This window comes from Cygnus atratus, chromosome 7, assembly GCF_013377495.2.
Source record: "Cygnus atratus isolate AKBS03 ecotype Queensland, Australia chromosome 7, CAtr_DNAZoo_HiC_assembly, whole genome shotgun sequence".
Lineage (NCBI taxonomy): Eukaryota > Metazoa > Chordata > Aves > Anseriformes > Anatidae > Cygnus > Cygnus atratus.
Genome location: NC_066368.1, coordinates 7,148,642 through 7,270,537, shown reverse-complemented (window position 1 = coordinate 7,270,537; position 121,896 = coordinate 7,148,642). Strand labels below are relative to the sequence as shown.

Here is a 121,896-nt window from a genome sequence, read left to right as displayed (position 1 = left end):
AGGCTCAGTCTGGCTTTTGCTTGAGCTAGGGGAAAAGGTGACCGCTCTGTAAAGCAGCGTATTGCCAGAAAGCCATTTATCAGTCTGAAAAAGGAGACTTAATATCAAGTTTAAATCTCATTTTCATCAGCCTCACTTCAAAATCACACCGTATATTAGACTAGTAAAGGCGAATTTTCCTAACAAGAAAGCGAGGACGGAGGGAGCTGGCCAGAGCTTTCCCAGAGACACTGGCAGGGTCCTTCCTTCCCTGCTCCTTGCATTCAACCTGGCAGAAAAACTCCAAACACCTTAACACTGACTGCACGCGCTCCCTCCTTTCCTGGAAGCGTTGCTTTGTCCCGTGGAAACCTGAATGCGTACAAAACTATGCAAGGAGTCCTCACCAGCTCTCGTTATGAGCGTTGTAAGGGATGCCAGATGATTATCGGAGGCCTTCCCACTGAACCCACAGCTTCAGGGGGACGCATGGAGGCTGGCAAGATAGGGAAATCCTGTGGCCAAAAGCTTTTGGAGCAAGCAGTTTCTCCTCCCACTTGCAGAGACCACACTTAGATTTTTGTGGTGTCATAAATATGCTCTTTAGTGTGCGCACTAATAGGTCTCTGGAACACATCTGGGTTTGGTGGCTCCGGACCCCCAGGCGTGTGCATGACGGCGAGGTAAGAAGTGTCCGCTGTGTGTGTGTGTGTGTGCCCAGGGGGCTGGCTCTGTGTCTGCTGGGGCTCAGCGATGCTCGGTTTGATCCCCCCCTGCTGCTAATGCAACCTGCTACCTGGGCAGCTGTGGGAGGTAGAGAAGAGTTTTCTATCCCTAGCCTTGATTACTATAGCTTAAGTGTTACATGTAGGGTGGGTAAGTTACCACCGTAGGGAGAAAACTTACCAAAACAGACCTTTATGGTATGATAGGTTATATAGCCACTTACACATGCATATAATGGGCAGAATATATTCTCAAATTTGCTAGTATAAATATAACTGATAATGCCCTGTTTCCCCTCAAAACAGTGATTTTATTCCACAGAGTGCTACTTAAGAGACATGGTGCAAAAGTCCCAGCCTGCAGTCTTAGATCCCTTCTTCAGGCATATTAAATCTCTTTCCATGGGGAGTGGGAACTTCTGTTTTCCCATGTTCGTGCTATCTCATGCTGCTTGTGGCTTTCGAGACATGTAATAGGCTTTCCTTGAGGTGTGGTGTAGGGAGACAGCAGTCCTCTGTCAGGGAGAGGGATTGAGGTTGGCTTTAATGATTTCCTTTGTGTTGAAAGGAAAGTTTAAATAGATCGCTGTGCCCTCAGTGTGAGAGTAGAAGTGATTTCTTTTTAGGTAAGTGTTAGGAGGTAGGAAAGAACACTGCAATAACAACCTGCCTCATAAGTGAGACGTTGGCTCTGTAACCAAACAAAGAGGGAACCTGAGTCACAGGAACATTTTGTATTTATAGGGCAGCTTTCATCGGAGAATTTGAGTGTTTTACCAACTCGGAGAGCCAGGGGTAAACACACAAACTTACCCCAAGTCCGGCTTCCCTCAGCGATGTCACGGAGCCAAGCCGTTAAGGAGCACAGAGTAAGGAACTGTTTTGGTATGAGTAAGAGGACAGAATTTGGCCCTACACGCTTAACTTTCACATCTCCTTTCCCTCATAAAGGAATGTTTACCTCCACTTTATAGATCGGTAACTGATGCACAGAGATCCTAGGGAGGTTGTCCAAAGTCACAAATTGAGAAAGTTAATGAAAAAGGACCCAAGAGTTTTGACTTTGTGCTCTAACCCCAAGGAAAACTTAATTTGGCACCAGCAGCTGCTTGATCTTTAGGGCTTCTGCATGAACAGGGAGTAGTTTGCTTAATGAAATAATATCCCAGGCACATATGAAGAGCAATTACTTGCTCTCTTATAAACTCTCATGTATTCATCTAGAAAAAATGTTCATGACTCAGTCATCTGGGATGGTTCAAGCTACTCACCCTCCAGCATGAGGCGTAGGCATTACAGTGGTGAGGTTGAAAAGGAAGACACATGACCTCAATTACTCACAAGGAGTCAAATTATGATCTCAGATACAGTGGTATAAATCCAGAGTCATTCCCCCTGAAGTAATTGGCATGATACTGTATTTCTTTAACATAGGGGAAATCAGAATGCAGTCTATAATCTCAGTATGTCTGTGGAGCTTTATTCAGAGACTCTATGCTCTCCAGCAATGTATTATTAGTTGTGGAGAAAAATAAGGCTGGAAAACGTTCAAGGTAAAAAAATGTACTGAGTTTCCCTGTAGCAAGAGCAACAATTTATTACTGAGTCTTGACAGGGTAAGTAGTAATGATTTTGCTTTTTTTTTTCATCAGGGTTTCTCCACTTTTTATAAACATTTAAGTTAAATGCTATACAGAAAACCTCATAAGGGGATATCCAGCTGGACTCTTATCTTTAGTCCCTCATTTTCACTCATAAATGGTGAGGAAGGGAAGGTTCTGTCTTCAGAAAGGTGAGGAAAATGAGGAACTTACAAATTTACAGATGGAGGATGGCTACAAGCATGGACCTAGAACTAGGGACATTGCGAGTTCAGAGGAAAGAAAGATTAATGTAACAACTACAATGAAGGGTCCCGGTGGGACATCCGAAATTGTACAAAACTGTTTCCATCAGCGCAGAACAAAGGACCTACAGCTTTAAGAGCGGGGACACTGGATTCAGCACAGCAGGAGACCGAACAGCACTGTATTATAAATAGACCCTCCATTTATAGTCCCGAGCTCTCAGTAACCACGATGTTCTCAGCCTTACGGTTCTAGCAATTTGGAACTGATAGATGAGGACTTTACCCCCTTGGGACTGTGGCAAACCTGACAGAAATTAAGAGGGAAAAGCTCCATATTGACCAAAGAGAACTCACTGCAGGCATCTCACGATATTCCAACACATCGGGCAACCCAGCCTTTTGACAAATATGTACGTTTTTAACATTTTCTAAGCCACCAGAGGCAGTCCAAATGCATGCTAAATTATATTACCAGCAAATCCTACGAGCAGAGTCCAAAGGGACACCCAGGGGACCTTCCTGAAAAGCCATGGGTGTGCGGGAGAGCTGCAGGACAGCCAGGGAGCAGCCTGCCTGCCCCAGCTGCTGTCCTGGAGGGAACACGGCACAAGGTGCTTCGTGGGCATACATCACAGATCCTGGCTCCTCTTCCAGATATTACCCAATTCAGATTCCTTCCTGAAAAACATTGGCACACGCATCTCTTAGATAGCATTTCTAGGCATGCAGAAGGCATACATATACACTGGTAAAGTTAGGAATCTTGTAGGCTTAGGAAAGTGATACATGTATTACACGCAGGAATGCAAAGCAGGAATATTTACAACATGTAGGTGTTGTGATGTAGATTCAAATTTCTTTTTGAAAAATGTGAGAGCATATGTGTTCTGGAGTGCAAAGCAGGTCTAGGGGTGCCATTAGGAGAAGCTCCAGGGTAGGTGATTAAGAAGCTGTTTGCACTGGCACTGCTGAAATACTGGAGCCTTCTGCCTCTTTTCAGACAGGCTTTGTAACAACTTGAAATGTTTTTGTGGCAGATCCAAGAATAGTAAGCCTTTCCCAGCACTGAGTACAGTTGAAACGACAGCTTGCAGTCACTTGGTATGTGAATGCGAGCTGTGTAATTAATGCCTCGCTGTATCCACACCAGTCGAGACTTCTGCTATGAAACTTCCATGTTTCTGGTTCTCCTGGCAGAAAAGGAGTGGAGGTGGACTAGCACCCGCACAGCACCCACCCCAGTTTAGCTAAATGTGGTACATTGCTCTGTGATGTTTCAGGATCATAGCTGTGTCCTACTCTGGTTTGGGTCTGGCACTGTGTGTATGCAAAAGCTTCAAGCAAAAAAAGAAGTGCTTTAGCTAAGTTTCCAGTGCTACTACAGTAATGAGTATTTTTAAAGCCCAGTCTATATGCAGTTTTATACAATTTCAGTTCAGGGCTGATATTATTATTATTATTATTATTATTATTATTACTGAAATAATAGGCCAGCCCATCATTGCACATCTGCAGTGTGCAATGCTGTTACCAGAGCAGGTGCTGTACACCAGAACGGCACATTCCATCCTCCCCTGATAAGCTATCTGCACTCTGGAGAGGCAGTTCTGCTTTCCCTGGGGAGAGAGGGTTAAAGCAGTACAACTCGGCAGTGCAAACAAATCAATAATCAGGAACTTTCCTGGGAGATGCTCCCTAAGCCTGGCTGTGTTGATGCTAACTTGTCACAGTGCTGATTGTGCAGCTGGGAGCAGCGTTTGGCATGTGCACAGTTGTGTTAGCATTGCTCAAAAACCTTCCTGGGCTCTTCAGAGCAGCATCTTGTAGGAGGGAGGTTGCCACCAAGATGATTACCTTTGCCTGGATCTGGTTTGAGTGAAAAGGAACAGAGCTGAAAAACCACATGGATTATTGCTACTCAAAAATTCCTGGGTGTGGGAGTGGTAGAAATGCAGGTGATGAGTGAGGAGCAGAGGTGATCCTGATTCTGTTATGGAGCAGCTGCCCCACGAGACTCATGTGTTGCAGTGCTTGGTGGGCACGAGCATCCCTGGAGGGGCACGGGTGGCATGGGGCGGGCTGCAGGGTGGGCTCGGGCCTGAGCACATGGGGTGAGGAAGGAAGGGTGGGTGCATGTCAATAACCTGCTGCTTTGTTAGAGGAACACCTGCAGGCACACGAAATGCTCTTCTTCTTCTGACCTGGGCCCCCAGCACAAAGGTACCAGTGGTCTTTTGGCTATCCAGCTGCATCTGGGCATCTCCAAGCCAGAGAGAGGCAGCAGGACACACAGTGGGTTCATGAGGTGACAGTGACTGTGAGGTGGGAGCATCTAAAAGACCCTGAGATATTAAAACGTACCCTGTGAAGGCTGAGAACATGTTGACAGTTGTGGGTTTGCTGCTGAGAGAAGGTTGGGCAGTATAGGACAGTTTTTACCAACAGGCAGGATTCTGCTCTGTAAGAACCTTTAAGGAAAGGAGGCTTAGCTGTGATGTTTAACTGGGTATTTATTTAATGTGCCAGAGCCAACAGGTGTAGTTAATTTGGAACTGCTGAGGACACATCAACACGTGTAATGTTAAGGCAGTTATTGCAGAGAGGAGAGAGGGAGGGGGAAATAGTGTGTATTAGCATAACTATCTCCTCGCACAACCTCTCTTGCCTTTGCATAGTATCTGAGCCCTGTGGGCCGCTGCCAGCAAAATAAAACAATGATCCCAGCCCTGTGGGTCTGCAATTATTGATTTACTCACAGCTAGTTGCGTTAAATGTGTCCTTGCACTGTGAGAAAGAATTATTGAGCATACAGTGGTGTAAGGCTGCAGTGCCGTTGTTATGCTATATGAGTTACTCATAAAGGCATCTTCAAAATGTCTTTTTTTAGGCATTTCAACCACTTTATGGAAACCCATCTGGAAATAAATGTAGCTGGTCTAATGTATGTAATGAATTTAATGTGCTGTTCTTCCACATTAAGAAAAAATCTAATAGGATGATTGAGTGGGGCCAAACTTCTCCAGGAAATTCCTTCATAATACATGATTGAATTATTGTTTTTCTATTAGGGCAGCCAAAACATTCAGTGTCCTCGACAATACAGGATGTGTGCCGTAACTTTTTTGCCACTAAGCTAGGCATACTGTATCTGGACATGTGCCCAGCTATTTGAGTATTTCCATTTGAATGATTTATTTATTTTCCAAAGAAAGACTACATAAGTTATACAGAACTCTGCAAATTTCTTTCGGATCATACAACAGGACTAGGTGCCTGGCTGCCAAATGAATGAAATCTAAGGAATCCACAGGCATTTACAGCAAAGCTGAGATTTTCCTAATGGACACCTAAAAGTTATGCTCATGAAACTCCTAAATCTTGTCTCAATAGAAACTGGGCACCTAGCTCCCTTTGCAAATCTTCATCTCAAGCCTGCGTTCAAGTCCCTGGGTAAGTATCCTGATTTTCAAAAATGTTGGCCCTGCAGCTGCAACCGCATGTGCTATGAGAAGCTGCTGAACATAGTGTATGTGAAAATTGAATTATTTATTTATAAGTCTAAATATGATCCTATTAGCCTAATTTTAAATGTTTTTTAAAACCTAGAACCAGTACTTGTACCCAGTGAAGTTGCACAGAACAAAGTGTTTTGCATACTTCTTACTAATATTATGAAAATATTAATGCACTGTTGTAACAGAACCACACTGAGAAACTGGTATAAGATATTCCAAGCTGGTAGCTCAAGTTCCACCCTCCTTTCCCCACAGAAATTGTTGTTGTTGTGATACACAGGAGTAGGAAGTCAAATAATTTGAGTCTTCATTTTTGTTGTTGTTGTTGTTGTTTTGGTTTGTTTTTCTGGAAAGACATTGTGCATTTTGAGGCATCCACCTACACTGTCTCTCTGGGGTTACACCTATAAAAACGTATTTTGTCATTACCTCACATTGGTTTTTTTTGAGAACATGCTAGTGACTTTGAGATACCCTGGAAACCAGCATGTAAGTGATGATATGGCTATATGCAAGAGGAGAACTCCAAATTTTTCAAACTGCAGCTTAGGAAAAGGCTGTGTGTATTAGTGTGGAGTCCTAACCTTGTCTACAAGATCCCATGGCTCATTTCCTGTAGCAGCACAGCCTCTTCCCTTCTGTCTTTTTCACAGGGGAGGGCAATTATTTTTCTTCTGTGAATAAAATATTTGCCCCTGAAAAGTAGTCCCAGGTCAAATTAGTCATATAGTTGCAGCTGGAAACTATTTTTGGCCTAGGTTTACAACACTGAGGAGGATATCCAGATCCTTTACCAAGTATTTAAGGCATTCAGCCAAGATGTGGGAGATGCAGGTTCAGATCTCTCTGGGGAAAGGGATTTGAATCCTGCCTCTGGGAGATAACCATCATCAGCATCTTGCTGTGTAGGGAATGGTGGGATGAGAGAGAAAGTACGAATCATCGAAGCAGCCTGAGGTTTGAGCAGCTTCTTGTCTCATGGAGCTGTGGGTCCTTCCTCAGCTCCCATGCTCCAGAGACCTGGATGGGGCACTGAGCTGGGCAGGAGGCTTGGTTTGACCTGCAACTTGTCAGTTCTGGCAGATTAAACCAGACCATTTATACATTCGGCCATCACCTGTTTCAGAGGTGAGATTGGGCTCACCTTCCCATGCCCAGCTCCCAGAGAAACCAGTCTTTCATTTCTGTGTTTTTCCTACTCATGCTCCTTAAACTGAAGCTCTGAGACTTACCTGCCCCTGAGCCAGGATCCTCACTCATCCTGGCAGGGATTGGGCTGTGGCCTCTGGGACACCAAATAAAAGCAAGAGAGGGGTGATATTTATTGGCTTTATTAGCAACACAAAGTGAAAAACACCCAAGTGGGTAAAATAAACCTGAGGGGCTCAGTACCAGCTCTGTGCATAAAAAAGTCATGGCCTTTCCTGGTGATGGCATTCTGTTACATGTGCCCCGTAGCCCTGCCCCTCCAATTTATCTTGAGTCAAAAAGCTCACCAGGTTAACCCATATTTCTTTGTACAGGACTCTTAAGCCAGCTGAGAGTTTATCATCCTTGAGGAATCCATCTCGTAGAGGTTTAATTAATTTATTTTTTTTTCATACACACATAAACAGATTCAAGATGTTTTGTTCAGCCATGGAATAAAGGTTTCTCCTCCTATCTCGGTTTTCAATCAGAAAAGCGGTCAGTTCCAATGTGCCAAGATTCTCCCAAAGGCTTAATTGCCATCATCTGTGTTTACTAATGCATGCTGATAAGCATCCTGAAAAACAAGGACAGTATCCTTGTCCAGTGTGAGCTCAGAAGTACAGATAGGTCCGGGCCCGAGCTCCTCGTTAGCTGTACCTGCAGCCTGGAGGCCCCTCCGATAAGAGTGGAAGATCCCATCCACACTGCAGATGTAACACTGGCCAGCTTCACCAGCAGCACAACTTCTCAACAACAGAAATATTAAACCCATGATTCCAGTTTGGGAAAGTACAGAGCATTACCTAGATCTCTGTTCACTTACGTTCTTCACTTTCCCTCTTCAGTTGCCAAACCACGCCGTAAGACACTGCGTAACTGCTGGTGTGGTTTCCTGCTGTTAGTGCCCTGCGTGGGTGGATGCTAAAAAAAGTCTTATCATTAGTGAATCCTCACCTCCTATAAAAAATAATAATAATTAAAATAATTACAACATCCAAAGAATTACAACATCCTTGTACCTCGTCTGAGGATTGGGCCATGCACAGCATACAGATGCTGGGATCACACAGAATGAAAAATGAACGATTCTGCCGTGTAGCACCTAGGGTGACCCAGCTTGACTCCATAGGAAACAAACTCAGCATTTGGGAAGAGCCACCTCAGTGCCCTCCCTTCCACACAGAGCACCCCGGGGTGCCTAGACCTGCTTCTCCCTTCCTCTGAGTCAGAGGGCAGGCTGTCTGTCCAGCACGAGTCCAGCCAAACTAACCGTCTCTAAGTGATCTCACTGATCTTAAATAAAGAAAAGATTATTGGGTCTAGGATTCAAAGAACTGAAAAATTTCTGCTCTTCTGCCCTTCTCTGCCAAATCCCAAATATTTAAATTGAACGCAACTGCATCTGGACAAAAAATAAATAAATAAATAAATAAATAATCCCTGAATATTTTGATTATCTGGGATGTCAGACTTGTCACCTAGAAATCAGGTTACAGAAGACAAGAAAGAAAGTACATCTTAGAAAATACTTGATCCCAGTGCTTCCTCCTTGCCCTTATGTCAGTGTCCTAAAAGGCTTTGCGATGTCATTGTCTGGGGATGAAAGGCTTTTCTGACCAATTCTGTTTTAATTCTTGGTAGGACCATGAGGTGCCTGCTGGTACAGTCTAGTATAGCTGGCCCACACTATCTCATTTATGGTCTAGTCATCAGCACAGGAACACAGCTGTATTTCAAGCTGACAACATGTGCAGGCAGGTTCAAGATCTCTGTTGTTTTCTTTCTATCTTTTTTCCCCCCCTTCTAATTTGCATGATGCACATCCACACTTCAGAGATACCCAATTATATCAAAGTCTTTGAACTTTCCTCCGCCGTGTGATATCACGGAGTTGTGTAAACTAGAATTCTTCCTTCTGAGAGCCTGGAGCTTGTCAAAGCACTGCTCTATGCTACTTTCCATTGATATGCTAGTGATGCTTTGCTCTAAGGATTCTTTCCATTTCTTAGCTGAATAAAAGCTTTAAACAGAGATTACTCCTACAGTACAGAAGCATCCAGTTTACCAAGAATGCAAATACAATTCACTTTTAAGAGCAAGAGATGGGCATTAAGCATCATTAAAGGATAAGTGATTTTAAAGATATTTAGTTATTCTTCTAAACAAGAACTTGTTTCTAAACTCCAGGCAACCTGGCAGATCTTAGGTAATCAGCATTGTTTTTGATACGTTCATCCATACAGTAAGTGTCCCAAACAGAGTCACAAAGCCTGGCATTAATTCTATTTAATATATACAACTAATTTTTTATTCCATTTGCTAATTCACTTCTGGAAAGCTGATGAGGGACATGGGACATGCTAACATGGAAAAGAACAAATATAGAGTAGATTTGTTCCTCCATACAGTTGTTTTCAAGATCTCCTTGTGTACAGTGGTGTGAATTGTGTCCTGCATTCATAGATAATATTTTCTTGACACATGAGTTTGGTTAACACAACCACCCATGTATGCTGGCTGAACATGTGCATTAACAGTCAATAAATATGTGCCTATTTTTCTTCCCGGTGAACCAGACTTAAAGCAAATCTGGTCAGAAAGATGTAAGTGACAGTAAGTCCACTAAAGCTATGCCAAAAGAGGATCCATGCTACTGCTAATCAAAGTAGGAGAGGTGTAACTGGAAGATGCCATTTGGCTACCAAAGGCAGACTGGCAAGTAGCAAACCATCACAGGTGGCTCCTTACACCCTGTGCCTATGTGTCATTTAGCATGATACCTTGGAAAAAAATGGTCTGGAAGGGCAGGAACCCATCCCGAATTTTCCTGGGAGTTTGCACAATCCGTCTGCTTTCAATTTCCATGTATGCTCAGGTAGTGCTGAAAATGCCCTGCTGTGAGCAGGCACTGGTCCTGCTGCCAGGGAACCAGGGAGGTGATGCTTGCTCGGGGGCAATGCCAGCACCAGGAGAGGTGGCGGGGGTCTTCAGCAAAGAAAGATCCAGGATGAACGTACATTTCCCAGATGAAGAACCTCAAAATCTGTCACACAGAGTGAAGTTAGATCCCAAGATACCATATTTTTGGCATGCTTTAGTGTTAGTAAAATAAAATGCTAGAATTTAGGATTCTCTGTAGCATGTGAATGGCCTTCCAGAGCAGTCTGGGTAAGGAGCTTGTTCGTATATTGCTACGGCTATTAATAAATGTAATTAGTAATATATTTTTATTTGCTTTATTAAGCAAAATAATATGAATTCTTCCCTCATAAATTTTAACAGTAACTCCTCCCTGCACAGTCCTCTAGATGACTAGGATTGTAGGTCTAATTATTGGAACATGTGCTTTAATGTGTTTTAATGTCATGTTTTCCTTTAATTGTATTATACCGTAAGCCTGCTGTAGAAATAACACTATTAAAGTTTCCTTTCAAAACAAAGATCAATCAAAGAGACAAGCAATTATTTCATTATCCTTAAGAAGCTCATAACATAATGAAAGGAATGTTAAAAATAAACTAAATGGGTGTACTTGATTGAAAGAATAGATCAGTCATAACGACTTTTCTCAGAGAGTAAAAAATTAACCAGGATTAAGTTTTCACAGCTTTGAATATATTATGGATTCTCTGTTTCTAATAATTAAATAGGGAAGGCTTTCTCCAATAATAAACTAAGAATGAAATTAGCAACAGTTGTATAGAATAAAAGCAAGCACCCAGGATTAAAAGCCAAAAGTGCAGTTCTGCAGAGCAGGAGGGGTTAGATAACATTTGGTTTGACCAAGCCCTCTCAGTCCTGGCTTGGAGGAGATGCCACACGTAGAGGTCTTGCTCCACTCTACCCCCAACGCCATCCCTGCCAGTCAACCTCAGGCAGCTTCAGCCCGGAGGCTCGAGGTCACTCAATATGGCAGGCAGTAACCTGAGGATGAACTTAGCTCCTACCTGCGAGTTGCTGGCCTTCAGGCTGCCTTCAGCACGTCTTGAGAGAGAGTTTGAGGTGCAAGGCAAGGGAAGGATGTGTGGGAGGACAGCTGCCCTGCAGTTGTGAGGCCAGAGAAGAAGGAGGCTGGGAGCCTGCCGTCAGTGACTCAGGGCTACACGTCTCCAGATAGCAATGAGGCTGGATGTGGTCCTCCCTGTCCCACAGGACACAGCATCTGTTTCTCTGGAAGAAGAGAATGAGGTTCCCCTTCCAAGATACTTTTTTCGAAGGGAATTTTGTAGAGTTTGATTTATGGGCCCCACTGTGACTTTTTGGGGCCTGTAATATTGGAGCCTTTCGGAAGCTCAGATATGGAGGGAAGAAGTGGTGTAGGAGGACATCAGAGAAGAACTATTGTAACAGAAAAGCTCTCAGTTTCTAAATCTATATAACCAGTTCATTCTGCTTTAATTGTATGCATGACTACTAATGAGAGTCTCTTGTGTGTAGACAAGGCAGCTGACTACAGAGCACACTCCCTGCCTGACCCTTTGCACCCTTTTTTCTGCTGTTTCTTTCTCTTGAGGAGGCCTTGCTGTAGTGATTCCTCTCACATATTGAAACTGTTGTTTTTATAACACAAAATACTATAAGTTTTCAAAAGCTTAGTATGGAAGATATATTTCTAAGTCACGTTTCTTGCCAGAGGAGTAGTGAACACTAAATGTTGGCTGTAGACAGTGGTAGACTCAGGATTTGGTAGTTAACCAGTAAAAATATTAAAACAGGCAAAGTCTGTCATCACATAAGAGACAGCTTTCAACTTTACTAAATGTCTTTCTACTTACAAAGTTAATGGAAACCAGTCACAATGATAAAATCTGTGACCGTCTTAAATAGAAAGAATTCTTGGTTCCTTGTGGTAGAAAAAAGACTGGAATTTAAATTCTTGGAGTTTCCCTCCTCGTTTTTAATTCCTTTCATTTGATTAAAAGAAAGTTTTAAAAATGAACGGTCCAATGCATGAAGAAAAGAGAAACATACATCTTAGTTAGATAAAAATCCAACCCTTAAAAAATACCCAAACCTTGCAATTATGAGAAATCTAACAGCCCCAAAACATGAGAACCAGAGCAGATAGAGAAGGTAAACAGAACCTTGGGCAAAAAAAGGACGAATGCAGGATTGTTACTGGGGGATGCCTGATAAAAACATGACGGGAGAAACCACCATGGAAACCACTTGCAGCTCAGGAAAAAGAACAGCAAACAGGCAGAGATTGGAGTTGCAGATAACAATGTGCAGAAACTTTCCGAGAGAAAGCAGCGAATAAAAATAAGGGCAATAATCACATAAAGAGAAAGCTCAGAGATCCAGATGTGCCAAAAGGCCGGCAGAAAGGAGACAAGTGAAAGAAAGAAACTCAAGGACTATGGAGTTGAAAAGTTGCAATAGCTCTGGAGAATTTCACAAATTACTGGACAAATTATGAAAGAAGGAAAAAACAGAGCAGATCCTCCTCCTCACCTCAAGCATCTCTGCCTGAAGATTGGATCTTCAGTTGCACCGCAGTATAGTGCTGCCATTGCCGCCTTACTGCAGGTCAGCTCTGAGAGCAAACATCAGCCATCGCAAGCTCTTCAGAAGAGAGGCTGTCCTTTCATTCGTTTTTGCACTCTGCAGCACTCCTGCTAGGGCTCTGAGGCAACTGTAGTGGCCCAAACAATAAATAGGAGAGTGTAAGCTAAATCTCACGGCGTCAAAACTGGGTGAACTGACTCTTGTTAGCATAGCAAAGACAATATTGGCCACTGCAAGACTGCCAAAAAGCCAAGTCAACTGGTATTTAGTGAAGACTTTTGTCTGCTGCCTGGAACACTCTTTAAGAGTGACGAAAGGGGAATTAATATTTTGTACTCTATAAAAATTTCTATTGTAAAAATGGTCTGGTTTGTGCTAGAATGAAGCCATGGCTCCCTGAAGTTTTACATAAACAACCAGATTAAGAGCAGGACCATCACCGGGACACGTTTTCTCATGAGCTCAATGTCTGCCTGTTATGACCAGCTCTCACCTATCTCAAGAGTGTCATCACAAAGTTATTTTGGGGTTGGGATCTTTTCTTCATTTTGATAACAAATTTCATCCTGGACTGAAAAATCTCTTCCAGTCACCATGAGAACCAACACAATCCCCTTATGCTAGCAAAAAAAGGTTGAATTTCGGCAAAACAATATAGAGACATTTCTCCAAACAAAAGGGCTTAATTAAAAATTTCCCATCAAACTCTATTTCCACTTGCATATGCCCTTGTAGGACATCCAAACATGTCAAAGTCATCTGGTGGATCCTTCTGAGCAAACATTAGCAACGTTCAGGCTGGAAGTTTTATCTAAGTAAAACCTCCAGGTTGAGTGCTCTGGTCTATGAAGAAGCAGCCATGCATACTGGTACACCTGGTATAGATGCCTGTATCAGAAGGGCATGAATATTCATTGGGATTTCTCACAGTCCCATTCCCAGGAGATTATGTTTCTCCATGAGGAAAGAAGGTGCCTAGCTGGTTAGCTACAAGTTACCTAGTTGGTAAACTACACCATCAAAGGTTGGAGAGATTAATTCCAGTATGTCTCGCTGTAGGGTTACAGTCAAGATCCTTCAAGTTCCATTATAAAGAGCCACTACTATACCAAATTAAGACAGAAGTGAAAGCTACTGCAGTTATAATTGCTCCCGTTAGAGAAGTCTGAACTTCATTTGGGAGGCCAAAACATCATCTGAAAACCATAGATACAAACCTGTCAAAATAGCATTCACTAAACACGCAACTCATACTTGCCCCTTCTCTTCCTCAAACTCTCCTCTACTGAAAAAACTCTCTGTTTGCAATTTTTTGGGCAGAAATAGTAAAAAATATTTACCTGTGCCAAAGCTTACAGTCTCACTTATAAAAGTATATCAGCAAATGGCCAAGTGTAGGAGAGGTACACGGGCATTTATACTGCAACATGACTCTTAAATGAGTCCTCTTAAATGTTTAAGATTAGTAATTCCAGTCAATTTTGTGCAACATTGATAGTTTTTCTAGTTTTTAGTAGTAATGGACAGTACATCATTACTAAAAACGTAATATTTTTGCACCTGGGCTCTTTTATGATAGTGTTACTCCTGTGCAAAATTAAATGTCAGCAAAAGAAGAGTGATTCTAAAATGAAATTTTAAATAAATGCATTATTACGCTGAGGAGGTAGTATAGTGATTTAATACGGTGACTAGTCACACCTGAATAACTAAAGAGTTTGTTTTCACAGGGAAGCGCTAAGTTTACTAAAGCGAAGGGAAAGTATTTTATTACAAATAGGTTATCTTAGCGTTTTCACTCAGTTTGGTGCAAAACTTCATGTGGAAACTGGGATTTGACTGAAGTGTAGCTGGGGAAAAAAAAAAAAAGGAAAAATAAGAAAAATAAGTAAAAAGTTATCAAAGCAAAGTCCCTAAACACAAAGTGCTCTGGAAGACGCCCAGAGCAGGCAGGGTTCTTCCTCCGCAGCTGCAGGTCCAAGCTCTGCAACAAGACCCCAAATCCTGGCTCCCCAGTCCCCCTGTGGCTGAGGCAGGCTTGGAGCTGGGAGAAGGGTCAGGATGGGTCCCTTGCTCCCTGGGCAACTGCTCAGGATGACTCCATCTCCCTCTCCATGCTACACATGGTCCAACTCCTGCCGACGAAGGCTGTTCTCCACATATTATAACTTGTAGGGCTGGGGAGTTTATTGTAGATCGTTTGTAATGCTGCTCAACAAATGTACAGCAGGTGCTGAAGGAATGCAAAAGACTGTTGTACTTCATCAAATCATTAGAAACTTTTGAAAGGGGCTTAATTTCTGGACTATCTTCAGATTCATAAAACCTATTTCACAATTAAAATAGTGAAGGAGTATTCAAACCATGAGGACAAAATTTGTAGTCTTTTAGGATTTTTTTCCACTTTGTCCTGGAAAAATGGCTTCCCTGCAATTTTTTGTAGCTTCCTTGTTTTCCTTCAGTGCAGTTTCCTTTCAGTATTTCTTTGCTGAGTTCATGCATCAGCCTATTCATTAGATATAAGGATGAAAAAAAGAATGAAAGAATAAAGCAAAAATAAGGATCTGTTCCCAAAGCCAGTGAAAACAATGGGAGTCAAAGGAACTGGCAATGACAAAACATTTTATTTTCCTCGGGAGAGTAAGAATGATCCTAGCCAAAGTTTTGGAGCACAAAGATTCCAGTAATACATCCAGCACAACAAAACGTAAGTTGACGTCTCATTCAGGTTCTTACCACCTTGTTAATCATGACACTCACCTCATATTATGTTTGAGGAGCAGAGTGACAGCTGTTATTATTGCATTAACTGCACAAGGAAGGTCTTTTATCTTCCTATGGGATTTTAGGCTGACTACTGTACGTACAGTTTCTGACTGCTGAAAGCTGAGGGTAACCCCTTAAAAAGATACGATCTCTCTTTTTCTTTTCTTTTTTTTTTTTTTTAACTTTGGAAATTACAAACAGAAGAGCCTGTGATGTAGAGACACACACAGAAGGAAATGATCTGAGAGAGGAGCCTTTAATAAGCTAAATAGGTTCAGCCTAATGTACATTCTTGTCTTCATTAATTTAGTGGATGACTTTCAGAAGAGTGAGCCTCTCTTTCTCTGGTGTAGGCAAAGCGCAGCTGAACTCACCCCCCTGCTGATATGCTATGGGTAAAATCATCTAGAAATCACTTAATCTGAAAGGAAAAATCCTCTTAGGTATTTTCCCAAAGACTTCCTTGAATAGGCTCAGCATTGGCAATCGTATAAGGAAGAAAACAGTTTAGCTGAAGATTTTCCTACAGCACAGCTCCTGCATTGCTTCGCTTCCCCTCACCTGCAAAAGATGGCCCTCCCTCCCCTAGCTTTGACAAATCTTTTTGGGGCCGCTGGCTGACTTTTTAAAACTGTTGTTGTGTCTGCGGTGTACTGCGAGCTGGGAACCTCACAAGGAGCATCATACCGGTCTGTGCCCCAAGTAGCGTACAGCTGGAAGTCAGATTTCATAAATCAAGTCCGAGGAAATCTCATGAGAGGGAGCTGTCACATGGGGTCACGTAAATGAAAAAACAGCTCTTAAGAAGTGGGCACGTCTCAGCACATTGGTGCCAAAGCACTGCTCATTAGGAGCTGACTGAATGGCAAGAACAGCTCTGTTTCCATCCCATCTGCTCCATGGCGCTCATTCATCAACAGAGAGCCACCACGTGCCAACTGGAACTGGGATCCAGCAGCATGCAGGAGAAGTCGGAGAGTGAAGGAAAGCTGCAGCCTAATGGGTCACGAGGCATCCTGCGGGCTGCAGAGGATGCACTGGGGCTGTGGGAGGCAATTTGGAGTTGTCAAAAGGTCTTCAGTTTAAAAAAAAACAACACGTATTCTAGTAAGACAATAACCCACTTCACGTTGGCTTAGGACAATTTAATGTAAAAGAACAGTTTGCTCAGACGCTTTTTTGGGGGGGAACTATTGAGGTTCTGGGAAATAGCTGCCTTTCCAGCTTACTAGCTCTAGGGTAGTGTTGGTTTTGTCCAGAGGTTGTGGTCAGGGAGCTTTCATTCACAATTGCTGTATCATAGATCTGGAGAGAATCATCTGGACAGGGCACTTCAATGTCCTCATTGTGCTTTGAGAACAGAAAAGAGATTAATCCAGAAGAATTATCTTTAATAAATAAGGCCTTTTATCTCGCTGGCAATCTAAGTGCTATGAATGCTGTTGCTTAACACCATCCTCACTGCAACCCACGTTTTTTGGGGGGAGCTTGCTACCAGACATGGATTCCAACTTCCCAAGTAGCAAATTTGCTCTTGCAATTAAATACTTATCCCCTCCAACCTTGCCTCCCCTCAAGCTGTTTAAAAGACCCCCTGATTAAAAGGCATCACATTTCAGTATTGATTATCCATGCAACTTACAACAGTTATTATTATTTTGCTTTGTGGTTTTAATTGTATGTTTAACCTCTTTATTTGAAGGCTCACAACATTTCCAACTTCTTATCTGACCGCCATGATCTTTCTTCTGGTTTCTTATTCACTGAAGAATTCACGTCCTTTGTTCTAATCTGATATGGTAATATGCATGAGTTGATTTCTTTTTTGGTCTGTGTTGCTCAAGTGTTAAACCGTATTGGGAAAGACTTTGTACCCTTTAGTGGCTCATTTGCCTCTGGAAACTCTGCATGTGCTGGCAGTAACATTGGTGCCATGGATGGGCTAGTGAGTTAGTATTAGGCTTCAGTAGTGAAGGATGAGACATTCTTCCTCCTTTCCCAGACTCTAAGTGATGTTGCTGGTCCAAATCCATTAATGTTTTTGCTACCATCCTCCAGCAATGTGGGAAAACAAAAGACAAAGACTATTCATGTCAACAAGAAATCTGGAAAAAAAAACAAAAACAGGCTTTCATAATCAAAGAAATGTTTCTGTCCTTATACAGCATAAAGCAGCAGAAGAAAAAGAAAAAAGAGAAAAAAATTAAAAAAGAAACACATTTATGATGCCCCAGCAATAAACATGCCTGCAGCCTGCAAAACAATATCAATATTACACAGGGATCATCAACATGCCATTGTGGATGAACAGATTGCACACTTCAGTTGAAAAACAAATAGCTTTCAGAACTCACTGAAAAAAACCTCCTAATTTTAGGCATAGAGAGCATGTGTTAACATTGCCACATGATGAATGCATGATAGTTTGCTCCAGACAACCAACCTTAAAATATCTGAGACCTTATTGTGTTATTGGTGTTTATAATTTGTACTGCAGTCAAGCCTAAAAGCCCTAGGGCCTCAATTGTGCTGTGGATGGCATAAACAGAGCAAAAAGACTGTCCCTGTCCCTCAGATACTGCAGGCTAAACGAAACCTTGTCTGTCACCTGCTCTTCCCTCTTGCCTATAGCTTGAGTTTTCTCTAGCTTAGATCTTCAGCACGTAACCTCTCTGAGGTAGGAACAACGTGGTGCTGGGGTGTCTGGATGGCACCGGTTTTTGAATGCTTGTTGCATAAACAATGCACTGAGTAGAGCTTTATATCTGGCTCTTTTTAATTTTTTTATTTTTTTGAGAATGGACTCCAATGGCTTTTGGAATATTTACACTGAGATTGTTTATTTGGAACCCACAGAAATACAAACCATAATAACTAACAAATTTTATTTTCTGTGCTGTTGTGTAATTCCATTGTAATTCTCTGGAATTCTATTGAAATTCTTCTCGCAGATGCCTCTGTCCTTTGCTGGATCTGGCCAAGGAATTGAATGTGGGCTAGTGAGGAGCCTTAATGTGATGGTGGAACATGTCCATCTACGCTATTGCGATTCTAGGCAGCCAGCTTCTTTTTCAATTCCTTTCTCAAAGGTTGTGGCACTGAATGAACCAGCATTAGACTCAAGCAGAGCATCAGAAGCCAATAAATTTTCTGTTATCTGACTTGCAAAAAACATTTTCTCATACGTTTCTTTCTGCTGTTGTTTATTTTTAAGAAAATGAAGGTCTAGGCAAGGAGCAATCCTAGTACCATGGATCAGTTAGGCTGCTCAGCTTATTTTCTTTTCCCAGGCAGATCCACCTGAAAACTAGTTGATGTCAGCTGTATTTCAGCACATGCTTTGGATTAAAATTGTCTCCTCCCTTCTTTGCACCTCCCAGAGCGCTCTGAGGCCAGTGGGTGGTTTGAAACATCGACCTTTTGTAGCCTTCCAAGATCCCGTCCACTTTTGCCTTTGCTCTTTGTCTCCTTCCAGCCCATGTGGTCACCTGTAACCTCTTGCTAGGCTCGCCTGTTAGGAGGCTTCCTCCAGTGGAAATCCTGAGAGTGCAGTTAGAGGCCCGCAATAAAGGTGTGTTTCCTTCCCTGCACCAGGCAGAATGGCATTGCTGGGCTGTTGCTCTCTGGCCAGCACCTCTGCAGCTCCATCTGCCTCCCCAGAGGTGGATGTCCAGGCTGCTTCCCGGGCTGGAAGCAGGGCTGGAAACCCCAGCTCTACATTAGGATGCATGTGAGCATCCTAACTGGGGGCAGGAGAGCTGAGTCTGTACGTCCCCGCTGTCCCTCCAGACCCCCGGCTCACAAAGAACACCGAGTTATCTTCTGCACTCAGGAAGGGCTCCTGCTGCTCTGCCAGAAATGTTTCAGCATGGTGCCAAGGATGCTGCCTTTGAAGGAGGGAGGACATCGTGGCTGAATTCTGGTCCCACGCTCTCTACGAGGAGTGATCATCCCAGACGTGTGCCAGGAGGAGCCTGGTTTTACAGATGGGAGAGTCCCGACCTGACAAGGGGGCAGGAGCCCCGGTGACGCATGGCTTCTTGTTCTCCATCAGCCCTGGGTACATGCAGGAGGGAATTGTTGGGGCCTCTGAGCCCTCCTGGACCAACTCAATGCCATAATCTCTCATCCTGAGGGATGTTAGCGCAAAAAGTGGCCAGTGCCTTCACAATGCAGGTGCTTTGAGTTTGGTGGTCAAGGTTAAAGATCCAGTCACTGCGTCCAACCTGAGTCTGCTTTGTCACAGCCACAGGTGTCCACAGCCACAGCCAACGGGGTGTCTGACCAAGAACCTGAAAAATCAATGCATGAGAGAGCCCTCTTGCCAGATCTAACCCGAGGCTTCCATATGTTACCAGCTGTGAACTGGGTAGCACATTTGTCCCTCTGGATAAGCTCTCACCATCCTGCACCATGTCCCGGAGCCTGTCACAGTGGCCAGCCCCACGTCTCCAGCCTGGCCCACGGGGCCAAAGCAGCCGCAGTGAAGCTGCTCCTATTTGTGCCGCCTGCTTCTGCCCCTGCCCACTCGCTTCCTAAAACTGCCTGCGGGTTGCTCAAACCCTCAAGGGAACAGTTTTGTTTCTTCACCCTACCCTGTCATGATCAATTGTTCCCACCACTTTGCGATTTCTGCGGACCGTGTGCCAGTTTTATTTCCAAGAACGCAGCAGCACCAACATTTTTCAATTATTCAGATAGGTTTTTAGCTTGTCATCGTCTTCATCTCGCTGGGAGGAATTGCGCCCGCCTGCCCTACCTCGGCTCTCGCCGGCAGTGATGTGATGACATTGGCTCCGCAGAAGTCGCTTCCCCTTCCAGCAGGAAGGGGAGCAGGATCCGGCCTTCGCACGCCGCCCCTCCTGCCATGTGCAGCGGCGCTGCCTCTCTTGCTGCATCTGGTTTCAAAACAAACCCTCTACAACAGACAAATATGTTAAACCTTTGAAAGCCTCATTTCCAGGTTTCAACAACATTCTCTTCAGAAGCGAGCACTTAATGGAGTTCATTTAAGGTTGTTGAAGCCACAACTTGCTGTCAGCACTATTTACCACTTCAGTGACTCGGCTAGAGCCTCAGCTGCTGTGAGCCAGTGCAGCGCTAATAAAGGAGCCCTCCTGATTTACACCAGCTGAAAATCCGGCCCAGCCTCTGCCAGGCCGACAGCCGCTGCCTCCCAGTAGTGGCTTGTGCACGCACTCGCTGCAGACAGCACTTAAAGCCGTTTTTCTTCTGACACCCCTGCCTGTGCCCTATTTTTAACGTTGGAGCAGCGCGGCGCGGCGGGTGCTCCAGCATGGAGCCTGGTGGGCGCCAGGACTCGCCCTGACAGCCCCGGCCCTGGCGTGGGCCCTGGAGGTTGTCTTAGGACCCCATTCAGGATGTTTCTTCCTCAGCCCTGGCTTCTTCTTGGGCTCTAATTGAGTCAGATCTCACCTCACGGCAGGTCCCCTCTCCTTGCTCCTTCCTAATGGGGCAGTGGAGAGGGACCTTCCTCATCCCAGCCATCGCACTGTAATTCCCTGCGCTTTTCCCAGGCAGAGAAGCTCAGTTCCTCTGCAGCCATGGGGCTTTTAACTTGTCGTTTCTGTCATTTCTACCCCTGCTCCTTTCTGACGTCTCTAAACCCCACTCCCACAGACCCAAGTCAAAGAACTCCAAACCTCCCCGAAGCTGTCCATCCCTTCCAGTTATACAGATCAAAATTATTGATGTTTTTGACCTCAAGCACTAATGTCGTCTCCAGAGCCTGTAGGAAAGGAGCTGCCAGCTCCCCCAGCCAAAGCCCCCAAATGGCATCTGGTCCATCTGCTCCATGGCAAACTGGCAGCACAACAATGACTTCCAGTAAGCTGAGAAGCGGCTGGTTTTAGCGAACGAAACCACTGCGCCTTCTGTCTTTTATTTTGATAGTAAATTTAATTTTATTATCTTTCCCCCAGTTTGCCGCAGGATTGTGCCGAGAGCCATCACGACGGAGTTGCAGCACGGGAGATTTTGACCCTCCCCGCTACTGGGCTGATAAAATGCAGCTTGCAGCTCCTGCAGGAGCCTGGCTTTAACAACAGGCAGGGACTGCTCACAGCGAGACCCAGCTGCCCTGTTTTGGGAGCTGCCCACTGCACCCTGACACGCACAGCAGCCATCGAACATAGGGCGGGGAGCTGCAGCGGGTCCAAAAATTGAGGAGGGGGCACTGAGAGCTTGGGCAGGTCAGACTGGTAGCCCCATGAGGTATCAGGAGCTGCTCTTCTCACCCTTGCTGGGATCTGGGAACTTGCCAGGGAGCTATGACCATTTCTACCATATTTTAAGGATATTTTCCTCAAAAATAGATTTTGCTTTAATTACAAAAATCTGAGACGTTCTCCTTACGCGTGCTTTCAGCAGCTGGAGTGTTAAGAAAAGCACTGCATGCATCATGAAGAAATTGTGAGAGCTGACAAGATATCTCATTTAAGAGAGAGCGGTTCCTACCAGAACATTTGTGATTTCCAAATGTAAGCGTAATGTACAGATCTCACATTTTTGTGCCCTTATGAGCTAACTTTAAAGGGCATATCAGGATATTGTGCTCCGGCACTGTTTGTTAATAGTTTCCTGTCTCCCTCAAGGAAAAAATTGAATATTTCTCCTCTGAGCTTTCGCGCAACCTTCTGCCAAGTCAAAGCAGAAAGGAAAAACTGCGTGCAATATTTTATTAGGCCAAATGTCGATTTGTTTTTCTGAAATCTTTACCAATCTTTCTGGCATTTAATATTCAAACAGATAGAGAGAAAAAAAAAAAAAAAAAGAAGGAAAGAAAGAAAGAAAAAGCCCAAACAACAGGGCTTTCATTTCATGTGGCAGTGCCGGGAACATCCACCAGGCCATGATACACAGAGCCGTGTTTCTTTCCTGCCTAGGAAAGGGGCAATTAAACATGCTGGAGAAGGTGGAGAGCAGCTGGGCACAAAGGAAAGGGATGGAATCACTTTGGTTTTGTGAGCCTTTTTAATCAGATTTCATTAATCTCCGCAGAGCTTGGCTATAGACAGCATACCTTCCATTTTGCCAGGCCTTGGCCTCGCCCACAAACGACAGGCTTTTTCCACATGTACAAAAGGCTTCGGTTTCCACTCCGCTCGGAAGGCTGACCGGGGCTCCAGCTCGATGTGGCATTGCTGTGAGCCCTCGGAGCCCTGCACCACTTATGAGCAATATTCCCAAGTGTTTGAGGAAAGAGAACTAGATTTTAATCCGGACTTGCTTTTTACAGGGACAGCTCTGTACCCACAATCATACCCACAAATACCTATCAGCAGGATTTGTGCCATATTGAGAGTAGGTCCAGCAAAGATCAGGCTATCAGCCATGAATCCAATTGACTTCCATGAGCTGGAACTTGTGTTGCTAGTTGCACCATTTATAAGCACCAAAAGGAGCCCAGGTTTTACTTAAAATGCCATTACCCCAACAGCCTGGTGTGCTAGCATCTTCTGGGTTCACTTCTGCCCCCTGGGTATTACAGAGGTAATCAGTTTTGAAATCTTAGCCCATGTCAGGGATGTGTCTGGGAGACACAACACACCCTGTTATTAGATCGTGAGCATCACACTTTTTTTTTTTTTTTTCCACATTTGCGACATGCCCAGAAGAGTGGATTCTCCCAAATGCCCTATTGCCAGCGGGCTGTTGGCATCCAATGATCTGAAAATATTCTCCCTTTACCTACCAAATGTCACTGCTGTCACCCTGTGTCTTTCTCCTGAGTCTTTTTGCAGGGCTGTACAAGCAGCAACTCATCAGAGAGGCAGCAAGAGGTACTTGGAAGTCAGAGATTCACCCAGGGCTGCAGAGTAGGTCAGTAGAAAGCCCACATGCTGGCTTGAAAGCTCCTTCAACATATTTATTTTCATCATATAGTATACTAATGGTTATTTAGGCAGAAATTTGAGTGTTAATATGCATCCAATTAATTTGAGAACGATAATTCCCTTAACTAATGAAGTTGGCTTGATGATGTTGAAGGATTCCTAAGTCATACAGTCAGCATCTACGAACCTGTGAAGCCCCTGTAGGTGCCTCTCCCTGCCTCCTGTCCATTTAAGTGGCAGCCAGGGCAAGGTCCCTGCTGACTTTGTCTCTACCAAAAGCCCAGCTGATGCTCTGCAGCTCCACGCTGTTAGGTCTTTCCAAATTCCTTGGGAAGCATGGGGCAGCAGTGGGATACAGCTGCCAAACCAAAACCACTGGGGCATTTCCCTTCCCACACGTTCCCAGTCCTCCCCCTGCTGCAGCACTGCCCCCCTCCAAGTTCAGCAGAACAGCAGGATTTGAGACTTTTTCCTAAGAGTGACCCATGGGACCAAGCCTCATTGGAGAAGGAAGGTTTTCAGAGCACTAGAAGGAACAGGCATCACTGACGCCGCAAGTAATAATTCACAACTTTCCCTTTGAAGTATGGCAAAAATGTGTCCAAATGGCAAGATGCTCCTTCGCCTGGTGCTCTACCCTTCCGAAAAGGTTTTGCTTAACAGCGCAACAACTTTCAACAAGGAGCTCTATGCCCAGCTCAGATCTTTTCCATCTGGTGTGGTCTGTGCAAGATCCAGTAATATTTTAACCTGCTTGATGGTTAGCTCACTGAAGCTATTTGCTAGGATAAAAGAAAAAGGTGAGATTTTGTTTTCCCCTCTTGGCATCTGAACACTCTTCTGTTTTTCAGAAATAATCCCATTTACAGCAGATGCATTTCTAAGGAGCTTCTATATGTTAGACATAGCCAAAAAATTAGCTACAGGAAAAAAAAAACCTGCCTTGAAAGTGTTTTTCAGCAGAAGTATATTATTTTTGTTGAACTCAAAAAATACCTGCTTTCTTCTATGTGTTTTTGAAAAGAAAAGAAAAAATCAGTTTGGGGAAAAAATCAGTTTCAGCTCAAATCTTTTTGCTTTCTTCTAAAAAATTTCTGAATTTGGCCAAAAGAAATATATATATTTTAACAGAATGTCAGCAAACTCTCCTGTACATGGATAAGCAATAAAAGGATGGCACGTGGCCCAAGCAGTATGCAATCTAAGTGATCTTCGGGCATATTTGAAGCCTCAGCTACCACAGAAGTTGATTCATGCTCCCTTTTATCTTTTTTATTGTATTTTATTTTTCGTGCCTTCAGCCAGAAGCTGGAGGATTATTGCAGATGACTCAGGGCGGAGGAAGGAAAGGTAAGGCTTACTGGGCTCTGGCAGTTGCCTCCATCCAAGAAGAGCTTTTTTGGGATGCCCCAGTTGCAGCAGAAGATCAAACCCAAGCAGGCAGGGGATGGCGCCGAGCCCCCGAGTCCTCCTGCTCCCAAGGCTGGCGTGCCGGCGTGTGGTTTTCCTTCTGCCTTCTGCAGAGACGGCGGGCTTGGATGCAAGTTCAGAACTTAAACCTCCCCGGGACCTGGAAACATGAGGATCCTGTGTCTGGGTCGAGCCCTGTTTAAAATCCGCTGTCATTGCCTTTGGTAAATGGTGCTCGGTGCATGTTTTGCAAACCACAGGGAGCCACGCAGCTATCCGCTGCCTTTCACTGGAGGCTCCCACACCATTGCAGAAACAAGTAACTGAGTTTTACCACAGCTTTATACTCCGGCTTTTCTGGATGGTAGGGAGCTGACATCAAAGCGGCTTCCCCATTGCTGCACAGCAAAACTGCACAAGTTTAGGGACAGGCCATAGGGGTTCTGATTCCAGCTCTATTTTCAAAAGCAGAATTTGGTATTTCTCCACTCCTTTCTGGCAATTCACCCAAGGTTCCCATCACTGCTGGCCAGAGATAGGAACGATCATTCACACCGCTTATTATTCTCTTTAAAATGAATGCATGAAATCCCCAAACTTGAGAGATCAGACGAGATGCTCTGTGAAGGGAACGAGGAGAGCTCTTTAAGGAGCGACGGGTTCAAGCACACACCGAAATCAGCGGATGCAGATGCTACACCCATTGAGAGCAGTAAATCCACAGATGCTGCTCCTGGCCTGGCGTATCCCCTCTGCAATCAGCTCTGGGGCTTCCCCGAGGCATCCCTGGCCCGGGATGGTGCTGCAGAGCCGGGGCAGCGAGGGGAGCGCTGGCGGCATGCCATTCAGGGTGAGAGGAGCAAAGCCCAGCCTGTTCACAGCTAAGTTATTGCTGCTGCTCGGGTGGTGCTCTGAATTTCTGCCCTGCCGTGGTGGAATGAGGTCCCAGGCTAAATACTTATCAGTGATGCTTACTAATCAATAACAACATCAGCCCAAGTGGAAAATCTCAGGTCCCACACTCGCAACTCACAGCCGAGCTGCTCACTTCCCAAACCTCCTTCTAAAATTAGAAACAAACAGGCCCCTTCTAAAAGCAATAAACAGCACTTTAATTGGACTAAAACCCATAAATCTGTCAGCAGCTAGTTACTCTGACTCCATTGTGTGACCAGCGCCTTTGAATCCCCTCCTGCGCCTTGCACCGCACGCGGCGCTGGGAGCCAGAGTCAGCAGAGGCTCGGTGCGATGGGACCCGGCAGCACGGTGTGGGCACAGGGGTGCTCCCCAGCTGGGTGCCATCACCCCCAGGGTGCGAGGGAGATGCTTGTGCTGCAGGCAGCCGGCTCTGTGTGTCCCGTGAGTACAGCGCCATGAACTGGTGGGTTACACCCTGCAGGTACCTCTCAGATCAGGGACCCATTAAATGTGCATTAAAATGCATTTTGCTTAGCAAAAACAGCACGTTTTCATCTATATTTTTTTTTGTGTGTCGCCAGTGTTTTAAAGTAAATCCCACTTGACTTGGAAAGATTCCAAGTATTAGCATCGTGATGCAGGAGTTCCCATCCAGTGAACAGGTACCAATGATCTGGCCACATCTCCCCTAGAAAGAGACTGCTCACAGGAAAATAAATACAGCGGCTGCTATTTCAGATTCACCAGCCATCTTGGAGGGGAAAGTGGGATGGCAACCTTGTGGCAAAGGGCAGGACCTGGAACTTTAACATTTTCTCCCATTAGGAGGAATTCATGCCCTGATCCCTAGCAGGGAACATGTGATGGGCAGAGCCCCCAGGCTGCCCCTGAGATCGGGGTGCAGTACTCCTGTGGCCTCCTGGGACCTGAATGCCCTTTCTGTATCACCCAACAGAAACAAAACTGCACCAGAGACAAAACCAGCCCTATGGTCAGCAGGTGCAGAATGAGGATAGGACACACCAGTGACCATGTTTCTTCCAGCCCCCTCCAATAAAACCGGCTTCAGGGCAAGAAATGAAAATCTCTTTAAAAAGGGGCTGGAAGGGAGGGAGGAAAGGAGCTATTTTTAGCACCACCTTGAGAACAAATCACAAAAACTTGTAGAGCGGTATTATTAGGTAAAAAGCACAAGATGCTCACATTGCAAGAACAGGGTGTGTTTCCCTGGTGAGGGGGACATGAACATTGTATGGGCAGAGTTCCTAAAAACGTAGGAATAATTCCCAGTCTCAGAGGACCTGCAGAGTGTCTGTGACTGTGTATCATTGCGTGGGACACCTTTGTTCATCATGATGGCAATGTTCTTAGACACATCTGCCCAGTCTTCTACTGCAGTGGCTGGGGCTTACAGGGAGCATGACACCAGCATCATCACCACCTTGAGCTGGGAATTACTGGTGGGATGGGAAACTGGTGAATGGTGGCCAATATCACCCGGTGGCACACTCTTGATACCCAAAATACCAAAGCCTGAGGCCCAGCAGCAGTGAAGACAGATCCGTGTCTTCCTTGTCTCGTTCCCTCTCCATGTGGCTCCTTTAAGGCTTGGAAGGTTTCTTGTCCTCAGTAGCAGAGGTCATGCCCTTGTCCCAAATAAATTCACATAAAGAGAAGATGGCAAAAGAGAGCTGACACAGCACGAACTGCTTAGTGCCACCTAGCCTTCCTCTAATAAATAGGAAGAAACAGCATTACATACACATTCACAATACATATGGATACACACAGGCACTCACTAAGTGTATGTAATGCCATCTCCCATAAGAAGAAAATTCTGGCAGCCTTTCAGCAAGCTATCCTCAACTGCTAGGAACAAGCACACACTGCCTTTCTGGAGGTGTGTGGCACTCTGTGAATACATTCAGCCCCTTCCAATGGAGCGATTGCTCTTAAAGTCCCTCAGATGCCTTTATACCTGGATAAAATATTATTACGCACAGGAGTGTAGGGAAGAATGGTAAATCCCACTGCTGTAACAGCTGCACTGGTGTTAGCTCTAGAAATCATGAACTGGCTACTTAAAAGCCAGAGTCTAGCTTAAATAATCTTAAGATTTAAAAATAAATTGTATACCCAAGACTTTCTTCATTTTTGTTCTGTTTTTAGCCTTACTCACATCTGCAAGTATTTTCACTATTTTTCTTGCCTTTGACGATTAGTGCAGTTTCCAAACGCCCAGAGTTTCCCAAGTACCAAACAGAGGATAATCCTGTTGCTCCCTTACACCCCCAACTCTCAGAGCTTTATAAAGAAAATCCAGTACCCGTCCCGGGAGACCCGGGATGAAATATTGACCCTGCAACATTGCAGGTTTCTTCTTTTCTCCCCTACCCTGGGCTCCGTCTGCAGGAGCTCGCGTGGGGGACACAGGCTGCAGGTGATGGGGAGAAGCGGCCAGGGCCGCTGCCATGTGTGTGCATCAGATATTCAGGCTCCAAAACACAAAGGTGAAGGGAGGGGGAAACGAACCCTTCCAATAGGGAGACTTCATCGTACGAGCTCCAGAACACCCGAAATGATAGCAGTAGCTGCAGACCCCCGCTACTGTTTGAATTTTGCTCACTTTTTATTGCTTTAGTTCTCAGTAGAGGGAAGTCCTGAAAGAAAAAATAGCAATATTTCACTACGTGACACCGAGTATTTCGATCTGAAATACCTTAGGTTGGGGCTGCTGTGCAGTGCAGGAGGGAACAACCTTTCCTCTGCTCCCCCACGAAGCTGGTCCCCAAGTGCAGCCGTGCTCTAGAAAGAAAAATAGTAATAAATTTCAGCAGCGTGCCTGTGAAAACAGCTGATTCTCTGGACCATTAAAATACTCTGTATTTATAAACAGAATGGGGTTTTAGTATTTCTTCTCCTATAAAAACACACTGGAACATTTCACCACAGTTTTTTTTCACTTTAATTAGCAAGGAAAGAGGGGGAATGCCAGAGAGCAATTATAGAAAATATATACTGTGCTGATTAGGGATCTCTTTTCTGTAGCATGGAGAAGGCAGCTTAAAGTTCACGGTAAATCTCTCCCCCTCTAATGAGCTATGCCTTATCCAACCCAGCGAGATACAATTAACTCGGGAAAGAATGCAGCGGCTTTCTCAGGGAAAAAATAAAAATAAAAAGTGGGGAGGGAGAGGAAGAATTCATGCCAAAAGGTGAAGAGCAAGGATCCTACATACTTTGGGTCTCATGTTGGTCAACTCCAGAGCCCGAAATGAGCTCATGGCCTATCCAGGATGGCTCCTGGCTCCAAGCCCTTGTGGGATCCCACCATGGAGCAGCTCTCCTTCCCTTCTGCAAGGGCTGCACTCGCTCACCTTCCCATGATTTTTTTCCTTTATTTATTTATTTACTATGTCTCCTTTTGTCCCGTGCCACTCGTTATGACTTGGGTTAGCGGAGGCAGGACATCTCCCCAGCCGGGCGTGCGGGGCAGCCGGCGGGGCTGTGCCGGGGCGGGGGCAGCGGGCCCCCCACGCCCCTCCTCGGCCCGGAGCGAGGTCAGGGGGAAAACACCCGGAACATAAATTGGACACAGCAGGGCAGATGTAGACTGAACAGGAAGCGCTGGCCCTAGGCGAAATGAAACAGCTGTTGCCATTGTTCTGCGTTTGCAAACTCCGCACGGCTCGGGCTGCGGGAGCAGCTGGTAGCAATTACCGCACATGAAAAGAAGGGCACAGGATTAGGCAAGTGACGAAAAAGCGAGGGGACCGCTAGATTTATCACTGGCGGAGCGAGGCAGCCCCTGCCCTTGCCCCTGCCCCTGCCCCGCGGGCGGGGGTCACAGCGCTGGGAGCCGCGGGAGTGGATCCAGTCATGGGGATCTGCCCTGGGATCCCCCGGGATCCCATCTCTGCTGTGCCTCGTCCCCTTCCATCGGCTCCCACCGACAGCGTGGAGGAGCTGGGCAAAGCACACGGACAAATTTAATCTCCTCCTCTCTTTGTGCAGCAGGCAAAAAAAAAAAAAAAAAACAAGCAGACACGTCACGAGCTTTGCATTCCTTGAGAAATTTCTTCAGCTCTTCCATATTATCAGCGTTGTAAAATAAATAATAAATAAAAAAATTAAAATCCCTCGCAGCTTTCTTTTTGCAAGGAGTGACAAGCATAAGAAAGGTTAGTCAGAAGGTAAAGCATGTGTTTGCCATCTTAGCTCCTGATATGGAAACCATATGCTTAAATACACCACCAAACATACTCAATATAACACTCTTTTTTATTAAAGGTGGTTTTATAAAAGCTATTCACCTTCCATCCACTGGTGACTCCCAAAGAGGTCACATATTCCTCATTGCAACTATCAATACGTATTTGGGGTAAATTAAACTCCAAATAGACTGTTTCTGATTATTATTGCAAAGGGAGCAAGAGGCCATTTTATTTTCCCTCACTGATAAATTAAAAGAACTGTAATGGGTGATTTCTGCAACCTGTAAAAGGGCAAAACCATCTGTAACTCATTTAGTGTCACTTTAAAGAAAATTTATTTGATTAATTCAGGCAGAGCATAGAAAGAATATAGATTTTTTAAAAAACTCTCCTGCTCAAGAGGAAAAAACAGCAGCAGAAGAAAATCCTGACCCAAAATAAACATTTATGGGAGTGAAAAAATGCTTAATGTGTTATTGAGAATGCAGAAGCTGCTGCCTTGCCCCTGAGTTAGAGGATTTTTGCCCTGCCAACCAGGAGACCCCAACATGAGGTGGTTGTAACAATGCCCATGTCACGGAAGTAGGAATAGGACAGAAATGTGGAAAAATGCAGAACCGAGGTTTGGGCTGCTTCCTTGCTCTTCTCTTTTGGAGCCAACCAGCAATCCCACCAGACACTTGCAAAGATGTGCACAAGATTATGTCCTTCATGTTATGCAGCCAGGAACTGCACCCGTTTGTCAAACAGGCTGTTATTTAGTGCAGCACCTGAAAAGAACTGTGATAAAGAGGAGTGGGGAGAAAGAAGTGGGAGAAAGGATGGCAATTTTCCATCCTCCAAACCCGAGTTGATGGTACCAACCCAAACTTCACCACCTTTGTCTGGCCTGACAAGCAGGAAGCAGAGAAAAGATCAAAAGAGAGTGGAAATCAAAAGGCTTCAGATATTGAAATTCTTCTGTTTTGCCACAGGCTGTCACCCTAGCTCCACGCATCGCTCAGCCAGCCAGGAATACTCCGTGGAAAGCAAGGGAAGAGAAACAGCTCCAGAAGTTCAGAAGTTTGCTCCTCCTGAGATTTCATTGGCCTGCAGGTTACCCACAGTCTCAACTCCCCTGCTGACAATTTGGAGAATAATATTAAATGGTAACTATAATATATACTAATAGATTAATCTTTATAAGTCATGCCAAGTTCTGTGGGGCCGGGGCTTGGCAGGAGTGGTCTGCCTCAGATGTGGAGTCTTTACTGTTGCAGGATTTGCACGTGGCAGCCGGAGATGTCATTTGCACTCTGACACAGGCTAAGTCACTTACAGCTATTGATCCCATCAGAGGCTTGCACCGGGCCAGCCTGGGCCCTGGCCAAACCTTGCTTAAATCAAAAGCCGAACTTGCCTTGCTGTCTCTGGGCTGCTCGCCCCAGGAGGAGGCAGGAGGCAGGCAGAGCTCCAGCCTGCTCAGCTGGAAAGTAAAGCTCCGGGGCTGATCTACTGGAACCGTGAAGGATTCTTTCATTGACTTCAGTGAGCCATACACCTCGGCAAACCTGGTGCTCGGCGGGGTTATTTGCACGTGGTGACCCCGTACTGACCCTCGTTCCTCTCTTCTGGGTTATCCTAAAGTCACCCATTTTATTATTATTATTATTATTATTATTATTATCATTATTATTATTATTTTTGTAGAGGTTGAAGTCCAAGGCCTCTGCTCAGCTCTCAGATCCACAGGGAGGCGTGTTACAGTGACCCCCCCGCAATTATTGCAGACCCCCTGCGATCGATGGCCGTTACATGCCTATACTGCTCCAAGGATCTAGGACCGATGGAGTCAGGTACCTTTGAGGATCTAGATTTTTCTTACAAGCTGTGACTCATCCAGTTGCACTTACTCACCACTAACATCAGCTCTGGTGTGATCCCATGGGAAGCTCTCCATCACGCCGGGACTGACACACCATCAAGCACGTGCCTCGTCTTCCCCTGCTGAATTCCTCATGAGTCGGTAGAACTGCAAGCCTACAGATAGCCTTGTGGCTCACTCCCCTTTGAAGATCTTAAACAAAATCACCCTCTCCAGGAGAAGGAAAGTACTGGTTTCATAACTTGCAGTGGAAAACACAGATGGACCTTCACACTGTAAAGAAGCAGAGTAGAAAAAGTGTAAATTTTGGTAGGGCATTTTCGGAATAAAGCAGTGAGAAATTCTGGAATGCAATAATGCCATGTTTACTGAGAAAATGGCAGAAACCTGAGAAATCCTCATCGGGATATTTTATTGTTGAAGACCTATTTTGTTAAGATACTTCTCATAAAATATGTTGGTTTTCCTGGTTAAACAGTAGCTGTGCCTAGTTTACAAGCAATTAGAGCCACCCTAACTTACCCTGCTAAGGTCAAATCTTCTCCACAGATTTCTGACCTTACTGCAATTCCTGCAGGGAAAGATTGGTACTGCTTGTGTTCTCTACACCAGATATAAAGAGAAAACACTTTTCTTAGTGCTCAGCTAACTAGGCTTTTCCAAAGCACCATCAGAGTTGTTGTGCTATTGCAGCACGCCACACACGGGGAAGCCTCCTGGCTCATTTTTGCCCAGAGTGAGTGCCTCTCCAGTGGAAGATTATTGATTTCTGAACTGACATAGTGATATGGTGCCTCGGGAAACTGTCTTCCTTTTTCCTTCCTCTTCTCCTCTCTCTCTCTCTCCTCTTTTCTATTTGCTTTATTTTGTTTTGTGCTATGCGAGCCTTTAGTCAAATATCCCACATACACACTCATCACTTGGACGGCTTTAAGCACAATCCATGGGCAAGTCCGGGCACTGCATTAATATTTCTTGTTGTCTCTCGGTAGATTATCCTCTGTTACTGTAATTCGTAAATTCAGCCCTTTGTGTACATGCCTTCATTGTGAAAATGCAATATCATTACTAATTAAACAGGGTTTTAATAAGTTGGCTGATAGCTCCCCACAGCATCTAGGAATTAACCTCACCTGGGAGCAAGCTGCTGGTTGAGGCTAAAGAGAAGCTTAGATAAAGGCGGGGAAAGGAAAAGACATCAAAGTGCTAGTCACCACCAAAACCTCATCCTCCACAAATTCTAGGTGTGGAAATGTTTCTCAGCCATAGGGATCCTCCCTCCGTGGATTTCCAAATAACTATAATCATCAGAATTCCCTCTTTCACCTCCCCCTGGCCTGATTATCTCATCTTTCTCATTTGAACTTCCTTGCTATGAGCAATACATTTATGGCTTCCACGCTTTATTACCTTGATCCCAAATGCTTAATTTGGTTCAGATGGTGATAATTCAGCAACGCAGAGCTTAGGGACAGTGTTGTCCTTGTGGTCTGCTTTCACCATCGAACAAGGTTCTGTCCCTCATCTCCATACTTATTTCATGTATCCAGCTTCCTCAGAGGCTGTGGGTCAATACTGGTATAAGCAGAGGACAGAATTTTCTTGGTAGCTGACTGGTGCTTAGGATTCATGTTGGCTTTGGAAATTTAATGTTCTGCAGTCTCCAGCTATTTTTCCCACAATTAAATACACTTCTTAACAAAAGGCACAGAATAAACAACAACAACAAAATCACAACCCAAATTAGGCACTCTCTGAGCAGACACGTCAAAATCCAGATACCAAAATCGCTAATCCTTCTGGCTATAACTTTTAGAATGTTGACAGAACCTAGATGCTGAGATAAAGACTACAGTATGGATATACAGCTGAGATAAGGAGATGATTTAATTCTGAAGCAGACAAGAAGGCTACATTTCAAGGGCTACAGAGGGAATTCATCTCTCCCTGAACATATCACTCCTGAATACTAGTAACGCACCTTGATTCTTTGTTCTTGCTCCTTTTTTTTTTTTTTTTTGTCCACACTTCTTAATAATATGTTTGGAAACTTATTAAACTTACAAATCAAGACTCCAGGTTAAAGGCAACCCTATCTAAACATCTTAACATTTATAAAAAGATTATCATTAAACATCTTGTAGAGAAATTCTGAACCAGTGCAGAATCTGGAAAGAAAAAAAAAAGTGCAGAAAAAATAGCTAATGTGTCTACTTTTTAATTAAATGTAAATATAATTTGTAAGGCTTATGGGTTTTAAACAGAGAAAATTTACTCTGCATAATTTCCTTTCTGGTTAACCTTATAGGCAGAAGTGGAAGTAGGGTTATTCATAAGACTTTTGTAGCTGTTAAGCTAGTTACCTCCTTTGGATCCACTGTTGCAGATGACTTCAACACATCCAAGATTTCAACTGAGGTTACTAATTTACAATGACAATATAGAGGTTTTAAGCATTAAAATGAACATTGCTAAATGCCCTAGTTTACAGCTTGTTTGGGATGTCAGCAGATTTTTCATCTTTATTACTGCAGACAGATAGCAAGGCTCTTATCTGCACATACCTCATCGGAATGGCTCAAACATACAAAAGTGAATTCTTGGTTATTTTAATGTGACAAGTAAATATAAACCAGTTACAAATACAAAGGCAGGATAAATACGCCTGACAATACGGCCATGCCTAAATTACTGCCAGCTTAGTATTAAAAGTTCTGTAGTGGTTTCTGGTTCAAAGAGTCCCATAAAAAATCAGAGTTAATTTAAAACTTAGCCAACCATGGGAATATTTCTCATTCACACAATACAGACTTCTCTTGTGCAGGTCTGTTTATATATTTCAACTCTGGAGCAGTTTTCCATTTCAGTTCAGGAAAGTACTCATATTCAGTCCAGAAAAGTAACTAAGCACATGCTTCACTATGTGCATTAGTTAGTCATGTGCCCATAACTTGTCATTTCACCTGTTGCAGCTTTTTGAGCCAGTTATTTCATTATTTGCACACACACACACACACAAAACCCCAGGCATCTAATTCCTAACAAGACTGTGATGCCAGGTTATGATAGATCAAATGTTACTGAATAAAACACTACTAATATTTGTAGAGATGGTCCACTAAGCATCACTGCCCAAAAAACTTGGAAGTCCTGACCCACCTATGGAAATCCATGGAAATCTTTCCCCTGATGTCATCAGGAGCATCACCGGTTCTCAAGAGGGAAGATGAAGGAAAGAAGGCATGCTGCCCGCAGGCTGGTAGTCCCTCACCCTGCAGAAGCACTGCAGGAGATCCGCTGCCAAGGATTACCATGCTCATCTATGGGATTGCAGTCTGACTGTCCAGTGAGCGTGGGGAGCACTGGCACCTCAGGGACAATGCTCCCAGCACAGACGGGTTTCTCTGAACACTGCTCCTCTGGTGATGGAACAGATTCTGTGCCCAATGCTGTCAGAAATAGAAGATACTTTCACCAAATTGAGAGAGCAAAATAGGCGTTCCCAGCCCACATTCCGTCACACAATCACAGAACCATTCGGTTTGAAAGGGACCTCCAGAGATCTCTGCTCTGAGCTCCCGCTCAAAACAGGGTCAGCACTGAATTCAGTCTGGGCTGCTCAGGGCTTTGTTTGTCTGAGCCTTGAGAACCTCCAAGGATGAGGATTTCACAGCCTTTCTGTGTTATTCAACAGTTGCCTGCTGTTGCTATCTACTTCCCCAGCTTTTCCCAAAACCCTGCTGCTGCTTACACACAGCTTCTAGCTCACCCTACAGAGCCAGAGCCCTGCAGAAGCCAAATAGCTCCCAAATAGGAACTGCTGGCCCTTCCCCTTCCCACACCAGAGAGACCTTTCCTGGCGCGCCGTCATACGGTTAACACATGCTGTGTCGGCCCTGCCAGCAAGCTGGGATCCAGAGCCCTGCTCCCAGCTCGATCCCATCGCGGGGAAGGGGTTGGAGCACGGCCAGGCCCCCAGCCCACCTGCTGGGTCTCCTGCCCCCACCACGGTGTGGGACGGGCCATGAGGTGTGTGTAGGCCTGTGTCTGGCCTCGGTGCAGAGCAGGGTGCGACCGAGGCACGCATCCAGAGCTGGAAAATGTTCCTACGGTGCACATTTTACTGCAGCCTCTGTGCCCAGAACGGGACGGAGCTGGCACCAGATTAGTCAGAGACGGAGGAAGGGAAGTCTGGCAGAGATGAATGCTTGCGGCCTTCTCCCTTCTCACCAAATATCTCGTACTGCTCTTTCCCTTAGCCTAATGAGCTGGGGCTCCAGGCGGTGGTTTGGGATGCCTTTCCCTGAAACCAGCTTCTTTCACAACATGATGTTTCCTCCTCAGCCTGCGCCCTGCTGGGAGCTGGGTCCTGCAGGCCCTGTGTGCCCTGAGCTCTCCATGGCCCCAGGGACCCCATAGTGGGTGCCCTGCTCTGGGCTTCATCCCTGCTGGGGAAGAAAGGGGAACCTCCATGGCCTAGGTTATCTTGTAAAGCAAAGCCTTGGCATAGCAACGTCTTGAAAAGTCCTTTCCCACACCCTCCTCTCTGAGGGAAGCAAGCAGAACCCACTGTGAGGAGTCACCCACCAGCCTCCCTCAGACTCATGGAGGCCCTGCTGCACAACAAAACACCTTTCTCTGCCAGCAGCAGGCAGCCAGTACACCGAAAGGCACATTTCCTGCTGCTCGTCTGATCACTGGAGAGGCTGGCACGGCTGCTGGGAGAAGGAAGAGGAGGAGGAGGAGGAGAAGAAGGAGGAGGAGACGGAGGAGGAGGAGGATGGTGTGGGCGATGAGGCCAGCCTGTGATCTGGGTGTGAAAGAACCCACGGCTGGGCAGGATCAATGGAACAGTGCCGAGGCTTGCGGCGACGGGAGAGGGAATGGGAGGGTGGAGAGGAAAAGGGAAGGAGCCCCCCTACAGCTGCTGAGAAGAGAGGGGAAGGTAAAAAGGGGACTGCGATAGCACCAGGCCCACAGGAGACTCAATGGGTTGTCTCATTATTATGGTGAACAGAGAGAGCTCATGAGCTGGGAAAGATAGGAAGCTTTTATTTATGTATTTTTTTTAAAGAGCGCAGCCTCTAGGAGGGTTTTTGCAGCTCAAATGCTTTTATTTTGTGCCAATTACTTATACAGGGTCTGCATTATTCCCATAATCAGTCTAAATGAAAGTCAAACATGAAAGATTCCTAACAATGAGCTAATTGGAATGCCATTACCATTTAGATTTAATAAGGTATTTGTAATAATAAACTTGCCTCAGTCTATAGAGTTGTCTTATTCCTGCTCAGATCTTGCAGGAGTGTAAGAGTTGACATTTGTCGTTCGTTCCGCAGGACATTGGATATAACCTTCAAAACGTTTTAGTCTCGCAGCACTTAGTAATATGTTGAGGACGGAAACAAAATCTATAGCCTGCTATTGTTCTGTCCATGCGTGGCTCAAAGTTAACAGGAATTGTGTTAAAACTCAGCAGCAGATTATATCCCACATATCTTTCTTTATTTGCAGTCCAAACATCTTGTGGTTTAGAATGAGTCACTCAATGTCCTCTTATGTAGCTGCATTCATTATTTGCATTGAGGTCTTGCTGAGGAACGTCAGGCTGGTTCCAGCGCTGCGAGGTACTACACAGGCACGCAGCGCACAGGGTCTTTGCCTTGCACGGCTTAAGATCTAAGCAATTAAGTCAACCCAAATTCTATCTGCAAGCCAAGATGTTCCATCTATGGAGGTAAAAGCTAATTAGAGCTCCATGCAGACTTGCTTTTGAGAACAGTTGAAAAAAATAAAAAATAAAAAAAATCTTTCTTACCTTTACAGGCAAGCTTTTTCACAAAAAGCATATGTAGGCTTAAAGACCTGGGCTCACTGTGCAGCCGGGGAAGTTTTGTTCAACTGTAGCTCATGCTGCAAGAGCGAGGCGTAATCTTTGTGGGTATTTCTTCTCTTATAAAGTAAAAGAGCTTGGTACGAGCACTTGGGGAAATTCCCCTAAGAACAGACTGAAAATGCGGAGGTCGAGCTGGTGTGTGCATACTTGTAGGAATCAGAAAGATAAAATCAAATCAGTCCACAAAGACACAAAGCACAGAGAACAGGATGCCATGGGCATAATTTAAATCAATTGCTTCTCCCTCCCTCTTCTCACCCTACAAAGATACCGGAGTCATTTCTCCTCCTAAAGAAATCCAACAGGTGACCAAAGGGGAAACAGAATGCTTAATTCCTTTCTTAACAACAACAACAAAAATAAAAATAAATTGAAAAAAAAAAAAAGAGTTTCTCAGTGGCATCTCTCTGCAAGCAGAAGCATTACCTATCCAATAAACTCTGCTGCCATTAGCTGCAGATGAATTATGTCCTGCTGACACTCTGTGGTCCCAGAAGCTAGCCCTGAATGATCTGACTCAACAGAAAACTTTGCACAATAGCTCAAATAAACGTCAAATCATTGGAAACTGGCAAGGATCATGGAAATTCAGAATGTTCCTTTTTGAGGACAGTATTTTAATACAGTCTGACACTGGGAATTCTGCTGAACATTTGTAACGTCCAGGAAATTCTAGGCATGATTGGTAAAATGACCGATGCTCTTATAAACCTACTTTTTCTCTCTGCAGCACCATACCTACTGCACTCCAAAATGTTTTTCAGAAACTTAGGCCAAGAATCAATGGCCTTAAGTTAACCATATGCCTGAGCATAGTGCTGGATTGCTGGAGAAGGGCAAGAGAGCTTGAAAATCAATAGCTTCCCTGGATGTTTTCACAGAAGACAGTTGGGCTGGGAGTTAAAACACGAGCCTAAAATTCAGACATTCTTGCTCTTGATGGTCTGGTTAACCTACCTCTTCTTTTTCTGATTCACTTTGCACATTAGAAAAAAAACTATACGTGTTACTTAGATCACAGCAATGTTGTGAGGCTTAATTTTTTGAGAGGTGTTTTGGGATCCTTGTATGAAAAGTGCTATAAATATATACATTCTTAGTAGCATTTAATTTACTTCCTTTACAATTCCTTTGAGCCAACACATGTTGCCAAAAATGCAATATTCTCTAAGATGTCTTTTATTCTTATATCTGTCTGGAGTCCAGGACATATCCCAGCCTTATAAAGCATCCGATATTGATGTATCCGCATGGAGTGTATATATATAGCTAATACGATCAGACGTTATTTTTTTTTTTTTTCTGCAGAAACCCAGACTTGCTCAACGTACAAGATGGACGTGCTTAGCAAATGAGGCAGCTGTTCAATTTTTATTTTTATGCTCATTGTTTGCTGTGCGGCCACATGTCTCATAGAGTGCATACCATCTAACCTTTGTAGTGAATCAGACAAGGCTCCTCCATAACTCACCCGCTTGGACTCTCCAGCTCCGCCTCACTCCCTTTTCAACATACATATGTGATCACGTAATCAGGAACTGGGTCATAAGAAAAACTTTAACTTTGTCATTTCCAAACTTCATTTTCTAGCCTTAGCTTTCCTTTCTGTGGATGTTTTTATTGAGAATACCTAGGGATGCAAAGCTTTTTAATAATAACTAAATAATCCCCTGAACAATCCCATCACATCGTGCAATTCTTTGTTAAGCAACAACACTGTCCTGTAGAAACAAAGACATCTGTACCTGCACACCAGCCAGTATCTTTTCTTGCATTACTGAAAGAACCCAAGTACCTCCAGGGCCACTCCTGTTTTTCTCTTTGCATTGTGTCATGGAGCACATACCAAATGTGCTTTCATTAAGTTTCCTAATGAAGTTTGTAGCAGATCTGCCCATGCAATATGAGATCAACTTTGCAGTGTTTGATAATAACAAGATAAGCCTATTCTCACCTGTGCTTCCCCCTGCTTTGGGGACTTGGGAGAGCAACATATAAAATGTCACCATTTTTTATATTCCACAGTTTTTGAAGCAATGGATTTTCACCCATTTTACAACCCTGGAAAGTTAGGCTTTGTTCCTTGTTTCTATCAGTTGATCTAGTGCAGACACCTTTTAAGTTAGTTAAGTTAGACTGGCTTACACCTCAGTAGCAGAATCTGTCTTGCAGTCCTTAAATTGAATAAGCCCCAATAGCTTTTACTTATAAACCAAACAATTTGGAGCTAGACTAGAAGAACAAGGAAATTTCCGTTTGGGAGCAAACTGGAGAAGAACAGATAAATTGCAGCACTGGGTGTAGGACTCCCTACCTTTCGCCTCTTCAAAAGCTAAACACGTACAAGGAGGTGGCAAGCAAGCAGCAATTTACACACAGGCAGAACAAAAGGCCAAGGGCTTAGTCTTGCAAAGACTTATGCACACTTATCTTTACACTTGTGATTAGGCCCAGTAATTTTGGTAGTACCTTGGCTCCAAGAGGCCCCTGAGCATGCAGTATTAGGCTCTTGCATTAGCATGCAATATGTTAAACTGCTGCAGAGAGCAAACTCCAGGGGTGAGCAAAGTGTTCTGTGGAGGCTCGATGACAGCAAACTGCAGGCTGGGCAATTACTGCAGGCAGTTCCTAAGCAGACAAGACAGATTGTCATCCCTTGCTTCGTAGAAGTTATGGTATAATGAGATATGAGCATTTACACAAGCATTTAAGGGTAATGTTTATAAATCCCAGAGTCAAAAGTTTAAACCGTGTAGATGACATGGAGAAGGGCACTGGAGAAGTCAGGGCAATTTTCCAGCAGCATTAAGTAAAAACACACCTCGAGAAGGACATCTGCATGGCCTGACAGCACAAGAATAGCCTGAGGAGCTGGTAGCCCCTGGCTCTGGGCAGTGACTGGCACCGTGCCTCAAGCCTGGGGTGAGAGAACCAGGAGATGCACAGAAGCAGGCTCCATTTCTGCAAACATTGCAGCCCCAGGTCGCTTCTCTAAGTTGTCACCATCACTTTGTGTTTCTCCTGTCATTGTCCCACTGTCATTCCCAAGGGTGCCCTCTGCCTTTTGTCCTCCTGTTCCTGACAGAGTGGCACATATTCATCCACACCCTGCGTGGCTCCCCTCTAGGTTATGCATATTGCATATTGCAAGCACAGGGCGCAGATCTGAAGGCTCTGGGTCCTTATCCAAAATCCCCACACCATTAGCGCCCTGTCCATGCTGCAAGAGGCACAATGAGGCCCATATTCTGACTGGGGCCTCTAGGTCCTCTTCTCATATGAATAGTAATGACTGTAATTATTAATCATTACTGTGATTATATGATTATAATTAATAATCATAATAATGAATCATTATAATTACTGTACTAAATGACAAGCCCTGCTTCCTCCAGCGAGCTTCAGAAGCACAAGGAATGAGCTGTTGTGTGTATGCAGTGGGTCTCAAGCACTTCTGTACTTACAAGCCCAAGAGGCTCCATTTGTTTTAAGGACTTCCATATTGTATTTCATCTAGAAATCTACAGCTGCCTTGAATTGTGACCACTGGAGTGCTGTTACCATCTGCAAGGTCCTTTGCTTGAAATCCAGCAGAGTCATGAGCAAACAGAGATTGGCAAGGGGAAGGAATGTGCATATGGATATGACTTGAGGGATAGAGAGCAGATATGCCTAATATTGCATTTTTCCATCTTAGATTTACAACTGAAAGTAATTCAGTTCACTGAAGAGCATTTTCAGAAAGCCCAAATGAAATTGCAAATGTGGAGGCTGCAGACACTTGGAAGAGAGCTGGTTTGTCATGCCCTGCCACTTTGCTCTTGGTTTCCATGGGCATGACTGCTTTGGGGCTCGTAGTTTAGGACAAGAGAGGGGAGTGCTTAAAAGCCATTATTTCTGTTTTTAAACTGCACTTAAGGTGCAGGGGGTTCTCCCGTGGTAATGCACATTCCCCAAGCCCAAGTGGCTTGGAGATGCTGACTGCAAGGTTGCTGTTTTGTATGAAGTACCTGAAATGTGTTGAGCAGTACTCAGGTGCTTTGTGGCTTGTGGCAGAGGGTGTGAACAAGTGCCCTGGAGGAACCTGCTGGAGTTACCCTATATATTGCATGGTTAACTCTGGTTACTGGGCTGCTCTGAGTCACCAAACTCCTTTCCAGGCATGAAGAAAATGATCTCCCAGTATGTAAAACCCACACAGAAGATTTTGTTGTTTACGGTTAACACTTCATTGTTACCATCAGCTGGCATGCTGGAAGGGGACCACACAAGCATAATGACAGAGTAGAGGAATACAATTAATCCAATTGTTCTATTATTTATTTTTTTTTCAGACAATGTATTTGGTAAGGGTTAGTTGACATGGTTAGATTCAATGCTGGTGACTTTAAAATGTTGTTATCTATTAGTATAGCTGGCAGCATGTATTTGAGACTATGAAATTTGGAGCTATTGTAACAATTGCCATGATAAGCAACCAGTGGTGCAGTTGCTAAAAGAGTTGCCATTGCTATTCCCACGTTAGTGAGCACAATGAAAAGTATAGGAAAACTTTTGTTTTGCCTTCTCAGCTGCTGACCTCTTCATCCTTTTAAATTCTTTTGGAAGGGAGGGACTAGGAAAAGGGCCTATCTATGCTCCCGTGTCAGCAATGAGCCCGCACACAGCTCTCCAAATTCAGTCAGACAAACAAAAGGTGAGAGCATCTATGCAGCAGCTCCTCTGTGAGTTAAGGGAGAAATGAAAACAAACAGCTGATAGTTAAGAACATTATAGAGTGATCGTTTGGGCCACTTGCCATCAAAGAGGTGCACTTCAGGTGTGCGCTGCCTTAAGATCAATACACGGGTCTAGAGTGAGGGAAGATGAAGGACTGATTTTATTTATAGCCCCTTTGCAATGCTGTTACTGGCAGGCTGGACTTTGCAGAGAGGGTTTGTGCAGGACATCGCCGTGGTACTGAGCACCTCATGCACTTGTACCAGACATTATCCTGTTGGTTTACGACTCCTTGCAGAGAAAAGAAAAACTTGTAAGCATAGAATAAGTAATTAAAAATTTAAGTAACTAATATGGCTTAATTATAACAACTGCTCTCAGGTCTGAACTTGGAGCAGAATTTAGTCATTATTTACCATATTTTTGTTTGCAGTGGTTTATAGGCACTAGATAATTGGTGGGAGGAATAAAAGATGAAGGTGTAAGTCCCAAAGGTGGGATAGTGTCTAATTCTGTCATCTGCTGGCTGGAGTCAGGCACCGAGGAAGGTTCAGGATGCTCCACCGGGACAGTAGCGTTCCCTCAGAGAGAGGCACTGAGACATCCCAAACAGGCAGCTGACAGCGGGACTGATGCCAATATTTTCAGGTCGGATTGGGTGTTGATTTTTTACAGAACATGTCGAGAGGTGGTGGGAGCACATGGGAGATGGGGCCTAGGGCAGTCAGAGTTTCTTCGACCAAATATGTGGATGTGTAGATGATTTAATTACCAAACAGTTTAGGAGAATTTCTAATCTCTCTTCAGCCACTCATTCTGTCATCTCTGATGTGTGATACCATTTAGATTGAAAAGAGAATCCATTTAAAGCCTAAACACTCCGATTACTTTTTTAGATGCCCGGGAGCAGCTCAGAGTTCAAGCACATGATGGTCTTAAAAGGCTGCTAAATGAAAGGCAAGGGACCTGGGGGGAGGAGAGAAAGAATGCTAAAGTACACGATGTTTTAAGGGATGTGGTTTTCAAACTGACATGAATGATTTTTGAACTCAAAGTGTAACCTAATACGGATCCAGGTTTCCAAACTGAGGTGTGCACCGTGCCAGATGCGGGCAAGCAAAGAACCCAGGGCAGCCCAGCTCCTACCCTGACCAGGTGCTGACCTCCTGAGGACACCTGGCTGGAGCTCGCAGGCGTCGGGAGCTCTCAAACCCTGCTCCCAGCCCACCTCCAGCACGGCCTGGCAGCTCGGGCAGGGGGCTGAGGCTGGGAAGACTTTCTGAATGCCACTTCCAAAGCACTGGAGACTGCCGGCGAGGTTTTGTGCTTCACAAGTTTGCTCTCTCGTTATAAATAAACATTTCTTTTCATGATAATGTCACAAGGCCTGGCCTTGAAAGTCTTACTATTTTTTTTTCTCCTTGGCATATCAGCAGTCGAAAGGCACACACTCTTGCCTTCTTACGCCTTTTGCCAAGCCACAACCACAAACCATCCTTACAACCCCAAAGCGCTTTTGGCAGTTGTGACACAGGACGTATGGCTCGTGTGGTAAAATGTGCTGGCGAGTTCCCCGTAGGCCCCATCCAGCCACCGCTTATGCGAAGAATTTGATGCCAGATAGCAGCTGCTGTGCTGAGGCCGCTCGCTATCACACCAATCAGCACTGTCTCATCCTTTCTTTTCACTTCCCTGTCTCCACCTGCTGTTTTCTTTTTCTTTTCCTTTTTTTTTTCCCCCTTTTTTCCCCTCTCTGCTTTGTACCTTATGTTAAGACTGGGAGTGCTCTGGGGCAGGGACCATCCTTTTGTTCGGTGTTTCTCTCTCCCTTGCCACGGAGCCTGCTTGCCTGGCACAGCGCTCGTAGGAACAGGAATGCAAAATAAAGCAGCCAGTGCCCCATGATCTCTGCTAGGTGAATGGTGAGTGGCCTGAAAAGTGAGTGCTGTGGGTAAAAAACACAGCTTCAGGCAACCTCTTAATGAACTTTTTGCAGGTAACGTAGTACGGCTCTACCTCGCTGCAAGTATTTGCATAGCAGAGACCTGACGGGTAATTTGTTGTATTTTGGCTGCCTGCGTGTGTTGTATGTTTTTGTTTGGTAGTTGCTAATGTTTCTGGTCTAAATTTCAGAGCGTGTTTATGTCGCAGGCAAGCTGCCCAAGAGACAGCCCTGAGGAAATAGTTTGCCCCAAAACAATGCCATTACGCATCTTGTCCAGAACATGTCTGACAGCAAGAAACGTGCTTGGTGCTGACGGGGGAGTTCGTCCTGGAGGTGAGGTCTGCAGCCTGACACAGCTGGAAAGGAAGGCCAGGCTTGTGTGTGTGTGTGTGTGTGTGTGTGTCTGCTTTACCTTTCCCTTTCACTCTGTGTGCCACAGCACCTTAACTGCCTACCGACAGGTTAAGGTGGAATGAAAAACTTACTGGAGCTATGTTTCCTTACCCATTGCCTGAGACTCTCAAATCTAAGGATAACAGATGAGAATCAGTGGTTACTGATTATTTGAAAAAGTTGGAAAAGTCGAGAAAAATACAAGGCCAAATGAACCTGAAGTAACTGATCCCCTCTGAGGCCTCAGGTTTATTCCTTCATTTTGACCACAGATATGGGTTGTATAGTCATATTTAGAAAGGAAAGTTGATAGTAAGCTCCCTCCTCCAAGCTCACATGGCCATTTTTGATGACTTGATAACTATTTAATTGTTCTAAATAAAAAGGGAGTTTTTTCCATAGAAAGCATTAAGGAAGCGTTGTTGAGTGACGCAGTAGCGCAGAGATTAAGTGTTGCAACGTAATTCCTAAATCACATATGCAAGTCATCTTCACTGTGACTACACGTCCTGCTTCTATGGTTTGTCCTGAGATTTGGTTTATGGCATTCTCAGCACTTCTGTCTTGGTACCAGGTAATACTCAGCATAGCATGGAGATACACAGGTCTAAGATTGTAGAAAAAAAGCAAGATGCAGAATCTTATTTGAGAGCTAGATGTGATCATGAGATCGCCATGCAATGAGGTTTAATCTTGCACGTGAAGTAACAAGAGACATTTTGCCACAGACTTCAAGCCAGAGCAGAAGAAGGCTCATGAGGAGCACACAGGAGTTAGCAATGTCCTTTTGTCCTCAGCTCCAACATTTCTCACCACGAGCTTACTGTACTTTGACGCTTTCTCTTCTTGCTTTATTCAAGACGCAGACACTTACTTTGTCCTCTTTCTTAGACCCCTGGGCCAGGGACTGTCATCTGGCTCCATCCATAGCGCAGCCTAGCATAAGGGAGCCCTAACCCTTGTCAGGGTCTGCTAAGTGTTATGGCAAGGCAAAAGGATAATCCACAACCAACCACTCCTCCAAGAAGGCTCTTAGGTGCCAGAGCACAAGATCTCTGTTGGCCTGCACATGACTGCCGGGAACGGCGCAGTGGTGGGATTCCCCTGGGTGCTGGGTGTTGACACAGCTTTAGTTGGGAATGGACACATTGGCGCCCCCGTTCCCTTCTTCCCCCCTTCCTTCCCACTCTGGGATGCCCGATGCAAGCAAGAACCAGCAGCCGATGTGCCAGGAGCCTTTTCCAGGAGCCTCCTGGGCAGGCGGCCCCATGCCAGGGCTGGCTGCACCTTGTGCTCCCCACCCGGCCAGCCACCAGTGGGCACTGTGCGGCCAGCCTGGGGGCTGGGAGCGGGGGGACACGGGGGGGGAGACCCTCTGGGGGACCTGGGGCCGATTTGGGGACGGCGAGCCCTGCTCATCCTTCCCGCAGCGCGTTTTAGCACGAAGCGTCCCTCCCGTGGTGGCGGGGACAAGGGGAAGGGATTTTAACGTCCCCGACGCTAATTTCTTCGTGGCTCTCGGTTCAAAAAGCTGCATGCTCGGGGCGTGCGGCCCCCAAAACCTCACCCCCCCTCCCCGTTTTCTCCCCCCCGGTGCCTCCCGGGGGCTCCCCCCGTGCCAGCCCGGCCGTGCGCCCCCCGGGGCGCTGCCCCTGCAGGCTGCCCGCTCTGCCACTCGCGGGAAGTCTCCCATTTACCCAACCCGTAATATTTTAGCCATTGCGAGCATTTTTTTTTTTTTTTTGCAATTAAAGCTGCCCCACAGTTTAGTCAAAGACATGATTGTGGTGTTTGCTGCTGTCTCCGATTAGGAATTTAGTTGCCTAAAACTTTCCGTGCTGTCCAGCAGGGCGCAATGGGCTGTTGACGGCTATGTGCTATTTTTTCAGCGGCACTGGGATAGAAATGGGTTTGTTAGAATATTTTCACACTGAATTGCAAATGATCCCATGCAGCTATTCTTTTCTTCTCTGCAAATATTTTCCATCTCTGGTCTCCAAACAGTTAAATGAAAGACAGCCAGTAAAACGGAGAGCTCTTTAATCCTAGGATAGGCAATTGCAAACAGAATAGACGACATCAACCTCTTTATATTTCCCATTTAGGACCTGGAGGTGAAAAGGCAATACTCCTCTGCGAGATGCATCTAGCTGAGCAGATGCTGCCCCGCATATGTTCTTTTCAGTGTGTTCTGCCACTTTATGGGGAGCAGAAGCGTTTACACGCCGAAGCAAGGCCCTCGCTGCCTCCGAACCCACAAAATCCACTTGTGACCCCCAGTGCCCGTGTGCCTGCCCCTTTGGGGTCACCCCAAGGGGGCCGGCCCCGGCTCCGAGATGCTGAGGCCGGGGTTAGGGTGGTCTGGGATTGGGGGGAGCTCAATTTGCCAAAGGGCCACTTGGGGTGCGGGGAAACTGCGGGCTGGGGGGGGAAGCCTGCAAGGAAAAGTGATGGCAAACGGGCACGGCCCGAGAAGAAAGTTGCAGCGGGGTTTTTGTGTAAGGAGCAGAGCGGAGGGTGCTGGGGAGCGGTGCTGTGCGGGTGGGGGGCAGGATCAGCCCCTCGCAGGGGTGTCTTGGGGGGAAGATGTGGCCTCAGGGACCTGGTGGGGCAGCCCAAGGCTCTGATCCTTGCTGCTGTGCCCTCGGCAGGGCGTTTGGTCCCCCTGGGGCTGTGGCAGAAGGAGGCCCCCTGCCCCCTGAGCTGCTTCACCGCGGCCCCCCCGCAACCCCGAGCGGGTGGGCAGCGCTCAAGCCGAAGGAGCCCGGCCGGGCTCTTGCACGCTGAGTTATTTTCCATCGCTCGCGTAAAGACTGGTGAGCTGATGGCTTGAAAATTCAATTGAATACCTGCCCGGAGTTGAGGATAAATATTATTTTTAAAAGAACAATATGTAATTAAAAACTAATATTTAACAACTTAAACGCCTATCCTCTAGGAAATAACAGCCTTTCTTCGCAAAACCTCCGAGATTGACTTCGCTTCCTCCTGTAAACTGAGGCCAGATTTAATTCTCCAAAGAATCAGCGAGATCAAGGATTTCAGCGCTCAATTTACAGCTCCGGGGTATGTGGGACCCATTCCCAGCTATCTGGGAAGGCTAGGAAATAACTCCGGGAAGGAGGAGGGGGGGAAGGAAGGCGAATTAATTCCCCAGCACCACGGTAACACCTGTAGTGTTTCCATAACTCAACGTCACGGCGGCGATCGCCGGGAGCAGAAGGCTCCCTGGCAGCTAAATTGCGAGCAGGAAAACGGCACGGCTCTTTCAACCAAAGCACCGAACAACCGAACAAACGCGGCAGGTTTGCTCGTTTGAAAGGAGCAGCCCCGGCCGCGGAAAAACGCTGAGCGGAGCCCTTGGGTGCCGCCGTGGGACCAGCGGGTGCCGGCTGCCTCCTCCGCGCACGTCCCCGCTTGTAGATGGGAGGATTTCTGCCCTGGCTGGACGGAGCGAACGGCTAACAAGTCGGGCAGCTTCACTGAAATCTTAAAACAATAAAATAAAAATAAAATAAAATCATATCGAGTGCGAGGGTGTGATTTTCCTTCCCCCCTCGCAGCGGCTGGGTCTCTCCCCGCGATGCCGCACGGCGGCCGGGCTGCAGCCTTCCCCAAGCCCTCCCTGCTCGGCCAGCTTCTCCTCTTCCTCCCTCTCTCCCGAAATAAGAAGGGGAAAACCCTCCCGTCCGAGGCTCCCGGAGGGAGGCCGGGAGGCCCATGGAGCGCTGCCTCGCCGCCTCCCTGCCCTCGGCCCGGCCTCCGCTCCCCCGTTTGCGCCCTGAGGACGCGGGGAGCTGCGGGCAGCGCTGCCCGGGGCTCGGCTCCGCTTCCTCGAGAAGCTGCCGAGCACGTTTTCAGCAGCGGCGCTCCGCTGCGGCACTCAGCAGGCTCCTCGCAGCCTCCCACGCGGAGCTCCAGGCGCCTTCCCTGCCTTCTCCATCCCTCGCTTTGTCTGCGGGGGGCTCTCCCCCTCCGCGACCCCCGCGGACCCCGGCCGGAGACGCCCGCTGCGCGGTGCGGGTGTGCGCTGCTGGGAGCGCAGCCTGCGCCGGCGGGGCAGCCTGGCCGCCTCCTCCGACCTGCGAGAAAAAGCACTTTCCTTACCATATGATCTCTCCTCTTTTCTTTTTCTTTTCTTTTTTTTTTTTTCACTTTTCCTTTTTTTTTTTTTTTTTCCCTGTAACTGACTGTGGAAAGTGAAAAACAATCGGAGGTAGGCAATTTTTTTTTGGAGAGAGCCGCTGCGTGCGCGCTCGCTTGCCCATATGGAGAAAATTACCCCTCGAGTTCAGACTTTCGTTGGATTCCAGCATCAAACAGCCCAGACCTCGCAGGAGCTGGGCGAGGGGGTCACTTTCGATTGCCGGCTCAACGGCCGCAGAGCGGGAGCGCACAGGCCGGCTCCCCGGCGCCGCCGCAGCTCCGCAAAGCTCCAGGGCGAGATTTGGGGTCGGCAGCCCCGGAGCACCCCCGCTGTCCCCCCTGCTCCGGGGGACCCCTCTCCGCCGGGCGCTCAGCGCTGCGCTCTCCCCTTGCGCCGGGGGGCTCGGGCGCGCAGCCCCCGGCGAGAGCAGCCGCTACTCCCGCAGCAAACGCCCCTAGCAGCGGCTGTTTGGGCACGGCCCTGCCACCCGGCTGCTGTGCCCGGGGACCTGCGGGGAGGTCTGGAGGCTGGCAAAGCGTCGGCCAAGCCGCGCAACCCCGGTGCTCGTCCGCGCCCGCGGAGCGGGGTGCGCGCGGGAGGGCGCAGCGCTTCTGCGGGACTCCCCCGGAGGGGCCTGACCTCGCCCTTTGTTCCTGCGGCGAAAAGAGGCGGCCAGGCGGTTAGCGAGCTGTGTGCCCCGACGGGAACGGGCAGGGTGGCGATCCGAAAAAAGGCAGCCACCCCTGCCCCAGGTGTCCCCTCCCTCACGCACCGCGCCGGGGTGAAGTTTGCCGAAACTCCTAAAAAAGCTTTTCCCTTATTTTTTCCCTCCCTCCAGGAAAGAAAAAAAAAAAAAAAAAATGTAGATTGTAAAAGAGCCTTTAATTGGGGACTAGCCTACGGTTGAATGCGGTTGTTGGACGGGAGCATCCAACACCACGTAACGGAGCGGTAACCCGACGGAATCGCGCACGCCGTTTAAGAAACAGCCCGCACGTATTCGTGGGACATAGATTATGCACGGATAAAAAGCCACCTCGGGTCTCGGGGGCCTAAAACATCCACGGAAAAGGCTGATTTCGCTTTAGGAGCTCTCTTTTAACGCACGCTGTACGAGTTCCACAGCGCGCGCATCCCCGCAAGCCTGAAAATTTGGGAACACATCAGCCAGGGGAGGAATTCGGCAAGGTTATTCGTGTCAAAGCAGGACACTTGGGTTTCTGTTCCAAGGTGCCACTGCAAGCAATTACGTTCTTCAGGTCCTCGAAAAAAAAAATAATTGCATGATTTAAAATGAAATACGTATTGATTACTACACTAAACGACACTTCAACGTGCTAATGTCGAAGCGCTGTACTTTGGAAGCTTGGAGAATTATTTGAGAGTTATTCTGCTTCTTTCACTGCAAACCCCTTCGGCCTCATGCAGGTCACCGGGAGGTAGATGCCTGGAGGCGATGCCGGTGGTGGTGAGGGGTGCAGGATATGAATCCCCCCGCAATGCCCTCAGCTCTTTGCAAGCCCGAATTTCGCCAGCCGGTGGGCGAGAGGGAAGACAGAAACGAACGGGCCACTGAGCTAACGGCGGAGGGGAAGGGGGCTCGGGGCAGAGCTCACTTGCCGCGGGGCTCGACCGAGCTGCGGGGTCCGCAGCTGCCGGGGGAGGATGCAGAGGCCGCCCCACGGCGTTTGGGGTTCCCCGGGGACTGCCCCCGGCACGGCCAGCCGCAGCGCATGGCACCGTGTGGTGCTTAAAAACTCCTCGATCCCGCAGAAGATAGCAACGACCCGCCCTGATAGCCAGCGAAACGTGCCGTGAAATGAAAAGCAAACGTGCCTCGGCGGGACGGCAGGATCGGGCCCTTTGGGAGCACTTTACACAAGCAAAACTAACAAAATTAAACGTCTCGAGGAGAAACTCAAAGCGCTCCAATAGTAACAAAAAGTGCCGAGCGGAGCTAATGTTAACTAATAGTGCAATTTTCTATTTTTCCGTAGAAAATTAATCTTTTGAAGAATTATTGTTTTCCCTCCGTTTCGACGGCGGTAAAATCAGTCCGGAGGAAAGTTGAGGAAAGTTTGCAACTACAGCCCCGGGGGGTGCCATCGCCGCCGCCAGGCAAACCTCGGGCGGCCGAGCCCCAGGGCTGGAAGGGCTTTGGGGTTGGAACCGGCGGGCACCGGGCAGGGCAGGAAAACTCCTTTTCTTAACCAACTCCGCACACCGGAGCCGCACAGCTCGCTCCGGAGCTGGGAAACACTAATTTAGGGGGTCGGGGTGGGGGGCACAGCGGGTGAGGGCAGCAGCCGGCCGCGCAGGGTGGAGGATGGATGCTGCGCACCCCGGTGCGGAGCAGCCCAAGCGCAGAGAGAGGCTGCGAGGGGGACCCTCGTTTTTCCTTTGGGATCCATCGTCTTCCAGCGAGAGAAATAAGCATCAGGTGCGAGAGTTTTTCTGCACACACCGCTGCTCCCCCAGCACCTTTCTGCCCGCACGGGATCGCCCGGGATGCTCGGAGCCCCCCGTTGGTGCGGCCCCGGCTGCCCGGCAGCGCTGCCCCGGGTCTCGGTTGAGTTTTTAAGTCTGGTGACTTCCCATCCCGGGAGAGCCCTGGTGGCAGAATCAGGGCTTTCGCAGCAGAGATGCCTCCGGGAACACGCAGCTCGCAGGGCAGCCGTTCAGCACCCGGCTGCCGGTGCCCCGCCGGCTGCGTCCCGGCAGGTGGTGGAGAAAAAAAAAAAAAACAACAACAACAACAAAAAAACAACTCTTTAACAAATGCCCCCCTCATCCAGGAGCGCACGATGGCGTTGCCATCAACGGCGTGCAACGAGCCACGAGGTGTGAAAAATAAAATCAAATTAAAAAATGAAGAAAAAAAGCAAAGCGCAGGGGATGGTCGGATGGCTTGCGAGCATCCCCGGAGCTGCGGGTTTTTGGGACGGGCGCTGCTGCTTGTGGCCGAGGCTGGCCGGGACAGCGGCCTTCCGCGGGGACAGGCGACGGCCCGGGGCGCGCAAATTTGCGGCCGATGGGCGCAAAAAGGGCCCCGCGGAAGGGAGCTGCCGGCGGCAGAGGGCGCTGCCACCCCGCGGATGCTCCGGACCCGCGGATGCGCCGCCGCCGAGCCCCGGGCAGGGACGGGACGGGCCCGGAGAGGCTTCGCTGGGGCCGGGCGGTGCGGGATGCCGGCAGAAAGCCGCTCCCACGGCACCCGGTGGGGAGCTCCGGGGCCGCCACCCGACGCCCCGTTTTTTTCCTCTTTTGTCCTCGCCGCATCCCCCTGCTAGGAGGTGCTGCTAAAGCTGGGCCGTCACGGCAGGGCCAAAATAAGGGGAACGGAGAGTTTTAGGGCCGCTATCCACGCTGGAAAGCCGGACTGTGGCAGCGAGACCCCCTCGGAGGACATCCACCTGCCCGTCGGAGCCCCCGGGGGCTCCGGGTACCCGGCCCGGCGCTGCGCCTCTCTCCCTTCTCGCAGCGCTCTTTTGTGAAGGGTTTGCAGCACCCTCGGCCTCACCTCCTGGGCTTTAGGATGCCCACGACGGAATTAAATTATGAGTTTAACCCCGCTAATTCACGCGAGCCCTCTCCAGGCACGACCCGTCTGTGCCACCTCTCCGCCCCGCTGCGGACACAGCTCCCTGGGAGCCGGGGAGCGGGGACGGACAAATCCAGCCTGGAACAAGAAAAGTTCCGTGCAGGCTGAAACTTTCCTCCCCGCCAGCCCCCACCTGGCAAAGTTCAGCCTGGATCAGCCCGTAAACAACCGCCTTACCCCGAGGTCTCCCGCGTCTGAGGCCTTCCTCGCATTTTCTTCTTGGCTCGGCTTTTAAAAGATGAGTATTAGTTTGGAAATCCGAAGCTAGTTGCCTCTGAGGCCAGCCATGTAATCTGACTGCGAATGTAGCGCACCCCTCCCTCCGAGAGAGGCTGCCTCCAAGTGTGTTTGGAGCAGATCGGGGATTGCTGGGAAGGGAGCCCCTGCCAGATTTTCTCCTCGTAGACGCCAAGAGGACAGGGGAGAGCGGCCCGTCGGGATGCGGGGCCGGCAAAGCCCCCCGAGGAGCTGCGGGAGCCGTGCCCCGGTGCGCACCGAGCGGCCCCCGCCCGGGCAGCGCAGGCAGCGGCGGGAGGTGCCCCGGGACACGGCTGGAGAGTGACATGGGGAACCAGGGGGACGCGGAAAATACTGGGAAACCCCATCCCGAGCCCTCTTGGTTTCCGTTCCGACCATCCCCGGCCTATTTTCTCCGTGACAAAACCAGGCAGCCGGTGCTCCCCGGGCTCTGCACCCTGCGGTTGCTCTGTCCGATGGCAGGCAGGCACATCCATCGATAGATAGGGATGTATAGGGACGTATGGATGTGCACAGCAGGCACAGCAGGCGAGCAGGGCGCGGAGCGGAGCGGCCGCAGCCGCCGTACGGGGCGCGCCGGGCCGAGCCGGGCCGGGCAGGGGAAGCTCCAGGTCCCTGCTCCCTCTGAGCAGCAGCCGTGGCCTTCCCCGCTCCTCCCGAGAGCGACGGGACCCCCTCCGGGAGGGGATTTCAGCCTAGCGAATATTTCCCAGGGAAGAGGGGCGAGGGAAACGGAGTGAGCCTTTTGGCCGCTTTTCCCCGCTCGGCGTGCGTGCCGGTGAGGCTGGTTTTCACACGGGTAATTCCTCCCTCCCCGGCTGCCGAACTGCTCGATGCAATTTTCAAAGCAGCCCTGTGATTATCTCAGGATGTCTGGAAAAAAAAAAAAAAAAAAGGAAAAAAAAAGGAAAAAAAGGAGTTGAAGTTTTTTTTTTTTTTTTTTTTTTCCCAGTTCAGATTCATGTTGCAGTCCCGGGGAAGTGTAAATACGCAGATGCAGATCGCGTCTCTTCCTAGAAGGAAAAGTTTCTCTTTTTCTTTTCAGTGCTCAGGAACCGAGACCCCATCGGGTTCAGCACCCCAAACACCCGCCGTGTTTAGGGCACTTTCTGAGCCTGGCTCCTTCCAACGCAACCAGCCGTCCGCACGGGCGGCGGTACCGCCGGCTCGGTGAGAGGTGCTGCAGAAAAGGGGCGAGGGGACTTGAAAAGTTGAACCTCGGGCTGTTCCCAAGGCACACGAGGGGGCAAATCCGCCTCAGCCCGGTGGGGCCGTGCCTTTCTGCGCCCGGCGGCCGGGAGGAGAGCTTCTCCCAGCCGTGCGAGAGCCGCACCGCGCTGCAAAATCCCTCAGAAGCCTTGAGTTACGCCTTCCCTGCGAGCACCCCTCTCACTTTGTCCCTGCCATCGCACGCACGTGTGTCTGTGGTGTCCGTAGGCGCAGCCGCTCCGAGCCGGGGAGCACATTTACGTTTACACGGAAAGCGAACTTGTCCCCGCACCGAGTGCGCGCAGCGCGGCGCACACAAAGGGAAAGGAGTCCCTAAACAAAAGGCGTAAAAACCCGGCATCCTCGCGTGCCCGGCGCTGTTTTGCCCCATCTCTTTAGCCCGGTTTGCTATCGGGTGAAAAATATCGGCTAGCTGCGAACGGGGAGCGGGGAAGGCGCCCAGAGTTCAGCTCGCCCTTTACTGGAAAGAAGCGAGGACCTTCCCGGCACCGCTTCGACAGCGATTTGGAGCCTGTTTTAATGCGGCGGAGTAACGGATTCTTTGTGGATAAAGTGGAAAGGAAAAAGAAAACAAAGTGCGTGAACGAAGGAAAGAAACGCTGGGCTGGTTTTAAGCCTCCCCCCGTCCCCTCGGTTCGACAGAAACATTAATTTACATTAGCAATTCTGCATCTTTAAGATAAATTACACAGCGGCGTAATAGATTTAAAGCACGCCAGATTTTTTATCATTAATTGTAAATGTGCAAAATACCTGCTGGTACTTCACTTTAGAAGAATGTAATTGGCAAAAATGGGAGGCTGATGAATAGATAATAGATCCTTAACTACCAATAAACAGTAAGCACCAGCCAAGAGTATTAGGATGTGATCATAATTATTCCGCGGCCCCAGCCAATGGGAGGAGAAGAACTCAGCCCTAAAATCATCCCCGGACCCAAAGGTAATCGCGAAAATCCGGCCAGGGCCGGGACCGGAGACTCTCTCCCCTGTCCCGTAGGGGAGCGCCCGGCGGGGCCCGGCTCGCACCATGCCGCTGCCCTGCGCTTTGTCTGCGGCCCCTCGCCGTGCGGGGGGGCACCGCTAACTTTGCAGGAGGAGGGCAGCCCGTCCCCGCAGCGGCACACGACGCCTTCTCCGAGCGGGGCAACCCCCCCCGGGACGGCGGGGCTCCGTGCACACCGAGGTAACCCCCGGGGGGGGGGGGGGGGCCGGCGGAGCCGCGCTGCTTTCCTCCTTCCCCCCCTTCCCGCACCCCGCGGAGAGATGCGGAGCCCCCCCAGCCCGCGCCGCCCCCGTCCCCCTACCTCGGTCGCCCGCAGCCGGGGGCGCGCTGCGCTGCGCGGGGCTTGCGCGGGGTTTGCGCGGGGCTTGCGCGGGCAGGGCCGGGCGGGTGCCGCGCTCCCCCCGCGCCGCTCTGCGCGCTCCCGGCGCACTCCGATCCGCGGCTCCATCCCTCCCGATGGCGCTGCCCGGCGCTCGCCTCCCCTCTGACGCACTTTAAAGAGTCTCCCCCTTCAACCTCAAGGCGAGTAATAGCGACCAATCATCAAGCCATTTACCAGGCTTCAGAGGAAGCTGTTTATGTGATCCCAGCACTAATTAGGCTCATGAACTAACAAATCGTTTGCACAACTTGTGAAGGGGCCGATCACATCCATGGATTGTCTTTGGACTTAGGGAGGGGGGGGGGGGGGGCGACCGCCTTTTCCTTGCAGGAGGGAAACTTCTCCCAGCAACTTTTTTTTTCTTGTGTGTGTGTGTGTGTGTGCGTGCGTGTGTCTCCCTTTTGGGTACCGCTGGCTGCCGCTGCCTCCTTTCCTCCAGCCCCTGTCTATTTATGTGTGTATCTATCCCTCCTCAAGTCACTCCCTGCTGCAAACTTCCCCGGATCGCCTCCCGCGCACCAGAGAGCCAGGCAGAGATTCGCTCGGGGACTCTCGCCGCGGCAGCATGTTTCAGCCCGCACCCAAGCGGTGTTTCACCATCGAGTCGCTGGTGGCCAAAGACAGCCCCTTGCCCGCGTCTCGCTCCGAGGATCCTATCCGGCCGGCGGCGCTGAGCTATGCCAATTCCAGCCCGATGAACCCTTTTCTCAACGGCTTCCACTCCACCGGCAGGGGGGTCTACTCCAACCCGGACTTGGTCTTTGCAGAGGCCGTCTCGCACCCGCCGAACCCGGCCGTGCCGGTCCATCCCGTGCCCCCTCCCCACGCCCTGGCCGCCCACCCGCTGCCCGCCTCGCACTCCACGCACCCGCTCTTCGCCTCGCAGCAGAGGGACCCCTCCACCTTCTACCCCTGGCTAATACACCGCTACCGGTATCTGGGCCAGAGGTTCCAAGGTACGTGCAACTTTTCCTCTCCCCCCTTTTCCCACCCGCGGCCGGGCTCCCCCCGTCCGTCCCCAGCCATCCCCCGGCCCCTATCCAGCCCTCGGCCCCCGGGAGCCGTCGGAGCCCTGCGGGTCGGGCTCGGCCGAGGGTTTGCCCTCGGTTTGGGCTCCCTTCGAGCAGGATCAGGGCAGTGCCGGCCCCGGCTTCCCCGGGTTTTTGCTCCCCGAAAGAAGCGGGGCTGGAAAAGCCGCCTGGGTATTTTAGTTCAAACCTACGCAGAGACCCCGAAAGCCGGGAGGGGTGCGCGGGTGGCGCCCCAGCAAGGGGCTGGGACGGAGCCCAGGGGAAGGAGAAGGGTGGAAAAAAATAGCCATAAAAGCCCAGCGCAGGAGAGAGCCGAGGATTTGGGGCTGCCGGGAGAGCCGGGGCTGAGGGCCGGTGCAGGCAGGGAAAGCCTCCGGGCTGCCGAGTGATCGCTGCCCAGCTGAGGGAAAAGAACCAAACCCAATGGCGCCCAATCAATAAAATCCCCCTTCTTTAACCCTTTGCGACCGGCAGCTTCTTCTCCGAAGGGGGAGAAGATTTCCTCCCGTAATGGGTCCAGTCCCTGCTTCTTTCGTTAAACCAGCGAACAAACAAACAAAAAAATCAGCCTCCTCTCGGAGGACTCCATCTGTTGTTTTTTCTTCTCCTTTTTTTTTCTTTTTTTTTTTTTTCCAATTTTTTATTTGTTATTTCCCAACGAAAACAATCCACCTGCGAGCCCCCTTTTACCCTGGCCTTCCGCAGCGGCTGCAGCCGGGCTGGAAAAGGAGCCGCTCTCCCCGAAGCCAGGCGGACCGAGATACGAGCTGGATTATTACCCTCGCAGAATAAAATTACAGGTTTCGCTCACCAAATTATTTGTCACAGCCATCAGGCGATTGGGAAGGAGCGGGAGATGAAAGGCGGAAACGTCCCGGTGTTGAGCCACAGCCTGCTCCCAAACACACCCTCCTCCTTGCTGCCGCTGCTGCAACGATTTTTAAGGCACTTGCGGGGAGAGACCCTCGGTGGGTTTTCCACCTTGGATGGACCGATTTGAGGAGATGCAGGGGCCGGCCGGGAGGGCGACCCCCGCCCCCCCCAAAAAAAAAATTAAAAAAAAAATAAATAAATAAAAAAGGGGGAAAAAAAAAATCCCTGCTCCGCAGCAGGCCGGCTCCGGTGGGCACCCCGGGGCCTCCCCGAAGTTTGTCGCCCCCCCCGGGACCAGGGGGACGAAGGGGAGAAGGAGGCCCCGGAGAGGGAAGCGGGGCCCGGCGGCGGAACGGAGCCGTGCTGGGCCGGGCCGGGCCGGGCCGGGGCCGCGCTCGGAGCCTTGCCCTGCCTCTCAGGAAATAAATAAGCAAACAAACACGGAGAGATACGGCGGGTGAGGGAGAGCAGGGCAGCTGCAGGATGAAGCCGCAGACACCGCAGCCGGGCTCTGGCCAGTTCCTTTACTTTTTTTTTTTTTTTTTGCGTGTGTTTTTAATAGTGCTGCCTGCCTTGTGTTTACGGTTTGATTTTCTCCCAATTCTCTCCTTCCCCTGCTTATTCCTTGCACCTAGTTATCGAAATAATATTTTTAAGGTCGCTTTCTGAATTAAAAAAAAAAAGAGAAAAAGAGAGACTGAGAGGGAGGAAGGGAGGGAGAAAGAACAGGCAGAGCTCTCTGGCGGGTAATGGTGGGAGACCCAAATTCTTGCGCTAAAAACTCCTCTCGAGTGCTTTTGGGGAAGGTGTTTTGCTAATCCCCGTTTTGCCCTGCTGCCCAGGGAATGAAACCAGCCCGGAGAGCTTCCTATTGCACAACGCACTGGCCAGGAAACCCAAACGGATCCGTACAGCTTTCTCCCCATCCCAATTACTGAGACTGGAACATGCCTTTGAGAAGAACCATTATGTAGTAGGAGCAGAGAGAAAACAGCTGGCACACAGCCTCAGCCTCACGGAAACTCAGGTAAGGGGAAGCAGCTGCGGCCGGGGACGAAGCGAAAAAGCCGGGGGACGGAGGCGAAAACCCCGTGCAAAAACCCCGTGCGGAGGTTTAGGCCTTCGGGAAGGGGGGGAGACGTGGTTCCCGTCCCCGCGTGGCTGCGAGTGATAAAAACACGCCCGGTTTTGAGGGCGATCGCCGTCGTTGGGGTGGCCGCTGGCAGCCCCGGCGCTCGGGTGCCACCGCAGGGACGTGGGAAGGGGGCGGCGGGGATGGCGATGCGCCGATGGCAAACGCGAGCCCCCGCTCGGTTTTTTTGGGAGCCCGGTGTGCCCCTCGGAAATATTTACACGTTAGAGAAAAAGCCCGGAAAACAAAAGGCGGAGGGGGAAGGAAAAAAACCAAAACACCTCTTTGGATCCTGGGCTGGAAATGCGTTTTTTTGGATAGCTTTGCGCTCATTTCCAGCCCCGGGTCCGGCAGAGGCAAAACGAGGAAACAGCCGGGGAGGCCACGACGATTAAAAATAAAAGCGGAGAAACTAGCGATGGCAACGAGCCCCCTTCCCACCCCCCCCCACCCCACCCCCCCCACCGCCGGCTGGCCGCGGTCCAGGGCTCCAGCGGAGCCCGCTGCGCTCGGGGCCGGCCGGGGAGCGGGGGGCTCGGCGGGCACCCCCCGACGGCTCGGCCCCGAGGTGAGGGCGCTTTCCACGGGGTTTTCTCGTCGCCGGAAGAGAGGCCGGGCTTTTGGGGGGGTTGTGGTGGTGGTGGTGGTGGTGCTGGTGCCGCTGCTGGTGCCGGGCTTTTGTTTTGCGCCCTTCCAGGAGGATCGTGGAGAGAGGGCTCCAGATGGGGATTGTCTTCGCTACAGTATGTGGCACTGTACTTTAAAAAAAAAAATAATAATACCCAGCCGCAGCCTAGTTCAAAGTTCCCAGTAAACAGAGCGTTCTCTGGGCGGATTAAGTTGTAACACTTTTTTTTTTTTTTTAACTCCTTTTCGTGGGGGAAGCAATAAAGAGGTTGGAGCTTTTGTTTTAAAATGTCTCCCTAACAAAACAATAAAAAGGGATCGCCACTTTTATGAGGTTCTCCGAACAAGGGACCGGTCACAGGCTTATTTCCACTGGAAAGCTGTATTTAAGGTGGTCTTTGTACTGCTTGATTCCGAAGCTGGTTGGGGTCTTTTGTCCGGATGTCAGACCCCCAGTCCCCTACAAATGAGCTCCCTTTTGGGAGATCAGCGTGCAGAAATGAACCGTCCTCCCCTTCAATTAGCAAACTAAAAGCAAATTAAACTCACCCCTTGTTCCCCGCTCAGCTTTTTAATGGGGGACTTTTGGAGAATATGAAAATGCAGCAGAGATGTGTGTCCGGCCGGGCAGGTCTCTGTTCTGAAGAGGCAGCGAAGCGGGTTAAACCAGCTTATTAAAATGCTCCAGTTCCCTTTTCCCCCCTCGCTGGGGCCTTTATCAGGCACTTTCAGACAGAACCAGAGTTTAAACTGCTTCGGGAAAAAAAAAAATGTTTACCTTTGGCCACTACGAGGAGTGTGGCCAGCCCTGGAGATAGCTCCCAGATCAATACTATCTGTAATTAAAGCACTGAAGTCAGCTGCCGGATGGTTAAGTCAGATTTATTCGGGGCTGAACAAATCCGGAGGGGCATTTAGGACGGTATTTAGGACAGGTTTCGCCGTCAGACGATCGCTCCTGGACGGCGAGCCCCGCGGAGGCGCTCGGGGCAGCGCCGGACGTTTTTAATTTAGGTCTTTTTTTCTTTTTTTCTTTTTTTTTTTTTTGTTTGGTTTGGTTTCATTTTATTCACTTCTCAAGAGCAAGCTCTCACCCTCACAGCCCGTTTAGGGCCGACCCTCTCGCTGGGCTCCGTGCGCATCGCTCCCGGTGGTCGCGCCGTACAGTACCGTACCGGGCCGGGCCGGGGGCTCCCGTGCGGGGGGCACCCCGCAACTGACCCGGTGTCCCCGGAGCACCCCCGGGCTCACTTTCCAGCCGCTGGAGCCCCGCAGCCCCCGGGGGGAGCGGTACCGGGGGGCGCCCCGTCGTCAGGGCGGGCGTGCGGGGAGGCGGCCGGCGGCACTGCGCGGAAACTGCGCGGAAACTGCGCGGCCCTGCAGGGGGGTGTGGGGGCTGCTGCAGGTGTCTGGAGGAGCTCAGGTGGTCCCAGGGATGCGGGGGTCCCCGGACCAGGGTAGAGGCCAGGTAGAGGGCGGCGGGCTAACGGGCGGTGCCTTTCGTCCCGCAGGTAAAAGTATGGTTTCAGAACAGGAGGACGAAGTTCAAGCGGCAAAAGTTGGAGGAGGAAGGTTCAGACTCACAACAGAAGAAAAAAGGGACTCATCACATTAACCGGTGGAGGATCGCCACCAAACAAGCCAGTCCGGAAGAAATCGACGTCACGTCGGACGATTAAAAAAACCCACAAAACTGGCACTTTGGGACTTTTTCAAGCCAGCCACCGCACCGAGATAAAGTGTTAGAGGCTCACACACCCCGGCGTGGCGGTGCGGGGAAGGGACACCGGGATCTTCTTCATCAAATCGCCATCCCCGTCTGGGAGGGCAGCCGCGAGCGAGCGAGGGCGAGACCGCGAGAGGTGCAGGCTGGGGCACCGCTGGCACAACTCTGGCAAAGGGGATCTGTCAATCAGAGCCAAAACTCCGGGACGAGGTGATTGACAGGTATTCCGTTTCTCGCAGTCCACTTTTAAAAACGTAACGTCAAAAAAAAAAAATTTCGGAAAAAAAAAATCTTTAAAAAAAAATCTTAAAAAGGAAAAAAAAAAACGAAAAAAAAAAGAGAGAAAGAAATAGTACCACCTTGCAGGACGTTTTTTGCACTTCACTGTTATTTTCCGTCTTTAAAAGAAAAATTTCCATAAGCAGCCAAAACCCACACCTGTTTCAGAAACTTGAATTGCATGTGTAAAGTCGTCTGGGCATAAAAAAAAAAAAAAAAAAAAAAAAGGAAAAAAAGAGGAAAAAAAGAAAAAAAAAATACCCCGTTTCCTAAAGACAGAAATGAATTGTAATTTTTCTCCCTTTAAGACAGGTTCTGTGTGCTTTTTAATTTTATTTTACGAGAAATGTGCAGTCTGTAAACATTTTATGATAACTTCTGGCGTCAAAGTGTTTGTGAAAGCTAAATGAAGTAGCATAACAAAGCATAGTGTTCCTTCCCGATGGACAAACACGGGGGGGCAGGGGAGGGACGGGGGGGCTGGGGCTGGTGATAACTTTTTCTGCCAAAAAAAAAAAAAAAATCAAATTAAATTACCCCCCCCATCTCCCTCCCCTCCCCAGTTATATCCCCACCGTGAAAACGGCCGGTGATTATTTTTTAGCACAACTAAAGCGCAAACCTAGCCACCAGGTTTGGCGGTGGGGACACCTCCCAGGCTGGGAGGATCCAGAGAAAAAGGACTTAAAAAAAAGGACTTAAAATCGCGGATTGATTTTTTTTTTTTCCTAATGGCCATTGGGGCAATTTTCAGGCACTGACCTTATAACGTTCCGAGATCATAGAGCTACTAAAAAAGAAAAAGAAAAAAAAAAAAGAAAAAAAAAAGTGACAAATGTTTCCTTCATGTCTTCTATACCAGAATGTAAATATTTTTGTGTTTTGTGTTTAATTTGTTAGAATTCTAACACGCTATATACTTCCAAGAAGTATGTCATTGTCAATATTTTGTCAATAAAGATTTATCAATATGCCCTACAATTTGAAGCCATCTATTTTCCCCTCTCCCCAGACTTTTTCTCGCTCCGGGCGCTGGAGCAGCGCAGCGCATTCCTGCGGCCACGGGCGCATCGCCTTCATGAAGCCGCTCGCTTGTAAACAGACCTCTAAAAATAAGCCGCAGAGCCCCACTCGCCGTAAATAAACACCTTGAAAAAAAAAAAAAAAAAAGACACAAAAACCCAAAGCCAGCCCCCAGCCCCTTCCCCGCTCGGAACCCGAGCCGCGATGGGAGCTGGTTCGCAGCAGCAGCTCGGCAGAAAGGGAGAGTGCGGCTGCAGCAGGGGTTTCCTTTGCAAAAATATGCATTTTATTTTGCGGGAGAGGATTTTTTTTTTTTAATTTCCCTGGTCATGTCTTTGACATCCCCTCCGCGGGTCGCTGTAGAGGCTGCGCCCCAGCCGCCCGTATCCCCGCCGCTGCGGGAGCGATTCTGGGCTCTGCGGAAAACTCCAGCCTTAAAGACCTAGGGGGGGGGGGGGAAAAGTAAAAAAAAAAAAAAAAAAAAAAAAGTTGTTCTGGGTCCTTGAGGAAACTAGCTGGTTTTCTGGGGGTACACAGTTGTTTTTTCATGCTTCATTTGCTCCTTAGCCTGATAGACTGCATTAATCAGTTTTATTTCCATTGATAGAGAAACCTCGTCTGCTCTGTTCGAGCTACAAAGAATCCTGCAAGCTTTTGTGAAAGTGCAAATCAGTTTAGGCAATTATCATACCAGGAATATGAAGGGGAAAGAGGAGGCATTGCCCAGTGGTCTCCTTTAATCTCTTAATCCGTGGATCCAGGGGGGCTAGTTGGACATAATTTAGGACAATCTGACTACCCTTTACACTGTGATAAGGCGAAGTTACAATGCATCGCGAAAATACGAGCTTTGTTAAACATCCTGCCTTGAAAAGTTAAGATTAGACATTCCGTGCACGTGTTGGCTCTATCGGGTACTATGCAAATTTTTATTTAAAAAAAAATCCGATTTTATTATTATTTTTTTTTACCATCGCTCCTTATACAATCCCGGTGACTTTCCATTCACCGGCGCTCCAAGTATGAGAGAGAGGCCCAGGAAGGGCTCGGACGCATGTCGCAATGCGGGTCCCTTCCATTTAAACCCGGGCTAATTATTTCGTGGAGCTATTCCCAAGGTAAACTTCTCCCGTCGCCTTCCCCCCTTCCCGCAGAGCTGACGGTGCAGGTCGTGGAGCGAAGCAGGGCGCACATTTCCCCTCGCTCACCTCGCCCAAGTTTGCCTGCGCTCCACTTCAAACCCATGCAAATGGGCAAACATTAAACGGGTCGCGGCTAAACAGCAGACTCGGGCCTTCCTAGAAATTGTTTCCCATCTTGATAAAAGGCTTATTTCTGCAGGAACCATATACTTTTTCCCCTCCTTTTTTAAAAAAAAAAAAAAAACACGTGAGGAGAGAAGAGGGAGAGAGGGAAAAAAATTAAGCGTCCTATGTAGCGTAACAGCAATAAAATCTTCAGAGAATGCCATTAGCTTTGAAAAAAAACCCTAAAAGCTTTATTACAAACCAAGCTTTGAAAATAGGGGGGATTAGGAGTCTGAAAGGGTCCCACAATGGTTAGAAGAAAAGGTTTCATGCTAATGAGGTTAATGCCCTTTGTATCTCAGGACTCCACAACTTCATTACTCCCTATCTCCGGCTGCACCAAGCGGCTCAGAACACTGCAATCCACTCCAGCTCTCCCCTGCCTTGCCTAGAGAAGGATTTGATAGCAGCTCTGTTCAAACTAGATAATTATATCTTTTCAAGTCGGAATTAAGATAAAGAAAGTGAAGCAAAGGCGGCTAGCCTTGATCCACTGCAAACAAATTTGGCGCACTTTCTAGTCTCTCTCCCCCTGCCTCAATAGGCAGGACAGTCAGCTTATTAGACCCTCATTTGCTTTATTAATTCATCTATTTAAAGTGGCAGGATTAGAGAGAGGGAGAGAGAGGGAGAAGACTAATGCGGGACGGTGGATGCCAGGCAACGTGGAAATATAAATATTGGCGAGATGCTATCCGAGCGGTGTTTAAAAATACATTTTATATTAAATAACTGCGCGGGGTGGGGGAGGGAGGGTACATTTCGGGTGGCGAATTGCAGGCTCGGGCGGATTTTTGCCACTTTTTTGAATGCGATTTTGGGTGCCTGCTCGCAGCCCCCGGACGGACAGACGGACGGACGGACGGGAGGAGCCGGGGGGTGCAGGGGGCTCTACCCTTGGAGCCCCCAGCCCCGGCCCCGCTGCGCACCGCCCCCCCCCGCTGCGCACTGCTCGGGATGCGCGGTGCGGGGCGGTGCGGGGCGGTGCGGGGCGGTGCGGAGCCGGGGGCTGCGGGGCGAGGGGCTGGCGAGTGAGTGCGTGGCGGAGCCGCTGCTTGCCCCGCGGTCTCCCCCCTGCTTTTGCTCTGGTTTTAGGTTAAATGTGTCCACCCCCCCACCCCCCCCTCACCTTCCCCAGACGTGTCACCGCGGAGCAGCGGCCGCAAAGCGGTGCGGTGGGATGGGATGGGGTGGGGTGGGATGGGGTGGGTGGGGGTCCCGGTTGCGATCCCCTCCCCAAACCCCGTCCCCGCCACCTCCTCCCATCCCGTCCCTTGCAGATGGCGAGGTGGGGAGGGCCGGATCCGGACCTCGACGCTTCCCAGCTTTGCTCCGCACCTGAGATCTGGCCCCTCTCGCCTTGGGGTTTTTAACCCTCTTCCCTCGAACAAAGCCGGCGGCTCCCGCCCCCCCCACGACCACCCCCCCTCTCCCGGCTCGCCCCCCCCCCGCACCCCTCTCCTGCCCCCCGAGCCGCTCCGGGGGCGAGGGCAGGGCCCTTCGAAGCCCCCTCTTTGGGGCGTTTCGCCACGCTGTTTTCCTTTTACCTCCCCCCTTTGATGGATCGCGCCGTTACTTCGCAGGGCTTGGCGGAAATTAGCAGTTCCCCTTAATTAGCAAACGGCCTATCTGCCCGGCTGGTAGGAAACAGGCGAAGTCAGGGCAGCGTTCCCTGATAAGGAGCATCTCCCGGCCCCTGCCCCCTTAGCCAGCAGCCCTCCTTCCCTGCTCGGTGCTCCTGCAGCTCCCATTTACTCCTGCCAAAGGCTGCAGGTGGCAATTTAGGGGACCCCCTGGCCCCCGGCCGCAACCCATCCCTTCTTCTGGCGGGGGAGCTGGCTTAGCTGGGGAGCCCAGGCCGCGGTCCTCCTCTGGAAAGCGAAGGGGGCCATTAATCGCCAGCCCCCGCTGGTTTTTAATCACCCTGCTGCAATTAGCGCCTGTTGCGGGAGCCCCGGGGATGGAGACCGGGGGGCTGCGGGTGAGCCCCCCGCTTTCCTGCCCCTCGCTGTCCCCGGGCCGGCGACACGGCATGGCATGGCACGGCACGGCACGGCACGGCACGGCACGGCTCGGCTCTGCTCCCCTCTCTGCCCCGCGCCCCCCGAGCGCTCCCGCCTTTATAGGGGCGCTGGGCACCGCAAGCGGCGGGGCTGACGTCGGGCAGAACTCGATCCGGCCCGCTTCGCTCCTGCTCCCGAAACTGAGCCTTGAAATGAGAGAACAGCCTCTACACAATTCCCATGGCCTTGACATAAGGTACAGCGATAAATATACACCACTAATGAGCAATTACCATATAATCACCTTCCAATTAGCTCGCATAATGATGAATTAAACATTCTAGCCTGCTGGATTAGGTTTCTTACTTTGTATATTATTTACGAAGGCTAGCTTCTGCTGAGCACCAAATATCAAATTAGATAGGGAATTTTCAGATGGGGGTAATTACGCATTCACTGCATGCCCGGAGTTTTTGTCACCGGCTAAGTAAAGTGTATTGGAAGGTAGTGTCCATCCTTTTATGTCCTTCCCCTTTGATGTCTTAAAACAAAGTCCACGCTTTTCCACCAATGCTCTGCACGTCGCCCCCAGGATTAATCCTTCTTCCTTCCCTAAGGGGGACCGAGAGAAAGACGGGCTGATTTTGTCCCTGGGACAGTTAAATAACGAGGAGCTGTCGCTGGGGACAGCCGGGGAGCTCTCAGGCACCCAGTCCCCCGGCCCCAGGGCTGCAGCGCGGTGGGAGGCTGCAGGGAGCTTTTCTCCCCTGATGGGCGGACAGGGAGAGAAAAGCTCCGGCCCCCCCTTCACCAGGACCCCCCCGCGACGCTCCGCACACGCCGGGACCCGATGTCACCCTCGGTCTTTGTCACCGTGGGGCTCCCAAACCAGCGAGTGCCGGGGGGGTTCCTCCGGGGGTGAGGGTGGCCGGGGATGGGGACGATTCTCCCCGCGGGGGGGTGAGAAGGGACGAAGCCTCCCGCAGGAGGAGGGAAGGGCTGGAAGGCAGAGGTCAGGAGCTCGGTGCCAGCCGGGGGAGGGATGGGGGGCTGCAAGGAGGAGCCCGGAGCCTTCATCCTTTTCCTAATTTGTGCCCGACCCCCCGCCAGGCGTTTACAGCCCGGCCAGCACGGGGGAGCGCGCACGGCGCTCATCTCGCAGGGAAGCCCGGTACCGCCCAAAACGCCCCAAAAGACCCTTTTGGGGGTTGTGGGGGAACCCGTCCCTCTGTCCCCGGCTCCTGTTGCCCGGGGATAGCGGGGCTCCGGTCCTGGAGAGCAGAGGGCAGGGTGGGCGCCCCTCCGTCCCCGCTCCGCACCCCCGGCCGGCACAGCACCCACCCCCCGGGGCGGCTCAGCCAACCCCGAGAGATCGGCGGTGCTCGGTTTCACCCGCTTTTTTATTTATTTTTTGGCCATATAATAGTGTTAAAGGAAAAAAAAAAAACCGCAGGAAGAATTCAAAACAATTTCAGTTCTGACTGCGAGCGTTGACTGAATGAGTGCTGGTGACCTGGCCCCAAACAAACTATTTAGATAAGATGCGGAAACTCAGCTGTCAAGTCCCGAGCGTCTGGAAAGAGCTGCTGAGCCCAGCCTCCGAGCAGTGAGAAGGTCCTGAATTCCCTTGTTTTTGTGGCTTTCATTCATAGCTTTATCGGTAATTGAACAACCTTTTTGTGGTTTTGCTGGGTTCGCAGAGTGCGTGGAGTCCCGGCGGCGCTAAGGCCGGGCAGGGGGATACAGCCACGGCTGTTATTTTATCTTTCGAGCAGCAAGTTGGTATCAGAGGCAGGGAAGAAAATGCATTCTTGTGGGTTGCGAGAATGAGATATTCCCAGATAAACTCTCCTCTGATCTCGTTTATAATCCACACGATCACGGTTATTTTATTTGGCATATGTAAGCTCGAGATGTTTGCTATGACGGGATATTTAGGACCCAAATATGATTATAAAAGCCTTTTCCAGAGCGTTATCTCCTGTATCACCCACCTTGTCCCGGCAAAGCCGCTGCCTTTTTGCAGAGGTCTTTAAGCCCGGCCCGTGCCTGCTTTACGTGGGCTGTCAGACTTTGCTCCTCGGAGCTACGAAAAACAGAACGAAAGAGGAAGACGGGATTTGGAAGAGTAACGGCTGCTCAAATAACACGTGAAAAGGTCTTTTCATAAGAATAACGTTATTTTACTTTAATTCCTGGGGAATGCAAAATAAGAAGAAGCCAGATCTAAGAAAAAGTACTGACTAAAATCAGAAAGAGAGAGAGACAGAGAAAGAGAGAAACGAAAGAAAAAAGAAAGAAAGAAAGAAAGAAAGGAGAAAGAGAGAAATAGAGGAATAGAAAAAGAGAAAAGAGAAAAGACAGAAAAGAGAGAAATAGAAAAAGAACAGGCAGAAAGGACAGACAAAAGGAAAGAAAGAGACAAAAAGAGAGAAAGAAAGGAAGAAAGAAGAAAGAAAAAGGAAAAAAAGAAGAAAAGGAAAGCAAAAGAAGAAAAGGGAAGGGAAGGAAGGGAAGCAGCGTGAGAGCAGAGCCCGGCTCGCAGCGTGGCACTTGATGAAGATGTCACCCAGAAGTGTCACAGGGAGTACAGGGAAGGGTCGCGAGTTCAGCCGCGGACCGGCTGGGAGATTCACGCCAATTTGCCTTCGGGAGAGTCAAGGGCTTTCGGAAATCCGCTTTCTTCCCACCATTGTGGCGAAGTCCCGAAAGGTTTTGGGGTCGGGCTGTTTTTTTACCGCGTGTCTCGGGCAGATGCGGGCGACCCCGGCGAGCCCCTGCGAGGCGGCGGGGCCGTTCCGCCCGCGCAGCGCCGAGCACCGGGGGGACCGGGGATGTTTTGGGGTCCGGGGGGACTGCCCCGACCCCCCCCCCGCACCCCCGTGCCGGGTCCCTCCTCCACCGCCCCGGTCCGCCGCTGAGGGACCCGGGGCAGGACGGAGGTGCGGCGGTGGGATGCCGGAGCTGAACCGCTGCCTTCACCTTGGCCACTGCCGGTTTTCAGCGGTGCCCTCCTGGGGTACCCCCCCTCCCAGGAAGGGGGTGTCGCGGTCACCGGCTCCGCCGTGTCCCCGTGTCTCTGTCCCTGCCCCAGCCGGTCCCTGCGCTCTGTCCGGGGGATGAGCGCAGCGCTGCGGGACCTGCGACACCGCTCCGCCGTCCCCATCTATGGGACAGGGCTGCTTCCTCTTTTTGGGGCACCAGGGTGAAATTCAGGCAGCTTCCCGCTCCTGCCCGCGATTTAATGAGCAAGGAGTAACAGGCAACGTTTACACCGGTTTAATTAAGAAGGGCTCTTGTACCTTCAGGGGGATCGCATCATTTAACATGAAATATTCATACAGGAGGTTTCCCGAGCTGTTCCGTTTAATCACGCCTGCTGCAAACGAAGGGCTCTGCCTTTATGCATGTATGCGATTTGATGTGGATGTCCCCGCTTTTCCATCTGCACACGGCCAGAAGGTAGCAGCTCCCTCCCTGCCGGCCCCCCCCTCCGCCAGACTCCCCCCTTCCCTCCCCTTCCCTTCCCTCCTTGTCCCATCCCGTCCCGTCCTGTCCCGTCCCGTCCCGTCCCGTCCCGTCCCGTCCCGCCGGAGCTGTCCGCAGCCTCCCGCGGAAGGTGGGAGGGAGGCCGGCCTCCCCGCTCAGCCTCCCCGCTCAGCCTCCCCGCTCAGCCTCCCCTCTCCGGCTTGCTCTCCCCCCTCGCCCTCCACCGAGCTGTTTCGCACTCGGCTGGGCGAATTCCTGTAATTATATATTCCTATAAAAAATAAAGGGGGGGGGGGGGGGCGGGGGTGTTACAAAACAAAACACACAGGAGGAAAAGAATGTGGTGTCGCCTAATTTAAAGCAGTTCAAGTGGAAGGGCTGTCAATTCTTTAAGTAAATGATGCTGTGTTGATTCAGATGTTTCTCGCCATAATTGCTGGCTGAAGGGGAAGAACAGCGGCTCGAAGCTGATGCAGAAGGAGGCTCGGGGCCTTGCCAGCCTCTCCCCTGCCTCCCCGGCCGGGAGCCAGGTGGTTGGGGTCGTGCTCCCCGGGTGGGGAGGCAGGGGCAAGGACATTCGTCTCGGAGATGATGAGCCCAGATCCCCCCTCCACGGTGCACATGGGCAGGTTTAGGCAGCAATCCTGTTTTTTGGGGGCACCGGGTGGGGTGCTGGGAGAGCAGTGCGTGCAAATGGTGCCATCAGGCTGTAGCGTGACGAGCGGGGAATTGGGAGCGGGGAATTGGCAGAGGTTTCCAGCCCCAGGCCGGTGGCCTGGGAGTCTGTTGTCACCAGCACTCAGACAGGAAAGGAGGGGAAAAGAAGAAGTACAAAGCAGGGAAAAAAAAAAAAAAAAAAAGTCTTTGGCTTATCTCAGAGCTGGTGGGGCTGCAAAGCTCCAGGAGAAAAAAAGGGTCTGGGGGAACCCTCTTGCCCTGCAGCCAGGCTGTGACCCCATTTGCTGAGTGCAATGTATCGCCTGTGGTTTAACGTGTTCTCCCAGTTTTTTTGGAGCACTGTCTCCCCTTCATTTGGCTCACGGCAGGTTTGGCACCAGCCCGTTGGAAAGAAGAACCAGAGGGGCTCTGCAGAGCAGCGAGTGCTGTTCAGCATCTCTGCCTCTGCACGTCCCGGCCAGAAAACGGCTGTGTGATCGGAAAGTTCTGGAGGTGTACGTAGGCCTTCACCCCTCTGCTGCCTCCAGAAACTTGGCTAGCACAAACCTCCCTCCTTCATTCATAACAACGTGCTGAAGGAGCTCCCATCCCGCTCACACAGGCGGGACTGTTTGGGTGGGAGCCTCGGTGCAGCGTCCGCAGCCTGCGCCAAGCACCCCGGTGCTGAGGTCCACAAAGGGAACTCGAACAGGCTGAGACCAACTGTTTAAAAACAACTCCTTCACAAGGTTACTTTGCGTCTGAAAGAAGAGATAGGCCCCCGCACAGCTGAAAGGAAAACACTTTAAATGATTTTTAACAGGTGACTTGGAATTGGTGGTGTTTTGAAGAGCTCAGGGCTGAAACCACGGCTTGTCCCCAGATTAAAATTGTTTGACAGAAAGTGGAAATCGGATGGGAACCACATAACTACCACCACCCTGGTGTATTTTTGTCAGCACCAAGCGGAAGACATAAAGTGTGTTTTAGTATGCTTCATTTTATTGCAGCATTTCATACTTCCTTTTTTTTATTTTATTGTTTTTAAACTGAAGGAATTACTGGGAAACCTTCCTCACGAGGAATTACTGGGAAACTGATTAAAATGATCTTGTGTTCTTACTACAACTGAATGGCCCAGGCCAGTGTCCCTTACTGAACAGAAACAGTCACTTTTCTGAAATGGTTGCTGGGTCACACACAAGGAGGCCCAGGGTATTTTTTAAATTATTCACAAATATTTCAAGCAGGTAAGTTTAAGGCATTTTGTTGCTGATGAGCTATTCTCTCTCGCACATGCACACAGACAAGAGCTGCTCAGAACACACTTGGATTCGAGTCCAAATCAATGAATAAATTACACAGATGGGTTTCATTGCTTCTATATTTGCTACATATAACAAATCAGCAAAAATGTTCAGCTCATTAGCTGGGACAATGCAATGTTGGAGGGGTCAAATAAGAGCAAGAAAGAACTGCTCATCTTTTCCTGTGATGTGACTGGTGCTTGGCTGAACAACTGTGGTTCATACGAGACCTCTCTCTTAATATAACATACTTCTGCATATCTTGCGAGAAAACCTGAAACATTAATACATGTCAGAATTAAAATAACTCTCTTGAAAAGGCTAAATTACATGTTTTGGAAAGTTCCGGCTATATTCATCTCATGACATTGTTTTGATGCAGAAGAACCGTCTTTTTTACACAAAATAGCTGCAATCCAGTAGCAGCTAAATCGTTCCAGTGGATATATGTAGCATATCTGGGTTATATGCCACAGACCAGCAAATCTACATGCTCTTAAATAATGGTTTTACATGCTGTCTCACACATGCAGATCAGCAAATTGTAACAGAGCTGTGAAAGAGCTCTGCACATGCTTATGGCCCTTGCTCTGCACTGGCACATTTTCTTAGTTTTTTAGGGTGACACAAAATACCACCCTGTCTTTTCCTGCCTATCCATTGTCACCGTGAGTTATTAATTCACGATAAGATTGCTGTTCTGAATGGAACCATTGGGCCAAACAATGTGAACCCTTCCAGTTCTGGCCCAGGGATGAGGAGTGATGGAAAAGCAGTGAGTGAGCTTTGCTTGGAAAAGGATGGATGCAGAAATTTGCGCGAAATTTTTATCTGTCATGCAGAGACCAGTGGAAGATGCTACCTTTTTATTATTGTTCTTTTTATTATTTTTTAATTTTTATGTTTCAATAAGCAGGATTTTTACATCATGAAAAACGAGGCTGCCTTGGCACGTGCCTGGTGTCAGAAGCCCTGACATTTGCTGCTGGGATGCCTTGCAGGTGACCGCCTAGTGGGATCCATCCAGCCAGCGGCACAGCAGGCATGCCACTGCCGTGTGAGGTGCTCAGGGCACGTGTGTGCCCTCCTGCTTTTATGTTCCTACAGTATTTGACTCTAGATCACTTCATTTTGTGCTGCTGACTGATACAGGCTCTGTGATCCATACATGGCCCAGAAAATCGTCTGAATGCCGCAAGGACCGTTAATAATTATGCATCTCTTGGACCATGCCTATTTAAGGAGAACCTCTCCCAGTGATACGGACCCACTGCTGGTTCGTGCTGCACCCCAGTGAACACTGGTGTGGCTCCTTTGTTTCTCGGTACGTGACCATTTGTAACGCCTGCCACAGTCTCAGGGACACATGCTCACTTACACACATTGGTTTCACAGAGCACAGAGCCTGCAAACTTATTTCCTCAGCATATGTAATACTCCTTTCAGAACATGAACTTTCTGATCTTTTCCACATTCTCCCTCTCTTTTTTTTTTTTTTTTTTTTAAGTATATTTAGCATTTGAGTGAGATGCAGGTGGCAAATTGGCAGACTGTAATTAAAATGACTTTTTTTTTTTTTTTTTTTTTTCCAACTGTGCATAATGGGAATGCCAAGGGTCTTCCTTGGGAACCTGAGTCACAGCTCAGTCAAGAAAACGGGAACAATTTTCCTCAGGTTCTGGATCATCGCAGAGAATCTCAAGGAGGAGACCTGAAGCTGTGCCTGTGTGTGCAGGTGTTTTCAAGCTAGTTTGGCAAAACAGAAGGACAAACCTTGTTCCTCTGTATTTGTACACCACCTAGCACAGCAAAGTCCTGGCCAGTGTCTGAAGCTGCCAGGGACTTCTGCAGTACAACTAACAAGTACATAATGCATCTGTTAGAGAGCTCGCAAACCTTTCATGTTATTTATGTACTAATCTGAACAGCGTGGGCCAGATTTTCATCTTAGTTATTCCGGAGTAAATGAGATACGGGCTTGGCCTTACATCCATAAGATCTATAGTCAATCAGTGTTTCTAATGTGCTCATCATGGAAATATCTTGGCATTGTGCGGCTGGCCCACTTCAGTGTGACTAGAATAGCAAAGCATTATATTAAGCAAACAGAACAGTTTGATTTATAGATTTGTGGTAAGAATAGTTCAGTTTTCCAGGGTGTTCAATTTAATTAACATTCTCTAGGGAAAAAACTGCTATTGTTTCCCTAACCACATGCCTTCCAATACAAAATAAACTCTTGCTGGTGTGTATGTGCTGCTTAATTATCCTAAATGGTTCCTTTTGAAAGTTGTCTATTGACCTGCTTCTACACTTCACAAGTGGAGCATATCCTATTCACTCAAGAGTGTGTGTCTACCTGCACTTAGCAAGAAAGAGATACCAGGTGAATTATAACACCGCTAAAACAAGAATACAACCTGCTGCATGCAGCACTGCCAAGTGGCGTGCGCGAACAGGGCTGCAAGAAGAACTTATAAAGCTGAGTAAATTGCAGCAATACCCGCAAGCCCTAATGCCAGCTAGTGCTAGACGTGTGCAGATGTTGGGAGAAGGCTACGGGGCTGTGCCATGATGCTGCTACGGGGCAAAGCACGAGAGCCAGGGGAGAGTGCATCCACTTGGCCCACGAGAGGCCGAATCCTGCTGCCGGCACTCACCCAGAGCAGCTCCGTGGTTTTGAAGTGCTGGAGCTCAGGGGAGCAAGCTGCAGCAGCAGCCGGCCCTAGGCAGCCAGGCCTTCATGCCGGCGCAGAGCCTGACCTGCTCTCTCTGTCTTCCAGGCCTCTAGCTGCTTTTGGAGATGGGGTGAAAGGAGATGGTGGAGCTGCCTTGCCTCCATTTATTCCAGCACTTAAGTGGAAACAGAACTGGGCCCAGGGAGCGCTGCAGTGTGGGATGACAGGAGGGTGAGCTCTTTCGTGTAGTGGAGTCAGTAGTGAGAGCTGGCTGTAGCCGGCTCTGACTGAACACAATAAACAATTCCACTTGCAACATGCTGTACTATTTAAGGCCTCATAGATGCCAGTGGGAGTTTTGCCTGAATAGCAGGCAAATAACAGGTCCTTATTTTCTATCGTCTCCCTCAGACGTATCTCAGCCCCACATGTGCGGCAGAGCCAGATAGTGGGATAAGGGAGTGGGAGGGGAGGCCGGTGAGCAGGCCGCAGCGAGCGGAGCCGTGCCAGGGCTGCCTGGCCGGGCCCTGCTGCGTTGCAGTGGCACGAAGATGCTCGGCGGCGGTGTAGGGCACTGTGTGGGCTGGAGAACCTACACAAGGAGGCCCTGGAAAATGTTGGATTAGCTCTGAGAAGTGCACGACGTGTCGCAGCAGTTCCCTTCGCATTTAGCCTCATTCGTCTCTTCCGCCGTCGCGCCGTTATTTTTTTTTCTTTGTTTTCCGACGACACCATCCCATTTATTTTTTGCTTTTGTGTAAAAAAAATCAATCTGAATTCTAGGGAAAGATTAGAAATATTTTTCTCTGCTGTGCAATGTGCAAGCAATTTGTTGAATGGTCTCGGAAGATGAGCTGTGCTGCTCTCCCCTACAGTACTGTTGACTGAAATATAAAGCAACAGGTTAAAATATATTCATATGCTCATTCGTAAGATATTAAAAAGTAAAACCTGTCAAAACAATCAGAAGATTTCTTCCTAATATTATTGTATATAGTTTTCATAAATGCAGAGACGTTTTTTCTGAGTAACATATTTTAAACACATCTAAATTATATTGAGAGTCAAGGCCCAATTTGGTAACAAGCTGTGAGACATCAAGGGTTCTTTTAATGAAGAATTCACGCTGGAAAAATGTATGTCACAAGACATATGAATAGATGTCTCCATGATTACTAACCCTTTGCTCCCCGTGCACTGATTTATGGTTAAATTCAAATCCACCAAAAATGATTCAGATGAGGTCCTTGCCTCCAAATAGCCACTTGGGTCTCTTCTCTAATACGCAGCTCTCAGAAACAAAGCGGCATCAGCAAAGATGCCTGAGGTTTGATTTGAATTTTGCTCTAGTTGACTGATACTATTTATACCCTGGGCTAATCAGAACCAGGGCTGTTTCATCATACTAAATGTCAGGAAAAATATATCATGCGCATCAAGGGAGAAATCTTGGCCCCACTGAAGTCAATGGCAAAACTCCCATTGATTTCATTGGGGCCAGGATTTCACCCTGAATAAAAACTCATGTTTTAGACACAGTTTAAATGGCGATGGGTTTATCTGTGAATGTTTTTAAGAATTGTTTTGGGGAAAGTTATATTGCTGAAACACAATTACGTATTTATTTAGCCTTTACAGAGCAATTGATGCTTTCAAGAGCAGTGCAAAGGCGTTTAAGTGGACAACCTCAAGGCGGAATATGTAAGATATGGAATTGGGCAACTATTAGACGACATAACTGAATGCGATTCAATGTCTTCAAACACAGTTTCGCTAATAAGCTCCTGGGATTGCATCTGGATGATCCAAATGTGAATATTTTTCCTGCTGAGTGACGTAGTATCTCACCAGGACTCCAGTGCAACGGATGTAAGATGTTTGGGCTGACGAGCCCGTTGGACATGAGGAGGAGCTTGCAGTTCTCTCGCTGCCTTGCTCCCACGCTAACTGAATGCAGCCTCTCAGGCCTGCCAGTGCTCACCAGGCTTCAGCTGCCTGGAGAAGACCTGCTGTTGGTACAAGAGGTGGACAGCGTGTTGCTGCACACTTTGAACATCATTAGAAAGGTTTGGGGAAGCCCTCAGTTCCAGCCTAATTTATTTATTTACTTATATACAGGGTTTCTTGTCTTTCCTAGTTAGCATCACAAATGAGCAAGGTGTTGCAACTTATCAGCTTCCGTACTTGCAGAAGTCACGTTCTGCTGTGACAGTTCACAAGCAGAAAATATAGGCTTGTTTTTACCGGATAATTAGTTCACAGTGCACATTTCTTCAGCGGGGTAGTTAGTGCTTTGGAAAGTATCATGGAATCAAGAAGCTAGCTTTGCATTTCAGTCAGCAGAATAGCTGCTGAAAAACCAACAATGTGAACAACACTCAGTGACTGGAAAGCACCATTTTCCCCTTCAAAGCTCTTTGAAAAGATATGTTGCAGTAAATGAATCACGCTTCTTTTAAGTGAAATCATAAATCTTATGTCCAGAACGTTTCCTTTTTTTTAACCAGATCTAATCAAACTGATTAATTTTTCACAGTTTTCCCTGAAAACCACACTGTGGCATCGCTTCAGCACTAACTGCCTATTTTGCACAGACACCATCCGTTCCTGAAATACTTAGGTTTCCTGTGAATTTACAGTGGGTCCCTTCCAAGTATTCATTAAGCCAGATCTTGTTTAAATTATGTGAATGGACAAAATTATAGCCTTTGATGCTATGTTGCAAAAACATTTAATCTATTTTGTTTTTAGCTTTCCTTTGACTGGTACAAAAAACAAAGCATGGGAAAATAGGCAAATCATGACTTATGGGTGAGTGGCTAGTCACATTTGGAGCTAATTTGTTTTCCAAACATTTGTACTTCCTAAGAAACAGTTTCTCTAAAAGAATAGCTCCTGGAAGTGGGTACAGTACTGGTCAGAGAGGACGAAAACATGACATTCGATGTAGTCACCCCGATTAAGGTCCTGTCCAATTAGGTTTAACAAGACAGGGTTAGAGAACCATCCTAAAATATACCGAGTAGAGGAAAATATTAAAGAACAAAGAGGCGTCTGGTCTCAAAGGACTGGGGAAAAGAATTTAAAACCATCTTGATGAATCAGTGTAACCACAGCTTCATGGAGGGACAAAAACGGAACAGTTCCAGCTCTGAGGATTGGTGTTGAGATTAAGCAAGCAAACAAAAAAATAAATCCTTTCACTTCTAGACCACTAACCTGACTTCACGAACCAATTAGTCATGATCATCTGGTAGTTTTTGAGCATGTGCTCTCTGGAACAAACTGGTGGTCTCAATACTGGTTTCAGGAGGCATCTGACAGTATTCTAACAAAATAACAGTTTTCTGCTTGGCATTAATGCTGGCCATCTCTGTAGGAAGGCCAAGGACTGTTTGAGCAAGCAATTAATAACAACCAGAAATAAAAACAAAGGTTAATGTTATACATTATTATTATTATTAATTCATGAGAGGAAATTATACAACTGTATGAGGATGGCAGCAATTACACAGCCGAAGGGGATTCCTGTAAAGCAGGGCTGAGATGTGAGATGCAAGCTGCGGCTGGATTAGGAAAGCATCTGTGACCGCTGCTATCTTGGCTAACAGAGCAGGGATTGAACCGGGGTTTTCAGCCCTCTAGAGCTAAAAGCACCAGCTGAACGAGCCAAAAGAGTCTTACCTGTGTAGCCAGAGGCCGTGTCAATTCGGACCCTCTGTGGAGAGGCAGTGTGGTGGGCAGGACCTGTGACACACACTCGCCCATGGGTTGCATGCATCCTTCTGGCTTGCCTACAACAGCTCAAATCCCCTTTGCATGATGACTCCTCCAGAAGATGTCACACCAGCTATTCAACTGGTGTCTTTCCCAGGTGAAAACATGAGCTTTGCTGAGGCTGAGCAAACACCATGTAGCCACATCTCCTCTCCTCTGCACTGACCCAGGCAGGGGCTGATAACACACACCCCACCGTGAGCTGCCTTTGCACCAGGGCTGCCTTTGCTTCTCTGTCTTCTCTAGATGAGAGAAGGGAATTGTCAGAAAGTCCATCAGTCTTTCCTCCCTCATGATCACTTCACCAATGTTTAAAGAGAGGATTTTCACCAAATCCACGGTAAGGGTTGGAACATAACACTTCATCATTCCTGTGTTGGCCCTAAGGTGGTAATTTAAATGAGTTTTGCATTCTGTGTTGATTTATGGTGGCTAAATTAATGTAATAAAACTTCCCAGGCCCTTTTCATGTGTATTATTGATAAAAACACTCACTAAAAGAAATGTGAAAATCCATCTTTGTGAGGTTTAATACTTGATGGTGGCATCTGTTTTTCATTTAACAGGATGACTGAAATGAATGTAACTACAAAAAACTCAAACAGCCAAATGTGTACATATCATTGTGCAAAAACGGTCATTTCATCACTCACTGATAATCAGCCCTGATTTATTTGAGCAGAACTTTAGGGTCTGCCTTCCCTTCTCACTCTGGACTTGAGTTCAGTGGGAGTTTTCCTCAGGCAGGGTCTTCAAGGTCTGACCCAGATGTATCCATCTGCAACAACGCCCACTGGAAAGGGCTTTGTACATTGTAATGGCAGAGTCAATCAGAAGTACAGCTGAAGACTTGAAGTTTCCATTCAGCCACAACCTTCTGTGATTTGACGTACCTCTAGGATATTTAGTAAAGGAGCAGAAATAGTTTTTGAACTCTCTTATGACAAAATGGCCCATTTGTAGAATGAAAACATCTGGATACAGAAAAAAACCCTGCCATTTAGCACACATCACGTGTAAAGATTGCATAAAAGATTAAAGAGTGAAGGTATCTGCAAACAGGAGCATGTGCAGTGCGTTCTTCAGCACCACAGAAGAACAGTGCACAGTAAAAGAGGAGAGTCTATGGTGTCTGTAGGAATGATTGGGCAGTGGCACTGTAGACAGCTGGGCTGGTGATGGTGACCAGAAAAACTTACAAGAGATTCTGCACTTCTTATGTACAGCACATGGCTTTGTATGTGAATTCATCCTTGGCACACAAATAGGACAGCACAAATATAAGGAAAAGAGTATCTCTTTGTGTGCAGTGATGGAATACCTACAGATCAATAATGAGCAAATATGGCTGGTCGCCTCCCCAGACACAGAGATTCCCAGAAAGAGAACTGGTGCTGCTCCGCTGTGCCACTTGGGGATCAGATTTAAAGCATTGGCAGGGAAAGGCAAGGCAAATAAGACTGCTGCCCTTTATTTCCTTAACAAAACTCTCCAGGTGTGATCTGAGTCTAGAGACTTCGCTGCTCCGCTGATTGCTGCCTGCTCTCTGTGAAGTTTTGAAATGTCCTGAGGAGTGGTGGGAAACGTCAGCACCTCTCCAGCCTAAACCCACCTGAATGCCCAGCAATGTCATCTGAACACTTTATTGGAACAGTTTCTTGGTGTCGTTTGCACAAAATTGTGCTGACTTTGTTCTCATGAATAATGGAACAACTGTAATGGTGCTGCCAGGACAAACTTCATGCCAAATCCATAAGTCAGGCAACAGCAGTAACATTACTGGGTGCCGCAGTGGCAGGTGTTCACCATCTAAAAACAGGGCGAGGAAGCCTGGGCCAGTGATCCCCCAGCTTTCCAGCAGCTCTTCCTAATGAAGTTTTCTTAAGTACCTGCCATTTCCAGTTCTGCTCAACGTGCAAAATCCCAGCTGTATGGCTGTGGAACATAATAAGGAAAAGGGACAGATCCTTAGGAATTTGGAACCTGCGACCTTCAATCAGCCTTGGGGGAGTTGTCCAGGCTCAGAAGATATCCATCAAGTTCTTACCCAAAACAAATCCTCACCATCTGCCTCATCCCATACCCTCTGAAGCCAGTGGGAGTCCTACCAGATAATTCAATAGACATTGGCCCAGGAGTCACCTAAAACACACCTGTTCCTTACCGCATAAAGTGATAAGCTGCAAAGGTTTGTTTTTTAATTGGACACTTAATACCAGCTTTGGCAGGTGATTAAACTGTGATTTACTTCCAAGGGAGATAAGAAGTAAATTTCTAAGGAATTCTGGATAGGTGATTTAACAGCACAATAATTATACAGAGACATTTTGGAAGAACTGGGCAAGCTAAGGGAGAACGAGGCATATGGGAGTTATTTTTCCTCCCACACTCAGAAGACTATGTGAGATTAGAAAATGACAAAAAATGAGAGCAGTGTTTAAGTAGTTAGAAAGTAAGAGATTCTGAGTGGACATAAAAATTGCCAAACAAATGTTTAATCGGGAGCCAATAGGGGATATGTTTCCACTCCAGCTGAAATGGAAGTGGCCAGTGCTATCTGAACGTCAATGTACACAAATCAAACAATAAAGCTTAGCTATCTCCCATGGGTAAAATAAAGAGGCATGAAGTAGGGACTTGTCAGTCATCGAAGCCCTTATTAATAGCAACTGCGGCTTAAAGACCGTGGCTTTTAGTACTTGCAAACAGGAAGTTACAGCACTCCAGTGAGAAAGCAAACATTTCATTTCAGGTGAAGCAAGCATTACATTTCAGAATGAAAAAAAGAGATGGTCTGGGGAAAACAAATTAAACTAGAAGACTGCAATGAGAGCTGGGATACTAATCAAGCATTTTTGCATTTTGCATGACACATATATAATATTCTTAAATATTGCATGAAAATTGTCTAACTAGTATTGGGGCAAAATTACAATGAGGAAAGAGAACAACAGTTCAGACTAGTTAAAAAATGGGTTTCATCTGCCACACTCGCCTGGCTTCCCAACAAGTTTTTGTTGTGAACAAAATTGTTCAATACAAGGACAAATTTAAACTGTATGCTGTATATATTCTGTTCAGCTGGCTGAGGTTATTTCAGGCCTCCCTGTGAAGATGTCAACCACAGTCCTCTCTGCAGAAGTCACTGTAAGTTATTGGGTTGAGATAACTCTATGACAGGAACCGGAACAGTTTATCCTCAGTATCCAGACATGGACTATAGGTGCTGTTTTGAGCGTACATCAAAGTGGCTGAATGTGGCTATAGTCTTGGCTAGATTATCCCTATTGAACCTTTCTTCTCATCCACTCTGTTTCTGTTTCCACAAATACAACACAAAGATTATTCTAGACCCATTTTTAATGAAATTTAGAATGTTGAAAGAAAACCTTACAAGAGTAGAACAGCAGTAACAGAAGCAACAGATACTTCCATAGGAAGATATGGTCATTTTGAGATGGAACTACAAAATGGAAGAGAGGTGAGCTAGAATATGCCCATTAATATGAGCCAGTGCCAAAGTACAGACAGTCTCAGACAAAGGGGCTTTGCACCTGTCTCCTGGTAGCTCTAAGTTAACAATTTTCATCTGAATAATAAATATTGTTTCTTAGTCCTTTCCCTGGAAATAGGGAAAAGAAAAGAGCAGCATTCTGTATGCTGTGTGTAACTAGGTCAAAAGCTGCAGTAATTATAGAATAATGGCTTGGAAAGGCAGTATTTCAGGACAAGGTGTTTCAAGGCAACAACTTCAGTAGTAAGAATGACAATGGTATTTATTGCAGGAAATCCCTTGCAAGAAAAATATCTGCCTATTACAGACAGCAATAAAGTAAAAATTTTGCCTTGAGCATATTTCTTCCTAAGGCACATCAGCAAATATCTGAGTTGCAGAAACATCAAAATACCTGTAACTAGTAAGAATTTACAGTTCTGCAGAAACATTGTCAACAATATGTGTAGGTGCTTTAGAGATAAGTAGGTATTTACCAAAGATTTATGGATTATGGTATTTTGTGACATCGTAAAATGTGGGGAATCTGAGCACATGATTATTTAAGTGGTCAGCAAAAGACTCTTCTTAGACTATTAGGCTGTACCATACATCATTGCTAAGGTTATTTCCTTGAAAGGTCTTGGAAAAGGTGTTATATTTCACAAATAGCCTATGACCTCAGAAGCCAGACTGCAAGCAACTTTTACTCCATTAGCAGTTGAAGTTAATATAATTTTTGTTTTTATTTTCCCAAAACAAAATAATTATCTTTGAGATGTTTTTTTCCAGATTGAAGCCATGACCTCAACATTACGATTGTGCTAGTGTTGGCAATCAACTTTATTTTTGAAACTGATGATTCATCATACACTCATTATATGTGATTTTCTTGTGCATTTGTGTAACTCATTAAAAGCAAATGGAGTTACACATACCCACTTAAAATGGGCTGAAGGAAAAATCAGCCACAGCCATTTACTGCTTTCATGTAATGTGCTTGCAGTATTTTCTGACACTGATGAAGTCAGGATTCTACCCCTAGATTTCATAGCTATATAACATACAGTGATATTAAATGGGTTACATGAAGGCTGCTGGTACTGCAGAACTCGTGTTAGCTGCTCCTATGTGTTGTATTGCCCTGAAAGCACACTAATCTCAATGCTTCAAGACCAGAAAGGCCAGAAAGAGCAAAGGAAATTATTTGAATTATAGGATCATAGAATGGCTCATGTTGGAAGGGAGGGATACAGTTCCAACCCCCCCGCCATGGGCAGGGATGCCACCCACTAGATCAGGTTGCCCAAAGCCCCAGCCAACCTGACCTTGAACACCTCCAGGGATGGGACATCCACAGTTTCTCTGGGCAACCTGTTCCAGTGCCTCACCACCCTCGGATTGAAGAATTTCCTCCTCACATCCAATATAAATCTCCCCTCTTTTAGTTTAAAACTGTTCCCCCTAGTCCTATTGCTATCTGTCGGTACAAAAAGTCACTCTCATTTTTTTATAAGCCCTTTTTAAGTACTGAATAGCTACAATGAGGTGTCCCCTGGAGCCTTCTCTTCTCCAGGCTGAACACCCCAGCTCCCTCAGCCTGTCCTCATAGCAGAGGTGCTCCAGCCCTCTGAGCAACTTCCTGTCCCTCCTCTAGACCCACTCCAACAGGTCTGTCTTTCTTGTGGACTGAGTGCCATAAGGTAATTAGGACCAGTATTTCTGTAGGTGACCTATCATTTCTAAACTGCTCTTTGTTCAGCCCTGCATCCTCCGTTTTCCCTTTCACCTTCCCAAAGGACCAGAAAAGCAACTCTCAACAGCCCAGCTTTACCTGTTATCTTACAAAGCTCGAGTGCAAAGAGGAACATGAATCTCCTGGTGGAACCACAAAATGGACATTTGTCCTTTTTGCCAAGAGTGGGATAGTGGGACAGGGAAGACCAAAAGGGAATGAGAGAGGAAGTTACCAGAGACACCAATCTGTATGGAGACGCCTGTGTGGTTTCTCCTTTCTTTTCATGGAAAGGGACACCATAAGCTAAAGGAATAGCTGTTTTTTTTTTTTTTTTTTTAAACATCTGAAAAATGAAACAGCAGAGAAATCAATCAGCACAGGGGAATTGCAGCAGCCAACGAGAATGGAGGGATTTGCATATCCAGAGAGAAGCTGCTGGGAAAGAGCTGCAAAGGGATTATGCAAATCCCTGATTGGGTGAACGGTGGCTGATTGCCAGAGCAGAGGATGCACTCACTGCACTGTACCTGGGCAATGATTATGCAAATTACACACCCCCAGCCAGAGTGCAGGGCAATTGGCTAAATGAGAAAATCTGCAGTTACGCGTCAGTAAGTGTGCGGTGTCCAGCACTCAGACAATCACACCTTGCTCCAGGATGGAGTAAACACGAGCAGAAGCCTCTGTCATCCCTCACACAGCTCCACTGCATCCATTCAACATCAGGATGATGGAATGGTAAGGTCCCTATCAAACAGAAGGGCGTGTTTGGGTGGCCATTTTCATCTACAGCGAGTCTGTCATCAAAGGGATAGGAAAATGGGAGCTTAAATGAGAACTTCTCCATGTTGTCCGCAGTTTTCTGATCCTGGTAAAATTCTACTCTGGGTCAAAGAAAGAATGCAATTGTCCAGTGAATGGGCTCTGCCCTTAATTTTGCACTATACATGTGAGAGAACTGCAGGGATTGGAAAAGTAATTAAAACATCTGATTTTTAATATTTATTCTGTCCTTTTTTTTTTTAGGGGTGACATACACAAGACATACCGACCGTACAAGACATACTGACTTGTAAAAAGACAAAAACCTTGCTGTGATGTACTTACATCAAAATTTAATATTCAAAAATTTCTTTTTGTTCTTTTTTTTTTTTTAAATTATTATTTTTATTCTATTGGGTACAATTACATGCCTATATGCATTCAATGCATAAATTCCCAAGTCTGGCATAACAATATCTCGCTATAATTTAATTTTGCCATGAACAGTCTTTAGTATTTTCAGGAGCTTCTTGCAAAGAGGAACCTCATTTTCATGGACACCTAAGTCTGAAACACCTCTGTAATTCTGGAGTCAGAAAGAGTCAGAAATCCTGGAAGATGCATTAATTATGTTGTACAATTAGCTACAGGGTGGTGTGACCACTCTGCAGTTCCTACAGCTTACTGACAGATGGGTGACTCAGGTGCCAAGGTGATGGGCTCAGTTTAAGAACAGAATATTACTGAGGAATAGCCGGACAGGTCAGAAGAAAAGGGACTACTGTTCATCTCATGCAGTGGCACATCATCAGATCTCATGGATCTCGCTGACAATGAGCTCAAATAGGTGGTGGCAGTCATTCAGTCACCCAGATCAGTTCTTCAGGACCATAAGCTAATTTCCTAGCAAAGCCCATGCTAGTGAGGAAAAGAGTAAGATACCTCCATGAAGTTTTCCCCAATGAATTTTCTTCCTAATTATTCCCCTGGGAGGGCAGAATCGGTAACAGGTTACTGGGGATATTACCAAATGCTCTTAGTCCCGGGGGACCAATTAATTTTAACAGAGGCTCCACTGAAAATTGAGGAACAAGGCCAAATATTATTCCAGTGAAAGTCAGTGTGCAATTACTTCCGGGAAAATAATTATATAAATATACAGGGGAGAAGGGCCAATTTAAGTGTGGTCTGTAGGAAGGGCAGAGTGCACAAGCCTGGCTGGAGGAAGCCCAGGTTTGTTGGTCCCTCTGCTCATAAAACAACTAGCTTGTTTTGCTGTATTTACTCTCAAAATTAGCTGCCTCTTGCTAAAAAGTGGGAGCAGCTCTGGTATATCTTTGGCACTGAATTTCGAAGCACAAATCTATATGTGGGCAGTTATATCCAGTAGACACTGGGTACAGTTAGTGGGACAGAACAGGGAGCTACAATGAGTAGTGGCTTACAGGAGCTGTTTGCTAATTAATGTTCCTCTTTTTTTTTTTTTTTAAATATGCAATGAAACAACTAAAGAATGATAAAATATGATAACTGATAGCTCCCTGAATAATTCTAGCCCATTTCTGTGGAGGTGTAGGACAGAAAAACATGACTTTAACTTGCATCTGGCATGGCAGTGATTCCATAAAGGAGAGAAGTTTAAAGAGAAAATGAGAGTTGCATTTGTTTGTGAATTCACTTTCCAGAGAAGTTACTACCTCAAATGTTACATAAACACATGGACACATACAGAAACATGTATTATCTATTGATACCAGAGTTGGTTAAAATGTTTTGGTTTTCTGAAAGCTTGAGTGAGATTTCCCATGGACAGTTTACATTTTTAATGAAGTAGTTAATTCCCACTTTTTTTTTTTTCCTTTGTTGATTTCTTTTTCATATATCTTTGGGTGACACAGCTGAAAAAAAACAAATGTCATAGGAACACTTTAAAAAGAGACAGCTGGTAAAGGAGAAGAAAATAAAATCCTGCTGTTAATCGCTATTTTTATTTTTATTTTTTTTTCTGGGGAAAAGGGAATATTTCTGTAGGGAAAAAATAATCAGTGGTGAGAACTTTGTGCAAAATGCTTCAGATTCAGACAATTCAAGTTTCTGCACCACGGAACCTGAGAACTTCCTAAATGTCTTGTGCATTATGCTACACATTCTGCCATGATTATAACTGGTGCAGCCCCATGCAAGAAGGTCCTCATCCATGCCACTGTGCAGCAGGCTAAGCAGGGAAGGCACTGTGCATGGAGGTAACCACAACCCTGCTGTAGAGTTGCTGCAGGGGCTTGGGGGCTTGTCATGCAGCCAGGCTGGCCTTACTGACCTGGGGGCTTTTTCTTAAAGGATGTCATTCTGCAGTGCACAGAAAAGCTAATTTATGGTGATGGAAAGGACATCTCCTACTCCTTACTATATGGAGTGGTGGTGGGCAGTAAGTAATTTTTGAGGATGTTTCAGTCTGAATAATATGACCTTGTCATCATGAAAGCCTGACAGGCTTGAGGCAAAAAGCCAGATGTTTCACTTGTTGCAGAACTTGTTTTGTTGGTTGGTTTTACATGGAATACAAGTCTTTTTTTTTTTTTTTTTTTTTTTTTTAATTCTTCCAAAGGCTTGGTCTATACCAGCTGGCCTGCAAAGCTGTGTAAGCAGGAGCTATCAACAGAACACTGACTCTTGTTGGCTTGCAAAGAATGAAATAGAGGATGTCAGCCACTGCAAGAGAGAGGTGACGGCGAGAGGAAAAAGCTGGAGCAGAACTGAGATGCATTGCAGAGCCTTCCCCTCTGGTCAAGCTCTAGCTCCCATCCCACTCATGTTGGTAATGAATGAAAGTTGTGATGAGTCAACGCAGCTTTATTGCCTGTGAAATTATTTGTATAGTAGAGCATCACAGGCAAGGGCTGCGCTGTCTCAGCTGGTGATCTCTGCTCAGCTCCTTGTGGGCAGGTGTCCCAGTCACATAAAACACCACGACAATTGACATTAATTGGTACCGTTGTTGCAGTCTCAAAGGGGAGGCTAAAGATTTAATGGGCATTGAGAGGGAATTATTCCCATATGCCTCAAGGTGGTCCCTCCAGAGCAGGGCAGGGGCACACTGGCAGGCCAGCACTAGGAGCCTGAACTGCTGCCACTTGTGCTGGGTTTGCTTTACCCAGGCTTTTAAAGGAGGCAAAGACAAAAGGGAGAAATGAGAAACTTAGAATAACATGGGAATTAAAAAGGAACTGCATGCTGTTTCTCAAGGATACCTTGGAATTGAAGCAAATATTTTTTTTCCTGGATGAACGTGAGGTAAAATGAGTGAATTCTTCACATATGTAAATAGATGAGTGCCTTCACTTACTGGAGGTGAACCAGTACAAGTAAATGTTCATCTTAGTACCAATTGCCTTATTTATTTATTTATTTATTTATTTATTTTTATTTTTGAGAGCTGAATGATTTTGCCATCTACTTACTGATATAATTCAGATTTTATTATTACCTTAAGTTGGCGAGTATGAAATATCTGCATCATTTTTAGATGGAACCTGCTTAAAATCAAAGTAACAAAACATTAAATGGAGGAACAGTTTAGATCTGAAACTCTGGCTCATTTTTCTTTGCACTTATTGTGATTTATCCTAAGTGTGAATAACACACATTTTTTGTGGGCTGCAGGATTTTAGAAATAATAAAAGAATGCTTTGGAAATATGTCATCTCTTCATAGTTATAACTGAGCAGCTCAGGTGGCAAGATTTCCCAGTGCTAACTACTCGTGTTAGCTATCTTTATGTCTGAAACAATTTATTTTCAGATTGACTATAAAAGCAAGGCATCACATAATTGTCTGGCTATAAAATATGTAAAGTATTGCACTACTGGGGCTCATTAGCAGAAGCATAGATGCTTTTTAGTAATCCATAAGGTGATACTTGTTAATGAATGTTGCAAATTATTCTACTAACTACCTACAGATTAATAATAGATATGTCTGCTGCAACAAACAAGTCTCAAGTCTCTGGAGAAAACTGGAGAAAGTGGATAATAATTAGAATAAGAGCACAACAGATATTCTTATATTTGCAGTTGTGATCCTATCAACTAAATGGTGGTTATAGTTTGTTTTATGTCTGTTGTAAACACCTCCTGGAGTAAGCTTCTAGGCTAATAATACTTCATACAGCTCAGGTTATGGGTAGGATGGGAAAGTGATTTTAACTTTGACTCATGGATTTAATGCTGCCTAATTTCAGGACAGTTAAACATCTTCATAAGACTTGAAACCTTATAGAAGTTGAGCAATTTCTGTGGACGACTATCTGCCCATTTGAAAAGAACCTGAATACAAGCACTGTATTCCTGTGTCTATATTCTGGGTACTTGACAAGGGCTTTCATAGTTTTCAGTTTAGTTAAGTCTCTAACTTATGTCTCCAGTATTTCTCTCCAAAATGTAGAACTCATCAAAATAAATGTAGAGGAGGAAGAGTGTTTTGAGCTTCAATATGTTAGGTACTTTACTCATGAAAATAAGTATAAAATGGAGCGTATATGTCAGTGGTAAATAGGACTGGACATCTTCAAAACCATTAAGTAATATTACTGAAGCTTGTTTCTCTGAGAGAGGCATCATACAGTTAGTTAACCTTTGCTGTTGACCAGGCTTTGGAGGATGGTGTATTGTTCACACACAGCTACCAGATTTCACTGGACAGAGGCATCCCAGTGTCCCCGTTGACTGGGACTGTGCATCCATAGAATAAATGGGTTTAAAAGAACTCATGTGAGTAACCGAGTCCAGTGCTAGATGCCGGATGCAATGCATGGCTGTATGGGCCCGATCCAGGCATATCCATAGAGTTAATCCTAGTACAACACACTTTGGTTCCCAGTGCTTTTTAATGCAACTTAGCAGTTGGAAATTTTGCCTTTTTTTTTGATGTGTCCCAGCAAGACAGCAGGTAAAATCAAGGGCTGCAGGTCCTCAGTACCTGAGGTCCCTACAACTGCATGTATTTTAAGTGTGCTCCTGTTCCCATGTGTTAGGTGAAGTGCCCAGGTGATCCTCCGAAGCAAAACACTCTAGAGAGAGAAAGGCAAGGAAACCTCAATGGTCCCTGTCAGTCTTGTGAGTCAATCAAATATAACCATATAACCAAACTGGCTCCTATGGGGTGTAGTGGGTGATAAGTCACACTTGTTGCTTTCAGATGCTTCATTATGGTGCATCATCTCTGACCTAGAATTGCTCTAACGTTCATTGAATCCAACTCTCTCAACTGACTCCTTTAAGCTTTGAATCAGTTTTCTTCCCTGGCAAAGGAAGCCCTGGCAATTCTGAAGCATGAACAAAGCCTGCCAAATGGCATGTAATTCTGCCAAAATCTATGGTGATTTCTGGAGAGCAGGAGGTTCTCTACAGAGAAGAACCTCACAGTTTTGCCACCAGATGCAGGAAAGTGAGAGTTACAAGTCTCTGGAGATACCTTCTGTTGCTACACCTTGGCAACGATTAAAAACACTTTGTCCACTGAAATCTAGCCTGCTACCATGCTCTCAAATTTTGGATAAAATTATTTAAAGACAATGATTCATAACTGGCCTAGCATGCAGAACAAGCGACAAGATAATTTGACTTGGTCACATTAGCACACATTAGTCCCTGCACAGTACTCCTCCGTGAGAATAAGTTCTCTATTATTTTCTGCTTCCATTAAAAAGAATTCCCAGGTAGTCCCGTTTAAACAATGTCTAAATATATAATTTCACAATCATTTAATAAATTGCCGTAGTGCCTCAAGAATCTCAGTGGGCATGATCATTGATGTGAGTGTGGAAATGGATGGGGTAATTTCTACAACATAACATTGCACCAGTCTTTCTGTATTTTGAACTCCCACTAGTTAAAAGGATGTGTTGACTCAAAATATGTGTATTCAGTACTCAGGATTGATTTTTTCATATTTTGTCTGCTTCCTGAAAGGGATCCGTGGAGGTTGAGGTCCTGACAATGTCTTTTTCAGGTAGCCTGACCTACTGGATATAGCACTGGGTGCCTCACAGAGACCTGCCGCTGTGCTGGGGGGCAACCTGAGACACACCTTACCCATACTGTGTACCTTGGCTTCTCCATCTCTCAGATTAGGGCATGAGATGTAGATGCCCCTTGAAGACCCTAGGCGAGAGGGTCTGCATAATATTAGCTAGCTGTTTTTTACACAGACTTTGAATATCTCAGGATTTGCCTTGGACAGCCAGGTAGAAAAGCAGTGCCAAGCCCTTTGGATTTGAACTTAACCTGCTAAAGTGAATAGCCATATTAGTTATTTATCAACACTAGTTAAAAATACAACCTATTTTCTTTTATTAATCCTCCTGAAAACTTGATTTCTAGAAGAAACTTACTTATCCTGACAAGGCTCTAGGGAACTTCACTGTATAAAATGACATAATAAAATTCAAAGTCAAAAACAAATATGAACATTTACCAGGATTTCAAAAACATTTAAATTATAAAAATTCAGTGGTTAAAACCATAGCAAGCTTACTGTTCACACGCTATTGAAAGTTAAAAAAATAAAGGGGGCACTTCTTTATTTAAAAGTACAAGTACTTGTTATTTTTAAGTAGGATTAGGTATCTGGACTTCCAATTACACAATGGAAAATCTCTTTTTATTGGTAAGATTTTAATTAACTACCTTGATTTCTATAAATGGGAGCTTCATTTGACACTTGTGGCCAACTTTGAATAAGTGCTAATAGAAACTGAGTAAATTCTGCAGAGCTACATAATACTGAGTGCTGCTCAAAGAGGTTCTGCTGCAATTTCAATTCCTTTAGTGAAAATCTGGAATAAGTACGTTGAAGTCAATGTTACACTGGTAGAAATCAGAGCAAGAACTGAGCCATGCCTAAGCATACATTAGGTTGGGCACAGTGTTTAGGTATTGTACTGGTGGATACTATGAAAATGTGCATAAAAATGAAAATATTTCTAAAAGCCTGTTATATACAGATGACTTGTAAAAGAGTAGAGCTATGAAAGCTTTTCCTCCTGTGCAGTTTTTTAGTCATTGCTCTTGCTTTCTGGCAAGAAAACCTACTGGGGAAAATAAATACATTGCCACTTGCACAGGAACCAGTGGGGAAAAAAAAGAAAAAGAAAAAAGGTCATCTTGCGTATCTACCTTCAAAGATGGTTTATTGCCTTAGGTTTAAGTCCATCAATACTTCTTTTCTTAACTTTGTGTATTAAAGATATAGTCTCCTAAAGAGAAAAGTACTAAGAAAAAGTACGTATATCAATACATTTATGTTTTTAAATTATCCTGGTGATGAAACTTGGATATGTTGGCACATTAACCTAATGAGAAAAGATTCTCACTGTGTCTTCATTAGACAAAATGTGTAAAGTAGATATTTACAGAGCATTAACTCTTAGTAAAGGATGACATATACCTCTGAGATAGTTGGCTTTAATATTTTAATCTTATGTATTGAGACTGAAAGACATAACTAAAGAAGCATTTAATAAATCCTGGAGCTTTGCTTATACATTAAAGCATGCTTCACAGTACCAAGAGTTTTCACTTTTCAGTCAGCCACCTGAGCAGGATAATTATTATATCATAAAAATGAAAACTACAGAGAAGTAGATGGTGATATGATTTTTATTAATGCAAAATTTTGTTTATTCCCCATATTGCTAATTTGTTTTCTGAGTTTGATGGGATATGTACAAACTTGGGATAAAGTTCCCCTCACCTAGTTTTAGCTGCCTGAAAAACAAACATCTTCATCTGAACAGTTTATTTGTATGAAGTCTGGACTTCTACATGACTATTGCAGTCAACAGTGAAAAATAAGGTTCAGTTCATCAGGCCTATTTTAGATTGCTTTTTTGATTAGGATGAATTGCCTTTGTAAAACCTATTTTTTCCTCTAATTATGAATTAAAGTTAGGCAATCCATCTGAATCTAGACGACTACTTTTGACTGCCTGCTTTTGCCTTATTTGCAAGATACATGCTCTTGTTCATATTAGTTACTACTTTACTCTCAAGAAGTCCTGTGGACTTTTATGAGAGGAATTGTTCAACCTAATTTAAAGCCTAATGTAAGACCTTTGTAATAATTCATATTTCCCAGTATTTAGATTGCATTCCCATATGTCACTTTCATCATTTCTCATCCCTCCCCCAACATACACATCCTATGTATTCTTCATCCACTCTCCTACTATGTATTGTAGCAGCATCTCTTCCCTCCCAGATGGCTCTTCATCATGTACACAGCTTTAATGAGCTATATCCTAAAGTGGCTTGGAGGAAGATTTCCAATGAGATTGTGAAAAAAGTAGGAGATGATAAGAAAAATTCTTTTAGAAACTGGTAGCTCACATATTTCAGTGGTTACAAGTACTATTTTATCACAACAGAAATTGCAATACGGGTCCTTAGAAATAAATTACTTACTGTTGTAGAAATACTTCACACAGAGGATAGTGAGGCACTGGATCTTACTGCCCAGGGAAGCTGTGGCTGCCCCATCCCTGGAAGTGCCCAAGGCCAGGCTGGATGGGACTTTGGGCAACATGGTCTAGTGGGAGGTGTCCCTTCCCATGGCAGGGGGTTGGAACTAGGTGGTCTTTAAGGTCCCTTTCAACCCAAGCCATTCTATGATTCTATGACATCATGTTATTTAAAATAAACAACTTAGTGAAATTTGCCTTTTTCTTGCTTTCTGATTATCTCTTGGTAGACTTAAAAATCATATTTTCTTCAAAAGAGCTTTTGTGGTGTTTTCTTTTTTTTGGTGAAAAGATTTCACTGAAATGATTTGACAGTCAATGTCTGAGCTATGTGATTAGTTGTGATTGGCTACCCATACCACACAGCATGGTTTTTAATCCCTGGCTGAATAAATTTTGCTCTTGGGATCAAGAGGAGAAAATCTCTGGGGACTGAGATCTCTTTGTTAGACAGAAAATAAATGAGAAGGAACTGGTACATTTTAGGAGACCAACCTATGAGGCTGCAAGCAAACTTTAACCAAAAGACTTTTTCTAGCAATACTTAGCTCTGCAGCTTAATTTCATTTATTTTCCTGTGGTCTTTGCACAAAATAACTGGGCACATATGACGGACAGGGAAAGATGGAAAATATTCTGCCTTGTGTTCACTGAGAAGATCTTTTTTTCTGTGCTTTTCAAATCCTGGGGCATTGAGAGGGAGGGAAGCATGGAATGTCGGTGCTGGTGATTTCCTGCTTAGGATTTATACATAATGAAGTTGGTTAATCAGTACGGATTGAACAGAAAAAGCACAGACGATGAAATGCTAGTGTTGTCTGCAGCACTCCTCAACCTGTTCTAATCAAAAGTAAGGTTGAGGGAAGATAAAACAGATTTGTACTGAAATGAAAGATAAAAACCCCACTCTTTCTAAGCAATAGCCTATCTAGGTGAAATGAGAGTGATCACATGAACAAAGTGTATGCCTGTAGTGAGCTAAATGGAGCTCGGTTGTCTGCAACGGTCATTATAGTTTTTCTTTGCATATTAGCCTTCATTTCTATCACACATGCATTTAGAGCTTTGGGCAGGTATTGACAAAAATCTGAATATATTGCACCTCTGCTGCCTAATTACAGTGATGACAGCAAAAGACAAAGGATATACATGAGATCCAAGCAAGGTGTTAAATCATAATAACGTGTTCACACCATGCCCCATTCCTATATACGGTATGAAAAAAATCCCACTAATTAAGGTTACTTTGTTAGACTGATAGGTAATTACTAGAGCAAAACTTGTAACCCCCCGGCCCTTACTGGTAAAAGGTCGAAAATAATGGGGTAGTCCTTTATAAATCTATGAAGAACGGCAAAGGAATACCAAGTAACTTAACACAGAGGAATTTTAAGTTTCTATACACTCTCTTTAATGCTTCTTAAAGGGCACTGCTTAGATTCATATTTCTTTCATCTTACAGGACATTCTGAATTTAATCTCCCTCCAGCCACCAGTCTACAATGATTTCAGCTGTGGGTCACCAAAGTTAAAGCTGATAACCGTTCCATTGCAGCCTTCCTGCTTTAGAGGTCAATGAAAAGTTTCTCGGGAGGCATCATTCAAAAATAATATCTACTTTTACATGAGAGATTTAAGTTAGAGTTTGATTTCCTCCCTCCTTTGACTTAGAGACTTTGATTAAAATGAAGAGGAGTACTAAATGCTGAAAACCTGCTTGGGAACACATCTCTCTTAAAGAGCCACTATCACTGCTGAGCTCATGTCTATAGTATGAACTGGGATTTTGTTGGTCCAACAAGAAATAAACATTGCAGACAACTGCTAGGAAAAACTGGTGACATTAGGGGGCCTATTAACACGCCGTCAAATTAACAATATATTTCTAATTCCCTTGAGTGTCATATGTGTTTTTCTTATAATATTGGCTGATTCTCTCCTGCATTAATGAGGTGGACTGCTGCCAAAAATATGTAAATGGAAATCCAGTGGACTTGCCTTTGTAAATTCAGATATCTAGGAATTCACACTTAAATGAGAGTTGAAAAACCAAACAGTCAGTTGGTAGCACATCTTGTACTGTTAGATTGCTTGCACTAGTGCTGGAAAACATCAATATGTAAATACCTTGAACTCTACGCTCCTGAAGTCTGTATTATCTGAGTTTTTACAGTGGAGGTGTCAGGTCCCCTTTAGACTCTTTCCCAAATTTAAATATAGATCTGCAATCAAATTACAGAGCTTTCCCTAGGAAACAGCAAGTCATGTAGTTCCCAGATAATGTGGACAAACAATTCATGTTTTGTTGGCTCTTCCACCGTTTCTGAATCTGAAAATTATTTCTGAAGCTGAAAACCATGCCTTAAAGCAGAAGAGAAATGCATGCATCTCTATATACATAAAAAAAAAAAAACCACCAACCTAAACACACACCCATATTTAATATAGTAACAGATTGTAATTCTCCTTAGAAACAAAACAAAGCAACAATAATGCTACACAAAGCACTGGCAAACACCGCACAAACCTGCTCAGTGGCCCCTACTAAATCTGGGGTCAGGCATTTTGACACAGGGTATTGGAAACAACCCCATTCCCACCTCTCCACAGCCCCTTTTCCATATGTTCCTGATTTCTGGTTACCTTCCAGCTACCAGATGTTCTTTCCCACTACCACCATCCTGGACCTGATTTCAGGAATATTTCCCGTTATTTGATGCTATTCTTGTCCCACCTTTGCCGTGGCTCCAATCCCTCTGAAAATTACATGGTAGATGATCTTCATTTGGAAGTGGCTATATTGGCCATATATTCATAGATTTTAAGGCCAGCAGGGACCAATATCCCTATTTACTCTGGATTTCTGCATGAGAATATTGTATATTTTAGCCAGCGAAGCTGGTGTGGAGTGCAACAGGCAAGAATGTGTATCCTAACCCTGTACTCCTGACTATACACAAGTTAATGGGCAAACTGGTTCAAATGGATCGGGTCTAAAATTTAGGTCTTTTCCCACTAGAATCGGATATTTTATTAGATGTGAGCAGAGACAGCCCCTGCCCAGTATACTCCCTATGATTCTTCCTCCCCAAAATTATTCTGATCCCCAGGTTTTTTCTGTTACTCCCATCAGCTACTTTAGCATTCTTAACATATGAGAAGAAGGGAGAAATTTTCAAATAATCATGCAATCCTCAGTCTCTCCAGTTAGATAAAAAAAAAGCTTCAGTTTCTGGAGACTATCATTTACTTTCTGCTGCTTTTATGCAGTAGGATCCAAATCATGCTCATTTTTAATGAAAGGTTAATTTAAATCATACGAAAAGTCATGCAGTGTTTCCCTGAAGTGTATATGCTAAATTGCCATTCAGGAATTCATACCTTTCAGCAGAAAAAAAAAAAAAAAGTTTCATTTGTATTTGAGACAAGTGTTTGAGATATAAATCCAAAACAAGCAATATAAAATAAGAATAAAAAGATAGAACAAGCAAAGTTACATTTTTATCCTCTTTAGGTACTCAAGCTGAAGATAAATGTGTAATAAGATTCACGAAAGCATGTAAGTAATAATCTATGACTTCAGGAATGAAAATGCTTTAAAAATTGTCTCATAGTGTAGGTGGTGGTTCTCCTTTAAAAATGTTGCAAGCCTTGTCAAAGTGCTTGCTGTGTTATGCATTTTTGAAAACTCCAGAACATAACCAGTGGAGCAGTTATCAAGTCTTGAATAATTTCACTTCTAAGTAAACAGATAGATGGGGCCCTGCGGGGTTTTGGGGTATTTTTTTTTTCCCTATAAAATGCAAAATCCATAACAAAAGTAAAAAAATACTGTTTAAAGAAGAAAAATCTTCCATAACATAACATAACTAGTTAGATGAGAGCCAGTTCAGGTCAGTTAAATATCATCTGCACAATTGTAGACTGTAAAATGAAATTAATTTATTACATAATACCCAGCTTCAGTCGCTTTGCACCAAGTACACATTTACTGAAAGTGCATTCTGTATTCAAGAAGGCTGAGAAAATCTCTTATGTTTGTTGCATGCCTGGCCATAAGCCAGCCCTGACCTTGTCTTACATAAACTCATCAGAAATCCTCAAAGGAGCAAAATGCAACTGTTGGACTTTAATGTCACAAAAGAGTCGAGCTCTATCAAAAAAAAAAAATATTTAGGCAATGTGTTTCCTGAATGACACAAATCTGGTAATTACCTTTCTTGGTGCTTTGGGTGAGATTCTGAAATCTATTATATCAGTTTTCCAGGTGTTATTTTAGTTATCTTCCTTTTGTGAATAGAAATCTTATTTTCTTTTTGACTGCATTAAGCTACACTTTCAATGACCTCTCCGCCTGTCTTGGCTATAACCACTGAGTACTTGCAAACTCTTCAGCCCTTTAAATGTAATCTATAATGAACCTTATACCATGACACTTGCAGTTATTTTTTAAAAGTTTTTTAGATCATAGCCACTAACTTTTGAAGGAATTTATTCTGAAACAAGAGCTTGTCCTTCCTGACTCATCTCCTTGTGTCCTGCCAACTGGATACCCTAGAAGGAGTGTAACGGCGAGTGTACCTGAAGGTGATGAAACCCTTTGTAATGGCTTCTGGATCACAATTAAGCTGTTCAAACCACCAGAAAATAAAACTTACTCTTGAGGAGGAACAGTTACAGACCCACAAACAGCTGAAGTGAAACCAAAAGGGAACAGAGAAAATGACTTACAAAAAATATTTTTCTGCACTGCAAATACCCCTTTCCCCCCACATTTTTGTTTTGTTCTAGTCTGCCTGCTTCCCTGCAAGGGCCTCTGCTTGCTGTAGAAGCTAATACCTGAGTATTATGAGTTAATACCTCTAAGAGAGCAACACAGTGGAGGCCTCTAAAAGCTCCTATTGAGAGGGACGATGGTGGGCTGCATGAAGCCAGGTGCTTCCTTCCCCTTCCTTCATCATCTCATGGTTGTCAGGGGATTTGGAGAAGCAGGGGCAGAGAAGAAAACACAACATTTGTTATATCTTTGAGAGGCTTCACTCTGAATCTTCTCTTTTGCTGTGCATCCAGCACCTTGGCCATATTGCTCATGTTTAACTGTTGTGTTGGCCTACAATAGCATGGAAAGAATATATTATAAATTGGTACCTGTTTACAACCTGGAGGCACAAACAACACATGCTTGCAGAGAAGACATCAAGTTTCCTGCAGTTGTCAAGCCTGTTCCCACCTACATAGATCTGCTTATCACAGGAGCTGTAGAGCAGTGCCAGCACAAAAGGGTAAGAGATGAAACAAGGGAACAGACTGACTTTGAGGGAAAGATCATAGGCAGCTGGGATGCTTGACACTGAAGTCCTTCAGGAATTAGTAGTTGTTGGAGAAAGAGATGTTCAGCTAAGCTGCAGGGAGCTGAGTGGGTGGAACGATGGAGAAAATGAGTCCATGGATCTTTGGGGTGGTGGGATGGCAGAGAAATTTAGGTGAGGTGGTGATGCCACCTCTCACAGACAGTGAGACTTGTCTCATTCCCACACAAACAAGGGAGGAATTTGGAGAGAAAGGAGAGAAAGGTTTCATGTTCAAGAATATACATGTGCTTGTCACTAGCGGGATAGTCACATCATTTCAGTAAAACCCTCTAAACACAGAGGAGGTAAATTGAAAGCAAGTATTCTGCTTCACAGCCTCTCAGTATGTTCAGGAAGTAACACTTTCCTGGAGTAACACCTCTAACACCTCTCCCTGTCCTCTGCTGTGCCTCGTGGTTAAGCGGGGCACTACTGGAGTCCTTTAAATCATTTCCAAGAATAAAAGAGATCATTCCACAAGATGGTTATTTTGCTTTTTTTTTTTTTTTTGAGTTTTTGAGTCTTTTTGATGCTGCTGAAATGTGCAAAATGGCTACATTGAAATAGATTATACTCTAATTTTATGCTATCATCTTATCAATTAATATACATGTAAATATATAAATATACCACCCAAGATTAAGTTAAGAACTAAATATTGGAAATAAACCAGAAGTGAGCACATCCTGAATTGGCACAGTGGTATCAGGATCTGGTATTGTGTCTTTGTTTAATATTGTAAATTAAACAGGAAATGTAGTTTAATTTTGTGTATGCTTGTAAATAAACAACATGTAGATTTCACCATGCTGTATGGAATATTACTCCACTTATTCTTTTGATTTTTTTTGTTTGTTTGTTTTACAAAAGCTTATGACACCAAATCTTCTGTATATGAATGCTTTTTATTTTCTGGATGTAATAGAATACATATTGTGCAGCCTAATATCCATATCTCTGACTCCATGAGAATCCCTTTTGTTTGCTGCACATGACATGGTTGTAAGAAAGATATTTGTGCTTTTGGAATCTGAAGTATGAAGTCGTCATAAATCTGTACCCATAGGTAACAATTACTTCACTCATTAATGGATCTCCCTAGTCTCTCATAAAATAACTTTGAACAGTTCTCTTAGGACAGAGTTGAGAAGTGTGTTTTATGATCATTAGTACCAAAGTACTTTGAAAGTATATTGAAATATAAGTATATATTGAAAGAATTAGTTGTTTTATTTCCCCAAACCAAATTATTTGCACAAAAACCAGCAGGTTGCAAAGACGGAATGGACAGAAGTCAGCCCTGTGGGCCCTTCTGATGCACCGGAGGGCTGATTCACATTTTATTCATTGGCATCAGCAAGTCATAACTAAGAAAAAGGGACATAGCATGGCTAGAAATGAATAATTTATGTAGGGCATTCAACAGGATATGAGAAATAAAAGATCAAAATGTAAAACATCGTGGCAATTTTGTGTGTGGGAGTATTCAGGAAATTTACAAATGATTGTTTTAGCTAAAAACTGTCATTAAGATAATTTATTAATAACTGTGCAGCATATTCCAGGCTGGCAGTCAAATGTAGCAGTAGCGTAATGGGGCCGGCCTTAACTGAAGTACATGCAGCTTGGCTTGCTTTCACAAGGCATGAATTTTGGTCTCCGGATCTGTCATACTACAGTTAAGTACTCTTTTCATAAATAATTGATAAATTTGTATAAAGATCTTTGGATTGCTAAAGACAATGCTGCAGAATGAAAAATGCCCCACAGGGAACTCTAGATTATTAACCAAACTGTTGACCACTTCACACAGTATTCAGTTTATAAAAAATGCAGAAATGTTAGTCAGCCTGCGATGGTAGTAATGCTATGATAAAAGCAGTAAAAACCTATGTCCAAGGTCTGTAAAACTGTAGGTTGTCCTTTGGATCCCATGGGTTTACCGTAGGCCAGTTGAAATTTATCATTCTTTCTTATGAGGAAAAAAAAAAGAAAAAAAGAAAAAGAGATATTTCCAAACTGTTGCTAAACTGGTGTTTCTTACACAATCTAGGGTGCTGGGGATAGTCTACTGTCATTTCAAAAGGGAGAGAGGAAAAATACTTGGCACACAGTGTGTGATTCCCAGACTTTTGGTGGGTCTTGGCTGTGAAAACTCCTGAGGAAATTTATATGTCACGGAGAAATGTGAGGGAAATTTCAAGATAAAGCATGTAGCTGCCTGCTCCTGAAGACAAGGAGGGATTGCTCACCCCAAAGTGTTTGGAGCACATGTCAAAGTTGTCTACCTCAGGTTCTGTGCTGACTTGGTGTATCAAAAAGATCTGTCACTCTACTATATCATCACTTGGAGATGCCACTCAGGCCTTTTTTAGGGAAACAAATTTCATTTTAGACACCTCAATCAATTTCCCTGTTTTAGTTTTTCTCCTTCAGGCCAAAGCATCCCAGTTTCAGTACTTATTATTCCTATTACAGAAGTCCCTCAGGTCCTGCTCAGACTGCAGTGCTTGGGGGTATGCTAAAGCAGAACTGGAAACAGTCCCAGTACCAAAGAATTTACAATTAGTCTAAGGCAGGATGCAACAAGTGGGTATATGACACAATAATTAAGGTGAGAGGACTGGAAAGGAAACCAGTGGCAGCAACACATGGCCACATAGTTTATCTCAGCATAACTTAGTGGGTTAGAGTTAGCCATTATTTATTATTTATTTTATTATTTTATTTTATTGTATTTTATTGTATTTTTACAAACCAACAAAATAGATACAATCGTGATTAGTGCTTAGGCTGTCAAGTTCTCAGACTCCTTGTGACACTGATAATCTTTCATTTCAGATAACAGAAGTCACTTTATCTCTCACAGGTTGAAGCTTTGGCTTTACTTAGGTGAACCCCCGAAGAATTTCAGTGGTAGGAGCCAAGAGCTGCCAAATGCTGAGTGACCTTAATTTTCATATATGTACATGCAAAGTGGGAGGCTAGTTCTCTTCATAAATTTTCAACAGACTTGAGAGATTAGGTTCTAAAACTATCCATTTCCAAACCTGAATAAGGTTGCCTTAGAAAATCTTAAAGGTGTAGCTTGCAAAACTCATTAATCATGTTTACCAAGGTGTCAGCTGAATTCTTCATCTTAGGAAGACAGGTGGCAGAGGCTGGGAAAGCTCAAAGAGCCTTAGTACCATCTGATAATCTGTCAGCAGGGCAGTACTGTTCAGGTAAATAAGATACTTTTGTTAACATCTCTGTAAAATATTCTCCTGGGGAGGCTTGAGCAAGTGCTTGGAGCCACAGAAACAGAATCTAGAAGGATAAAAGTTTTTAAAACAGTAAAGATTATCAAGGAACATCAGTGTAAATCACATCTTTCTGGCCCTACTCAAATGAAGTGTTTTATTTCTCCCACTGGCACCAAGGCCAACACTTCTACTGACTTGCATGGTGCAGGACCAAGATCTTTGTCTAGTCATGATGTCAGAGATATATCCTTTTTTGGTGGTAATTTAAGTCACGTCAGGAAAGAAATGAATCTTTGGCCAAGAGCTAGAACAGTTGAGACCATCTGCAGAATTACCATAGGAGAAGTTTATTCATTGATTTCAATGGTAGTGGGATGGACAATACCACAGAAAGACTCTTCTCATTAACTAGAAAATGAAGGATGGTGAAGGCATGTGTTTGCAATATCCCAGTTGCAGGGGAAATGACATGTTAGTCTTTCATTTTCAGTGAGGTGTCTTATCCTGTGGTCATCATGATATGTTTTTTCGGCATGATGGAAAAGTGAAACAAGCTGTAGGAAAATATGGCCTTATAGAATATACAAAAACTAAGAGAAGTGATCTGTAAGAAACTAGAAAACAAAAACATATTTAAGTCTGCCACCCAACATAATTTAAAGTAGCAAATAACAGATACTCAGACTGAATATACGAGAGCAGAAACAGTGCAGGTATTAATATACCTGCTGTTCCCACAGATTGGCAACCAGCCTAAATCCACTGCTACCTGAAATTATGCCAACCTGTTCAGCACATCTGAATTTAAAACTAATCTCTTATTTACAATCAAAGCATCTACAAAGCTGGTGCTTGTAATGGGTTTTATTATACTGCATTAAAGATTGTTATTGAAATTTGCATTTCCAATGGCCAATTAGTATATTTATTTATTAGAATTTAGTCATGCTATTTCTAGTAAATTAAACATAGTGCATAAGAACATAAATAGGATTATTAGCTACATTCCTCTCTTTCCTCTTTTATGGGCTTCATTATTTTTGCACAAATGCCAGAATTTTTTTCTGTAAAAAATTAAGTTTGCATGAAGACTTGCCCACTCTCAAAAGCTGTGATGACATTCAGTGTGATTGCAAGTTATACCACATTAAAAACGACATTTCTCTGAGAGCAGTGGTTAAAACCCAGACGCCTACATTTATTTACATTTGCAATGCTTGTGCCATGTGTATAGTGATACTGTGAGCTGCTAACTTTTGGAATGAAAATAACTTGTGTCTGTGTTAAATGTCACAGGAAATTGTAGCACTGATTAATAAGTAAAGAATACATAATTAGAAAAAAAATTTGCTCCTTGTAAAACTGCCGTGTGTGTTTAAATTCTCATTCATTTTTTCAAAGAGCAAGCAGATTAAAATAAATAGATGGATCACGTAATAAAATTTACTCTCCCCTTTAACATGCGTGTTCAGGTTTCAGGATAACATTGTTTCTTAACAATTCATTTAAATCAGAAGACAGAATATTTCCATCGTTACCTGGTTTATTAAAGTTTCATATATGGAGAAGAAATTCTCTGTTCTGTTTTGCCTCAAAATTACAGTTAATATGAATTAAATGACAGTCTGAATGACTAGAGAGTAGAAGATTTTGATTAAAGTCTTGTAAAACATTTCTTCATATTTTCATTGGTTTGAATGAATTTAGAAACCTAAAAATAACAAAAACTGAGGTAAAAAAAATGAAAGAGATGAGGCTCCAGAATGGAAAATACTCAAAGTTTACGACTTTTGTTTAATCTCCTTATTTCTCTTGCCTGATCCAGCATGTCCCGCCCTGGTGTTTTACACGTGAAGATGTTGGAGAACTTTTCAAACATGAATAAAATGGAACAGTATGTATAAATGGGACTAAACAGATCCTTTACTGAGATGGGTGTACTAAGGTCAATGTCTTAATCTCCAAAAGTTAGAGAAAACAGTGTTAACCTGGAAGCTTTGGGAGCCTTGATGATGATCTGAAGTCTTCTTAATAAAGCCTTCCAAACAGGTGGACCTATTCCAGGAAACGTGCTACATCTGACAAATGATTTTATTTGAACCTCTAGTGTTTGGTTATTCACTAGGCATATGGAATCCTGAGAAATACCATTTACATAAATTGATTTGTAATGTACTTGTAATGAACTATTTTAACTAGATATATTTAAACTGGCTGATAAAACACGGAAGAAACTGATACACCTCTGTGTACTTACAGTTTGAGATAGTTGAGATTGCTTTTTGGCAGAGAGAAAGTGAAGGTTTGATAGGATTGATGGCAGTTTTAAACAGACATCTCTTTTAACATCTATTTTGTAATGACAGAATATTTTCACTAACACTAAACTGAAAACCAACTTCACAAAAGTCTGCTGCTGTGAATGGCATTGAGAGCATAATAAACTCTGCAAGACAGGGTTCTCTTTCTTTCTCTCTTACTGTAATCAGGTAAGAGGGTCTTGCTTGAATTCAAGCATCAGGTCACCCTTGCTGGGTAATTCAAGCAGTTTGCTGTTTCTCCATAGCAGCTAGGTTGAAACCAGAGCAGCACTGCTCTTTCTTATCTAATCACTCTCTTTGCTTACTTCAAGGAAGTATTACAGAAAATGACATTTGAACACTGAGAAGTGCTCCTCTGCTTCACTTCACAGATCACTGTGAGCCAAAAAAATGAAGGGCACCTCTTATTTACATTAAAAACTATTTTTCTTTTTCTTTCTTTCATTTTCTTTTTTTTTTTTTTTTGATGAGATCTCAGTTTTAGTGTGCATATTCAAAGCCATTAGTCCCTTTACTTGCAAATGTAAGCTGAAATCATTCAGTCATGAAAACAACCAGAGAGAAAACAATCCAGCAAAGCCATGCTTAGATTTCAGGATCACGTGCCAGTTCAAATGGATCATCATGAAAGAAATTTTTGGAGTTCAAAGCACTAAGCAAGTGCTTTGCTTTTGACAACCATTACTAGCATGTTTGCCAATCATTTCATTACATGTATCTGAAAATAGACATGACTCTACTGGTAAAGCTCTGATAAAATCATCCAGGATGCTTTTTATGTTGGCTGTCAGAGCTTCCAAGTGACTGCTATGATGTTCCCAGTGGTCATTAAGAGCTGTTTGGAGAAGTGTCCTATCAAGTCAGAAAACTTCTTGCCACAGAATGTGTGCCATCCATGTAAACCCCGATGTACTTTCCACACTTCATGTAATCTCCTTGTGACTCCGAGTGCATTGACGTGTTCTGACTGCTGCCAGCTAGGAAAGCAGTGACAGAAGAAAATGTCTTCCAGCACCTTAGTTGAAAACACTTACCACACTTACAAGTGAGATAGTGACAGCAACAGAGACAGTAGACTTGTCTCACTGCAAGGTAGGTGTTAATTTTGAACATCTCAATCTATTTTCTGAATCTAGTGAGAATGGTCTTGTCTGAGGGAGGTATTAAATCAAGCCTCTTGTCTGACTTTCCATTCCAGTTTGCTGACAGTCTGTTTTTCCCTGTAGGTACAAACAAGTCTTCTGTGACAAAGCAAAGTTTTCTGGCTTCAGCAATTTGGTAGGTCAAATAAGAGGACACTTCAAAGATTACAGCATTCACCTAAGTGGCCAAATAGATACTTTCCTTTTTCACTGTCAGTTCACTCACTTAATATTCTTTTCTCATTGAAATGAAGTGCTCTGATTCAAACTAAAGATGATCATCAGATTATAGGAAGACATTGTAACATGAGGCACAAAAACATTAACAACTTCATCTGAATTAATTTCACCTGAACTTGGGCTGTAAGTACCACGTCTCTTTTCCAGGTTTGCTACAGGTTTGCTTTAAGTTTCCTTGTGTGAGAATGAGTCCTACAGACATCTCCTGCCTATCTGTATTCACTATGTGCTGGCAATTCATCGTTGTTGAATGATACTAAAGCGTTTTTTGTCTCGCTGCTGTGTTTGAGCTCAGGCTTCACACTTTCTGTCTAAAGTTACAGACTCATTGTCACGCCTGAAAGAGCAGCTAGTCTGGAGGAGGAAACATGACTGGTGGAAAACCGGTAAACCTATTGTAAAATATCGTTACACAGAAGCCAATACAATGTAAATGGGGATCGAATATCCTATTCTTCCCCATACCACATTGGTGCCAGTCTGAAAACAGTGTGAATGGTCAGAATTAATAGAATTTAAGTGTTATAAGGACCCAGATGCTCTATATGCATCTGAGACTGGATATGAGAAGACAGTAACAGAAGCAGGAAGCTGCTAATGCTCTCGCATCTGGGCTTGCTTTGCTTGGCTTCCCACCCAGCTGAGAATTTAATGCAGCTTTTGGAAATATTTGGAAACTTTCAGTCAAAGACTTCTGAGTAGCTTTGGAGCTTGCCAGAGCTATAGTGTTTCTTTAGTTTTGGAGTCTTTTGGACCCTCCCATACAGAGCTGTCACAGTAAGGAAAAGTATGTTTATCAGCCACCTTTCTCAAAACCCTTAGCACTAGTCCTTCAACTCGTAGGAACCATGGGTGAAAAGCCATGGAGAACAATCCCTGTTACTCATGTGGAATCAGTGGTTTCAGGTAGCTCTAGATCTGCTTGTGAGGTTTTCTTGTTTAGTAAGCTGGAAAGAGCTTGCTTGATGAATAACAGAAAAATGATAGAAGGCATTGCTGCTGGTACTGCCCCACCAGTCCCTCTCATGCTTCCATCTCTAGACAATGCTCCTTGCCTCCCTACAATTTCCTGGCAGCTCCTGCGTCAGCAGGGAGCTGGTGGAGACCTGCTGTGGACATTTTCCAAGTGGTGAGCACAGGAATATTTACATGCATCCTGCTTATCTTGCATTCACACAGTATTAAATCTGCTTCTAGACTTTTTGTGGACAAGGGACTTATCCAGAGATTTCATTTTTGTTGACTGTTCTTATAGCATTATCGATAGGGCTCATGATACTGGCAAGGATCACAGCAGAAAGAAGACACTGACTAGATTTAGACATTTTATGATTTTTTTTTCTGTCCCTTGCCTTTTTCTGGAAACGTTTTTCTTTCTTGCTTTCAGAAATTAGCCTATTATTTTGTTCAGTGCAGTGTCAATTGAGAAATAAGCTAAGGCTTTGTACTTTTTAGGAGATTGGGGTAAAAGGTGGATTAGTAAGGAGAAAGCTCTTCTAAAATGCAAAGTTTATATATATATATATATATTTTATTTTTTTTAGGGTTCGGGGTCAAGAGAATTGGAAAGCATTGTATTTGCGGCTGAGAGAAATTTTGGTATCTCAATGGTGGGTCAGAACTATTGGGGAACTAGAGGAGACTCAGGATGTAAGGGACTCAGCATCAGCAGAAGTTGTGATTCCCTCTGGCACCCTTTCCTTCTGAGTATTTCTAACCCACGCTCCAAGTCCAGAACACACACACACAGACAAGCACACACAACTGCTCTTCATTTTCTTTGCTGCTGTCAGAAATATGGTCCTATCCTGAATTACTTCTGGTCCAACAAATAACATTGTTCCCATCCCTACAGATACAGCAAAGAGTTCCCCTTATTTCAGTCCATCTGTCAAGGAACATTTGAATTCATTTAACACTCTGGTGTATCCGATTTGGACAGGAATGTTGGCCCAAAGGTGGGAGAGATTTAATTTTGCCAGAAACAATCTCACTTTAGTTCATGTTAGCAAGATCCCATAAGAGGTTTTTTAAGTGGCAGCTATTTACCCAACAGTAATTTCATAAAATTAAAAAGAACTGTATTAAAACCAGATAATTTTCCAGTTCAGGGTAGGTCCTTCAGATGGAGCTGTCAATTTTACTGTAGACAGACGCCAGTTGAAAACTAAAGGAAACAGACATGATTCTTCAGCTCTTCAATACCTCCCTTCAGGCACTTATGCACATTCCTTGTGGAAAATACTTTGTTGCAAAAAAGTGGGGAGAAATGCTTCTTATTTCTTTTTTCAGTGCCATTTAAAAAAATGCTATGATTACTACTTTATGCTAGTATATAAAGCAAAAATACACACCGTACTTAGTGGAATATTAAGACCAAATTTGAAGTACTGTGTATTTTGAAGTCAAAGCTGTAGTTTGTTTAGTACAGAAAGCCAACCACTTCATTCAGTCAAATGAAATATTTCCATATCCTTCACACAGGTATTATTGATGTACAGCTAGAAAACCGAGGAGTTTAAGTAGTCACAGGCATAACTTAATTCTCTTTCTCCTCTTTTTTTTTTTTTTTTTGTAGTTCTTTATGACTGTTAAAGAGGGAACATTATATTGTGTGTCTCAGCATATTTAGGTGGCATTTAATTTTCTGGAGCTATGAAAAATAATTTTATGAGAAGAACATATATTTCCTCAAGAAGAGTTAAACGCCCCTGGAGTTTTGTTATAACATAGAGTTTTCCATCTGAAATATATGCAGAGAACAACTGGCTGTTATTTTTTTGAAGCAAGTGTCTAAGTCTGGTGTAACTTCAAAGGTTGGGACACTCATTTTTAACTGCCATAATTCTGAACAATAAGTCTGGAATCCAGTAGTCCAATTTTCAACTACTTATAAAAAAATTAATTTTATTACTGGCTCCTGATTTATTTCTGTTTATGTCAAGAATAGGTTATAATCTATACCTAATATCCAAACACTTTGGAAATTTGAAGATAGTTATTTTTGATTAGGGTATATACTTTGAGACTAGTGCCAACTCTGCTGATATTTTTATAAAACATTAATAAAGAAGTTTTTACTTTATTATTATTAGTAGTAGTATTAACACTGTGGTTATGACTGCAAACTGAATAAAAATCATACAATTCTAGACTTTATGCAAAGACAAAGAAGCGGACAGTTCTGCTCTGAAGAATTTATACGTAAATTTAGTTCTAGATAGAGTCAAGAAAAGGTTTTCTATGTTAGCAGTTGCAAATAACAGGATAAAATGATGACAAAGTTTCTATATTTTGCAAAATTTTGCTGGTTCACCATCAGATTACATGTATACAGGTGTTGATTTATTTCATTTCCGAGCAGGTTATTTATCACTTTTTCCTGATATGAAGTGAGATATAATAGCCCATAAATCTCCAAGTTTCCTGGCTTTTTATGAAATGCAGTCATCATACAGTGACTTTCTAGAATTCATGAATGGTATTTTTAAAAACTTTTTGATTTACAGGGATCTTTGTTGTCACATTCTTCTAATCATAGAATTCCAGTTAATAAGTCATGACAGTAAAGAGCGTCATTCTTCCAGATGAATTAGAAATTGAAGACCACTGAGTGAATAGCTTGCTGCTGAGGAGTCATACCAAAAATCTTGTTGAAGACTATATTCAGACTCTTGGAAGTCTAGATCTCACATTTCTGTTCTCTATCTTCTTTGTAAGCCAGGTTTTGGAAACCATTTTTTATCTTTAGAACTATGTGAGTTTTGAAGAACCTCATTTGTTTAGCATGTTTTTTACCCATCCTAAGTAGATAATTTGTGGTGAAGTCATAAGATGCTCCAAACAAAAATCTTAGCTCTTAACTCAGAGAAAAAAAATAAATATCTACTTTCTGCAGCTGTCTGACCAAAACCAGGGATACATAAACTGTATCCTTGGAATATTTTAAAAGATCTGCATCCAGGTCAAGACTTGACACTCTAGTTCCTGTTTATTTTAGTCATGATGAATGATTCATGGAAAGTTTAGTCACTCTACAACAAACATTGCCAATATATAATCACACATGATAACATGATATTTTAGACTATTTTTTTAATCTTAAGTGTCAGTTTCAACGCCTCCAATCTTTGGATTGAAATTAGCAATATTATTCTACCATCCCATGTGTACATGTGTCATAGATTATAAGGAATATTATATATATATATTTTTCTGTAATGAAATCCAGCAAATAAGTGTTAGAATTACTCATGTACAAATGATTGATTAAATGGCTGTAGTGAAGTATGAGAGGTTGCCAGAAGATAGGTTTATTTATTTATTTATTTATTCATTTATTTTGTAAATAAACAAATCTGATGTTTATAGAGACTTTCTAGGGAATAAGAAGACATGAGAAAACATAACTGGTGGGGGTTTGTATGAATTTGGAATCCACTTCATGCAAAGTCAAACATATATATTTTTTTCCTTAGGTGTGATTTTTGAAATGCCTGTTCTCCTTTATTTTTCTTAAAATGTGGACTTCCAAATGTCATCATTTTATTATGATAACCTCTATTATGACTTCAAGCCTGATTATGCAGAAAGCAGTGCCATCTTTGGAATCCTTTTAATCTTAGCTTTTATAATTTGCCACAGACTAGTAAAAATGAATTTATGTTAGCTAAGCATTTCTATCAAGGTTTGTTTCTTGCTGTTATTTAAGATAAAATCAAACTATCAGACTTTTCTCTATACATATGAAGGCAATGTCTTTTGGAAAACAGTATTTATGGTATCCATAAAATGCTTCTACAAAATATAGGAAGATTCAATTGGCTAATACACATTAAATAACCAAGCTGCAGGTTTTAAAATTCACTTTGTGTACATTAGTGTGCTTAATTCCTTATTTTGTTCTTTTTTCTTTGGACACTAATGACATGCATGTGTTATGATTTTCATTACCTAGGATGTGCAATCAGTTTTCACAGCAAGATTTTCCAGCCCTATCACAGTTTGCAGTTTCTTTGCAGTGTCTACCTTCTCTTCTCTCCCTTCACTCTCTATAGCCTAAATTCTCTCTTTATTTATTTTTTAAAATGTATAATTTATCTATTGAAATCAGCATCCTCTATCAATTTTTAATGGCCAGTCCCTTCTTTGAGATATCAATTACATTGACCTCATCTTGACAAGCTTGGGTACTGTAAGCATCACAACACATTAGAGGATTGCAACTTCCTATGGCAGCATTCCTTAGCAGCCATAGCTAAGGTCATGACTGTATGTGATGAATATTTTGGACCTACTCAGCTGGCTGAATGGTATTAAGGAAACATAATATTTGACCAGTCAGTTGTACAAGAAAATCTCTCTGAGATTACAAAAATTTATAAATCTTTGTAAAATGTGGATTTAAGGTATTTCTTTCTTAATTGTTTAAATGTATATTAGTTGTATTATTATATATATCTATATATAGACAGATATGTGCACATAAAACACACACACATCCTGATAATTGCCTAATCAATTGTTATTAATTATTTTATTTTACACCTTCAAAGAGTTGGAGTGGTGAAACCACAGACGAAAGATTTTAAGATTTTAAGATCTATAACTTTTACAAAATTATTTTTAATGAACCCATTGCATAAATTTTAGATAGCAGTGTACACTCTAGTTCCATGTCTGTTAGCATGTTGATCTACAATATCGAAATTATTTGGAAAAAGAAAATAATCTCTTAGGCATATGAGCCCCAAATTATAAAATAATTTTGCTTTAGATGTAAAAGCCAAATTAACTCATGGCAGCTGGCTTGTAAATGTATTAAATGGACAGAGGCATAGTGAATGTCCTTCAAGATGAAGTTCTTGTCATCTTTTCTTGTGAAAAGAGGTTTATCCCATCCCTTCAAAATCTGTAGGGTATCCTATTTTTTTAGTCTCAAAAATATATTTGGTTTTCTTTGAAGATGAATAAAACTGAGATGCTATTATATTCAGTTCCTACTTTGCAGCATCCAGAAATTCCTTTGCTATTAATATGCCAGAGAAACAGATTTCTTTGATTTTTTTCAGTTTAGAAGATCAAAAGCTGTCAGAAATTGTTTCAAAAGAAAAATAAATCTTTGAGAAGTTGGATTTGAAATAATGAGTCTCCAGCATGTTGCATATACGACGCTTAGAACTGTTTAATGGAAGATGCTGCTATAATTGTGGGGTTGGTCTCAGTGCAAGTATCACTCACACCTAGAAGTTATTTAAATATTAGTTTTTTCTTTTTTTTTTTTCCCAAAGGTAATTATTAGAATACTGGATATTAACAGCATTCTTTTTGTAGCTTCTTGTAAATACCTAATCAGGTAAAAGGAAAAAACAAGACAAAACAAAACAAAACAACAATACACGTTTAGATTATAACAGAAAAAAGTTTTAAAAACAATTTGGAAATCTGCACAGACTTCTGTCTTTATATAAAAGCTTTTTTTTTTTTAATTAAAATTTTTTTTTCCTTAATATTTTGGTATTTAGAAACTGATCATTAAACAGACATGACATAGCACTTTGTTGTTGCTTCCGTTGGTATAGAAGGACTGTGGCCTGCCTAGTATGGTTTGTGGATGGCAGTCTTTGTACTAACCACTGATTGGGTAGGATTGCAAAAGCTCTAATGTATTCACGAAGTCCCTGCTGAGTTAGAGAATCATATAGACAGTAAAACTTGGAAGCCTTGGTTGGTGTTAATATCATCAAGAAACCAAACTCAATTTGGTTTGTATTAATATCGTAAAAAACCCAGCCTGATTTGGTTTGTATCAATGACATCAAGAAACACAGTGTGAAGATATCTGTCCTGTAATGCCTGAAACAGCAAGTAGTAAAATGGAGCTGAAACAAGACGATTAAATATTGATAAACACTAGACCCATTTGGAAATAGCCTTGAATGCGTACAGCCTAGCCTGCAGGTGAAGATTAAGATGTTATTGTGGCTTTCAACTTTTTCATCAGTAAAGCTCTAAATCAGTTCTAAACCTATAACCCATCACTATTGTTCTACAGTTACAATAGCCAATTGGGAACAATATACACTAATTCCTCACTGAGAAAATGTCTAATGATTGTGCTAGCAAATAAATAAGTCAAACACACTTTTTTTTTTTTTGGAAGGGGAGTGAATATACTTTTACTTCCAAATTAATACATTTAGTGCTTTATAAAGCAGTTGCTATTTAAACTGCCAATAATGTTTAACATGAATTTACTCACCACTGCCTATCCTCATACTGTATAATTTATAACACTAAGCCCTTTCAATACTCCAAAATGCCAGATAAACTTTTCTCATTTGCTCTTAATTTGGTCACGCAGGATAATACCAACATCTGAAGGCTCTTTAAACTGCTTTTTAAAATGCATTCCTGAAAGCACCACCAATGCCACCTCTGCTCCTTGTCATCTTCCATAATTATTTCCAATCCAAAGCGGTCCTTAATGCGCTTATTAATCTGGCATTCTCCTCAGTGTGAAGCACATTCAGCTCTATTAATTTTTAAAAACCCTTTTTTATGGGGGACTGCAGATGCTTGGCTATTACTGAAAAGCTATTAGAAGTTAACACCTTTCTCTCCCCAGGGACTGGCATCATCCTATGCTTCCAAATGCCACCCTATTTTACATTATCAGCTGCTAAGACTAAGTATTAGAGACTTTTTTTTTTTCTTTTTTAACTTCTGAACTGTTAATGCTATTATTAGCTAATGGCAGAGTTCTGTGCGGAGTATAGATACGTATACTCCCTCAATGTCTACAGCATATGGGGTTTTATTTATCTGCCTTTGAACAATAAGGCTTTTCATTCTTGCCACCCATTAGAAGAAAACTCACAGGTAAACAGCCACTAATCTTATTCCCAGGGGCTGAGATTATTTTTGCCTTTTCTTGGCTTGGATGTTATGATCAGGCCAATATTTAGAAGAAAAAAGTGAAAGGTTTTAGACAAAAAAGTGAAAAAATGAAATAATCACCCATTAAACCTCAAACCACCTCGTTTTGTGGTGTACACTTCCCCTTTTAGAGATTCGCAGTGTCTGTGTCTTTGTGAAACATAAACCTTCCTTGAAGGACTGGGAGGTAAAAGCACTGAAAAATAATACAGAAAGCTATTTTGGGGCTGGTGGCAAAAGTTACAACTGGCAGGGGTTTTCTTTTTCTGAAGAGCTCTAGATCTATTAATCTCTATATCTGTTTGCTGCTGTGAAAACAGGCCAGAGCTGAGTCTCCAGGATGGGCCTTAGTGCCCCTTGTCACTTTTTTTTTTTTTTTTTTTGAAAAGAAAACCAAAAAGATATAATTGAAAGGTGCATAAGTCTGTGCCTGTATTCTGTGATTGTAGAATTTGCAATGAAATTCTCCCCCCTGTTTCTGAACTGTTGCTCAGAATCTCAGTTTTTAACTGAATAACACACAAAGAATAGAAAACAGTCCAGCTTTGGCTTTTCTGACCACTTTGAGCTGTGTTGACTAAAGACAACAAACTAATGCATTGGGGTCAGAAAATGCTCAGATTTTGCATACTGAATTGAATGTAGTATCAAATGAAATAGTACAGAGACTATCGGACTGTCTTATCAGTAAATATAATGTATTTAATTTGGTAAAATCTCCATTAAAAATTCTCCAAAGCTGTACTACAAGTGTGTGTGTCCAGAAAACTGCAGCATGTTTGACATCAACATAAAATTTAGGTCTAATCTGCCATGAGAGACACTGGAGCCTGATCATGAAGTTGGATATTCACATAACAATTATTGGTGTTTCCTGAACCAAAGTCAGGGCATTATAAGGGCCAGTGAGGAGGGAAGGTCTTTCCAAAATTCTGCTAAGGGTTGTGAAGGGATTTACTTGCCGTGTCTCCAACAGCAGGCAGGCAGAGCTTTAGCTGTTATCTGTTAATATTTTAACTTGTTAACTCCTGAAGGACTCAGGCAGCAGTTCATAGATGTTGTAGACAAAGAAGAGAATACCTTCCTAGAAAATTTTGCAGTCTCTCTTTATATAACTATGTGTAATACACAGAGAGCAGACCAACTTAAGATATTGGTTAATATCTGATCTGAACGTGAGATGTACATTCTTACTACACGGAAAGAATTCCAGATGGTCTTTATGAGCATTAATGCCATCTTTACTAACATCTTGAGAAATGCAAAGACGACATCAGCTTCATGCGTCAAATGGAAAACCCTAACTTCTGACAGGGGCCGCTTCAGAAAGATGTCAAAAACTGAGGGATTTCCTTAGAATGGCAGGATGTAGGGCAGGAGGATGCACAGCGTGGTGCTTGGTGTCCACAACCTCTGCAGAACAGGGTATGTAGAGTGCCCCAGTGCCTGGGAGAACTTGTTCCAGCCATTTTCCACCTTAGTGTTTTTTTGGTTGGACTCAGTAGACACAGCTGGACACATCAGAAAAGCAGCTTAGAAGCACCTTCCCACTTTGCTGCACAAAGGTCAACATCTGAGTGCAAAATGAAGCTCCCAGTCTCCAGAACAGCCATTTGGACAACTCTGGGGAGAACCAAAATAACTTTAAATTGGTAGACCTGTCCTGCTACAGATCACCACTTTTCTTCTTTAAATGGCTGCCAAGAAGTCCTAGTATATCTTGCTGCATCATTTGCTGTGGCAAATGCCTGGGCTCTTGGTTAATTTCACCTTTTCATTTGTCATTTTATAAGACATTTGTTCAAAATCCAAGTTGTCAGCTTCTGTCCTTCCAGATTTCTGGAAGCACGTCACTGTTCAAATAACAATGCTGGAAAATAAAGTGGAAACAATGACACTGGAGAGAACTGTGACTGAATTTTGCTTTAAAACACACAATGACAAAGCTGGGTCACCCTGACTCTGAGCTAGCATCAGCCTGAAGGAAAAGCCATGAAGAGTGGTGGCTGCTTTAACTGAGAATTTGCTGGCAGGTTTTTTGTTTCCATGGCAGATGTAAACCTGTTGCTGAGCATCCAAAGCATCTCAGCTAAGTTTGTGGATGTTCAAAAAAAGTGGAATAGATACAATATTACTTCAGTTTTTTAACAAAAACAAAAAGGTGTTGATTATTTAAAGAAAATCTTTCAGAAGAAAAAAAATAGAAAATTTGAAAACCTCAGCTCCACCTTAAATGTATGCGTCCTCTTTCACCGAGCAAGGTTATTAATGTTCCCAAGACTGGAAAGTTCTCTGGAAGATTAGAAAGAGATTAAATTAATTGGTCTTCCTAAATGCATATTATATGCTCAGTAGACCTGAACCAATCCCATAGTGTCCATTCAACCCATCCCACAACCGCTGTATTAGTGTACATGCTTTTCCTTGCTTTTTCTTTAGTAAAGTGTTTTTGTTTTTCTTTTGAGTATTTTGTTGACCAGCATCCACTTCTTGAAATTAATAACTCTGTATAAAATGTTGCAACCCCACTCTGCAGTAACATAGCTAGGGCTGTCCAGTTATCGTTTCCAATGGTCCATGCTCAGGCCCCAGATGTCCTTGCAGTGCCTAGGGCAGCCCATGTTCAGCACACCTGCTGTGGAAGTGGGTTCTGCATCTTGTCTCCCTCTTGACCAACCAATCCTGTGTCCAGGAGGACATGAACACTTTGGTGCTTTTTTTTTTCCTGAAAAGTCCCAGAGTTTGAACAAAAACAAAGACTAGATATGTGATTCTTTGCAAACATAAAAACACTCAAGTTATTTCCTTAAATTACAGTAGCCTGAAGCCTGCTTATTCAGCTGGCCATGCTTCCAAGGGGCTGTAACAGCGGCTGGGCATTTGCAAGGCACAGGAACATATCTCAAGAGTGTTCCTCAAATCCCCTGCACACCCCTGCAAAGCAGCCTGGAGAACTGCATACAGAGACGATCCTGCCCAAGGACCCTACTTCCCAAGGGAACAGTAAAGATGTTCAAGTTTTGACTTGCAAAAACTCATTAACTCCAACAAATTTGGGGTGGCTTTGAGCTGATTAAATTATTTGCCCAGTCCTATTGAACACTGAATAAATGTAGTCATTCAAATGTTGGATAGTTCTGTTGTTAGTAAAGGCACATTTTCCTCTGCAAAGGTGTAATTCTTTTGCATGAGATTTAGCAAGCAGATATTGACAGAAGAATAGATAATAGATAATTGATGTCAAAGGCTGAATAAGAAAGTTGTCGATCAGCCAGAGTATAAGTTATCTCTCTATGTAAAGTAATAATATAACGATGATTTATTGCTTGAAAAAGTTGCTAGATTGAAAAAATTCTCTGGAATTGCTGGTGAATGCAGACTAATTTTTTTTTCTAAGGAACTCTAAGCAGACCTATTTCTCTTCCAAAAGAATACTTCTGGTTCTAATTATATGTATTTTACAGAATTGCATTTCTATAAAGTTATACCGTTAGAACATTAAACATCTTTTTTAATACTCATGAAAAGAGAAATCTTTTCAGTTGTCTAATTTGATACAGCAAAGAGATAAGAAAAGATGTGATTTGGCTTTACAATATCCTTCGGTTGCACTGTATCACACAACCTATAGCAGTTTCACCTATTAAACCTCAAGGAAATACGATAAAATGATTTGTGAAAATAGCAATAAGTCTCTAAGTCATCCTTCTCTGAGGAAAAGATTAGTATTGGAGGAGTAAAAGATTAGTACTGGAGGAAAGCTGAACTGTTTAAAAGGTATTTCCTTAATATCAGAGGAGCCTCCGTTTTAGAAGTGCTTCTCCCCTGTTTTATTTAGACACCTCCCAAACTTGAAATCTGCTTTGAGTCCAGCAAATAATCTCATGCTCTCCCCAAAGAGTCCCTTGGAAATCCATTGCACACAAAGCAGCAGGGGTATAGGTTACACTTCACAGGGATCCGTCTATGTAGAAATGAAAGCTCAATATATTCCTCAACTTAGGTTCTGGATGTTTTCCAGAGTCATAAAAATGGCATCCCATCATCTGTGCCTTTTCTAATTTTTTTCCTGTTATCCTTATGAAAAAGACCTTTACAGTGATGGTGACATCTTTCTGTCTTGAACTCTATGGGATTTGTTCCTGACTAAAACACCTTTTTTGTGTTACTAGATTCTTCTGCTGTTTTCACAGACTCTATTTACAACTCCTAATATTGTTTAGTTTATGGTACCCTTGAATTTCATATATACATTCAAAGGTGCTTGAAAGAAAGCACAGCACCTAAAATAGCTTGCACCACTGCCCTAAAATATTAATCACTAGTGTAACTCCATAAGAGTTACATCAGGCATGAGTTTAACCCTACCTTTAGTTTTAAATCAAAAGAAATTGATTTCTTTAGCAAACACACCCTAAAACACAGGATCAAAGGCAGCTGAAGTGCTATAAAACCCTCTTATTTCTTCCCCTCTCCACCTTCCCCAAAAGCTATGGGGCAGCCAGTAAACTGGCTTTTTAGGCACACCAGTTTCTAAGCAGCTGATTCTGCTATCAGCAACCCTCAGCTGTTAGTAATGATGTCACTGGTGAATACATCACAGCCCTCCAGGTGCCGAGCTGCTACACCTTGCCCCTGTCTTTCTCCAGATCAAATGAGTTAGGCTCTACGGAATTTAATGAACTTGGAGAGATGTACTTGGTGTTTGGCATAAATACAGGAGAAATTTATTGTTTTCAACAAGACTGAGTTAAACTTGCATTAATTTTACTGATTACAAAGAGGAAAAAAAAGAAATTAAGAGTAAGAATATTTCTTGAAGATAAAAGAATCTGCACAGGTAAATAATTAATGGAATGGATCTTGGTATTCCAATGTATTTTTGAGAAGGATGTCATACAGAACTGTGTAAAGAAATATTGCATAGACAGAAATGCAGGTTAGTGATTTTGAATAAAAATTGAATTCAGATTTAACTTGTGATATTTAATGTTTTATAGTATTGAATTTCAAGGGAATATTGCTTTAAATTTTCTATGCATATTCTTATGCTACAGTATGCACATCTTTGTGGTTGAAAAATGTGTTTCTGTGGCTAGAGAGTGTGTTTTCATGGAATTTTTTTGTTTTAAAAGTTTTGCTAGGTATCTTCATTTCTTCTAACAAATGGAAACCTGAAAAGTGCAAGTACCAGCACTTTAACACATACAAAAGGTATGCAAGTTTTGAATCAACAGTAGTCATTAAATATTTCAGAAGCTTAACATGAGTAGCACAACAGTGTAAAACCAAAATCAACAAGAGTGTCCATGTCTTTACATGGTGCGCATGGTTGCACTTGTTAGAGCTCTGCATTGCTCGCAGACAGGGAGCCTCCTTTGCGGGAGCTGGCAAATACCAGTCGGCTCTGGTCTGAAAGCTGGATGGCAATGCTGGCATGACCCCTTGCCCAAGCTAAATATTTCTGTTTTTTCTTGCTGCCCCTACTAAGACGGGGAAACAACATGTAGCTAATGTGCTGTGCAGCTGCTGAATGGTAACTCTGGAAGTTTGCTGTGTTGGGAGCCGGGCACTCAGTGTCCACATCTTCTGTGGAGGTAGAGCGAGAAAGAACTTGTTATTGCTGTGTGTTAGAAGCTCTGTGCATTTGAAGCTCACTGTGTTTTGTGTTTTCCCTCCCAGAAGGTGCCTTGTTAGCTTTATATGCCTTTAGGTCCCTGCTGAGCTCTGCACTGCTTGCTCCAAGGCAAGGAGCTGGAGGTGAAGGTTCATGCCCCATTTCCTGGACTGTGTCACCTCTCCTTGCCCATGTCTGTCAGACCTGGGAAGGCTGATATAGATCCCAGCTCTGACACCTCACTGCTTGAGAGATGTACAGACCCTGTTGGAAGTCATTAGCAAGAGTCTGATTGTATTTGTTCATTTATCATTGCTTGAAAGACATGATGTTTTACCTCCTCAAGTGTGACTGCCCTCACCATAGCTTTTGCTACCACAGGGAGTGGAGACTGTAGGTTTTCTCATTTTGCCTTTCCTGTTTAATTTGTCTATTCGCCTCCCCAATATAAGGGGGCACTTCTTTACTGTGAGGTGACAGAGCACTGGGACAGGTTGCTCAGAGAGGTTGTGGAGTCTCCTTCTGTGAAGATATTTAAAACCCGCCTGGATGCCATTCTGCACAATGTGCTGTAGGTGATCCTGCTTGGCAGGGGGGTTGGACTGGGTGATCTTCAGAGGTCCCTTCAAACCTCAGCCATTCTGTGACTTTATTTGTGTATTGTCGCAGAGCTTTCTGATTGATGGTCAATGACTGGAGGTTTATGGTGGCTTCTTGGTTGCCCACATTTGCAGGGGCAAGTTACAAGCAGCATGCAGCTTGCATTTGGAGGGTCCTTATTTTAGAAAACACATCGTTGTTCCATGAGCAGGTGCAGCAGAGGGAGTTAACTGTGAGTTAATTTAAAAAGGTGAAGAGAAATCTAACAAGATGTTCAGTGGTGTCACACGCTGAGATGCTGCTATCCTGTGTGGTTCATGGGGCACGGTTGCCTTTACTAGGATGAACAAAGTAGCTCTGTCTTGTTATGTTAGAGTCAGTCAAGGTCTTTCTGGGATTTCAATTCCATTTTATATCCCCTGTGGTTGTACACAAATTCCACAGTAGAATAAATAGACTTTGGCAATGATTACTTGGAACTTTAGGGGGTTAACAGCGTTCTTAGCCTTTTCCCTAATTGCTGTTTACTCTCTCAATGCCTTTCTATGTGTATGCTATAAAACATTCCCCAGAAAGAGTTTTGCTTATTGCCAAGATGTTATGCCTTGCACTAGATGAAATGCCTGGACAGAAAGCTATGACCTGCACCTGTTGTAGTGCTGTGATAAAATGCTGTGAAATAACACACCTGCTGGGAGCTGAGACACCAGGCTGAGATGTGCTCTTCACTACCTGTCCTGCAACTGATATGCTCAAGGAGGGCTGTGCTCCAACTGCAATACAAATGCATTTGGACAACGCCTAATGTCCACAGATATAAATGAAACGTAAGATTTTAACACTTGAGTAAATGTCACTGAAAGGGAGAGATACAAGGACCATGAGGTTCCTCATGGGGAGGTGCTGGCCTGGGCGTAAGGGGCAGTGGGGAAGAGAAGGCAGGCATGGGATTTCAGCTTGGGCATTTCTGTGCTACTTTGTGATTTGAAAGGCTGGATTGTGGAGAACTCAGAACAACTACCAACTTACTTCTACTGGAGATGACTGAGTCAGTCAGCTCCAAATAAATATGTATTTGTTTTATGCAATAATTTTTTTTTTGGTGTGTGATCACTTTCAAATATACATACGTATATCAATATACTGATGTTCTCCTTTATGACAGAAGTAACCTTTTCACAGACTCTGCTTCCTTCCGTATTAAACCCCAGCTCTCATGTCCATATTATGAACATCCCTTCCTACTCTAAGAGAGCTGTTGTAACTTATAGGAATTCAGATTTAACTGAGCTTCAAGACTTACATTATATGGGGAGATGGGAATGCAAAGTTCTAACAAATGTACATGGTCTCAAGTTTAAGAATATGCCCTAAAAAAATTGACTGAATATCTTCCAACAAAGATTTTTCTGACAGAATGTTGGATTTGGTTGAATGATTTCTCTTTACCTTCTTCAGCCCCTCTGCCCCCAGCAATATCTGCTTTCCATGGAATTTTGACTTGTTGAAAAATTGAACATCCTTCCACTCTCCAGTTCTGAGATCTGTTTAAAAATAATGTGCTGTCAGTTATAATTGTTGCTGGGGGCTTCGTATTACCATTTACTCTTTGGCTCTGGGCTTCTAGCTACTTTCATTATCCTTCCTACTGAGGATATTGTTGATCTTCCATACTGACTCCTTGGATGTGGCAAGGAGGAAATCATCTCACACTCCTGGTTTCTTGCCTTTATCTTCACCCTTTCCTCTCTCCAACTTCTATCTTCTCTCTTTTTCTTTCCCGGTCTTGCTCCTTGGTTTTTCATTTCTCACATGGCACAATGGCAGTTTCCCTCTCATGCTGCCTTCTAACAGTGGGGAGATCACCAAGAACAAAACTGATTTCTTGGCTTGCCAGCAACTCCAAAACAAACAAGCGAAATCATTGTTTAAAAACTGTGTAAATAAAAGGATATTCTTAGTTTTTGTTGCTGAAATTCTGAGGGATTGAAAAAACAAACTCTTTATGCGTAAAAGTATTTTACTTGGCCAGATGGAACATAATTATATTGGATGTGTATGAATTTTTTCATATTTAATTTCAACACTTTTTTTTTTTCAATAAAAGTGAAGGAAAATTGGAAATTAAAAATGGTTTTAAATAGAAAAAACATCTGGTCTGCCCTTTTGGAAGATATTATAGTGAGCTTGGCTTTTTCAAATACATTTCTTAACAAGAAGACTTTAGTGAAAGAGGGATAATTGTTTTTAGATGTCTCTATCCATGTATTTTTACCTTGAAGAATAAAGCAAAGCTTCAAAAGAGAATTTCTTCTGTTTTAACAATGCACAGGGGACAGGCAGAGAGTCCTTGTGCTCTGTTCCAGAGCTTGGTGCCATGGCAAACATGGCAGGACACGTGGAAAAAGGATTAAGAGTCCTCTAAGGACAGGCAGGAGATGCTAGTGGAGCCACAGTAACTCAGTAGACAGTGCACAGAGATCATACCAACCTACACACTGGATAACTTACGGACCTGAATCTGCAAAGGTTTGAAGCCTTCTCCCTTAGGATGCACACTGTCATGCATTTCTTGTAGCGGCACTACAGGCCCCTATCTGTCAAAGTTTTAATTGTAGTTGGGGCCTAATCCAAGTACTACTGAAGTCAGTAGGGAGGTCTTTGCTGCCATGTATGTTCTTTGGATTACGTTTTCAGAAAGTGGCCAGATAATCACCACGCTGAGTCAGATATCATATAAATCCATCAAATAAGCACAGCATAGTACAGGTAGCAGATCTCACGTGGAGGTCTAGCTTTGCTCCATGAACAAGTTCAGGCTCTGCAGTTACTCTGCTGAGAAAATGGCCATAAAAGCGCACCTCCAGGACATATGTTATGTCACCACTGGGATGGAAACATCTCTTCTGTAAGAGGCTAATTCAGCCCTCCGTTCTCAATCCCTCCGTTCTCAATTCATCTAAGACTCTTGGAAAGTATGATAAAAGCAGAGTTTTTTTTCTTCTTGTGGCTTTTGGAAAATGGAGGTTGACCATTTACGTGTCTTCTCATTTCATATAGAAACATAATAATTTTATTATATATTAATTTGGTTGCTATTTTTTGAAGGAAATTCTAGTGATTCTTTTGAAGCTTGGTACATTTGTATCAAGTATCTGTTTGCATTTGGAACTTCCCTAAGTTATTGCCAACATTTACAGCTAACCTAAAACACTCAGTTGTAACCCTTTAAAAGAAGGGTTCCTATTTAAAAGTATGTCTGTATTGTAATCTTACCAGGATGAAATAAAAGATGTTAAGCTATTTCAGGGTGGATTTCATAATTGCATCTCTTTATATCAGACTAGTGATTTTCATTAGCTTAATAAAAAGATATTTTAGCACTTGAATACTTTCCAGAAACTGTTTAATGGATTATCAAAAGCAACTCAATTATGGCCAAACCAATGGCAAGATTCAATATAAACATCAAATGAACCTGATCTTATATTGCTAGGAATCAAATTCCTGGAGGAGCGGTGCCACAAATATGTTAGTCACTATAGCGATGCCCAAATTCCACATGATGATATGCACATGTTCTATTGTGAAGAAGTTAACTTTGGTTATGAATACTTCTCTATGGTCATGCTTAAAGCACATGGAGTTACACGA

At 44.7% G+C, this 121,896-nt stretch overlaps 1 protein-coding gene and 3 long non-coding RNA genes across 8 annotated transcripts; 2 read left to right on the top strand and 2 right to left on the bottom strand.

Moving 5' to 3' along the window:
- Window positions 1-449: 449 nt before the first annotated feature.
- Window positions 450-17,370, top strand: LOC118248554 (uncharacterized). 2 transcript variants are annotated; one of them, XR_004778786.2, is made up of 4 exons: window positions 450-662; window positions 1,449-1,573; window positions 5,944-6,003; window positions 17,236-17,370. It is a non-coding gene; the product is annotated as an uncharacterized LOC118248554 (long non-coding RNA). The 2 variants fall into 2 exon arrangements; XR_004778785.2 differs by lacking the exon at window positions 1,449-1,573 and having other exon boundaries at window positions 529-662.
- Window positions 7,686-13,096, bottom strand: LOC118248556 (uncharacterized). The gene is made up of 3 exons (XR_004778788.2): window positions 12,714-13,096; window positions 11,207-11,429; window positions 7,686-8,216 (listed from the first exon to the last, which is right to left on the bottom strand). It is a non-coding gene; the product is annotated as an uncharacterized LOC118248556 (long non-coding RNA).
- LOC118248553 (uncharacterized) lies at window positions 15,774-55,452 on the bottom strand. Of its 4 annotated transcripts, XR_004778781.2 has the most exons (5): window positions 55,291-55,452; window positions 34,955-35,244; window positions 31,828-32,068; window positions 28,437-28,522; window positions 17,351-17,638 (listed from the first exon to the last, which is right to left on the bottom strand). It is a non-coding gene; the product is annotated as an uncharacterized LOC118248553 (long non-coding RNA). The 4 variants fall into 4 exon arrangements; XR_004778782.1 differs by lacking the exon at window positions 34,955-35,244 and having other exon boundaries at window positions 15,774-17,638; window positions 55,291-55,442; XR_004778784.1 differs by lacking the exons at window positions 34,955-35,244; window positions 55,291-55,452 and adding an exon at window positions 34,159-34,178 and having other exon boundaries at window positions 15,774-17,638.
- Window positions 54,939-62,188, top strand: EMX2 (empty spiracles homeobox 2). The gene is made up of 4 exons (XM_035547589.2): window positions 54,939-55,169; window positions 55,849-56,327; window positions 58,118-58,302; window positions 60,546-62,188. The coding sequence occupies exons 2-4, from the start codon at window positions 55,937-55,939 to the stop codon at window positions 60,711-60,713; spliced, it is 744 nt and encodes a 247-aa protein (XP_035403482.1). The 5' UTR covers window positions 54,939-55,169; window positions 55,849-55,936; the 3' UTR covers window positions 60,714-62,188.
- Window positions 62,189-121,896: the final 59,708 nt, after the last annotated feature.

What these genes read in the sequence shown, in the direction of transcription:
- EMX2 (XM_035547589.2), top strand. Translation starts at nt 55,937, where the DNA reads ATGTTTCAGCCCGCACCCAAGCGGTGTTTCACCATCGAGTCGCTGGTG. An exon ending in TCTGGGCCAGAGGTTCCAAG is followed by an intron (nt 56,328 to 58,117) that starts GTACGTGCAACT and finishes CCTGCTGCCCAG; the next exon opens with GGAATGAAACCAGCCCGGAG. An exon ending in TCAGCCTCACGGAAACTCAG is followed by an intron (nt 58,303 to 60,545) that starts GTAAGGGGAAGC and finishes TTCGTCCCGCAG; the next exon opens with GTAAAAGTATGGTTTCAGAA.